The 144,179-nt window shown below is 45.6% G+C and overlaps 1 protein-coding gene across 2 annotated transcripts; it reads right to left on the bottom strand.

Moving 5' to 3' along the window:
* Positions 1-34,481: 34,481 nt before the first annotated feature.
* LOC120996033 (retinol dehydrogenase 7-like) lies at positions 34,482-112,435 on the bottom strand. Of its 2 annotated transcripts, none has more exons than XM_040425690.1 (5): positions 112,302-112,435; positions 68,585-68,906; positions 58,168-58,426; positions 47,355-47,518; positions 34,482-34,800 (listed from the first exon to the last, which is right to left on the bottom strand). In XM_040425690.1, exons 2-5 carry the CDS (start codon positions 68,895-68,897, stop codon positions 34,583-34,585), a joined length of 954 nt encoding a protein of 317 aa, XP_040281624.1. In that variant the 5' UTR covers positions 68,898-68,906; positions 112,302-112,435; the 3' UTR covers positions 34,482-34,582. The 2 variants fall into 2 exon arrangements, with proteins under 2 accessions (XP_040281624.1, XP_040281625.1); XM_040425691.1 differs by lacking the exon at positions 112,302-112,435 and adding an exon at positions 87,036-87,081.
* Between the last annotated feature and the right edge of the window lie 31,744 nt (positions 112,436-144,179).

Below are 144,179 nucleotides of genomic sequence, written 5' to 3' on the forward strand. Positions count from 1 at the left end.
GGTCCGGATGACATGGCGTCCCAGATTTCCAAAAAGAACTTCGAATCGTGACTCGTCTGACCACAGAACAGTCTTCCATTTTGCCACACTCCATTTTAAATGATCCCTGTCCCAGTGAAAACGCCTGAGCTTGTGGATCTTGCTTAGAAATGGCTTCTTCTTTGCACTGTAGAGTTTCAGCTGGCAACGGCGGATGGCACGGTGGATTGTGTTCACTGACAATGGTTTCTGGAAGTATTCCTGAGCCCATTCTGTGATTTCCTTTACAGTAGCATTCCTGTTTGTGGTGCAGTGTCGTTTAAGGGCCCGGAGATCACGGGCATCCAGTATTTATTTTACGGCCTTGACCCTTGAGCACAGAGATTGTTCCAGATTCTCTGAATCTTCGGAAGATGTTATGCACAGTTGATGATGATAGATGCAAAGTCTTTGCAATTTTTTCGCTGGGTAACACCTTTCTGATATTGCTCCACTATCTTTCTGCGCAACATTGTGGGAATTGGTGATCCTCTACCCATCTTGGCTTCTGAGAGACACTGCCACACTGAGAAGCTCTTTTTATACCCAATCATGTTGACAATTGACCTAATTAGTGTTAATTGGTCTTCCAGCTCTTCTTATGCTCAAATTTACTTTTTCCAGCCTCTTATTGCTACTTGTCCCAACTTTTTTGGGATTTGTTGACACCGTGAAAATTAGAATCAATGTATTTTTCCTTTAAAATGATACATTTACTCGGGGTAAACGTTTGATCTGTCATCTATGTTCTATTACAAATAAAATATTGACATTTGCCATCTCCACATCATTGCATTAAGTTTTTATTAGGGATGAGCGAACCCGAACTGTATAGTTCGGGTTCGTACCGAATTTTGGGGTGTCCGTGACACGGACCCGAACCCGAACATTTTCGTAAAAGTCCGGGTTCGGGTTCGGTGTTCGGCGCTTTCTTGGTGCTTTTTGAAAGGCTGCAAAGCAGCCAATCAACAAGCGTCATACTACTTGGCCCAAGAGGCCATCACAGCCATGCCTACCATTGGCATGGCTGTGATTGGCCAGTGCACCATGTGACCCAGCCTCTATTTAAGCTGGAGTCACGTAGCGCCGCACGTCACTCTGCTATGATCAGTATAGGGAGAGGTTGCAGCTGCGACGTTAGGGCGAGATTAGGCAGATTAACTCCTCCAAAAGACTTCATTCTGTGATCGATCTGCAGCTGTGGATCATTGAAGTGCTATTATTGACTTGCTCACTTTTTTGAGGCTGCCCAGAGTGTTTTTAGATCACTTTTTTTCTGGGGTGATCGGCGGCCATTTTGTGACTTGTGGTGCGCCAGCACGAGCTATCACCAAGTGTATTTAACCATCGATAGTGTGGTTATTTTGTGCTATATCCTACATCAGCTGCAGGCTGAGCCTGTGTCACCGAAGTGCATTTAACCATCAACAGTCTGGTTATTTTTTGGCCATATGCTACATTAGCTGCAGGCTGAGCCTTTGTCAAAGAAGTGCATTTAACCATCAACAGTCTGGTTATTTTTTGGCCGTATACTACATCTGGTGCAGGCTGAGCCTGTGTCACCCAAGTGCATTTAACCATCAACAGTGTGGTTATTTTTTGGCCATATATTACATCAGGGGCAAGTTGAGCCTGTCACCCAGCGCCTAAAAAATAGACCTGAAATTTCTATTCAACCAAATCTGCACAGTTTTAGCTGGTCAAGTTATTTGTAGTGACCGTAAAAGCAGACTTTTTGTTCTGGGTTGAAAAAGCATTCCCAAATTTGCCATTCTGAAAATAACTTGTTTGTGGTATTTGAGGCCTACTTGAAATCTATCCCAAAAAGAAAAACTTACATTGAAGGTATTGATAGTGTCATTCAGAAAAACCTAAGACACACGCTAGCGTGCTGATAGAAGTGTCATTCTGTGATTAAACCTATAACTGTCACACAGCGCAAAAAAAAACAGGTCTCACATCTCTATTCAACCAAATCTGCACAGTTTTAGCTGGTCAAGTTATTTGTAGTGACCGTAAAAGCAGACTTTTTGTTCTGGGTTGAAAAAGCATTCCCAAATTTGCCATTCTCAAAATTACTAGTTTGTGGTATTTGAGGCCTACTTGAAATCTATCCCAAAAAGAAAATCTTACATTGAAGGTATTGATAGTGTGATTCAGAAAAACCTAAGACACACGCTAGTGTGCTGATAGAAGTGTCATTCTGTGATTAAACCTATAACTGTCACACAGCGCAAAAAAAAAACAGGTCTCACATCTCTATTCAACCAAATCTGCACAGTTTTAGCTGGTCAAGTTATTTGTAGTGACCGTAAAAGCAGACTTTTTCTTCTGGGTTGAAAAAGCATTCCCAAATTTGCCATTCTGAAAATAACTAGTTTGTGGTATTTGAGGCCTACTTGAAATCTATCCCAAAAAGAAAATCTTACATTGAAGGTATTGATAGTGTGATTCAGAAAAACCTAAGACACACGCTAGCGTGCTGATAGAAGTTTCATTCTGTGATTAAACCTATAACTGTCAAACAGCGCAAAAAAAAAACAGGTCTCACATCTCTATTCAACCAAATCTGCACAGTTTTAGCTGGTCAAGTTATTTGTAGTGACCGTAAAAGCAGACTTTTTGTTCTGGGTTGAAAAAGCATTCCCAAATTTGCCATTCTCAAAATTACTAGTTTGTGGTATTTGAGGCCTACTTGAAATCTATCCCAAAAAGAAAATCTTACATTGAAGGTATTGATAGTGTGACTCAGAAAAACCTAAGACACACGCTACCGTGCTGATAGAAGTGTCATTCTGTGATTAAACCTATAACTGTCACACAGCGCAAAAAAAAAACAGGTCTCACATCTCTATTCAACCAAATCTGCACAGTTTCAGCTGGTCAAGTTATTTGTAGTGACCGTAAAAGCAGACTTTTTGTTCTGGGTTGAAAAAGCATTCCCAAATTTGCCATTCTGAAAATAACTAGTTTGTGGTATTTGAGGCCTACTTGAAATCTATCCCAAAAAGAAAATCTTACATTGAAGGTATTGATAGTGTGATTCAGAAAAACCTAAGACACACGCTAGCGTGCTGATAGAAGTGTCATTCTGTGATTAAACCTATAACTGTCACACAGCGCAAAAAAAAAACAGGTCTCACATCTCTATTCAACCAAATCTGCACAGTTTTAGCTGGTCAAGTTATTTGTAGTGACCGTAAAAGCAGACTTTTTGTTCTGGGTTGAAAAAGCATTCCCAAATTTGCCATTCTGAAAATAACTAGTTTGTGGTATTTGAGGCCTACTTGAAATCTATCCCAAAAAGAAAATCTTACATTGAAGGTATTGATAGTGTCATTCAGAAAAACCTAAGACACACGCTAGCCTGCTGATAGAAGTGTCATTCTGTGATTAAACCTATAACTGTCACACAGCGCAAAAAAAAACAGGTCTCACATCTCTATTCAACAAAATCTGCACAGTTTTAGCTGCTCAAGTTATTTGTAGTGACCGTAAAAGCAGACTTTTTGTTCTGGGTTGAAAAAGCATTCCCAAATTTGCCATTCTCAAAATTACTAGTTTGTGGTATTTGAGGCCTACTTGAAATCTATCCCAAAAAGAAAATCTTACATTGAAGGTATTGATAGTGTGATTCAGAAAAACCTAAGACACACGCTAGCGTGCTGATAGAAGTGTCATTCTGTGATTAAACCTATAACTGTCACACAGCGCAAAAAAAAAAACAGGTCTTACATCTCTATTCAACCAAATCTGCACAGTTTTAGCTGGTCAAGTTATTTGTAGTGACCGTAAAAGCAGACTTTTTGTTCTGGGTTGAAAAAGCATTCCCAAATTTGCCATTCTCAAAATTACTAGTTTGTGGTATTTGAGGCCTACTTGAAATCTATCCCAAAAAGAAAATCTTACATTGAAGGTATTAATAGTGTGATTCAGAAAAACCTAAGACACACGCTAGCGTGCTGATAGAAGTGTCATTCTGTGATTAAACCTATAACTGTCACACAGCGCAAAAAAAAAACAGGTCTCACATCTCTATTCAACCAAATCTGCACAGTTTTAGCTGGTCAAGTTATTTGTAGTGACCGTAAAAGCAGACTTTTTGTTCTGGGTTGAAAAAGCATTCCCAAATTTGCCATTCTTAAAATAACTAGTTTGTGGTATTTGAGGCCTACTTGAAATCTATCCCAAAAAGAAAATCTTACATTAAAGGTATTGATAGTGTGATTCAGAAAAACCTAAGACACACGCTAGCGTGCTGATAGAAGTGTCATTCTGTGATTAAACCTATAACTGTCACACAGCGCAAAAAAAAAAACAGGTCTTACATCTCTATTCAACCAAATCTGCACAGTTTTAGCTGGTCAAGTTATTTGTAGTGACCGTAAAAGCAGACTTTTTGTTCTGGGTTGAAAAAACATTCCCAAATTTGCCATTCTCAAAATTACTAGTTTGTGGTATTTGAGGCCTACTTGAAATCTATCCCAAAAAGAAAATCTTACATTGAAGGTATTGATAGTGTGATTCAGAAAAACCTAAGACACACGCTAGCGTGCTGATAGAAGTGTCATTCTGTGATTAAACCTATAACTGTCACACAGCGCAAAAAAAAACCAGGTCTCACATCTCTATTCAACCAAATCTGCACAGTTTTAGCTGGTCAAGTTATTTGTAGTGACCGTAAAAGCAGACTTTTTGTTCTGGGTTGAAAAAGCATTCCCAAATTTGCCATTCTGAAAATAACTAGTTTGTGGTATTTGAGGCCTACTTGAAATCTATCCCAAAAAGAAAATCTTACATTGAAGGTATTGATAGTGTCATTCAGAAAAACCTAAGACACACGCTAGCCTGCTGATTGAAGTGTCATTCTGTGATTAAACCTATAACTGTCACACAGCGCAAAAAAATACAGGTCTCACATCTCTATTCAACCAAATCTGCACAGTTTTAGCTGGTCAAGTTATTTGTAGTGACCGTAAAAGCAGACTTTTTGTTCTGGGTTGAAAAAGCATTCCCAAATTTGCCATTCTCAAAATTGTTGTGAACGGGAACAATGAGGAAAACATCTAATAAGGGACGCGGACGTGGACATGGTCGTGGTAGTGTTAGTGTACCCTCTGGTGCTGGGAGAGGACGTGGCCGTTCTGCCACAGCCACACGTCCTAGTGAACCAACTACCTCAGGTCCCAGTAGCCAGCAGAATTTACAGCGATATTTGGTGGGGCCCAATGCCGTTCTAAGGATGGTAAGGCCTGAGCAGGTACAGGCATTAGTCAATTGGGTGGCCGACAGTGGATCCAGCACGTTCACATTATCTCCCACCCAGTCTTCTGCAGAAAGCGCACAGATGGCGCATGAAAACCAAGCCCATCGGTCTGTCACATCACCCCCATGCATATCAGGGAAACTGTCTGAGCCTCAAGTTATGCAGCAGTCTCTTATGCTGTTTGAAGACTCTGCTGCCAGGGTTTCCCAAGGGCATCCACCTAGCCCTTCCCCAGGGGTGGAAGAGATAGAATGCACTAACGCACAACCACTTATTTTTCCTGATGATGAGGACATGGGAATACCACCTCAGCACATCTCTGATGATGACGAAACACAGGTGCCAACTGCTGCGTCTTTCTGCAGTGTGCAGACTGAACAGGAGGTCAGGGGTCAAGACTGGGTGGAAGACGATGCAGGGGACGATGAGGTCCTAGACCCCACATGGAATGAAGGTCGTGCCACTGACTTTCACAGTTCGGAGGAAGAGGCAGTGGTGAGACCGAGCCAACAGCGTAGCAAAAGAGGGTGCAGTGGGCAAAATCAGAACACCCGCCGCCAAGAGACTTCGCCTGCTACTGACCGCCGCCATCTGGGACCGAGCACCCCAAAGGCAGCTTCAAGGAGTTCCCTGGCATGGCACTTCTTCAAACAATGTGCTGACGACAAGACCCGAGTGGTTTGCACGCTGTGCCATCAGAGCCTGAAGCGAGGCATTAACGTTCTGAACCTTAGCACAACCTGCATGACCAGGCACCTGCATGCAAAGCATGAACTGCAGTGGAGTAAACACCTTAAAAACAAGGAAGTCACTCAGGCTCCCCCTGCTGCCTCTTCTGCTGCTGCCGCCTCGGCCTCTTCTGCTGCTGCCTCGGCCTCTTCTGCTGCTGCTGCCGCCGCCTCGGCCTCTTCCTCTGCCTCTGGAGGAACGTTGGCACCTGCCGCCCAGCAAACATGGGATGTACCACCAACACCACCACCTGCGTCACCAAGCATCTCAACCATGTCACACGGCAGCGTTCAGCTCTCCATCTCACAAACATTTGAGAGAAAGCGTAAATTCCCACCTAGCCACCCTCGATCCCTGGCCCTGAATGCCAGCATTTCTAAACTACTGGCCTATGAAATGCTGTCATTTAGGCTGGTGGACACACACAGCTTCAAACAGCTCATGTCACTTGCTTTCCCACAGTATGTTGTTCCCAGCTGCCACTACTTCTCCAAGAGAGCCGTGCCTTCCCTGCACAACCAAGTGTCCGATAAAATCAAGTGTGCACTGCGCAACGCCATCTGTGGCAAGGTCCACCTAATCACAGATACGTGGACCAGTAAGCACGGCCAGGGACGCTATATCTCCCTAACTGCACACTGGGTAAATGTAGTGGCGGCTGGGCCCCAGGCGGAGAGCTGTTTGGCGCACGTCCTTCCGCCGCCAAGGATCGCAGGGCAACATTCTTTGCCTCCTGTCTCCTCCTCCTCCTACTCAGCTTCCTCCTCCTCTTCTTCCACCTGCTCATCCAGTCAGCCACACACCTTCACCACCAACTTCAGCACAGCCCGGGGTAAACGTCAGCAGACCATTCTGAAACTCATATCTTTGGGGGACAGGCCCCACACCGCACAGGAGTTGTGGCGGGGTATAGAACAACAGACCAATGAGTGGTTGCTGCCGGTGAGCCTCAAGCCCGGCCTGGTGGTGTGCGATAATGGGCAAAATCTCGTTGCAGCTCTGGGACTAGCCGGTTTGACGCACATCCCTTGCCTGGCGCATGTGCTGAATTTGGTGGTGCAGAAGTTCATTCGCAACTACCCCGACATGTCAGAGCTGCTGCATAAAGTGCGGGCCGTCTGTTCGCGCTTCCGGCGTTCACACCCTGCCGCTGCTCGCCTGTCTGCGCTACAGCGTAACTTCGGCCCTCCCGCTCACCGCCTCATATGCGACGTACCCACCAGGTGGAACTCCACCTTGCATATGCTGGACAGACTGTGCGAGCAGCAGCAGGCCATAGTGGAGTTTCAGCTGCAGCACGCACGGGTCAGTCGCACTGCGGATCAGACACACTTCACCACCAATGACTGGGCCTCCATGAGAGACCTGTGTGCCCTGTTGCGCTGTTTCGAGTACTCCACCAACATGGCCAGTGGCGATGACGCCGTTATCAGCGCTACAATACCACTTCTATGTCTCCTTGAGAAAACACTTAGGGCGATGATGGAAGAGGAGGTGGCCCAGGAGGAAGAGGAGGAAGAGGGGTCATTTTTAGCACTTTCAGGCCAGTCTCTTCAAAGTGACTCAGAGGGAGGTTTTTTGCAACACCAGAGGCCAGGTACAAATGTGGCCAGACAGGGCCCACTACTGGAGGACGAGGAGGACGAGGATGAGGAGGAGGTGGAGGAGGATGAGGATGAAGCATGTTCACAGCGGGGTGGCACCCAAAGCAGCTCGGGCCCATCACTGGTGCGTGGCTGGGGGGAAACACAGGACGATGACGATACGCCTCCCACAAAGGACAGCTTGTCCTTACCTCTGGGCAGCCTGGCACACATGAGCGACTACATGCTGCAGTGCCTGCGCAACGACAGCAGAGTTGCCCACATTTTAACGTGTGCGGACTACTGGGTTGCCACCTTGCTGTATCCCCTGTACAAAGACAATGTGCCCACCTTACTTCCTACACTGGAGCGTGATAGGAAGATGCGCGAGTACAAACGCACGTTGGTAGACGCGCTACTGAGAGCATTCCCAAATGTCACAGGGGAACAAGTGGAAGCCCAAGGCGAAGGCAGAGGAGGAGCAAGAGGTCGCCAACGCAGCTGTGTCACGGCCAGCTCCTCTGAGGGCAGGGTTAGCATGGCAGAGATGTGGAAAAGTTTTGTCACCACGCCACAGCTAAGTGCACCACCACCTGATACGGAACGTGTTAGCAGGAGGCAACATTTCACTAACATGGTGGAACAGTACCTGTGCACACCCCTCCACGTACTGACTGATGGTTCGGCCCCATTCAACTTCTGGGTCTCCAAATTGTCCACGTGGCCAGAGCTAGCCTTTTATGCCTTGGAGGTGCTGGCCTGCCCGGCGGCCAGCGTTTTGTCTGAACGTGTATTCAGCACGGCAGGGGGCGTCATTACAGACAAACGCAGCCGCCTGTCTACAGCCAATGTGGACAAGCTGATGTTCATAAAAATGAACCAGGCATGGATCCCACAGGACCTGTCCATCCCTTGTGCAGATTAGATATTAACTACCTCCCCTTAACAATATATTATTCTACTCCAGGGCACTTCCTCATTCAATACTATTTTTAATTTCATTTTACCATTATATTGCGGGGCAACCCAAAGTTGAATGAACCTCTCCTCTGCCTGGGTGCCGGGGCCTAAATGTGTGACAGTGGCCTGTTCCAGTGGTGGGTGACGTGAAGCCTGATTCTCTGCTATGACATGAAGACTTATTCTGTGCTGACATGAATCCAGATTCTCTGTTACGCGACCTCTCTCCTCTGCCTGGGTGCCTGGGCCTAAATATGTGACAGTGGCCTGTTCCAGTGGTGGGTGACGTGAAGCCTGATTCTCTGCTATGACATGAAGACAGATTCTGTGCTGACATCAGGCCAGATTCTCTGTTACGGGACCTCTCTCCTCTGCCTGGGTGCCTGGGCCTAAATGTGTGACAGTGGCCTGTTCCAGTGGTGGGTGACGTGAAGCCTGATTCTCTGCTATGACATGAATACAGATTCTGCGCTGACATAAGGCCAGATTCTCTGTTACGGGACCGCTCTCCTCTGTCTGGGTGCCGGGGCCTAAATGTGTGACAGTGGCCTGTTCCAGTGGTGGGTGACGTGAAGCATAATTCTCTGCTATGACATGAAGACAGATTCTGCGCTGACATAAGGCCAGATTCTCTGTTACGGGACCTCTCTCCTCTGCCTGGGTGCCTGGGCCTAAATATGTGACAGTGGCCTGTTCCAGTGGTAGGTGACGTGAAGCCTGATTCTCTGCTATGACATGAATACAGATTCTGCGCTGACATAAGGCCAGATTCTCTGTTACGGGACCGCTCTCCTCTGTCTGGGTGCCGGGGCCTAAATGTGTGACAGTGGCCTGTTCCAGTGGTGGGTGACGTGAAGCCTGATTCTCTGCTATGACATGAAGACAGATTCTGTGCTGACATCAGGCCAGATTCTCTGTTACGGGACCTCTCTCCTCTGCCTGGGTGCCTGGGCCTAAATGTGTGACAGTGGCCTGTTCCAGTGGTGGGTGACGTGAAGCCTGATTCTCTGCTATGACATGAATACAGATTCTGCGCTGACATAAGGCCAGATACTCTGTTACGGGACCGCTCTCCTCTGTCTGGGTGCCGGGGCCTAAATGTGTGACAGTGGCCTGTTCCAGTGGTGGGTGACGTGAAGCCTGATTCTCTGCTATGACATGAAGACTGATTCTGCGCTGACATAAGGCCAGATTCTCTGTTACGGGACCTCTCTCCTCTGCCTGGGTGCCTGGGCCTAAATGTGTGACAGTGGCCTGTTCCAGTGGTGGGTGACATGAAGCCTGATTCACTGCTATGACATGAAGACAGATTCTGTGCTGACATCAAGCCAGATTCTCTGTTACGGGACCTCTCTCCTCTGACTGGGTGCCTGGGCCTAAATGTGTGACAGTGGCCTGTTCCAGTGGTGGGTGACGTGAAGCCTGATTCTCTGCTATGACATGAATACAGATTCTGCGCTGACATAAGGCCAGATTCTCTGTTACGGGACCTCTCTCCTCTGTCTGGGTGCCGGGGCCTAAATATGTGACAGTGGCTTGTTCCAGTGGTGGGTGACGTGAAGCCTGATTCTCTGCTATGACATGAAGACAGATTCTGTGCTGACATAAGGCCAGATTCTCTGTTACGGGACCTCTCTCCTCTGCCTGGGTGCCTGGGCCTAAATGTGTGACAGTGGCCTGTTCCAGTGGTGGGTGACGTGAAGCCTGATTCTCTGCTATGACATGAAGACAGATTCTGTGTTGACATAAGGCCAGATTCTCTGTTACGGGACCTTTCTCCTCTGACTGGGTGCCTGGGCCTAAATGTGTGACAGTGGCCTGTTCCGGTGGTGGGTGACGTGAAGCCTGATTCTCTGTTATGACATGAAGACAGATTCTGTGCTGACATCAGGCCAGATTCTCTGTTATGGGACCTCTCTCCTCTGCCTGGGTGCTTGGGCCTAAATGTGTGACAGTGGCCTGTTCCAGTGGTGGGTGACGTGAAGCCTGATTCTCTGCTATGACATGAATACAGATTCTGCGCTGACATAAGGCCAGATTCTCTGTTACGGGACCGCTCTCCTCTGTCTGGGTGCCGGGGCCTAAATGTGTGACAGTGGCCTGTTCCAGTGGTGGGTGACGTGAAGCCTGATTCTCTGCTATGACATGAAGACTGATTCTGCGCTGACATAAGGCCAGATTCTCTGTTACGGGACCTCTCTCCTCTGCCTGGGTGCCTGGGCCTAAATGTGTGACAGTGGCCTGTTCCAGTGGTGGGTGACATGAAGCCTGATTCTCTGCTATGACATGAAGACAGATTCTGTGCTGACATCAATCCAGATTCTCTGTTACGGGACCTCTCTCCTCTGACTGGGTGCCTGGGCCTAAATGTGTGACAGTGGCCTGTTCCAGTGGTGGGTGACGTGAAGCTTGATTCTCTGCTATGACATGAAGACAGATTCTGCGCTGACATAAGGCCAGATTCTCTGTTACGGGACCGCTCTCCTCTGTCTGGGTGCCGGGGCCTAAATGTGTGACAGTGGCCTGTTCCAGTGGTGGGTGACGTGAAGCCTGATTCTCTGCTATGACATGAAGACAGATTCTGTGCTGACATCAAGCCAGATTCTCTGTTACGGGACCTCTCTCCTCTGACTGGGTGCCTGGGCCTAAATGTGTGACAGTGGCCTGTTCCAGTGGTGGGTGACGTGAAGCCTGATTCTCTGCTATGACATGAATACAGATTCTGCGCTGACATAAGGCCAGATTCTCTGTTACGGGACCTCTCTCCTCTGTCTGGGTGCCGGGGCCTAAATATGTGACAGTGGCTTGTTCCAGTGGTGGGTGACGTGAAGCCTGATTCTCTGCTATGACATGAAGACAGATTCTGTGCTGACATAAGGCCAGATTCTCTGTTACGGGACCTCTCTCCTCTGCCTGGGTGCCTGGGCCTAAATGTGTGACAGTGGAAGCCAGATTCTCTGCTATGGCATGAAGAGACTGATTCTGTGCTGACATGAAGCCAGATTCTTTGCTATGGCATGAAGAGACTGATTCTCTGCTGACGTGAAACCAGATTCTCTGCTATGGGACCTCTGTCCAATTGATATTGGTTCATTTTTATTTTTTTAATTTTAATTTTAATTCATTTCCCTATCCACATTTGTTTGCAGGGGATTTACCTACATGTTGCTGCCTTTTGCAGCCCTCTAGCTCTTTCCTGGGCTGTTTTACAGCCTTTTTAGTGCCGAAAAGTTCGGGTCCCCATTGACTTCAATGGGGTTCGGGTTCGGGACGAAGTTCGGATCGGGTTCGGATCCCGAACCCGAACATTTCCGGGAAGTTCGGCCGAACTTCTCGAACCCGAACATCCAGGTGTTCGCTCAACTCTAGTTTTTATTCACAATTTGTTTAGTGTCACAACTTTTTTGGAATCCGGTTTGTATATGTAGGTAAGGCTGCCGTGCAGCCTGTATTTGTGGGAGGGGCAGAGGCCACGCCCCTTGGCTATGTAAACCCCACGAAGTTCAAGGGACGGGACGTGCAGCCAGATACTTCCGGGTCACGTACACATGCCTGGTTCTCTGCACGTCCCGCACCTTCGTTTTCTGGCTGAGGTAAGTAGGTTCTGGCGGCTGTCCTGGCGTGGATACCGGTGCGGCCTCAGGTAAGATGAAGATTCCGGTGCCAGTTTCGGCGCCAGCAGCGGTGGCGGTGGCTCTCCCTGCCCATCATAGGTCTCACCATGTCGGAAGTAGGGGGAGCGGAGGACGGGTACGCGGCATGTCAGGATTCTGGGGCAGCCCGGACGGCTCGGGGCCGCCCACGTCGTTCACGTGCGCAGTATGCGCGTTTGGCCGCCGTGTTGCCGGTTGCTAGGCACACACGGCGGCTCCGCCCCTCTCCACGTCGCTCCGGCAATGGGGAGCCTGCGGCAATCACGTGCACTGTTCGGCGGGCGGCCGCCGGGTGGCCGGTTGCTAGGCTCACGCGGCGGCTCCGCCCCCTAACGCCCTGACCTAGCAACGGTACACAACTGCCTGTACTGACAATTAGTATGATTGCTCTAGATGTGTTAAGGGTTCCCATGGTGCCATGTGGTAAGCATCCGTACCGCAGTAAGGCAGATCCGGGTGCCCCCTGTGATGTACTTACCCCGGTGTGAGGGGGGGCGGATGTCAGTTGGGGGGGAGTTCCTTGGGCCCTGCTCGCATCCACGGGGCATGCCGGGCGGCGCTGGCCGGTCACGTGCGGGCACTTGTTCAGGGGGCGGCCGCGTGTGCCGGTTACTAGGCACGCTCGGCGGCTCCGCTCCCTGCTATGCTCGCGCCATACCAGAGGGATCCCTCCTGCAGCCGGAGGGTCCGCTGTCATGCTATTCATATGCACATATTAAGTTACCATCACGTACACGGTGCATCAATGCGCATTCACAAGGCGCAATTCTGTGGGAGCATTGAATCAGTTGTCCATTTCTTGTTACCCCTCACTTTGGCCGTGCCTCCATTCTGTTTACTCACAGCTGCGCTGCAGGTGCCTCCGTATGGCAGGTCATAACCCTGCATTCACACGGCAGGGCATAGGTGCAGGCTCCATTTTTCGGTACACATAAGGTTCCTGGCCAGGGTGGCTGTATCCTGGTGCATCGCACGGTCTTTTTGCTGCCACAAGTATTTGATATGTGCCGCCATATAAGTGTTCAAGGCCACATGACCTTATGTCTCAGGTGACACATTCTCAGACGTGGTAGCTGAAGCCATGGTTGTCAGGTCACGATCGTACAAATTGTTGAGTTGATGGGGTCACCATGCTGGATCGGCAGTTGCCTGCAAAAAAAATAAAAAATAAATACATTTTATTAAAGTTATTTTGTCTCGCCACACTTTTACATTGTTGTTATGCATCGTCATAGTTTGGTGGCTGCGTTCTGGTCGGGTTTCTGATGCTTCACACCGTTCCGAGGATGGCTTTACTTACAGTAGGTGGTACGTCCTGATTTACATGCGGGTATGTTGTGTGTCACTGTCACGGTGGTGTTTGGCCTTGCTGCACACGGGGGCTGGCAGAGGACAGTGGTGTTGGGACACCGGTGGAGGTAGGTGTCCGGCACGGTGGCATTATGTGGGGGATTCCATCTTTTGAGGGCCATAGTCGGGAGTACTCATGTCACGGCTGTCAGCGGTCATTCACCATCAAGTCTGCTGTCAGTGGCAGGGTGGCAGGCCTGGTACCCACAGGGTTTTGTATGTCCAGGTCGCTACGTATCGGGCCGGTAGCACTCAGGCATGTTCTCACGTCTTCCACCCACGGGGGAGGTTATCCAGCCGGGGTTTTTTCGGTGGCATACTCAACAATGTTGTTATACGTCGGCTTGGTGCTTTCAAGTCATGTTACGTCCGCCGCTCCAGTGGCATGTTGTCCCGCCTGGAACGTCCAGGTTGTCATACTCGTCTCTGTCGTTGCTCGTCTGCTTGAAGCGTTCAGGCAATATTCTGTCAGCCGCCCCGGTGACACATGATTCTGCCTGGAACGTCCAGGTTGTCATTTTTTGTGGCACGTGGTCCGGCCTGGCATACTCAACAATGTTGTTATACGTCGGCTTGGTGCTTTCAAGTCATGTTACGTCCGCCGCTCCAGTGGCATGTTGTCCCGCCTGGAACGTCCAGGTTGTCATACTTGTCTCTGTCGTTGCTCGTCTGCTTGAAGCGTTCAGGCAATATTCTGTCAGCCGCCCCGGTGACACATGATTCTGCCTGGAACGTCCAGGTTGTCATTTTTTGTGGCACGTGGTCCGGCCTGGCATACTCAACAATGTTGTTATACGTCGGCTTGGTGCTTTCAAGTCATGTTACGTCCGCCGCTCCAGTGGCATGTTGTCCCGCCTGGAACGTCCAGGTTGTCATACTTGTCTCTGTCGTTGCTCGTCTGCTTGAAGCGTTCAGGCAATATTCTGTCAGCCGCCCCGGTGGCACGTGGTCCGGCCTGGAACGTCCAGGTTGTCATACTCGTCTCTCTTGTGGCACGTCTGCTTGAAGCGTTCAGGCGATATTATGTCCGCCACGCCGGTGGCACGTGGTCCTGCCTGGAACGTCCAGGTTGTCATACTCGTCTCTCTTGTTGCACGTCTGCTTGAAACGTTCAGGCAATGTTATGTCAGCCACTCCGGTGGCACGTGGTCCGGCCTGGAACGTCCAGGTTGTCATACTCGTCTCTCTTGTTGCACGTCTGCTTGAAACGTTCAGGCAATGTTATGTCAGCCACTCCGGTGGCACGTGGTCCGGCCTGGAACGTCCAGGTTGTCATACTCGTCTCTCTTGTGGCACGTCTGCTTGAAGCGTTCAGGCGATATTATGTCCGCCACGCCGGTGGAACGTGGTTCTGCCTGTAACGTCCAGGTTGTCATACTCGTCTCTCTTGTTGCACGTCTGCTTGAAACGTTCAGGCAATGTTATGTCAGCCACTCCGGTGGCACGTGGTCCGGTTGTCATACTCGTCTCTGTCGTTGCTCGTCTGCTTGAAGCGTCCAGGTTGTCATTTTTTGTCTATTGTTGTACGTCTGCTTGAAGCGGTCAGGCAATGTTATGTCAGCCACTCCGGTGGCACGTGGTCCGGCCTGGAACGTCCAGGTTGTCATACTCGTCTCTCTTGTGGCACGTCTGCTTGAAGCGTTCAGGCGATATTATGTCCGCCACGCCGGTGGCACGTGGTCCTGCCTGGAACGTCCAGGTTGTCATACTCGTCTCTCTTGTTGCACGTCTGCTTGAAACGTTCAGGCAATGTTATGTCAGCCACTCCGGTGGCACGTGGTCCGGCCTGGAACGTCCAGGTTGTCATACTCGTCTCTCTTATGGCACGTCTGCTTGAAGCGTTCAGGCGATATTATGTCCGCCACGCCGGTGGCACGTGGTCCTGCCTGGAACGTCCAGGTTGTCATACTCGTCTCTCTTGTTGCACGTCTGCTTGAAACGTTCGGGCAGTGTTATGTCAGCCACTCCGGTGGCACGTGGTCTGGCCTGGAATGTCCAGGTTTTCATACTCGTCTCTCTTGTTGCACGTCTGCTTGAAACGTTCAGGCAATGTTATGTCAGCCACTCCGGTGGCACGTGGTCCGGCCTGGAACGTCCAGGTTGTCATACTCGTCTCTCTTGTGGCACGTCTGCTTGAAGCGTTCAGGCGATATTATGTCCGCCACGCCGGTGGCACGTGGTCCTGCCTGGAACGTCCAGGTTGTCATACTCGTCTCTCTTGTTGCACGTCTGCTTGAAACGTTCAGGCAATGTTATGTCAGCCACTCCGGTGGCACGTGGTCCGGCCTGGAACGTCCAGGTTGTCATACTCGTCTCTCTTGTGGCACGTCTGCTTGAAGCGTTCAGGCGATATTATGTCCGCCACGCCGGTGGCACGTGGTCCTGCCTGGAACGTCCAGGTTGTCATACTCGTCTCTCTTGTTGCACGTCTGCTTGAAACGTTCGGGCAGTGTTATATCAGCCACTCCGGTGGCACGTGGTCTGGCCTGGAACGTCCAGGTTGTCATACTCGTCTCTCTTGTGGCACGTCTGCTTGAAGCGTTCAGGCGATATTATGTCCGCCACGCCGGTGGCACGTGGTCCTGCCTGGAACGTCCAGGTTGTCATACTCGTCTCTCTTGTTGCACGTCTGCTTGAAGCGTTCAGGCAATGTCACGTCTGCCGCCCCGGTGGCATGGTGTCCTGTTTAAGTACGTCCAAGGGGTCTTACTCGTCAATCTTGTCACACGTCCGATCATTGCAGCATGCATGTCATAGCAGCACCCACGGGGGCATGTCGTCCTGGTTTGTCTGTTCGTCAGTCCTCATCATTGTTTGCCTGAAACAATCAGGCCTGTGTGTTTCGTTTGCCCTTAGGGGCAGGCTGCCCGGCCTGATACCAGGTCGGTTATAATTTCCAGTGCATTAAGATGTTCATACATTATTCTTTGTTTATACGGCAGCACGTTGGGGGGACTCAGTGCCTTCGCCATCCTAAAACAAGGCCTCCACCTCCGTCAGTGGCTACGGTCCTCCGGTACGGTATCTGTTCCAGTCTTATCCAATTCCATAACCAGGTGAGTATCAGTTCTGGTCCTCTGGGCTCCGGCCATAGTCGATGGTTCGGTCTTAACTGGCAGGGGCCAGGTGGGGGCACCGGGATGTCCAAGATACGCTTGGTCTCCTCACGAGTAACGAAGGTTTGGTCTCAGGTGGTGACCAGGGCGTAGAGTTATGCGGCGCAGTCAACATGTCCCAGGCCTCAGATATTGATGACGCCTCGTCCATCTCCGGGTCCCTGGTTTTCGGTCTGGCTGGCCATGGATCCCGGAGGAACTGGACAATTCCGAAGCTGGTTGCGGAATTACATAGAAGGGGCATCAGCCACGCGGCTGCGGCCAGGAAAGCCGAACTTTATAGGCTGCTGGTATCCAGCCCGGTTCCATCCAGCGAGCAACCAGCGGTACCAACTATTCAGTCATCGTTGGCTCAGTTGAACGCCTCAATGGGGAGTCTGGCTGCTTCGGTAGTGGACATCCGGCACGGGGTCATGGAGCTGGAGTCCAGGACCTCCACCATTTCGCAGTCGGTGGCGCCCGTGGCTGCGGTGCCATGGCTGTTGGCGGGTTCCCCTGAACATGCCACACGCAGATGCAACGGGGGCAGGCATTCCAGCATACAGCAACCTGGTGTGGGATTAACGGCATTGATCAGGACTGCAAGGGACCTGTTGCACCAGAGCCGGTCTGAAAATACAGTCAGGAACTGTCGCACGGGCTGGAATCTTTATGGGGAGTTTGCCAAGTATCATCCACGGGGCGGCGTGGATGACGTGTCGTTCATAGTGGCTTTCATCGCGCATTGCCATGCCGACCTCGGACTCGCTCACAATACCATCCGCCTGTACTTGGCGGGGGTCAACATCAGTTCACGTTGGACAATCCGCCCCGGATCTCTTTCTTTACATCGCAGGCCATCAAGGCCACGCTCCGGGGCATTGAGAAAGCCGGTGCAAGTGGGCCGGTGGTCCGTCAACCCATGTCCGGCTCCTTGTTTAGGCAGTTGTCCTTGGCTCTGGATGGTGATCCTTTTTGGCCCTTGGTTAGCACCATCATTAAAGCCACCCTTTACCTAGGGTTTTACGGGTCCTTCGGCAGGGGAATTCACCTCTTCTGTCCGGAATGGCCATCATCTCCAGAAGCAGCATTTGACCTGGCATCACGACCTTTTCGTACTGAGCATTCCGTCTACCAAGACCGCTCAAACAGGGCCTCCAACCCTGGTGACGTTTTACCCCTCGCACAACGACTGGTGCCGGTTAAGGTGCTGCGACAATTGTCTGTGGGGCTGCAGGCGGCGGCAGCTGTTAGTCCTCTATTTCCCTTCAAGGGAGGGCCGTTGTCCACACCCCAGTTTATGTCACACGTGCGCTCTTTAGTGGCGGGGTAGGTCAGAACCCGAAGGCCATCTCAGGTCACTCCTTTCTTATTGGGGCGGCCTCTGCGGCGTCTAGGCACCAGATACCTCCTCATGTTATCAGGTGCATGGGGCGTTGGAGGTCGTCGTGTTTTTTCCTGATATGTTCCAAATCCTCAATCGGATATCCGTACTGCTTTCTGTTCACTTGCCCTGTAACGGTGCAATAAGGTGTTTGACAGTATGGTTGTGTCTCCTTTTTGGCCCCTTTTAGGCCTATCCTCGTTATGGGCTCCCGGCATTAACCAGCCAGAGGTTAGCTCTAGTTTCTACGTCCAGGGGCCGTCGCCCTGACCACAAGTAGATAAGGCTGCCGTGCAGCCTGTATTTGTGGGAGGGGCAGAGGCCACGCCCCTTGGCTATGTAAACCCCACGAAGTTCAAGGGACGGGACGTGCAGCCAGGTACCCCTCCCTCCCTCCCCTTTTCTTAGCTCTTCCTTAAGGGTAGGCCCCCTTTTAGGCCTATCCTCGTTACGGGCTCCCGGCATTAACCAGCCAGAGGTTAGCTCTAGCTCCTACGTCCAGGGGCCGTTGCCCTGACCACAAATATATATATATATATATATATTTATTTTTTTGGATTGTTTAATTTATTTAAACCAGCATATATACATGACTACTACAGCAATACACGAGGTAAGACAACAATCTACCTGTGAGTGCTAAAGTGAAATTGAGTGTCAAGCCTCAACTTTCCATAGTAGTAGTAGCAGTTGGCCGCAGTTGTCCCTGCTGGCTTCGGAAAGGCGTGAGGTTATTGTTGAGGATAAAGAGGATGAGATTGGGGATTGGATGGCTCACTCCTCCTCTCAGTAGCAGCAGGATGATGTGGAGGTGACTTTAGAGTCCAACACCATTCCATGGAGCCAGGGATCACAGCGTTCCTCTTTCTCCTCCTCCTTGCAGCCCTAGAGAAGGCTTTTAGTGGAGTTCTCCCAGTCTTCAATGCCTTGTTCACAGGAGCCCAGAACTGTACACAGTACTCCATGTGTGGTCTGACTAGTGATTTGTAAATTAGGAGGACTATGTTCTCATCATGGGCATCTATGCCCCTTTTGATGCAACACATTATCTTATTGCCTTGGCAGCAGCTGCCTGACACAGTTTTTTTACAGCTTAGTTTGCTGTTCACTAAAATTCCTAGGTCCTTTTCCATGTCAGTGTTTTACCATTTAGTATGTACTGGTGACCATGGGCGTAGGAAGCGGGGAGGACGGGGGGGACGGATCCCCCCCAGGAAATAATGCGGGGGGGACAGGTTTGGTTAAATCCCCCCCCAGGCTCCACCCAGGCCAGCGGCAGTGTCTGTGTGCGGCGGGGCAGGCAGTGTGCAGCGGCGGCGGGGCAGGCACTGAGATGAGCGCTTCCATTGTGGAAGCGAAGCGCTCATCTCCATGGTGATCTGTTTCTGTTTATATCGCTGTCCTCAGTATTATACTGGCACATTATTGGGGAATTTGGGGGGGTCTGGTATTACTGGCACATGATTGGGGGGGGTCTGGTATTACTGGCACATGATTGGGGTGTGTGGTATTACTGGCACATGATTGGGGGGTCTGGTATTACTGGAACATGATTGGGGGGGTCTGGTATTACTGGCACATGATTGGGGGGGTCTGGTATTACTGGCACATGATTGGGTGGGTCTGGTATTACTGGCACATGATTGGGGGGGTCTGGTATTACTGACACATGATTGGGGGGTCTGGTATTACTGGCACATGATTGGGGGGGTCTGTTATTACTGTCACATGATTGGGGGGGGTCTGGTATTACTGGCACATGATTGAGGGGGTCTGTTATTACTGGCACATGATGGGGGGGTCTGTTATTACTGGCACATAATTGGGGGGGTCTGTTATTACTGGCACATGATTGGGGGGGCTGTTATTACTGGCACATGATTGGGGGGCTGTTATTACTGGCTGATGAGAGGCACTGGGGCTCTTATCTGAGGTTTGATTTTGGGGTTTGAGGGTCATTCATATTGGGGTCTGAGCTGAGGTGTGATCTGAGGTCTTATTAACATTGGGGATCTTATTGGGGGTGTTAGCTGAGGTCTGATTAACATTGGGGGTCTAATTGGTGGTCTGACCTGAGGTGTAATGAAAAATATTTTTTTCTTATTGTGCCCACTTCCAGCCCGGAGCCCAGCTGCCCAGAGTACTGATCTGGAGCAGCTTGGAGAAAAAGGCCTCACAGTCTCCCACACTCCTTCTGCCCGGCCAAGCCAGCCAGCACCTCAGGCAAGCCAGCCAGCACCCCTGAGTCTTCAGAACTGTAAGTGTGAGGGGTTCACACACAAACACACACTTAAAATTTAACTATATAAACAACTCGCAGTTTACTGAATAAGAATACACCCGGCGAGCAAAAATGCTGCCCCCCCCCAGATTTTTTTGGGTTCCTACACCCATGCTGGTGACTTGCATTATTCCTTCCCATGTGCATAACCTTACATTTGTCAGTGTTAAACCTCATCTGCTGCTTCTCTGCCCAAGCCTCCAATCTATCCAGATCCCTCTGTAGCAGTATACTGTCCTCTGCCGTGTCAATTACTTTTACACAGTTTAGGCTACTTTCACACCTGCGTTTAGGTGCGGATCTGTCTGGTATCTGCACAGACGGATCCGCACCTATAATGCAAACGCTTGTATCCATTCGGAACGGATCCGTTTGCATTACCATGACCATAAAAAAATATATATATACATTCACCTAAAGAATTATTAGGAACACCATACTAATACGGTGTTGGACCCCCTTTTGCCTTCAGAACTGCCTTAATTCTAAGTGGCATTGATTCAACAAGGTGCTGATAGCATTCTTTAGAAATGTTGGCCCATATTGATAGGATAGCATCTTGCAATTGATGGAGATTTGAGGGATGCACATCCAGGGCACGAAGCTCCCGTTCCACCACATCCCAAAGATGCTCTATTGGGTTGAGATCTGGTGACTGTGGGGGCCATTTTAGTACAGTGAACTCATTGTCATGTTCAAGAAACCAATTTGAAATGATTCGAGCTTTGTGACATGGCGCATTATCCTGCTGGAAGTAGCCATCAGAGGATGGATACATGTTCTCATTCTGTTTACGCCAAATTCGGACTCTACCATTTGAATGTCTCAACAGAAATCGAGACTCATCAGACCAGGCAACATTTTTCCAGTCTTCAACAGTCCAATTTTGGTGAGCTCGTGCAAATTGTAGCCTCTTTTTCCTATTTGTAGTGGAGATGAGTGGTACCCGGTGGGGTCTTCTGCTGTTGTAGCCCATCCGCCTCAAGGTTGTGCGTGTTGTGGCTTCACAAATGCTTTGCTGCATACCTCGGTTGTAACGAGTGGTTATTTCAGTCAACGTTGCTCTTCTATCAGCTTGAATCAGTCGGCCCATTCTCCTCTGACCTCTAGCATCCACAAGACATTTTTGCCCACAGGACTGCCGCATACTGGATGTTTTTCCCTTTTCACACCATTCTTTGTAAACCCCAGAAATGGTTGTGCGTGAAAATCCCAGTAACTGAGCAGATTGTGAAATACTCAGACCGACCCGTCTGGCACCAACAACCATGCCACGCTCAAAATTGCTTAAATCACCTTTATTTCCCATTCTGACATTCAGTTTGGAGTTCAGGAGATTGTCTTGACGAGGACCACACCCCTAAATGCATTGAAGCAACTGCCATGTGATTGGTTGACTAGATAATTGCATTAATGAGAAATAGAACAGGTGTTCCTGATAATTCTTTAGGTGAGTGTATATATATCTTTTTGTTGCTCATGATAATGCAAACGGATCCGTTTTGACTTATATTAAAAGTCAATGGGAGGCGGATCCGTTTTCAATTGCACCATATTGTGTCAGTAAAAACTGATCCGTCCCCATTGACTTACATTGTAAGTCAGGACGGATCCGTTTGGCTCAGTTTCGTCAGACAGACATCAAAACGCTGGGGCATTGGGACCGAACTGATCCGTTTTGGGCCGCTTGTGAGAGCCTTGAAACGGATCTCACAGGCGGACCCAGAAATGACAGTGTGAAAGTAGCCTTAGTGTCATCTGCAAAAATTTATATTTTACTGTGCAAGCCTTCATTAATAAATACATTGAAGACAATAGGTCCCAATACTGACCCCTGAGGTACCCCACTAGTGACAGTGACCTAATCTGAGTGACCCTCTGTTTTCCATGACTGAGACAGTTACTTACCCACATACAGACATTTTCTCCCAGTCCAAGCATTCTCATTTTATATACTAACCTTTTATGTGGTACAGTGTCAAATGCTTTAGAGAAGTCCAGAAATACGACATCCATTGATTCGCTGCTGTCAAGTCTAGAACTTAACGCCTCATAGAAACTGATTAAATTAGTTTGACATGACCGATCCCTCATGAAGCCATGCTGATATGGCGTTATTTGCTTATTTTCATTGAGGTACTCCAAGATAGCATCTCTTAGAAAACCTTCAAACATCCTGTGGAACACTCCCTGTCAGTATAGAGTCCTTAAATATCAGAAATAAGGATTTGGCTATGACATTACTTAATTCTCTTAGGAAACGGAAGTGCATGCCATCTGGTCCTGGCGATTTGTTTATTTTAATCTTTTTAAGACGCTGCTGTACTTCTTCCTGGGTCAGACAGGGCACTTTTAATTTGGAATTAACTTTTACATTCTGTATTTCATCTGACAGTTTATTTTCTTCAGTAAATACAGTGGGGAAAAAAATATTTTATAGCTTTGCTTTCTCCTCATCACTCTCTGCAACTCCCCCCTGATCACTCTGTAGAGGGCCAACACCTTCAGATTTATACTTTTTACCATTTATATAATTGAAGAACATTTTAGGGTTAGTTTAGCTCTCTTTGGCAATTAATCTCTCGGTCTCTAGTTTGGCTGCTTTTATTTGTTTTTTAAATATTCTATTTTTTTCCTTATAGTTTTTCATTGCTTCCACAATTAGATTTTAGGATGCTTTTAAAAATATCCAATTTTGTGGCCGTATTTTTATTTTTGAGGACTTTGTCCCAGTTAGTTAGGCCTATGGCCTCTCTTAGTTGGCTAAATTTTAGCTTTTTTGAAGTTTGTTATTTTTGTTTCTCCCTGAAGAAACACTCTTTTGAATGATAATTTGAAGGTTATTACTTTATGGTCACTTTCTCAGGTGTCCCCCAACCTGCACATCTGTTGCTCTGTCACGTCTATTGGTTAATAATAAGTCCAGTATGGCCGTCCCTCTAGTCGGGTTCTGAACCAGTTAGGAAAGGTAATTGTCTTTGGTTATTGCCATGAACCTGTTTCCTTTATGAGATATACACGTTTCAGTTTCCCAGTCTATATTTGGGTAGTTGAAGTCCCCCATAATAATGACCTCATTATGATCTGCCGCCTCGTCTATCTCATTTAGTAGTAAATTTCTGTGGACTCTGGTATATTAGGTGGTTTATAATACACTCCTATTAGTAATTTATTATTGTTTTTGCCTCCATGTATTTCTACCCACAGTGACTCCATATGTTCATGTCCCTCACTTATATCTTCTCGGACCTTGGGCTTTAGACAGGACTTTACATAAAGGCAGACCCCTCCCCCTCTCTGGTTTTGGCAATTCTTTCTAAACAGACTGTAACCCTGTCCATTAACCACCCAGTCATAGCTATCATCCAGCCATGTCTCAGTTATTCCTACTATGTCATAGTCCTCCTCACACATCACTAATTCCAGTTTATTTAAAAAAAAACTTAATAGATTATTAAGGAAACTCCCAAGTTTATTATTATAGACACAATCTGAGCTGAGATGACTTTTAGGTATAGAGGAAAGCTACCATTATCCTCTTCTCCCCAGGACCTACCTTCTCAAAGAACCAACTGGTGCTACCGCATCCAGGGTGTCACTAGTGTGTGTCGGCGTGATGTCCCCTGGAACAGAACAAGGTCGCTGTGGTGATAGAGCAGGGATCAGCAACTTCTTGCACTCCAGCTGTTCAGAATCTACAACTCTCAGAATGCTTCATTCACTTCTATGGGAGTTAGGAGAAGAGCTGAGCATGTTTGCATCCTGGGAGTTGTAGTTTCACAGCAGCTGGAGTGCCAAAGGTTGCTGATCTCCCAGTGATAGAGCAAAAAGAATAATTATATAAGGAAGAGATTGTAACTGCCCCTGTGAAATCACCAGCAGGGGGCGCTGTGCTGGCCCTGTAAGACCGAGCCATCCCAATGTATAACAGAGTATTCTAGGGCATTTCCCCTTGGTGCTATCACACAGTAGTTTATGCCCTCATTGTGCCCCCACACAGTAGTATGCCCACATTGTGTCCCCTCACAGTAGTTATGCCCACATTGTGTCCCCTCACAGTAGTTTTGCCCAGATTATGTCCCCTCACAGTAATGTCCTCTTTATAGCCTCTTCACAGTAGTTATGCCCACCTTGTGGCCCCTTCACAGAAGTTAATCCACATTGTGCCCCCTTCACAGTAGTTATGCCCACCTTGTGGCCCCTTCACAGAAGTTAATCCACATTGTGCCCCCTTCACAGTAGTTATGTCCTCCTTGTGGCCCCTTACTGTAGTTATGTACTCCTTGTGGTCCCTTCACATTAGTTTTGTCTTCCTTGTGGCCCCTTTACAGAAGTTATGTCCAGCTTTGTGCCCCTTCACAGCAGTTATTTTCACCTTGTGTGGCCCCTCACTGTAGTTATGTCCTCCTATTGGCCCCTTCACAGTAGTTCTGTCCTCCTTGTGGCCCCTTTGCAGTAGTTCTGTCCTCCTTGTGGTCTCTTCACAGTAGTTATGCCCACCTTTTTCCCCCTACACAGTAGTTATGCCCACCTTTGTGCCCCTTGACAGTAATTATGCCCACTTTTTTGCCCCTTCACAGTAGTTATGCCCAACTTTGTGCCCATTCACAGTAGTTATGCCCACTTTTTGCACACCTTCACTGTAGTTATGCCCACTTTTGTGCCCCTTCACAGTAGTTATGCCCACCTTTGTGCTCCTTCACAGTAGTTATGCCCACTTTTGTGCCCCCTCACTGTAGTTATCTCCTCCTTGTGCCCTCTCCAGCTCCATAAAAAAAACACATATACTCACCTACTTCCCTGATGATCAGCACATCCTGCTTTCCCCGGCAGTATGATGCACTCACACACACACATTGCACTGCTGGCTGTGCAGGAGGCTGGTTCCCAGGCTTTCACTACTCCTCCCACATAGCCAACAGCGCAATGTGCAGCCTGCTGGGTAGCGCCGGAGATCAGCTGAACAGTGAAGCAGGGAGCGGACGGCTCCCTAATTCACCATCTAAATGAACTGACCAGTGGGTGCACCGTCCATCCAGCCTCTGCGCCCGGGACATATGCCCTGGCTGCCCCCCCTCGCTATGCCACTCCTCACTGCTAATCTCCTACTGCCACCACCATTAACTCTAAGCTTCTGCCACTACTAGCACTGTCACTACTACTACCATAGATAGCCTTGTATGTTCCATGCTATGCTGCTTCTGCTGCCGCATACCACGATATCCATACCATACCCTTTCTACCTCCACACTGCACTGCTGCTGCTTCCAATTAAAAGGGCGAATTTTTTTAGGCTTGTTCACAACGAGCCACTTTTTCTTCTGACAATCAACACTTATGCATGTCATACAGGCAGGTATTCCAACCTTGTAAAGGCATCATTTTTGGATACTTGTTCCCTCAACAAGCCACTTTAAAAAACATAAAAAATTATCCCATAACACCATATGTGTTCAAACATCGTCTGCCCCCAATAAGGGACAATTTTTGGAAGCTTTGAAATATGAAAAAAATGTAATACGTCCGGAGTTTTTAAACATGCTGTATGTTAACACCATCTGCGTTTATCCATAACTATGCTTGTCAGTGTCAGTCAGACATCAATTACTATTGCTGTCATTACGTTCCAGAGCTTGTGGGGGGGGGGGGGGGGGGGGAGAGATATAGTTTTCCTAAAAATTCTGATTCCTAGGAGGCTAGAGGGGGTTATATACCAACTTTCAGGGCAATTGGAGAAACTTTGGGTCTGAACCGAACTTTTTCAAAACTTTGGCGAACCGGACCCAAAACAAATCTTGAATGGTTCACTCATCACTAGAACTGAGCATGGGTAATGTATACACATGGAGCCATAGAAGTGAGTGGTACTATTCCTACCACTGAAACTCAGAACAGGTCCTACAGAAGGCAACGCCTCATGTAACACAGACCTGCAGACCTTTGGAGACAATGTTCTCCAGTGGACACCAGGTTCCTGTTCTTCATGAACATAGAGAACTCACTGGCCCACCATGAATGATTTTTGTATGGATGTGTGAATAAGCAGTAAAGCAGCGTAGTATGTAGGAAACCAGATATCGCACAACTGTACATGTGGAATTCTTTATTAGGTAGTGTCCGGACACATTTATTTTGTTTGTAACGTTCTACATTTAGAATAGAAAGTATACATTTATTGACAAGGGAGACATTTAGGCAGTCCTTGCTGGTTTAGGATTTATAACACAAATAATGAAATCAGTGATTACAGTAGGCAAGTAAGAAAAAGGAAGGTAAAGAAGCTTGGCATCCCATCCAGCAGAATAACGTGTCTTAGGGTGGACAGCAGTCAGAGCATGCTCCATGGCATCTGACACCAGTGACAGCTTTGTGCTGGATGATGACAGTGTCAGGTCAAGAATGTCACAATCTGCAAAATAAACAAGATTTGTTACACTAAAGGCACAGAAGAGGACAATAACTATATACAGTCCTGATCAAAAGTTTAAGACCACTTGAAAAATGGCAAAAAAATCATATTTTACATTGTTGGATCTTAACAAGGTTCCAAGTAGAGCTTCAACATGCAACAAGAAGAAATAAGAGTGAGACAAAACATTTTTTGAGCATTCAATTAATTGAAAATAACGATTAAACTGAAACAGGCTGTTTTTCAGCTGATCCAAATTTTAGGACCACATGCCTTTAAAAGGCCAAATCTGTGCAAAGATGTGGGTTCATTTTCATTTTCTGTCAGGTAGTCAAAGGTTGTGATGCCAAAGGCAAAAAAACTCCCTTTTTGAACGTGGTCGGGTTGTTGAACTGCATAAGCAGGGTCTCTCACAGCGCGCCATCGCTGCTGAGGTGGGACGCAGTAAGACAGCCATTTGGAATTTCTTAAATGATCCTTAGGGTTATGGAACAAAAAAGTCAAGTGGAAGACCCCAAAAAATGTCATCAGCACTGAGCCGGAGGATCCAATTGGTTATGCGTCAAGACACTGGACAATCCTCGACCCAAATTAAGGCCCTTACTGGTGCTGACTGCAACCCCATAACCATCAGACGGCATCTGAGACTAAAGGGCTTCAAAAACAAAAAACGTCTTCAAAGACCTCGTCTCCTTGAACGCCACAGAACTGCTCGTTTGGACTTTGCAAGAGAGCACCAAACATGGGACATTCAAAGGTGGAAGAAAGTTTTATTCTCTGCTGAGAAAAAATTTAACCTTGATGGTCCTGATGGTTTCCAATGTTACTGGCATGACAAGCAGATCTCACCTGAGATGTTTTCTACGCGCCACAGTGGAGGGGGCGCCATAATGGTCTGGGGTGCTTTTTCCTTCAGTGGAACAATAGAGCTTCAGGAAGTGCAGGGGCGTCAAACGGCCGCTGGCTATGTCCAGATGTTGCAGAGAGCATTCCTCATGACTGAGGGCCCTCGCCTGTGTGGTAACGACTGGGTTTTTCAACAGGACAATGCTACAGTACACAATGCCTGCAGGACAAGGGACTTCTTCCAGGAGAATAACATCACTCTTTTGGCCCATCCTGCGTGTTCCCCTGATCTAAATCTAATTGAGAACATTTGGGGGTGGATGGCAAGGGAAGTTTACAAAAATGGACAACAATTCCAGACAGTAGATGGCCTTCGTGCGGCCATCTTCACTACTTGGAGAAATGTTCCCACTCACCTCATGGAAATGCTTGCATCAAGCATGCCGAAACGAATTTTTGAAGTGATAAACAATAATGGTGGAGCGACTCATTACTGAGTTCATGTTTGGAAGTTGGATTTCTGTTTTGGGGGGTTTAGTTTTTTTTTGGCGGTGTAGTCCTAAACTTTTGATCAGCTGAAAAACAGCCTGTTTCAGTTTATTCTGTTTGAGGTGTAATGAAAAATATTTTTTTCTTATTGTGCCCACTTCCAGCCCGGAGCCCAGCTGCCCAGAGTACTGATCTGGAGCAGCTTGGAGAAAAAGGCCTCACAGTCTCCCACACTCCTTCTGCCCGGCCAAGCCAGCCAGCACCTCAGGCAAGCCAGCCAGCACCCCTGAGTCTTCAGAACTGTAAGTGTGAGGGGTTCACACACAAACACACACTTAAAATTTAACTATATAAACAACTCGCAGTTTACTGAATAAGAATACACCCGGCGAGCAAAAATGCTGCCCCCCCCCAGATTTTTTTGGGTTCCTACACCCATGCTGGTGACTTGCATTATTCCTTCCCATGTGCATAACCTTACATTTGTCAGTGTTAAACCTCATCTGCTGCTTCTCTGCCCAAGCCTCCAATCTATCCAGATCCCTCTGTAGCAGTATACTGTCCTCTGCCGTGTCAATTACTTTTACACAGTTTAGGCTACTTTCACACCTGCGTTTAGGTGCGGATCTGTCTGGTATCTGCACAGACGGATCCGCACCTATAATGCAAACGCTTGTATCCATTCGGAACGGATCCGTTTGCATTACCATGACCATAAAAAAATATATATATACATTCACCTAAAGAATTATTAGGAACACCATACTAATACGGTGTTGGACCCCCTTTTGCCTTCAGAACTGCCTTAATTCTAAGTGGCATTGATTCAACAAGGTGCTGATAGCATTCTTTAGAAATGTTGGCCCATATTGATAGGATAGCATCTTGCAATTGATGGAGATTTGAGGGATGCACATCCAGGGCACGAAGCTCCCGTTCCACCACATCCCAAAGATGCTCTATTGGGTTGAGATCTGGTGACTGTGGGGGCCATTTTAGTACAGTGAACTCATTGTCATGTTCAAGAAACCAATTTGAAATGATTCGAGCTTTGTGACATGGCGCATTATCCTGCTGGAAGTAGCCATCAGAGGATGGATACATGTTCTCATTCTGTTTACGCCAAATTCGGACTCTACCATTTGAATGTCTCAACAGAAATCGAGACTCATCAGACCAGGCAACATTTTTCCAGTCTTCAACAGTCCAATTTTGGTGAGCTCGTGCAAATTGTAGCCTCTTTTTCCTATTTGTAGTGGAGATGAGTGGTACCCGGTGGGGTCTTCTGCTGTTGTAGCCCATCCGCCTCAAGGTTGTGCGTGTTGTGGCTTCACAAATGCTTTGCTGCATACCTCGGTTGTAACGAGTGGTTATTTCAGTCAACGTTGCTCTTCTATCAGCTTGAATCAGTCGGCCCATTCTCCTCTGACCTCTAGCATCCACAAGACATTTTTGCCCAGAGGACTGCCGCATACTGGATGTTTTTCCCTTTTCACACCATTCTTTGTAAACCCCAGAAATGGTTGTGCGTGAAAATCCCAGTAACTGAGCAGATTGTGAAATACTCAGACCGACCCGTCTGGCACCAACAACCATGCCACGCTCAAAATTGCTTAAATCACCTTTATTTCCCATTCTGACATTCAGTTTGGAGTTCAGGAGATTGTCTTGACGAGGACCACACCCCTAAATGCATTGAAGCAACTGCCATGTGATTGGTTGACTAGATAATTGCATTAATGAGAAATAGAACAGGTGTTCCTGATAATTCTTTAGGTGAGTGTATATATATCTTTTTGTTGCTCATGATAATGCAAACGGATCCGTTTTGACTTATATTAAAAGTCAATGGGAGGCGGATCCGTTTTCAATTGCACCATATTGTGTCAGTAAAAACTGATCCGTCCCCATTGACTTACATTGTAAGTCAGGACGGATCCGTTTGGCTCAGTTTCGTCAGACAGACATCAAAACGCTGGGGCATTGGGACCGAACTGATCCGTTTTGGGCCGCTTGTGAGAGCCTTGAAACGGATCTCACAGGCGGACCCAGAAATGACAGTGTGAAAGTAGCCTTAGTGTCATCTGCAAAAATTTATATTTTACTGTGCAAGCCTTCATTAATAAATACATTGAAGACAATAGGTCCCAATACTGACCCCTGAGGTACCCCACTAGTGACAGTGACCTAATCTGAGTGACCCTCTGTTTTCCATGACTGAGACAGTTACTTACCCACATACAGACATTTTCTCCCAGTCCAAGCATTCTCATTTTATATACTAACCTTTTATGTGGTACAGTGTCAAATGCTTTAGAGAAGTCCAGAAATACGACATCCATTGATTCGCTGCTGTCAAGTCTAGAACTTAACGCCTCATAGAAACTGATTAAATTAGTTTGACATGACCGATCCCTCATGAAGCCATGCTGATATGGCGTTATTTGCTTATTTTCATTGAGGTACTCCAAGATAGCATCTCTTAGAAAACCTTCAAACATCCTGTGGAACACTCCCTGTCAGTATAGAGTCCTTAAATATCAGAAATAAGGATTTGGCTATGACATTACTTAATTCTCTTAGGAAACGGAAGTGCATGCCATCTGGTCCTGGCGATTTGTTTATTTTAATCTTTTTAAGACGCTGCTGTACTTCTTCCTGGGTCAGACAGGGCACTTTTAATTTGGAATTAACTTTTACATTCTGTATTTCATCTGACAGTTTATTTTCTTCAGTAAATACAGTGGGGAAAAAAATATTTTATAGCTTTGCTTTCTCCTCATCACTCTCTGCAACTCCCCCCTGATCACTCTGTAGAGGGCCAACACCTTCAGATTTATACTTTTTACCATTTATATAATTGAAGAACATTTTAGGGTTAGTTTAGCTCTCTTTGGCAATTAATCTCTCGGTCTCTAGTTTGGCTGCTTTTATTTGTTTTTTAAATATTCTATTTTTTTCCTTATAGTTTTTCATTGCTTCCACAATTAGATTTTAGGATGCTTTTAAAAATATCCAATTTTGTGGCCGTATTTTTATTTTTGAGGACTTTGTCCCAGTTAGTTAGGCCTATGGCCTCTCTTAGTTGGCTAAATTTTAGCTTTTTTGAAGTTTGTTATTTTTGTTTCTCCCTGAAGAAACACTCTTTTGAATGATAATTTGAAGGTTATTACTTTATGGTCACTTTCTCAGGTGTCCCCCAACCTGCACATCTGTTGCTCTGTCACGTCTATTGGTTAATAATAAGTCCAGTATGGCCGTCCCTCTAGTCGGGTTCTGAACCAGTTAGGAAAGGTAATTGTCTTTGGTTATTGCCATGAACCTGTTTCCTTTATGAGATATACACGTTTCAGTTTCCCAGTCTATATTTGGGTAGTTGAAGTCCCCCATAATAATGACCTCATTATGATCTGCCGCCTCGTCTATCTCATTTAGTAGTAAATTTCTGTGGACTCTGGTATATTAGGTGGTTTATAATACACTCCTATTAGTAATTTATTATTGTTTTTGCCTCCATGTATTTCTACCCACAGTGACTCCATATGTTCATGTCCCTCACTTATATCTTCTCGGACCTTGGGCTTTAGACAGGACTTTACATAAAGGCAGACCCCTCCCCCTCTCTGGTTTTGGCAATTCTTTCTAAACAGACTGTAACCCTGTCCATTAACCACCCAGTCATAGCTATCATCCAGCCATGTCTCAGTTATTCCTACTATGTCATAGTCCTCCTCACACATCACTAATTCCAGTTTATTTTAAAAAAAACTTAATAGATTATTAAGGAAACTCCCAAGTTTATTATTATAGACACAATCTGAGCTGAGATGACTTTTAGGTATAGAGGAAAGCTACCATTATCCTCTTCTCCCCAGGACCTACCTTCTCAAAGAACCAACTGGTGCTACCGCATCCAGGGTGTCACTAGTGTGTGTCGGCGTGATGTCCCCTGGAACAGAACAAGGTCGCTGTGGTGATAGAGCAGGGATCAGCAACTTCTTGCACTCCAGCTGTTCAGAATCTACAACTCTCAGAATGCTTCATTCACTTCTATGGGAGTTAGGAGAAGAGCTGAGCATGTTTGCATCCTGGGAGTTGTAGTTTCACAGCAGCTGGAGTGCCAAAGGTTGCTGATCTCCCAGTGATAGAGCAAAAAGAATAATTATATAAGGAAGAGATTGTAACTGCCCCTGTGAAATCACCAGCAGGGGGCGCTGTGCTGGCCCTGTAAGACCGAGCCATCCCAATGTATAACAGAGTATTCTAGGGCATTTCCCCTTGGTGCTATCACACAGTAGTTTATGCCCTCATTGTGCCCCCACACAGTAGTATGCCCACATTGTGTCCCCTCACAGTAGTTATGCCCACATTGTGTCCCCTCACAGTAGTTTTGCCCAGATTATGTCCCCTCACAGTAATGTCCTCTTTATAGCCTCTTCACAGTAGTTATGCCCACCTTGTGGCCCCTTCACAGAAGTTAATCCACATTGTGCCCCCTTCACAGTAGTTATGCCCACCTTGTGGCCCCTTCACAGAAGTTAATCCACATTGTGCCCCCTTCACAGTAGTTATGTCCTCCTTGTGGCCCCTTACTGTAGTTATGTACTCCTTGTGGTCCCTTCACATTAGTTTTGTCTTCCTTGTGGCCCCTTTACAGAAGTTATGTCCAGCTTTGTGCCCCTTCACAGCAGTTATTTTCACCTTGTGTGGCCCCTCACTGTAGTTATGTCCTCCTATTGGCCCCTTCACAGTAGTTCTGTCCTCCTTGTGGCCCCTTTGCAGTAGTTCTGTCCTCCTTGTGGTCTCTTCACAGTAGTTATGCCCACCTTTTTCCCCCTACACAGTAGTTATGCCCACCTTTGTGCCCCTTGACAGTAATTATGCCCACTTTTTTGCCCCTTCACAGTAGTTATGCCCAACTTTGTGCCCATTCACAGTAGTTATGCCCACTTTTTGCACACCTTCACTGTAGTTATGCCCACTTTTGTGCCCCTTCACAGTAGTTATGCCCACCTTTGTGCTCCTTCACAGTAGTTATGCCCACTTTTGTGCCCCCTCACTGTAGTTATCTCCTCCTTGTGCCCTCTCCAGCTCCATAAAAAAAACACATATACTCACCTACTTCCCTGATGATCAGCACATCCTGCTTTCCCCGGCAGTATGATGCACTCACACACACACATTGCACTGCTGGCTGTGCAGGAGGCTGGTTCCCAGGCTTTCACTACTCCTCCCACATAGCCAACAGCGCAATGTGCAGCCTGCTGGGTAGCGCCGGAGATCAGCTGAACAGTGAAGCAGGGAGCGGACGGCTCCCTAATTCACCATCTAAATGAACTGACCAGTGGGTGCACCGTCCATCCAGCCTCTGCGCCCGGGACATATGCCCTGGCTGCCCCCCCTCGCTATGCCACTCCTCACTGCTAATCTCCTACTGCCACCACCATTAACTCTAAGCTTCTGCCACTACTAGCACTGTCACTACTACTACCATAGATAGCCTTGTATGTTCCATGCTATGCTGCTTCTGCTGCCGCATACCACGATATCCATACCATACCCTTTCTACCTCCACACTGCACTGCTGCTGCTTCCAATTAAAAGGGCGAATTTTTTTAGGCTTGTTCACAACGAGCCACTTTTTCTTCTGACAATCAACACTTATGCATGTCATACAGGCAGGTATTCCAACCTTGTAAAGGCATCATTTTTGGATACTTGTTCCCTCAACAAGCCACTTTAAAAAACATAAAAAATTATCCCATAACACCATATGTGTTCAAACATCGTCTGCCCCCAATAAGGGACAATTTTTGGAAGCTTTGAAATATGAAAAAAATGTAATACGTCCGGAGTTTTTAAACATGCTGTATGTTAACACCATCTGCGTTTATCCATAACTATGCTTGTCAGTGTCAGTCAGACATCAATTACTATTGCTGTCATTACGTTCCAGAGCTTGTGGGGGGGGGGGGGGGGGGGGGGAGAGATATAGTTTTCCTAAAAATTCTGATTCCTAGGAGGCTAGAGGGGGTTATATACCAACTTTCAGGGCAATTGGAGAAACTTTGGGTCTGAACCGAACTTTTTCAAAACTTTGGCGAACCGGACCCAAAACAAATCTTGAATGGTTCACTCATCACTAGAACTGAGCATGGGTAATGTATACACATGGAGCCATAGAAGTGAGTGGTACTATTCCTACCACTGAAACTCAGAACAGGTCCTACAGAAGGCAACGCCTCATGTAACACAGACCTGCAGACCTTTGGAGACAATGTTCTCCAGTGGACACCAGGTTCCTGTTCTTCATGAACATAGAGAACTCACTGGCCCACCATGAATGATTTTTGTATGGATGTGTGAATAAGCAGTAAAGCAGCGTAGTATGTAGGAAACCAGATATCGCACAACTGTACATGTGGAATTCTTTATTAGGTAGTGTCCGGACACATTTATTTTGTTTGTAACGTTCTACATTTAGAATAGAAAGTATACATTTATTGACAAGGGAGACATTTAGGCAGTCCTTGCTGGTTTAGGATTTATAACACAAATAATGAAATCAGTGATTACAGTAGGCAAGTAAGAAAAAGGAAGGTAAAGAAGCTTGGCATCCCATCCAGCAGAATAACGTGTCTTAGGGTGGACAGCAGTCAGAGCATGCTCCATGGCATCTGACACCAGTGACAGCTTTGTGCTGGATGATGACAGTGTCAGGTCAAGAATGTCACAATCTGCAAAATAAACAAGATTTGTTACACTAAAGGCACAGAAGAGGACAATAACTATATACAGTCCTGATCAAAAGTTTAAGACCACTTGAAAAATGGCAAAAAAATCATATTTTACATTGTTGGATCTTAACAAGGTTCCAAGTAGAGCTTCAACATGCAACAAGAAGAAATAAGAGTGAGACAAAACATTTTTTGAGCATTCAATTAATTGAAAATAACGATTAAACTGAAACAGGCTGTTTTTCAGCTGATCCAAATTTTAGGACCACATGCCTTTAAAAGGCCAAATCTGTGCAAAGATGTGGGTTCATTTTCATTTTCTGTCAGGTAGTCAAAGGTTGTGATGCCAAAGGCAAAAAAACTCCCTTTTTGAACGTGGTCGGGTTGTTGAACTGCATAAGCAGGGTCTCTCACAGCGCGCCATCGCTGCTGAGGTGGGACGCAGTAAGACAGCCATTTGGAATTTCTTAAATGATCCTTAGGGTTATGGAACAAAAAAGTCAAGTGGAAGACCCCAAAAAATGTCATCAGCACTGAGCCGGAGGATCCAATTGGTTATGCGTCAAGACACTGGACAATCCTCGACCCAAATTAAGGCCCTTACTGGTGCTGACTGCAACCCCATAACCATCAGACGGCATCTGAGACTAAAGGGCTTCAAAAACAAAAAACGTCTTCAAAGACCTCGTCTCCTTGAACGCCACAGAACTGCTCGTTTGGACTTTGCAAGAGAGCACCAAACATGGGACATTCAAAGGTGGAAGAAAGTTTTATTCTCTGCTGAGAAAAAATTTAACCTTGATGGTCCTGATTGTTTCCAATGTTACTGGCATGACAAGCAGATCTCACCTGAGATGTTTTCTACGCGCCACAGTGGAGGGGGCGCCATAATGGTCTGGGGTGCTTTTTCCTTCAGTGGAACAATAGAGCTTCAGGAAGTGCAGGGGCGTCAAACGGCCGCTGGCTATGTCCAGATGTTGCAGAGAGCATTCCTCATGACTGAGGGCCCTCGCCTGTGTGGTAACGACTGGGTTTTTCAACAGGACAATGCTACAGTACACAATGCCTGCAGGACAAGGGACTTCTTCCAGGAGAATAACATCACTCTTTTGGCCCATCCTGCGTGTTCCCCTGATCTAAATCTAATTGAGAACATTTGGGGGTGGATGGCAAGGGAAGTTTACAAAAATGGACAACAATTCCAGACAGTAGATGGCCTTCGTGCGGCCATCTTCACTACTTGGAGAAATGTTCCCACTCACCTCATGGAAATGCTTGCATCAAGCATGCCGAAACGAATTTTTGAAGTGATAAACAATAATGGTGGAGCGACTCATTACTGAGTTCATGTTTGGAAGTTGGATTTCTGTTTTGGGGGGTTTAGTTTTTTTTTGGCGGTGTAGTCCTAAACTTTTGATCAGCTGAAAAACAGCCTGTTTCAGTTTATTCGTTGTTTTCATTAAATTGAATGCTCAGAAAATGTTTTGTCTTACTCCTATTTCTTCGCGTTGCATGTTGAAGCTCTACTTGGAACCATGTTAAGATCCAGCAATGCTAAATAAGATTTTTTTGCCATTTTTCAAGTGGTCTTAAACTTTTGAGCAGGACTGTATTTCAATGCATTATTGCCTGTGTATCTAAAATGGAAAGCTTTCAGAACACCCGGATTATTTCAGGACAACCGTAGTAGCCATATATTTTTTTCTAACGGCCATATATTTTGTGGCAAATAAGGACAAGAAAAACTTTTTTCTGATAGGTTCCAGTTATGAATTAGGTGCTCATCAGGGGCGTTGCTAGGTTAAAACATTTGGGGCCTGGGCCCTGATGTTTTGTCCCAGGCCTCGAATGTCCTGCCCGCCTGCTATATACAACTGTATTGCCATTCTCAGGAAGGCAATACCATTGAATCTAATGCACTGGAAGAGCTGAAGGACCTGTGATGACATCACAGGTCATGTGACCAGTAAAACAGGCAGTGGTTGAGAAGGACCTGCGATGATGTTACCATCATGTGACCAGTGCAGGAGAGGACAGGCAGTGAAGAGGAGTACTGGGGGAAGAAGCTGTGGTGATGTCTGCTACACGAGGAGAAGTAAGTGAAGGGAGAGGCAGAGCAATGCTGGGAGTTGTGATTATTTAACTGGGACTGTATGTTAGAGCTGAAGGGAGGCATGTTATTTACATGGAACTGTGTGTTGGAGGTGGCTGGGGAAGGGGTCATGGTATTTACATGGGACTGTATGTTTATGGTGGCTGTAGGAGGGAGTGATGTTATTTACATGGGACTGTATGTTGGAGGGGGCTGTGGGAGGGAGTGATGTTATTTACATGGGACTGAATGTTGAGGGGATGATATTTACATGGGATTGCATGTTGGAGGCGGCTGGGGAGGGGGTTATATTATTTACATGGGACTGTATGTTGCAGGTGGCTGGGGAGGAGGTGATGTTATTTACATGGGACTGTATATTGGAGGGGGCTGCAGAGATGGTGTGATGTATTTACATGGGACTCTATGGCGGAGGGAGGGGAAATAGTGTTATTTACATGGGACTATATTTTGGAGGGGCTAAAGGGAGGGGAGTGATGTTAATTACATAGGACTTTATATTGGAGGGGGCAGGAGAGATGGTGGGATGTTATTTACATGGGACTGTAAGGTGGAGGGAGGAATATAAGTATAGGGGCACTCCAGGGGGCATTATAAATACTGGGGGCACTTCAGGGTGAGCATTATAACAGTAGGGGTTAGTATAAATACTGGGGGCACTGTAGGGGTATTATAAATCCAGGGGACATTATAGGAGCTCTCTACTGAGGGGTCTGTAGAGAGCTTTATTGCCACTGGGGGAACAATAGGGAGGCCTTATTTCTACTGGGGGCTCTGTGAGGGTATTATTAATATTGGAGGGCTATTCTACTAATGGGGGCGCTTTTGGGGAGCGTTATCACTGTTGGGGGCACTGTAGCGGGCAGTATTACTAATGGGGGCACTCTTGGGGAGCATTATCACTGTTGGTGCACTGTAGGGGACAGTATTACTAATGAGGGCATTCTAGAAGAGAATTACTATTGGGGAGCACTATTACTATTGGGTGCACAATTTTTTTTCAGAATAGAATTTGGGGGTATTGGGGAGCACAGCAAGCAGCAGGATAACAGACTCCAGGTTGGGGCATGATGATAGAAATGTGAGGAAGCTAATATGTCTGTGTGTCACACTCTGCAAAGACCAGGCGTGGCTGAAAGGTTGTACGGACCGAATGGAGAAGATAACAGAGAAGATCTGCATCAGAGAAGACGTCACCTGGGAGGCCCTGGATGTGATAGGTATGTGCTGCTGTATAGCAAGTACAGTAAAATGCAGTGTGTGGGGGGAGGGAGAGACTTAGAGAACTGGGCCATATTCATTGGGGCTTTGGCCCCGGACCTTTTGAGACCCTAGCAGTGCCCCTGGTGCTGTTTAAGTAGTGACACTACTTGGACGCACCTTAAGGACGCAGGACGAGAATGCTCATCCTAAATGGTCGGTACTTTGCGCCCCAGGATGAGCATTCTCGTCATGCGATCCTTCTTCTCCCCCATGTGCGGTGCCACGATCAGCAGCATGGATCCGACTGTTTCTGACAGCTGAATCCCTGCTGCATTCACCAGCATCGGTGATAATACCGATGCCGGTGGAATAACCCCTTATATGCCGGGGTCAGCACTGGCCACGGCATATGGGAGGTTTGCGCTCCCTCTCCTTAGCTATCGGGTCCCCCCTCTGTGGTGACGGGGACCCGATGGTTGCCATGGCAGCCCCGATGCCTTACAGAGGCTGACAGTTCAATTCAGTACAATACAGAATGTATTGTACTGAATTGAAACAGCAATCAAAAACTGAAAAGGTGAAGTCACAGTGGAACAAATATAAAAAGTAATAAAAAGTGAGGTTTCAAATATAAAAAAAACAAAAACGTCCTTTTCCCAAAATAAAGTTACAAAATATTAGGAATCGCCGCATCCGTATCGACCGGCTCTATAAAAAATATCAGATGACCTAACCCCTCAGGTAAACACAGTCAAAAAAATAAAAGTGAAACACCAAGTGATTAAAAAGGCTTATGCCCCCTACAAATAGTACCAATCTAACCATCACCTCATCCTGCAATAAATGAGCCCAAAAATTAAAAAACTATGGCTTAGACTATGAAGACAGTAAAACATGATTTTTTTTTCTTTCCGTAACGACCTGCTCTATAAAAATATCACATGACCTAACCATTCAGAGGAACACTGTAAAAAATAAAAACGGTGTCAAAAAAGTAATTTTTTGGTCACCTTACATCACAAAAAGTGTAATAGCAAGCGATCAAAAAGTAATACGCACCCTAAAATAGTACCAATCAAACCGTTATCTCATACTGAAAAAAATTAGCCCCTACATAAGATGCCAAAAAAAAAATTAGATATATAGCTTTCAGAATATGGAGACACTAAAAAAAGATTTATTTTCAAAAATGCTTTATTATGTAAAACTGAAACAAACAACCCAAAAAAGTTGTAATATTTGGTATTGTCGCGTCTGTAACAACTGGCTCTATAAAAATACCACGTGATCTAACCTTTCAGATGATTATTGTAAATAACAAAAAATAAAAACGGTGCCAAAACAGCTATATTTTGTTACCTTGCCTCACAAAAAGTGTAATATAGAGCAACCAAAAATCATATGTACCCTAAAATAGTATCAACAAAACTGCCACCTTATCCCATAGTTTCCAAAATGGGGTTATTTTTTGGGATTTTCTACTCTAGGGGTGCATCAGGGGGTCTTCAAATGTGACATGACAGCTTAAAATTATCCCAGTGAAATCTGCTTTCCAAAAACCATATGGCGTTCCTTTCCTTCTGCGCAATGCTGTGTGCCCGTACAACAGTTTATGACCACATATGGGGTGTTTCTGTAAACTACAGAATCAGGGCAATACATATTGAGTTTTGTTTGGCTGTTAACCCTTGCTTTGTTTCATCTTCATATTCCATTAATTCTTGTGGAACACCTAAAGGATTAACAAAGTTTGTAAAATCAGTTTTGAATACCTTAAAGGGAACCTGTCATGTGGATATTTGATTATAATCTAATTATATACAATCATTAACTACTACAAAGTACCTTAGATGTATTCACTTACTGGTGTGACAGATGGTTATCTCAGAATATACACAAAAAGATGCTGCATGCCACATGCTAATGAGCTGATTGGAGTCCAGCGTGATGTCATTGAGTCCAGCGTATATTTAATTCAGAGCTATAGCCACTCCCCTGCCCACCTGCTGCTGGTTCATATGGAAACAAACTGTCATTCAGCAGCAGGTGGGCGGGGAGAGTCAGGAGCTCATGAATATTCATGACTCATCATTATCAGCTGGAGCTTTTCAATACAAGATGTTGGCAGATTGACTGGGTCAATTAAAGAAAGTGACCCAGCATTGTGCTAAGAGAATCAATCACTTATTTATGTTGCCCTTAGTTAGGACACCATAAAACTGGTGACAGGTTCCCTTTAAGGGGTGCAGTTTCTAAAATGGGGTCATTTTTGGGTGGTTTCTATTAGGGGTGGGCGATATGGCCTAAAATCTATATTGCGATATAATTTTAAGCATGTGCGATATGCGATATATATTGCGATATATTGTTTTCTATATTTGGGGGGGCGTGTTTAAACTTTTTTTTACTTTTTATTTAATAACGATTAGTCTCCTTAAGGGCTAGAACGTAGAACCCTTGTCATATTCACCCTAACAGAGCTCTATTAGGGTGAATAGGACTTTACACTCTCCCTGCTGCCCTGTGCTTTGTGCACACAGCAGCAGGGAGCTGATCCCCCTCCCCTAAACGGTGCCATCCCCAGACCCCCCCCCCCTCCCCTAAACGGTGCCATCCCCAGATCCACCCCCCCTCCCCTAAACGGTGCCATCCCCAGATCCACCCCCCCTCCCCTAAACGGTGCCATCCCCAGATCCACCCCCCCTCCCCTAAACGGTGCCATCCCCAGATCCACCCCCCCTCCCCTAAACGGTGCCATCCCCAGATCCACCCCCCCTCCCCTAAACGGTGCCATCCACAGATCCACCCCCCCTCCCCTAAACGGTGCCATCCACAGATCCACCCCCCCTCCCCTAAACGGTGCCATCCACAGATCCTCCCCCCCTCCCCTAAACGGTGCCATCCACAGATCCCCCCCCTCCCCTAAACGGTGCCATCCACAGATCCCCCCCTCCCCTAAACGGTGCCATCCACAGACCCCCCCCCTCCCCTAAACGGTGCCATCCACAGATCCCCCCCCTCTCCTAAACGGTGCCATCCACAGATCCCCCCCCCCTCCCCTAAACTGTGCCATCCACAGATCCCCCCCCCCCTCCCCTAAACGGTGCCATCCACAGATCCACCCCCCCCTCCCCTAAACGGTGCCATCCACAGATCCTCCCCCCCTCCCCTAAACGGTGCCATCCACAGATCCCCCCCCTCCCCTAAACGGTGCCATCCACAGATCCCCCCCTCCCCTAAACGGTGCCATCCACAGATCCCCCCCCTCCCCTAAACGGTGCCATCCACAGATCCCCCCCCTCTCCTAAACGGTGCCATCCACAGATCCCCCCCCCCCTCCCCTAAACTGTGCCATCCACAGATCCCCCCCCCCTCCCCTAAACGGTGCCATCCACAGATCCCCCCCTCCCCTAAACGGTGCCATCCACAGATCCCACAAATCAAATTGGCTTCTCAGGAGATATATATGTTAAAGGCATCTCATTCAGTAGTACTGCCTATATATGCCTTTAACATATATATCTCCTGAGAAGCCAATTTGATTCTAAAGGGTTAATTTAATTCATCCTGTAATCTAAACTCTGTGTCATCTGTCCCTTCTCTTATCTCTCTGCTCCTTATCACTGCTGCAACAAGAGCCGACAGCCTCAGTGTAACCTGTTCTACAGTCTGACTCCCGGCTCTTCTAACTCAATGAATGGAATGAGTCACTAACTGAGTCGGATCTTTAGATTCTTGTGACTCATTCGATTCCTTTAGACTCCCTGACCCTGCACTACTCCGAGGACTCGAGTCAGAGCTGCTACTGTGCTGTGCTGGCCTCGCCCCCTCAGCTCTGGTCGGTGATTGGTTGGTGGGCAGGGAGGGGTGGGGCTGGCAGAAGCAGCTCTTCCACTCTAAGATCATATTACTGACTCCTCCCGAGTCCCTCCCTCAGGCTCCTGCTGCCAGCGTGAGGTGAGCTGAGCGTCTCTGTCTGCAGTGTCTGTGTGCTGGGACTGAGAGCCGTTTCAAACAGATCGGATCATTCAAGTGAATCGACTCCTCCGGTTCACTGAACTGAATCGATTCAAATGAACGATTCGTTCATGAACCGGACATCACTAGTTACCGGAGCTAAGACCTAGTAAGGTATACAGTAAAGAGATCACCAATTAATAAAGTTAAAGTTACTGATTAGTTTTTAAATGTTCTACTGTCAGCGGAGTGGCCCTGTATGTTCTAACCCCCAGGCAAGCGTCCCTGTCACCATGGGAACGCCTGGGGGTTAGAATATACCATCGGATTTGAGTTTTCACGCGCTCACTGAGATCGTGAAAACTCAATTATTTACAGTCAGTCCCTCCCCTCCTCCTCTGTTCTCATTGGTGGTCAGCGGCAGCCGCGCACAGTGGGGAGGGAGGGACTCTCCTTCTCCACTGTGCTGGCTCAGGATCATATCGCGGTCCGGCGATATAGGCGATATGCTCAAAATCCATATCGTGGCACAAATTTATATCGCATATCGCCTATATCGTCTATATCGCCCACCCCTAGTTTCTATTATGTAAGCCTCACAAAGTGACTTCATAACTGAACTGGTCCTTAAAAAGTTATGAAGTAGACATATGGTGAATGTAAAGTAATAACTATTTTTGGAGTTATTGCTATCTATTATAAAAGTAGAGAAATTTAAATTTGCTAATTTGTAAATTTTTTATTTTTTTGGTAAATTTGGTATTTTTTATAAATAAAAATTAAATTTTTTAACTCAATTTTACCACTGTCATGAAGTACAATATGTGACGAGAAAACAATAGAGATGTCGCGAACATAAAATTTTACGTTTGTGAACGGCGAACGCGAATTTCCGCAAATGTTCGCGAACGGGCGAACTGGGCGAACCACCATAGACTTCAATAGGCAGGCGAATTTTAAAACCCACAGGGACTCTTTCTGGCCACAATAGTGATGGAAAAGTTGTTTCAAGGGGACAAACACCTGGACTGTGGCATGCCGGAGGGGGATCCATGGCAAAACTCCCATGGAAAATTACGTAGTTGACGCAGAGTCGGGTTTTAATCCATAAAGGGTATAAATCACCTAACATTCCTAAATTGTTTGGAATAACGTGCTTTAAAACATCAGGTATGATGTTGAATCAATCAGGTAGTGTAAGGGTTACGCCCGCTTCACAGTGACAGACCAAACTCCCCGTTTAACGCACCGCAAACAGTCCATTTGCACAAGCGCAAACTCCCCATTTGCACAAGGTTGGATACCAAGCTAGCCATGTCCCGTTCCTTGTCCTCACTGACGTCATTGAAGGTCTCTTCCTCCACCCAGACACGTACAACACCAAGGGTCCCCGAAAGGTGACAACAAGCCCCCTAGAACGCCTGCTGTGGTTGGTCTTCCACCTCCTCAAAGCCACCGTCCTCCTCTGACTCCTCTTCTTCAGACTCCTCTCTCTGCGTTGCCGCAGGTCCAGCAATCGACGACGACAAGGCTGCTTCTGGTGGTGATGGTGACCACAACTCTTCCTCTTCATGCTCATCTACGGCCTGATCCAGCACTCTTCGCAGGTCACGCTCCAGAAAAACGCATATGGGATGAGGTCGATGATGTTGCCTTGGGTTTAACTGACCAGGTTTGTCACCTCCGCAAAAGGACGCATGAGCCTACAGCCATTGTGCAAGAGCGTTCAGTAACGCGGCCAAAAAATACCCAGCTACGCAGAGGCTGTCCTAGCACCCTGGTCATACAAATACTCGTTGGCGGCTTTTTCTTGTTGGAGCAGGCGGTCGAACATTAGTAGTGTTGAATTCCAATGTGTCGGGCTGTCGCAAATCAAGCGCCTCACTGGCATGTTGTTTCGCCGCTGAATATCTGAAAAGTGCGCCATGGCCGTGTAGGAACGCCTGAAATGGCCACACACCTTCCTGGCCTGCTTAAGTATGTCCTGTAAGCCTGGGTACTTATGCACAAAGCGTTGTACGATCAGATTCAACACATGTGCCATGCACGGCACATGTGTCAATTTGCCCAAATTCAATGCCGCCAACAAATTGCTTCCGTTGTCACACACCACTTTGCCGATCTCAAGTTGGTGCTGAGTCAGCCACTGATCCACCTGTGCGTTCAGGGCGGACAGGAGTGCTGGTCCGGCTTTCAGGCAGTTCAACCCCAAGACGGCATGACACTGTCGTATCTGGGATGTGGAATAGCCCCTGGGGAGCTGGGGGGGTGCAGTTGATGTGGAGCAAGACGCAGCAGCAGAAGAGGACTCAGCCCTGGAGGTTAGCGAAGAGGATGGAGTAGGAGGAGTAGAGGAGGTGGCAGCAGGCCTGCCTGCAAGTCGTGGCGGTGTCACCAACTCCTCTGCAGAGCCACGCATTCCATGCTTGGCAGCCGTCAGCAGGTTTACCCAATGTGCAGTGTACGTGATATACCTGCCCTGACCGTGCTTAGCAGACCAGGTATCAGTGGTCAGATGGACCCTTGCCCCAACACTGTGTGCAAGACATGCCATGACTTCCTTTTCCACAATAGAGTACAGGTTGGGGATTGCCTTTTGTGAAAATAAATTTCGGCCGGGTACCTTCCACTGCGGTGTCCCAATAGCTACAAATTTTTTGAAGGCCTCAGACTCCACGAGCTTGTATGGCAAAAGCTGGCGAGCTAAGAGTTCCGACAAGCCAGCTGTCAGACGCCGGGCAAAGGGGGGACTGTGTGACATTGGCTTCTTACGCTCAAACATTTCCTTGACAGACACCTGACTGTGGGCAGATGAGCAGGAACTGCTGAAGGTGAGAGGTGGCGTGGCGGATGGTTGAGAGGGGTCAAGGAGGACAGCAGTGGTTGACGTGGCTGAAGATGCTGGACCAGGAGGAGGATGGCGGCTTTTAGTTTGTGTGCTGCTTGTACTCATGTGTTGATCACATAGGCGTTTGTGATTTGAGATCATGTGCCTTCGCAAAGCAGTTGTACCTAGGTGGGTGTTGGACTTCCCACGACTCAGTTTCTTTTGGCACAGGTTGCAAATGGCATCGCTGTTGTCCGAGGCAGACACACAAAAGAAATGCCACACTGCTGAGCTTTGCAATGACGACATTCTGGTGGTGGCAACAGCATGCGTCAATTGGCGTGCTGTCTGGCTGACCCCGGGTGCTGATGCATGCTGTCTGACTGTGCCACTAGCTCCTTGCGACGACCTCCCCCTGCTTCCAACTCGTCTCCTCCACCTCTCTGTCTCTCCTCCACCTCTCTGTCTCCCCTGTTCTTCTTCTCTTCGAGCGGGCACCCACGTGGCATCCATGGACACATCGTCATCATCAACCGCTTCACTTGTATCTGACAACTCAGCAAAGGAAGCAGCTGCGGGTACAACATCATCATCATCACACCGTACGTCCATGTATGTAATGCTGCCTGACTGAGACATATCCCTGTTATCTACATCCTCTGGCAATAGTGGTTACGCATCACTCATTTCTTCCAACTGATGTGTAAGTAACTCCTCTGACAGATCAAGTGAAGCAGCTGTGGTGCTAGTGTTGGTGATGGCATCAGGCGGGCGAATGGTAACTTGAGAGGTGCCCGAAGCTAAGCTGGAGGAGGATGGTGCGGAAGCTGTAGAAGATTGGGTGTCCTGTGTTAGCCAGTCAACTATGTCCTCAGAACATTTCGAGTTCAGGGTACGTGGCCTCTGAACACCGGGCATTATTCTAGGGCCAAAGGGAATCACAGCACCACGACCACAATGGCCCCTGCGGGGTGGCCTGCCTCTGCCTGTCATTTTTTTTAGATTAGTTGTACTATGCGTGCAAGCTACTGTGACACCAGATATGAGTGGTGGCACTGTACACTGGCAGTAGTTGGCACAGTACACTCTGTAGGCCTGACACACATGCTTGCAGGCAACTAACTGCAATTATATTACAGTCCAAAAAGTTTTTTTTATTTTTATGTAATCTACTGTGACACCAGATATGAGTGGCACTGGTGGCACTGTGCACTGGCAGTAGTTGGCACAGTACACACTGTAGGCCTGACACACACGCTTGCAGGCAACTAACTGCAATTATATTACAGTCAAAAAAAAATATATATTTTTTTTTAATGTAATCTACTGTGACACCAGATATGAGTGGCACTGGTGGCACTGTGCACTGGCAGTAGTTGGCACAGTACACACTGTAGGCCTAACACACACGCTTGCAGGCAACTAACTGCAATTATATTACAGTCAAAGAATAGTTCGGGACATCTCTAGAAAACAATCTCAGAATGGCCTGGATAAGTAAAAGCGTTTTAAAGTTATTACCACATAAAGTGACACATGTCAGATTTGCTAAAAATGTTAATTAATTAAATATGGCTGTACCTTCTGTGTAAAAATGGGCACTGAAGCAAAACATAAATACAGTGAATGCAGCTTTTCTGATTTGCTAATGTATGTTGTTTTTTTCTTTTTTTTGGGAGGGGAGATAATTTTAGCTATGCTTGAAACCTCCACACATGTATGGGAATGCCATACATATAAGAGCATTAAAGAAGGTTTCCAGGATTGGAAAAAAGGAGGATCAAAAGAGGAAATGCCACCAAATAAAAAACGAACCATTAGTAAACTGATAAATTCACCTACTTAGTGGTTCCCATCAATTTGTGTTAATTTTTCTATGGCGCTGACATACCATGCACCCACTTAACTGCTGAAGCCAATTATTGGGAGCCAGTGCCAGGAAGCAGGTAAGTAAGCTTCCCTTTACAGGTCTGGCCAACTGGGGAGGGGAGGGGAAGGGTTGCTTGCCAAAAAGTCTTTATTCTTGCATAACCCCTTCAAGCCTAATTTTTTCCAAACCAGAATATCTTGGGACAGAACAGTAGCTCAGTGGTTAGCACTGGTTTCTTGGGGTGCTGGGTTCAAATGGGACTAAGAGCAACCCTGTATGGAGTTTGTATGTTTTCCCCGTGTTTGTGTGTTTTTTTTTCCACGTATTCCGATTTCCTCCGACATACCAAAGACATACTGATAGGGATCTTAGATTGTGAGCCCCACTGGGGACAGTGAGTAATGCCAATGTCTGTAAAGCTTTGCTTAATATGCAAGAGAAATAAATAAACCCCTTCAGATATCGACATTAGGCTTATTTCATCTTTGCTCCCATAAAGTCTTAAATATCATGCAGCATTTTATACACAGAAGCCCAATCGTAACAGCCATACATATGTATACTTCCTATGGTGATCCACTCACATTTTTCATAGTATTGCTGTCCATAGCTCCTGCGGATTTCATCTGGTACTTGAGACCAACGTTTATTGGTGCTCTCTTTCATCAGTTTAGCATCTGTTACTTGCGTTGAAAAGAAACCTGGTTCTATGATACAGACCTTCACACCAAATGGCTTCATCTCACGTCTATAAGATAGAAATACAGTCAGCTTGGATGACCTACAACATTTTCTTGCTTTTTTTCATGCACAAGCCAGTATTATGTGTTTTGCACCCAGCTACCATAGAGGTGGTCTCCACCTTATTGTACATCTGTGTGCCAATGTCATAGGCCCCTTTCATACGGGCGAGAATTCCGAGCGGATGCAATGCGTGAGTTGAATGCATTGCATCCGCACTGAATCCCGACCCATTAATTTCTATGGGGCTGTTCACATGAGCGGTGATTTTCACGCATCACTATATTCTAACCATGTTATAAGGGAAAATAATACAATCTACAGAACACCAATCCCAAGCCAGAACTTCTGTGAGTACCAAACGATTTTTCTCCCGCGAGTGCAAAACGCATTACAATGTTTTGCACTCGCGCCGGAAAAATCGCGCGTGTTCCCGCAACGCACCCGCACATTTTCCCGCAACGCCCGTCTGAAAGAGGCCATAGAGGCATTGTTTTTTTTTCTGTGGGATTCTTTACAAATTATCTCCTTTAGGAAGGAATATCTGTTTCATATGAAATCCAAAAGAGCATGGTATGGGACAAAAGCAGCCTTTGCAGTTCCACAATTCCTGCTGACAGACTCCTGAAGATGGCTCTGTTGTAGGAATCAACTCTAACCATTATATGACTAGAAATTACTGGCAGAAACACAGCTGATCACACAATCATCTGTGTTTTTGTCCAGCAGGACAGGGGGCCGCAAAGCTTGGCTCTGGGGGCCGCGGGTTGTGCACCCCTGCTATTGGATATATAACCAGGAGCATGTCTCTGCTGTGAAAGATAATATTTAAAACGTAGCTTTTAATTAGTGGAGATAAAATACAAGGCCCAAAATAAACAAAACATCTTTTTGAAATAAAAAATATACAAAAGAGGAACGGCCTTACTGGATCTAGTAGAATCTGTCTACCATGTAAAAAATCACTCCAGGTGGGATCAGGAAGAGAAGATCTGGCTGCCCCTAGTAATATGTAAATGCCCTACACCTGATCTGGTTGTCCAGGTGGGCGGAGTGACCGCTCTATTGGGAGTGATCCCCCTGGAATTTTTCTACTCACTGCTTAGCGCAGGGCCCTGAATACAGTCCTATAATTAGGACATAGCCCACCGCATCAGCTACACATATGCACTCCTGGATCAGGACATTTTGGACATTTCACTTCTAGGACTGCTAATGAAAGCAGTGTTTGGGAGCAATGGTGGAGAATTTACCACTTGTTTCTGTTTTTTGATATGCTATTATTTTATTAACAGCTGGATAACTCCTTCAGTTATTAAAATAACAAGAGAGACGTGTGTGTCAATCACAAAAATACAAGGCCTCCTTCAAACGAGCGATACGGATTGTCTAGATCTGTTCAGGAAAAAAACTGATGGTTTTGCATGCAAGTTCAATCAGTTTTTTTCTGATTGCGTTCAGTGTGTAAGTTTTTTCCACCTGGATTATATCTGCACACGCACGTGAAAAAAACTGAACAATACCACTCAACAACCAGATGCCTTCCATTTTTCATGCAATCCCCATTCACTTCTATAGAGCTAGGGCTATGTGAAAAATGCACAATATAGAACATGTTGCAATTTTTACTGAACGCAGAGATGATGTGTGAAAAACAACGCTCATGTACATACACGCACCACATCCGGATGGAAAATGTGTTTGTGTGAAAGAGGCCCGAGAGAATCTATGACAAAATTTTTTTGCATGCTGCACTACATTCCATATTATACATAACTGCTTAGCCAATCAGTAGCCACAGCAGTGACCCGCCTGAGCTAGTAATTGGATGAGCAGTTATCTCCTGTTACTTCTTGTGTGTCAAGCCCTGACCATGAACTGGAGACCAACGGGGAACTGGTAAGTGTCAGGAAAGGATTTGTGAGGTGATTATTCATTATTTAATTTAATTTATACCTTACTAAATATTTTACCCTGCAGGAAAACTCCTTTAACACTTAGAGTTCTGGAGTTCTTTTCATTTTTGCATTTGCGGGCTTGTGGGACAAGTTCTACTTTCTAATGGCACCACTTAATATTGCATACAATGTAATAAGAACCTTTAGAAAAAAGTCCAAATGGGGTGGAATTGGGAAAAAAGTGCAATTCCATCACAGTTTTATGGGTTTTGTCTCTACAGCGTTTTTATTTTTTCTTCTGTTATATTTTAATAGTTCAGGCATTTTGTAATGTGGCGATGCCTATAATCTTTGTTTTTTGTTGTTAATTTTTCAATTCAGGGGAATGAAGGGTGATTTCAATATATATATATATATATATATATATATATATACACTGCTCAAAAAAATAAAGGGAACACTTAAACAACACAATGTAACTCCAAGTCAATCACACTTCTGTGAAATCAAACTGTCCACTTAGGAAGCAACACTGAGTGACAATCAATTTCACATGCTGTTGTGCAAATGGGATAGAAAATAGGTGGAAATTATAGGCAATTAGCAAGACACCCCCAATAAAGGAGTGGTTCTGCAGGTGGTGACCACAGATTACTTCTCAGTTCCTATGCTTCCTGGCTGATGTTTTGGTCACTTTTGAATGCTGGCGGTGCTTTCACTCTAGTGGTAGCATGAGACGGAGTCTACAACCCACACAAGTGGCTCAGGTAGTGCAGCTTATCCAGGATGGCACATCAATGCGAGCTGTGGCAAGAAGGTTTGCTGTGTCTGTCAGCGTAGTGTCCAGAGCATGGAGGCGCTACCAGGAGACAGGCCAGTACATCAGGAGACGTGGAGGAGGCCATAGGAGGCCAACAACCCAGCAGCAGGACCGCTACCTCCGCCTTTGTGCAAGGAGGAACAGGAGGAGCACTGCCAGAGCCCTGCAAAATGACCTCCAGCAGGCCACAAATGTGCATGTGTCTGCTCAAACGGTCAGAAACAGACTCCATGAGGGTGATATGAGGGCCCGGCGTCCACAGGTGGGGGTTGTGCTTACAGCCCAACACCGTGCAGGACGTTTGGCATTTGCCAGAGAACACCAAGATTGGCAAATTCGCCACTGGCGCCCTGTGCTCTTCACAGATGAAAGCAGGTTCACACTGAGCACATGTGACAGACGTGACAGAGTCTGGAGACGCCATGGAGAATGTTCTGCTGCTTGCAACATCCTCCAGCATGACCGGTTTGGCATTGGGTCAGTAATGGTGTGGGGTGGCATTTCTTTGGAGGGCCGCACAGCCCTCCATGTGCTCGCCAGAGGTAGCCTGACTGCCATTAGGTACCAAGATGAGATCCTCAGACCCCTTGTGAGACCATATGCTGGTGCGGTTGGCCCTGGGTTCCTCCTAATGCAAGACAATGCTAGAGCTCATGTGGCTGGAGTGTGTCAGCAGTTCCTGCAAGACGAAGGCATTGATGCTATGGACTGGCCCGCCCGTTCCCCAGACCTGAATCCAATTGAGCACATCTGGGACATCATGTCTCGCTCTATCCACCAACGTCACGTTGCACCACAGACTGTCCAGGAGTTGGCAGATGCTTTAGTCCAGGTCTGGGAGGAGATCCCTCAGGAGACCATCCGCCACCTCATCAGGAGCATGCACAGGCGTAGTAGAGAGATCATACAGGCATGTGGAGGCCACACACACTACTGAGCCTCATTTTGACTTGTTTTAAGGATATTACATCAAAGTTGGATCAGCCTGTAGTGTGTTTTTCCACTTTGATTTTGAGTGTGACTCCAAATCCAGACCTCCATGGGTTGAAAAATTTGATTTGCATTTTTTTATTTTTGTATGATTTTGTTGTCAGCACATTCAACTATGTAAAGAACAAAGTATTTCAGAAGAATATTTAATTAACTCAGATCTAGGATGTGTTATTTTTGTTATCCCTTTATTTTTTTGAGCAGTGTATATTTATGAGGCTCAGTAGTGTGTGTGGCCTCCACGTGTCTGTATGACCTCCCTACAACGCCTGTGCATGCTCCTGATGAGGTGGCGGACGGTCTCCTGAGGGATCTCCTCCCAGACCTGGACTAAAGAATCTGCCAACTCCTGGACAGTCTGTGGTGCAACGTGATATTGGTGTATAGAGCGAGACATGATGTCCCAGATGTGCTCAATTGGATTCAGGTCTGGGGAACGGGCGGGCCAGTCCATAGCATCAATGCCTTCGTCTTGCAGGAACTGCTGACACACTCCAGCCACATGAGCTCTAGCATTGTCTTGCATTAGGAGGAACCCAGGGCCAACCGCACCAGCATATGGTCTCACAAGGGGTCTGAGGATCTCATCTCGGTACCTAATGGAAGTCAGCCTACCTCTGGCGAGCACATGGAGGGCTGTGCGGCCCTCCAAAGAAATGCCACCCCACACCATTACTGACCCAATGCCAAACCGGTCATGCTGGAGGATGTTGCAGGCAGCAGAACGTTCTCCACGGCGTCTCCAGACTCTGTCACGTCTGTCACATGTGCTCAGTGTGAACCTGCTTTCATCTGTAAAGAGCACAGGGCGCCAGTGGCGAATTTGCCAATCTTGGTGTTCTCTGGAAAATGCCAAACGTCCTGCACGGTGTTGGGCTGTAAGAACAACCCCCACCTGTGGACGTTGGGCCCTCATATCACCCTCTTGGAGTCTGTTTCTGACCGTTTGAGCAGACACATGCACATTTGTGGCCTGCTGGAGGTCATTTTGCAGGGCTCTGGCAGTGCTCCTCCTGTTCCTCCTTGCACAAAGGCGGAGGTAGCGGTCCTGCTGCTGGGTTGTTGCCCTCCTACGGCCTCCTCCACGTCTCCTGATGTACTGGCCTGTCTCCTGGTAGCGCCTCCATGCTCTGGACACTACGCTGACAGACACAGCAAACCTTCTTGCCACAGCTCGCATTGATGTGCCATCCTGGATAAGCTGCACTACCTGAGCCACTTGTGTGGGTTGTAGACTCCGTCTCATGCTACCACTAGAGTGAAAGCACTGCCAGCATTCAAAAGTGACCAAAACATCAGCCAGGAAGCATAGGAACTGAGAAGTGGTCTGTGGTCACCACCTGCAGAACCACTCCTTTATTGGGGGTGTCTTGCTAATTGCCTATAATTTCCACCTGTTGTCTATCACATTTGCACAACAGCATGTGAAATTGATTGTCACTCAGTGTTGCTTCCTAAGTGGACAGTTTGATTTCAGAGAAGTGTGATTGACTTGGAGTTACATTGTGTTGTTTAAGTGTTCCCTTTATTTTTTTGAGCAGTGTATATTGTGGGCAGGCCCGGTGCTATAATAAGGCAGACCAAGCGGCCGCCTTAGGGCGCTGAAAAGGAGGGGGCGGAAAAATAAAACTTTTTTTTATTTTTTATTAATCACTTGCATGCCGCCGGCCTCCAGCGGCTGTTCTCCTCTGTGTGATGGTCCTCATATCTTCTCTCTGGGCTCCCGAGTCCTGACAGTTGTTTGAGGACCTTTCCCACTCTGCCAATCAGTGGGCGCAGCTGTGTCACGTGTCAGGGCAGTGATTTCCCGCTGAGCCACTCACTGGTCTGACACATGACACAGCTGCAGCCACTGATTGGCTGAGTGGGAAAGGTCCTCAAAGTCTTGTCGGGAGCACAGAGAGAAGATACCAGGACACAGAGGAGAAAAGAGGGGGGGGGGTGATGTCACGTGGGGGGGAGAAATGTGCCATGGAGGGGGAGAAATGTGAAATGGAGGGGGTTGAAATGTGACATGGGGGGGAGAAATGTGACACAAAGAGGGTAATGTAAAAAGCAGGGGGTGATGTGACATGGACGGGGAGAAATGTGACATGGAGGGGGAGAAATGTCACATTTCTCCCCCTCCGTGTCACATCACCCGCCTATGTCACATTTCTCCCCCTCCATGTCACATCACCCCCCTATGTCACATTTCTCCCCCTCCATGTCACATCACGCCCTTCTTTTTACATCACCCCCACCGAGTTGTGGGAAGGGGGGGGCGCCAAAATGTAGCTTCGCTTGTGTGTGCAAAAATCCTTGCACCGGCCCTGATTGTGGGGACTCGCTTTAATAGGCAGGATTAGCGGACACGGTATAGAGGCAACAAGTTTTTTGGATCAAAACAGTTCAGTGTTTTATTCACACTTTAGGCAAGTGACAAAACAAACAGGCATATTCAAACAAAAAGTCACCTTGCGGTGTTGGTGGTAATTCACACCATGCAGCAATTCTGCCTCAAAGAGTCCTTGCTGACAGCAGCACCAACCTGTTTTCACACCAAACAGGTAGCAAGCCTTCATCCAGACACCAGGCTCCCAGATCCCAACACAGAGCCTCTGCCAGACTTTGCTTCCACACTCTCCAGGATCACACTTCCCAGTATCCTACTCTCCAGGATCACACTTCTCAGGATCCTACTCTCCATCCTCTCTCACTCTGAGGTTTATTTTATTCTCAGGTGATTGTGGCACCTGGTATTGCCTCAGTCTTGGCAGCTGATGGGAAAGATATGGAAAATCCTGACGACATACACCTCCCCTGTCACTGCCTCACAATATATATATATATATAAGTATAACATCAAAAGGATGAGGCAGCACTCCAGGCATAAAGTGAAAAAATGGTGGATCTTTTATTCCCCTCTGCAACGTTTCAACCGCTCAATGCGGTCTTTCTCAAGCATACAACATAGTGTTATACAAGGGTATATATACCCCGAGAGCTTCGATGGATCCATCGCCTCAATACATTGAGACCGGGTGGTCTTAATGTTGATTTTAAGTGGAGTGTGATATGAGGTGGGCCCTTTCATTGGTCCCTCTTGATCCTCTCCTCGTTGTGCCCTGGGATATGTGAACTCTATTGGTGTCATCTACTATACAATTAATTATGATAACTGGATTTACAGTTAATTTTATCTATTTTTCTAAAATTATTTTTTGTTTTTTCTCTAGATTTCTGTCATCTATGCTCTAATGGCGCTGTTTATGGATGGCGGACGCTTTTTTCTACGTTCCTCCGTTGAGATTCTGGTGATGGAGGAGATCCATGGGGCGCAAAGTATTTTCTATACTATACATTATGATGGTCGACTGTATAGGGTTGTTCGTTTTATGAGTGGTGGTTTCTCCAATTATTTTACTCTAGAGGCCTAGGGGACGGTTTTTGGGTTTTGGGCTCTTGGGCATGGACGTGTCCCTGACCCCATACCCGTAATGGACCTGTGGTCATGGTCGTGAGAATGACAGGACCACTGGCCCTCGTTCCCCTGTTTCTCTGTATCTGTATGGCACAGACCTTGACGGTGTTCCTTTTCAGTGCCAATATACTTATATACCACGATCACTCTATTTCCTAAACCTGCATACAGTGACTGTATGGGGTGCTTATATGCTCCCTTTTGTTTGTCTCTCTGATTCTTTTTTATAATATTGTGCCCGGTGTCTCTCCCCCTCCCATTCTATTTTGGCTGCGCCGGCCCCTTTTCTCTAACTTGGGCCCGTCATTGCCTGCGATGTTTGGCTTGCGGTTGCTGTGGCAACGACGCCGGTAATGCTGACGTCGGCGGCCGGGCGGCGCTTGCCTTGCCTCGCTGGCGTGATGGAGCCCGACGCCTCCCCTGGACAGGTCACGTGATCGTCGCATTGGTCATGTGTTTGTTCACATGTCTGTGGTGAAGTCGCTGGGCTGTGTCTGTGTGGATGACGTTGTTGGGATTTCGGGCATGTGCGGTCCGATTGTGAGGACGCGGACCTTTGGCGCCTCGGTCCATGCACCGCCATGTGAGCTTTTTAATTTTATTGATTATGATCACTTTCAACACGGACACGCAGGTGATATCACATTGTAATGATGTGCCTTATTTTCACAAATTAATGCACTGCTATGTTTGTATTATGATTATCATCTCTGTATATGATGTATTTTATTATGTAAATCACTACTGATGTAACTTTCACAATATTGAGATGCTTGCTGTATTTTACACTGTTTTTTTATCCATAGAATATTTCTAATTGAATCATTGTCACTTGATTTGTTGCTATGTATTGTGGGTATATACAGTATACCCTTGTATGACACTATGTTGTATGCTTGAGAAAGACCGCATTGAGCGGTTGAAACGTTGCAGAGGGGAATAAAAGATCCACCATTTTTTCACTTTATGCCTGGAGTGCTGCCTCATCCTTTTGATGTTATACTTACCTATAGCCGTTTGAGCCTGCGGCTGTGAGGATTACTTGCACCCACATCATCGGTCTTGTGCTGCTGTGACTTTTTTTGTTTTTTTTATATATTTATATATATATATATATATATATATATATATATATATACAAACCGGATTCCAAAAAAGTTGGGACACTATACAAATCGTGAATAAAAACTGAATGCAATGATGTGGAGGTGCCAACTTCTAATATTTTATTCAGAATAGAACATAAATCACGGAACAAAAGTTTAAACTGAGAAAATGTACCATTTTAAGGGAAAAAATATGTTGAATCAGAATTTCATGGTGTCAACAAATCCCCAAAAAGTTGGGACAAGGCCATTTTCACCACTGTGTGGCATCTCCCCTTCTTCTTACAACACTCAGACGTCTGGGGACCGAGGAGACCAGTTTCTCAAGTTTAGAAATAGGAATGCTCTCCCATTCTTGTCTAATACAGGCCTCTAACTGTTCAATCATTTTGGGCCTTCTTTGTTGCACCTTCCTCTTTATGATGCGCCAAATGTTCTCTATAGGTGAAAGATCTGGACTGCAGACTGGCCATTTCAGTACCCGGATCCTTCTCCTACGCAGCCATGATGTTGTGATTGATGCAGAATGTGGTCTGGCATTATCTTGTTGAAAAATGCAGGGTCTTCCCTGAAAGAGATGACGTCTGGATGGGAGCATATGTTGTTCTAGAACCTGAATATATTTTTCTGCATTGATGGTGCCTTTCCAGACATGCAAGCTGCCCATGCCACACTCACTCATGCAACCCCATACCATCAGAGATGCAGGCTTCTGAACTGAGCGTTGATAACAACTTGGGTTGTCCTTGTCCTCTTTGGTGGATGACATGGCGTCCCAGATTTCCAAAAAGAACTTCGAATCGTGACTCGTCTGACCATAGAACAGTCTTCTATTTTGCCACACTCCATTTTAAATGATCCCTGGCCCAGTGAAAAGCTGAGCCTGAGCTTGTGGATCTTGCTTAGAAATGGCTTCTTCTTTGCACTGTAGAGTTTCAGCTGGCAACGGTGGATGGCACGGTGGATTGTGTTCACTGACAATGGTTTCTGGAAGTATTCCTGAGCCCATTCTGGGATTTCCTTTACAGTAGCATTCCTGTTTGTGGTGCAGTGTCGTTTAAGGGCCCGGAGATCACGGGCATTCAGTATGGTTTTACGGCCTTGACCCTTACGCACAGAGATTGTTCCAGATTCTCTGAATCTTCGGATGATGTTATGCACAGTTGATGATGATAGATGCAAAGTCTTTGCAATTTTTCGCTGGGTAACACCTTTCTGATATTGCTCCACTATCTTTCTGCGCAACATTGTGGGAATTGGTGATCCTCTACCCATCTTGGCTTCTGAGAGACACTGCCACTCTGAGAAGCTCTTTTTATATCCAATCATGTTGCCAATTGACCTAATTAGTGTTAATTAGTCTTCCAGCTCTTCGTTATGCTCAAATTTACTTTTTCCAGCCTCTTATTGCTACTTGTCCCAATTTTTTGGGGATTTGGTGACACCGTGAAAATCGGAATCAACGTTTTTTTCCTTTAAAATGATACATTTACTCGGATTAAACTTTTGATCTGTCATCTACATTCTATTACAAATAAAATATTGACATTTGCCATCTCCACATCATTGCATTCAGTTTTTATTCACAATTTGTTTAGTGTCCCAACTTTTTTGGAATCCGGTTTGTATATATATATATATATATATATATATATATATATATATATATATATAGAGAGAGAGAGAGAGATCTTAAATGAAACTACAATGTATGCCTAATTTGCTGCTATCCTATGGAGCCCTGCCACTTGCAGGCCTCCATTGGAACTACAGCTCTAATATGCTGGGCTTTTTCAGAGACCCAGCGCATCAGAGCAAAGGAATGGCCCTGCCAACCCGGAAGCTCACTCTTCCGAGTTTTTAGCATTAAAAACTTTCTGCAATCGGCATTATCATCAGTCACAGACATTAGCCCTGGGCCTCTGCTGCTCCATATTTAAATCCCCTCCTTCTGCCGTACATGTATGGCGCTGAGGTTAAGGTAACTTGCACATGGTGCAGGCTGTCTCACACCGAATCTGCACCAAAAACCAAGTGTTACTTGCAGTTTTGGGTGCAGATTTGATGAGGTTTTGACGCAGATCTCAACCTTCTATTGAAAAGGTTAAAATCCGTACAAAAGAACTGCACAAATAATTATTTATTTTGCTGCGGATTAAAAAATCCACAAAGCAGGGAAATTTCCACATGGAACGAAAAAGCAAAGTGTACATGAGAATTGTCTACTCTCATACATTTTCCTGGTACTGTATAACGCACGAGAGTCTGTGAATAATCTACAACGTGTGCAGGTAGGCTAATTGGGAAAATCATGCACGTGACAAACCTAAGCTTGGCAAAGAAAATCTGAAAGCAGGAAAATAAAGACAGATTGCTCACCGGAGACTATCGGAGAATGATTCCACTCCATATTTAGACATGCAGTATCCTCCTCCACAGATGGTTAATCTACCCGCAATGCTTGCAACATTCACTACACGTCCACAAGCTCTTCGAATCAAAGGCAGCATCTTAAGAGTGACATCAACAACGCCCAACAGATTCACATTCAGAATTTTTGAAAAATCTTCTTTAGTCAGCCATTCATTTGGGGCAGTTGGTACTGAAATACCAGCATTATTCACTAAACCCCAGAGACCTAGTGTAAGAAAGCAGAAAATGTGTAGCCAAAAAAGCTCATATGGAAAGTCAGTTTTTGTATCTTTTTGATTAGGTATTTGACAGAAATCATATATCTGCTTAGGAGCTTTGTAATGAATTTTTATTTCACTTGTAATGCATGGAAAATCACTGTCTGCTAATAAATAGTATATATGCATTTGCTTCCATATTTTTCATAAACTTATTAAACAACACAGAATTCCAGTCAGCACATACTGACAGCTCACAACTAGCATGAAATTCCGATTGACAAAGAAAGAAAAAAAAGTATAGCCCAGATTTACATGCAAGTACATTTTTAAAACCGTAGGTGACTTTTTTGAAATGTTTCTTGCATGTGTCACTGCATTTTGTTAAGTGACAATGGGGTAAATACAGCATTGAAAAATGCAGTTAGTACAGTCGTAGACAGGGGATTAGCTATAGGGGGTGCAGAGGTAGCAGTCACTACCCAGGTCAGGGGCCTGAGGGGGCCCAAAGACCCTTGTGCCACATAAGACACTGGTATTATAGAAAGTGCATGCAGGTCAAGTTACACCTCTGGCTGGAGGGAAGGGGTTAGGTCGATTATTTGACATGGGGGGGGGGGGGGGTGCCCTTTCAATTTTTGCCTCGCAGGCTATGTGCTTCCCTGTGCCCGGCCATAAAGCACTGAGGGAAGAGAGCGCCCAAGCTGAACTCTTGTACCAGGGCCCTGAGCCTTTAGCTACGCCCCTGGTCGTAGAGTAGCTATTTTCCATTGAAGTAGTGCTAGGAACAATGGAAACAGATTTACTAATCAAATTGATCCAGAATTCTAGTGTGCGTGGCAAGTGCCACATTTATTAGCTGTTTCAAGCATGTATCCAGACCCTGACTATGCAATTATTCTCGCTACATTAATTGTTGATCCATTTTGTTCTGCCTGCCATGGTGCCTGCAGTATCACTTCTGGTCTGGTTTCTATGGTATTCCTGAGTTCCACAAATATCTTCTATTCTGCACGTTGTTCCTAGTCTTTGTTTCCGTATGTCTGGGTTCCTGATGCTATCTTTTGCCTAAGTGCCTGTTCAGTCTCTTTGTGCTATTATGTCCTTTAGTTCCATCCAGTAGGTCAGCTGAATTCTATTCCAAAAGCCTTCTGTTGGGATTTTTTCTGGTTCCAGTTGTCAATGCAGCACTAGACTATAATACAGGCGCAAAGGTTTAAAATGAATCGCCTCCACCACCTACCATATGCCATTTGTGATATTGCTGTCTTATGTAGCAGGGGTGTTTTTGAGCCTCTTTAGGCATGAGGGTCTTGCTATCTTTGCACCCCCACAGACTGGTATATAATACAATATATTATATATTTTAAAATAATAAAAAAATTAAAAATAATAAAAATTGTCTTTTTGTTCTACAAGAGCATGGACAATAATACAGTATTGTGCAAAAGTTTCAGGCAGGTGTGGAAAAAATAATAAATGCTAAATAATAAATAATAAACAAAAGAGAAATTTAAATCAAATTAGTATTCGGTGTGACCACCCTTTGCTTGGCCGACCCTGTGCATACAGTCCTTAACATTGCCCATTTTTTTGTGCTTCTTCAAAAGAGAGATACTTATCCATCATGCAATACCATGAAAGAGACATAATATTGGTTCCAAATTTATTTTGCAGCAAGACTACAACCCCAAACATATAGCCAATGTCATTAAAGGGCTAATCCCATCTGAGACAATAGGGACATATCGCTAGGATATGTCCCCATTGTCTGATAGGTGTGTGTCCCACTCCTGGGACCCCTACCTATATCAAGAATGGAGCGGGGAAAGTGGTGGCTGGAGGACCTCGATTTTCCTGGGGTCTGGCCACCACCAAGAGCTCTCCGCATAGAAGTGAATGGGAGCCCGCTGCGATTTCATCGCCACCACTCCCATTAATTTCCATAGGGCTGACATAAAAAGCCGAGCCAATACTATTTTCGGCGGTCCCATAGAAACTAATGGAGGGTAACCGCGCAGGTCTTTGCTAGCTGCCTTTACGAGATAGGTGCGGATCCCAGCAATGGGACCCACACCTATCAGACAATGGGGGCATATGCTAGTGATATTCCCCCATTGTATGAGATGGGAATATCCCTTTGAGGGCTCATGCACAGAAGCCTAAGTGCTCAGTGCCCATGCTGTGGACTGCAAATAGCAGTCCGCATTGCATGGGCACTGGTCGTGTGCACTTAATTTGTGGATGTAGACCCATTGACTTGAATGGGTCTGTGATCCGCAAGATACAGCCAAAGATAGACCATTTTCTATCTTTTTGCGGTGCGGAGGCATGGACGTGAAAGCTCACTAAAGTGCCTCTGCTTCCTAAAATATAAGCAGAGTCTTATATTTGGTCGTATGTTGCGGATCAAGTCAATGGGTCCGCATCCGCACCATGGAGTACACACCGCCAGTGCCTGTATATTGCAGACCGGCAGTTTATGGTCCACAATACAAGTGGGAGGCAAAAAAATACCACACTTTAAAAATGCTAAATTTAACCAACTAAGAGAGGCCATCGTCCTAACTAACTAACTGGGACAAAGTCCTCAAAAACAAAAATACCGACACAAAATTAGATGTTTTTAAAAGCGTTGTAAACTCTAATTGTGAGAGGTACATGCTTTAATGGGAATAAAATGGGATAAATAGAATTGTAAAGAAAGCAATAAATGGCAAAAAGAAAGCATTTAAATCACTAAAACAGGAGGGTAGTGAGGAAGTAATGAAAAACTATAAGGAAAAAAATTGAATATGTAAAAGACAAATAAAAACAACCAAACTGGACACAGAGAAATTTATTGCCAAAGAGAGTAAAACAAACCCTAAAATTTTCTTCAATTATATAAATGGTAAAAATTATAAATCTGAAGGTGTCGGCCAAAGTGATGAGGTGGGAGTTGCAGACAGTGATGAGGAGAAAGCAAAGCTATTAAATATTTTTTTTCTCCACTGTATTCCCTGAGGAAAATAAATAGAGATGAGCGAATTTCATGTTATGAAATTTGTTCACGCTTCGTTTGGTGGTAAAAGCAGAATTGCGTTATGGATTCCGTTACCACGGACCATAATGCAATTCTATGACAGAATGCATAGCGGAATGCCTTTAGAGGCATTCCTTTATTTATTCCATCATAATAGAAGTTTTTGGCCTGCATAACGGATCCGTCCCGTTTCCAGTTATGCAGGAGAGGACTCCCCTGCATAACGGAAACGGGACAAATCCGTTTTGCAGCCCATAGACTTCTATTATGATGGAATGAATAACGGAATGCCTCTAAAGGCATTCCGTTATGTATTCCGTCATAGAATTGCGTTATGGTCCGGGGTAACGGAATCCATAACGCAATTCTGCTTTTACCACCAAACGAAGCGTGAACAAATTTCAAAATATGAAATTCACTCATCTCTAAAAATAAAATGTCAGAGGAAATGCAGAGTGTAAAAGTAAATTCCCCATTAAAAGTGCCCTGTCTGACCCAGGAAAAAGTACAGCGGTGTCTTAAAAAGATTAAAATAGACAAATTGCTTGGACCAGATGGCGCACCCCCTGTATGCTAATAGAGAATTATGTAAAGTCGTATCCAGACCATTATTTCTGATATTTACATTGTTCTACAGGATTGACTCTTAGCAAATGTGGTGCCAATATTCAAAAAAGGTCCAAAAACAGAGCCTGGAAACTATAGGCCGGTAAGTTTAACATCTGTCATTGATAAACTATTTGAAGGTTTTCTAAGAGATGTTATCTTGGAGCACCTCAATGAAAATAAGCAAATAACTAGTGTTGGGTGAGCATGCTCGGCCGAACACCAGTTCGGCCCGAGCATCGCTATGCTCGGCACATCGCGGTGCTAAAGTCAGTGTATTTAAATCTAATTTAGCCTCTATTTCTGAAAAGTTTCTGGTGGGATTCGAACTCACAACCTTCTACAATACAGCCAAGAATCATAACCACTAGAAAAAAAAAAAATTTGACTAGTAGTAAGTATTCCTATACAGCAGAAGTCTCATATATATATATACAGTACAGACCAAAAGTTTGGACACACCTTCTCATTCAAAGAGTTTTCTTTATTTCCATGACTATGAAGGCATCAAAACTATGAATTAACACATGTGGAATTATATACATAACAAACAAGTGTGAAACAACTGAAAATATATCATATGCTAGGTTCTTCAAAGTAGCCACCTTTTGCTTTGATTACTGCTTTGCACACTCATGACATTCTCTTGATGAGCTTCAAGAGGTAGTCCCCTGAAATGGTCTTCCAACAGTCTTGAAGGAGTTCCCAGAGATGCTTAGCACTTGTTGGCCCTTTTGCCTTCACTCTGTGGTCCAGCTCACCCCAAACCATCTCGATTGGGTTCAGGTCCGGTGACTGTGGAGGCCAGGTCATCTGGCGCAGCATCCTATCATTCTCCTTCATGGTCAAATAGCCCTTACTTTCAAAGTTTTCCCAATTTTTCGCCTGACTGACTGACCTTCATTTCTTAAAGTAATGATGGCCACTCGTTTTTCTTTACTTAGCTGCTTTTTTCTTGCCATAATACAAATTCTAACAGTCTATTCAGTAGAACTATCAGCTGTGTATCCACCTGACTTCTCCTCAACGCAACTGATGGTCCCAACCCCATTTATAAGGCAAGAAATCCCAGTTATTAAACCTGACAGGGCACACCTGTGAAGTGAAAATCATTTCAGGGGACTACCTCTTGAAGCTCATCAAGAGAATGCCAAGAGTGTGCAAAGCAGTAATCAAAGCAAAAGGTGGCTACTTTGAAGAATCTAGAATATGACATATTTTCAGTTGTTTCACACTTGTTTGTTATGTATATAATTCCACATGTGTTAATTCATAGTTTTGATGCCTTCAGTGTGAATCTACAATTTTCATAGTCATGAAAATAAAGAAAACTCTTTGAATGAGAAGGTGTGTCCAAACTTTTGGTCTATACTGTATATATATACTAAGTAACTGGCCATGCAGCTCTATAGTATAGTGGTCAACATTCTGGGCTGTAATGTAGAAGGTTGTGAGTTTGAATCCCGTCAGAAACTTTTTAGAAATAAAGGCAAAATTAAATGTATATATTTTATATTTTTTTTAGTAAGTGTAAAAAATTTGTAATTATATATATATAATCATACTTCTGATATATAAATGCATAATATGTGGGAAACTACTACTGATGTTTTAGCCATAATATATTTACATATATTATAATATATTATATATTCTAAATATATAATATTTGTAAATATATTATGGCTAAAAACTTATATATATGTTTAAATTAAATGTACTTACAACCTTCTACATTACAGCCCAGAATGTTAACCACTACACTATAGAGCTGCATGGGCAGTTACTTTAAAAAAAAGAAAAAAAGAGACTTCTGCTGTATAGGAATACTTACTACTAGTAAGTTTTCCTATACAGCAGAAGTCTCATTTATTTTTATTTTTTTACAGAAACTTTTCTGAAATACAGGCTAAATTAGATTTAAATACACTGGGGTGTCCCCAAGCACTAACTCCATATATGAACATAGCTATATATGGAGTCAGAGCAGGGACTCCTAAGCCAAACTAGAGTCCCGACACCCTCCCCTCTTCAGAGCAGGGGGTGCCTGGTTTAATGCTCGGGTTCTCTAATTGACTTCCATTGTGCTCGGGTGCTCTGTAGAGCACCCAAGCATCGGAAAATGTTCTACTCGAGCACCAGACCACACAAGCACTTTGGTGCTCGACCAACACTACAAATAACGCCATATCAGAATAGCTTCATAAGGAATTGGTTATGTCAAACTAATTTAATCAGTTTCTATGGAGGAGGTAAGTTCTAGACTTGACCGTGGTGAATCAATGGATGTTGTATATCTTTACTTCTCCAAAGCATTTGATACTGTACCACATGAAAGGTTAGTATACAAAAAGAGAATGTTTGGACTGGGAGAAGATGTCTGTATGTAGGTAAGTAAGTGGCTCAGTGATAGAAAACAGTACATACGGTAAATACTCAGATTGGGTCACTGTCACTAGTGGGGGTACCATAGGGGTCAGTATTAGGCCCTATTCTCTTCAATGTACAGGGTGGGCCATTTATATGGATACACCTTAATAAAATGGGAATGGTTGGTGATATTAACTTCCTGTTTGTGGCACATTAGTATATGTGAGGGGGGAAACTTTTCAAGATGGGTGGTGACCATGGCGGCCATTTTGAAGTTGGCCCTTTTGAATCCAACTTTTGTTTTTTCAATAGGAAGAGGGTCATGTGACACATCAAACTTATTGGGAATTTCACATGAAAAACAATGGTGTGCTTGGTTTTAATGTAACTTTATTCTTTCATGAGTTATTTACAGGTTTCTCTTTGTTTACAGCCATGGACATGTCGCCGAGGTTAAGACGTGAGGAGCGGATAGAAATTGTGTTGATATCTGGTGAACGCAGTAACCGGGTCATTGCAGCAGATTTCAATGCAAGACACCCTACGAAACCACCCATCTCCCATGCTACAGTTAGCAAACTGCTTGCTAAGTTTCGTGAAACTGGTTCAGTGTTGGATTTGCTAAAATGTGGACGCATGAAATCTGGCTCTAATGAAGAAACATCAGTGCCTGTCCTAGCTTCATTCAGCAAGAGCCCACAGCGTAGCACTCGCCGCATGTCACTGGAGAGTGGCATTAGTCAAACATCCCTTCGGCGGATATTAGCTACTCACAAATGGCACCCTTACAAACTCCAGCTACTGCAGCATCTCAACGAGGATGACCCAGATCGGCGCACTGAATTTGCAGAATGGGCAAAACAAATATTGGAACAGGACCCTCAGTTTACGCAGAAGATTTTGTTCAGTGATGAGGCAAACTTTTATGTGAATGGTGAAGTTAACAAACAAAACCACCGCTATTGGTCTGACACTAACCCACATTGGATAGATCCCTCCAAGACTGTTGGAACAAAAAAATTGATGGTATGGTGTGGTATATGGGGTACAAAGATAGTGGGGCCATTCTTCATCAATGGAAACCTCAAGGCCACTGGATATGCGAAATTGCTACATGATGATGTGTTTCCCTCTTTATGCACTGAAGCTGGCACGTTCCCTGAGTTTTTCCAGCAAGATGGTGCACCACCACATTATGGGTGTCAGGTCCGAGCATTCCTAGATGAACAGTTTCCTGGAAAGTGGATTGGTCATCATGGGCCAGTTGAATGGCCCCAAGGTCTCCCTATCTGACCCCCTTAGACTTTTATCTTTGGGGTCATCTGAAGGCAATTGTCTATGCTGTGAAGATACGAGATGTGCAGCACCTGAAACTACGGATACTGGAAGCCTGTGCTAGCATTTCTCCTGCGGTGTTGCTATCAGTGTGTGAAGAGTGGGAGAAGAGGGTTGCATTGACAATCCAACACAATGGGCAGCACATTGAACACATTTTATAAGTGGTCAGAAACTTGTAAATAACTCATGAAAGAATAAAGTTACGTTAAAACCAAGCACACCATTGTTTTTCTTGTGAAATTCCCAATAAGTCTGATGTGTCACATGACCCTCTTCCTATTGAAAAAACAAAAGTTGGATTGAAAATGGCTGACTTCAAAATGGCCGCCATGGTCACCACCCATCTTGAAAAGTTTCCCCCCTCACATATACTAATGTGACACAAACAGGAAGTTAATATCACCAACCATTCCCATTTTATTAAGGTGTATCCATATAAATGGCCCACCCTGTATTTATTAATGATCTTGTAGAAGGCTTGCACAGTAAAATATAATTTTTTGCAGGTAAAACTAAACTGTGTAAAGAAATTAACACAGAAGAGGACAGTATACTGCTACAGAGGGATCTGAATAGATTGGAGGCTTGGGCAGATAAGCAGCAGATGAGGTTTAACACTGACAAATGTAAGGTTATGCACATGGGTAGAAATAATACAAGTCACCCGTACATACTAAATGGTAAAACACTGGGTAACACTGACATGGAAAAGGACTTATGAATTTTAGTGAACAGCAAACTAAGCTATAGAGACCAGTGTCAGGCAGCTGCTGGCAAGGCCAATAATATAATGGGTTGCATCAAAAGTAGCATAGATGCCCATGATGAGAACATAGTCCTACCACTTTACAAATCATTAGTCAGACCACACATGGAGTACTGTGTACATTTCTGGCCTCCTGTCAACAAGGAAGACATAGCAATGCTTGAGAGGGTTCAGAGAAGGGGATCTAAAGTAATAACTGAAATGGGTGGACCACAGTACCCAGAAAGATTATCAAAATTAGGGTTTTTCAGTTTAGAAAAAAGACGACTAAGGGAAGATCTAATAATTATGTATAAATATATCAGGGGTCAATACAGAGATCTCTACCATCATCTATTTATTCCCAGGACTATGACTGTGAGGAGAGGACATCCTCTGCGTCTATTGGAAAGAAGGTTTCTACACAAACATAGAAGAGGATTCTTTACTGTAAGAGCTGTGAGACTCTCTACCTGAGGAGGTGGTGATGGTGAGATCACTAAAAGTGTTCAAGAGGGGACTGGGTGTATTTCTGGAGTGTAATAATATTATAGGGTATAGTTACTAGAAATGGGTTGTTGATCCAGAGAGTTATTCTGATTGTCTGATTGGAGTCGGGAAGGAATTTTTTTCCCCTAAAGTGAGAAAAATTGATTTGGAACAACCTCCCTGCCAAGTCCCTTCAAAAACTGTATGCAAGGGTACCTAAAAGAATTGATGCTGTTCTGAAGGCAAAGGCTGGTGAGACCACTTCTATTTTTGATAGCATTCTTTGCAGCATTTTTTCACAGCTTCCTTAAACATTTGCACAGTACTGTATATGTGTACTATGTATGTTCTGTAGGTATGCATGTTAACAACACTCTGGTAGAGATCCATACACCAGTTTTAAAGTAATATACTTTGAAGTAAGATGAGCCAGACACATGCCTCTTAACTTGGCATATCATTGGCTTTTCTTGCACCAGAAATTGCATTCTATGACTACTATGGTCAATTTTTTGGTCCATGGAAGCTCAACTCTCTTACTAAACCCTACCTTTTCACAGCACTTTTGAAAAGCAGCAAAAGAAGCATAAAATAGCAAAAAGTCAAAAATTATTGCACAAATGTGGAGTACGCTCTAATTCTGTGACATTTTGACATTAGAATAGTGGAATAAATGCATTAATAAATAGACAGTGAAGCCAATGCAGAAATTTGAAGACAACAAACCATTTAGAGAAGTTGTCATTGACTGCAGGAGACACTGCGTTAGGCACCCGAAGGGGTTAATATGAACCTTCCTGGGCTGCTGTATTCTCCCCTCCCTGGGAGCTGTCATGTTGTAGGGGACGGGGAGAAGTGAGGTTGGCTACCCTAGGCAGGGTTTGGCATGTTTTCCCACCCTCTCCTCACCCTGCAAGTTGTGAATAAGGGCACTGTCCAACTGGGGTTAATATAAGGGGTTGCTTGATGCTTCACCTACCGTTTTCACCGGTGGATTGCTGGAGCTTCTTGCCCTCCTGCCCCTTACGTTCTTGGTAGTTTGCCTGTGGCATTCGTTTATGTGCTGATGTTTACATGTTTTTCTTGTTTTATCGGAATTTACTCCTTTCAATCTCCTGAAGTCACAGCTGGTGGTTGGTGGCTGCTTGGAGTTTGATAATGTTTGGTTTTCTGTGTCACATCTAAAAGCTCCTTTACATGTGCCAACAATCGGGGCAATTTTTGGGTAGGACATTCATAGAACCGCTTATTACTGATAATTGCCCTGTGTAACGGTGCCACTGATCACCCGATCACCTTATTTATTTGGTGAAAGCATTGTTGATGGGGACACCAAAACCATAATTTCTGCACAGCAGTTTGTCCTTTGTAAACAGTGATCTGCTGTCTAAAATCAATGAGTCACTATGGGGATGTACAATTACAGTAGCTGCATCCAAATCCAGCTCACAATCAGGCAATTATTGGGATTTAATGGTTTATTCCTGATAATTGCCTGTACTGTTGACCAATGTAAAGGTAATCTTTGGAGCTTATCAAGTCAATGCTTTGCTAATATACTGTATAATGGATGATGTTAATGAAACATCATACCTTTATCTCCTACAATGGAATCAACCCATACAGCTGCATCATTCACACTCTGGCTGTCAGTAACATCAAGGATCACAGTCTTCAGCCTACTAGATGTCTCCTTCTTCAGGTTTTCAGCTCCTTTCTGTGTAAGACAAGCTGCAAGTACATGCATGCCACGTCTGTCCAGCTGTTTGGCGGCTAAATTTCCAAAGCCAGAATCACATCCTGTGATTAACACATGCTTATCTATGAGATTTGGAAGAATCCAACGTCTTTGGTTCCATCTGAAAAGGTAGATCAAAGCTAAAACCACAAGGATCAATAGCCACATGACTCAGTCCTGGAAAGAAAATGCAAGGAATATAAAGTTAAGATATGTTCTCAAATATATTCTACTGTTTATTGATATGTTAATGAGAAGCCAATTTACTGTACATTGCAATAAATAATCTAAGGCTGTTTCATTTGTTATTTTTTAAGGCATGGCCTGATGGTTTGCCTGTCAGTGTAAAACTGACAGGCATAATACATAACACAGGAATAACAGACTCATACTGGGAACATAATTGACAAAAAAATTTAAATCATTTGCCCTTTTTCCCGAAATGTTTTAGAGTACAGAAGCAAAAGTAATAATATTTGTCATTGAAATCTAGGGGGCCTAGCTAAATGTTGTTTGTTCAAATGTTGAATGTTTTTTCTCTGCCAAAGTACTTAAACTTATATGTATCCACACTAAACTTTAAAAAAAAATTCCAGGACTATAGCAGTGATGGTGACATGAGGCCTATCTGGAAAGTAGCTTTTCTGGATTGCCACGTATAGAGGCGAGTAAAGTTTGTAATCGCAAAAACAGGCAACAAAGCAAAAGGTCAGAATGTCAAAGTCAGGGGCAATCCAAGTCCTACAGAAACTAACAAATCAATCTACTTCAGTACTTAAAAGGTTAAGGACTGTTTCATTGCTGAATTGTATGTGGTCAGATGATATAGTAGAGTCAGCTGTGATAGATATAGTGAGTAGAGAGCATGGCTTATCTCTACAATAGGCCATCAGTATCAGATTGTCTGACACAAGGCCTACCTCAATAATGGATCCTCTGGGTTGCAATGGATGGAGGTCAGCACTAGTGATGGACGAACATCTGCCGGGACGGTTCGCGAAGTCGATCGCGTGAACGCGATCAAATGTTCGCGAACCGCAAGTTCGTGGCGGGTCCCATTCATTTTAATGGCAGGCGAACCTGAAAAACCTTCAGCTCAAATTTGCAGCCAAGAAATAATTACTAGAAGTGCATAAATAGTCCCAGAACATGGACAGTGACATACCAGATGTATTATTTGAATTTGCCATCTCCATTTATTATTTTTTTCAATGCAAAATATCGGCAATATATTTTTCGCGTACGCGCATGCGCAAATGCACTATACAATGCCCAAATGCACTATAAAGAAAGTATATTAGTATATAACACCCAGCTTCAATCAGTTTTTTTGGGGGGCGACTGGTATATCACACCAGTATAAATAATTTGTTCCAATAACGCTTGTCCCTCTATATACCTGCAGTATCGCAGCAGAACCGCACACAACTGCCGCACAATAAAAATGCACTATAATATACTTTCTAACATAGAAAGTATATTATAACATTGTACAGTCGTGGCCAAAAGTTTTGAGAATTACATAAATATTGGAAATTGGAAAAGTTGCTATTTGCATATACTCCAGAATGTTATGAAGAGTGATCAGATGAATTGCATAGTCCTTCTTTGCCATGAAAATTAACTTAATCCCCAAAAAACCTTTCCACTGCATTTCATTGCTGTCATTAAAGGACCTGTGGAGATCATTTCAGTAATCGTCTTGGTAACTCAGGTGAGAATGTTGACGAGCACAAGGCTGGAGATCATTATGTCAGGCTGATTGGGTTAAAATGGCAAACTTGACATGTTAAAAGGAGAGTGATGCTTGAAATCATTGTTCTTCCATTGTTAACCATGATGACCTGCAAAGAAACGCGTGCAGCCATCATTGCATTGCATAAAAATGGCTTCACAGGCAAGGATATTGTGGCTACTAAGATTGCACCTCAATCAACAATTTATAGGATCATCAAGAACTTCAAGGAAAGAGGTTCAATTCTTGTTAAGAAGGCTTCAGGGCGTCCATGAAAGTCCAGCAAGCGCCAGGATCGTCTCCTAAAGAGGATTCAGCTGCGGGATCTGAGTGCCACCAGTGCAGAGCTTGCTCAGGAATGGCAGCAGGCAGGTGTGAGCGCATCTACACGCACAGTGAGGCGAAGACTTTTGGAAGATGGCCTGGTGTTAAGAAGGGCAGCAAAGAAGCCACTTCTCTCCAAAAAAAACATCAGGGACAGATTGATCTTCTGCAGAAAGTATGGTGAATGGACTGCTGAGGACTGGGGCAAAGTCATATTCTCCGATGAAGCCTCTTTCAGATTGTTTGGGGCATCTGGATAAAGGTTTGTCCGGAGAAGAAAAGGTGAGTGCTACCATCAGTCCTGTGTCATGCCAACAGTAAAGCATCCTGAGACCATTCATGTGTGGGGTTGCTTCTCATCCAAAGGAGTGGGCTCACTCACAATTTTGCCCAAAAACACAGCCATGAATAAAGAATGGTACCAAAACACCCTCCAACAGCAACTTCTTCCAACAATCCAACAACAGTTTGGTGAAGAACAATGCATTTTCCAGCACGATGGAGCACCGTGCCATAAGGCAAAAGTGATAACTAAGTGGCTCGGGGACCAAAACGTTGACATTTTGGGTCCATGTCCTGGAAACTCCCCAGATCTTAATCCCATTGAGAACTTGTGGTCAATCCTCAAGAGGAGGGTGGACAAACAAAAACCCACTAATTCTGACAAACTCCAAGAAGTGATTATGAAAGAATGGGTTGCTATCAGTCAGGAATTGGCCCAGAAGTTGATTGAGAGCATGCCCAGTCAAATTGCAGAGGTCCTGAAAAAGAAGGGCCAACACTGCAAATACTGACTCTTTGCATAAATGTCATGTAATTGTCGATAAAAGCCTTTAAAACGTATGAAGTGCGTGTAATTATATTTCACTACATCACAGAAACAACTGAAACAAAGATCTAAAAGCAGTTTAGCAGCAAACTTTGTGAAAACTAATATTTGTGTCATTCTCAAAACTTTTGGTCACGATTGTACAAGGAAGGCAATCCATTAGAATATACATAAAGATAAAACTTAACCTTCAATAATTTTACTTTGAGGGTCCATTCACACGTCTGTAAGTGTTTTGCAGATCCGCAAAACACGGACACTGGCAATGTGCATTCCGCAATTTGTGGACCGCACATCGCCTGCACTATAATAGAAAATGCCTAATCTTGTCTGCAATTGCAGACAAGAATAGGACATGTTCTATTTTTTTGCGGAAATGGAAGCACAGATGCGGAAGTGCGGATCCGCAAATGCGGATGCGGACAGCACATTCTGGACCCATTGAACATGAATAGGTCTGCACCCGTTCCGCAAAATTGCGGAACGGATGCGGACCCATTTTGCGGATGTGTGAATGGAAAAGATATCCCTCAAAATGAAAATAAATTAAATTATGAAAGTTAAAGGGGTTCTGCACTTTGTTTTAACTGATGATCTATCCTCTGGATAGATCATCAGCATCTGATCAGTGGTTTTACCGCTGGCCCAGTGACGTGATGACTAGTATCAACTAGCGTGGGCGGGGCTAAGCTCCATTCAAGTGAACAGAGCTTAGCCCCTCCCACGCTAGTTGATACTAGTCGTGACATCACTGGGCCAGCGGTAAACAGCGAGAAGGCCGCGGCGCTGCTGAAGCGCCGCTGCCTTCTCAAACAGCTGATCGGCGGGGTCCCGGGTGTCGGACCCCCGCCGATCAGATGCTGATGATCTATCCAGAGGATAGATCATCAGTTAAAATAAAGTGCAGAACCCCTTTAAGCAAAAAGCATAGATGTGGTAGGCATTAACAAGTGCTCGGCGGCACAAAATCAGGTGCTCGGCGGCACCAAATCAGAAACCATATGTCCTACCACAATCCAGGGGGCTCCAGTGCACATCCATGAATCCCGGAGGGAAAACAAAAACCATCTATCCCTGGGCTAGATGATGATGTGGTATTGAAGGACAGGGTGGGCAAAGAACTGTCCCTGATATTGCCCTACAGGGGGGTGCTATTCTGGCCCTGATAGCCTAACCACAGACCACCCGCCCTGATATGAGCGACCCCGTCCGGAACCTTACCCTATATAAAAATGGCCCTAGTAAGCCCCTAGCCCCTAGGCCCCTGACTTCCAGGTGATCACTATATAGATCTTTGTGTTTTTGACTATATATAAGTATATCACACCCCTCTGTGTATCACACCTATCGATAGCACACTTATACTAGTCCTTAAAATGACTTTTGTGGCCCTATTAGCTAGCGTTTGGTGTCCCTAACAGCCTGTCCCTGCTCCACACAGCAACCTCTCCCTACACTGGCAAAACACTGAATGTAAAATGGCGGCCAGATCAGGTTTATTTATAAGGTAGGGGGTATGTCCATGTGCTGAAATGTCTCAATTGGCTGTCCTGTACCACCTGATGGATGTGTCATGGGTCAAAGTTCTTCATAATGTAAAATAATATGGCGGGCGCAAATTTCTCCATATGTTCTCATGTTTGGCGAATCGCGAACACGTAAAGTTCGCCGCGAAACGACCGCCGGGCGAACCCCAAGGCCATCTCTAGTCAGCACCTCACGTGTAGAATGCATAGACAATGCAGAGTTCATGTAATACAATAATCCAAGCAGACAAGGTCAAAGGCATATGGCGGAAGTTCAAAGCCAGAGGCAATTCATGTATTACAGTAGCTATTTCAATATTGAAAGATAAAAGGACTGTTTAGTTGCTGAACTGGGGTGTGATCATGTAATATAAAGTCAGTGGACAGACAGCAGAGCTGAATTGGAAACATGGTATTCTGTCAACGACAATGGATATAGTAGGCAGATAGTGTGATAGATGGCCTATCCTAACAATAGGCCATTAGTAACAGATTGGTGGGGGTTTGACTCCAATCATATACACCAATCAAATTACTAAAGGGAATGTGTCTTGTGTCCACTGAGAGTTCAGGAGTTGGACCTCCAGCAATTTGATAATGATGGCCTATGAATGCCATCAGTAGTGTTGAGCGAATCAAAGTTCACGAAGTGGACTTCGATTCGAATTTAAGAGAAAATTAGATTCACCGTGAAGCTAAATTTCTTTGTGCTTTGTGGTAACAAATCAATTTTCCCTAAAATGGCGGTAAAACAAGAAAAAAAAATCATACTCACCTTATTCATTTGCGCTCGAAGAGTCCCCTGTGGTCATCTTGATTGAAGATCCCACACAAAATCTCATGCGCAGTGATGTATAATATCACCACGCAGCCAGCGTGATGTCACGCACTGCGTGAGATTTCGCGCTGGATCTTCAAGCAGGTTGGCCGCAGCGGGCTTTTTGTGATCAAATGAATAAGGTGAGTATTTTTTTTTTTTTACAGATTAACCCTTGACAGCCCTCAATGGTCATGAACGAGGCATCTGAGGGGTTGAATGACAGGGGGTGGTGCAATTGTTGTTTCCCTTCATTTCACTCCCTACTCTCAAAGAAATGCACTTCGTGAAGTAATTAGTCACACATCAAATTTCTTTATGAAATTCGGTGAAGCAGCCGAATTGAAGTTTTGAGAACTTTGCTCATCTCTAGCCATCAGAGGATGTTTTATAACTAACTATCCTCTGTTTTCTATCAATGTACCAGTTACTAACCCAAGTACACTAATTTTCCCCCAAAACAAGTATTCATTTACTACTTACACTGACAAGTGTTATCTTGCGGCATAGCTGAGGGGGTAGAGGTAGCACTTGCCCTTGATGCAATTAGGTAGGTGTTATGGTGGTGGTCCGTGCCCACGGCCATCTCATTCTCCCTGATGAGCATGGTGGCCATGCTGCTCACTATTCTGCTTCCTCTGTTGCTTGGACGTCCTGGTTGTGCTGTTCCTTTCATATTGAATTTCTGCACTGTATTATTTCTTGTTTTACCTATGTTGTTTAAAGAGGACCTTTCATCTGAATCAAGTAAGTAAACTGAATATACATACATGGAGAGCGGCGCCCAGGGACCCCCCTGCACTTACTGTTATCCCCGGGCGCCGCTCCGTTCTCCGGTTATAGGCTCCGGTAAAGTCACAGTTAGGCTCCACCCATTTGAGCCTGCCGGCGTCTCTTTCTCCTATGTTGTAGCGCTGGCCAATCGCAGCGCTCAGCTCATAGCATGGCTGCTTGGATACGAAGGTAGGCCAGTCACAAAGCCATTATCAGTTACACCTTCAATCGCCTTCATGTGGGGACAGAACAGTCAAAAACTGCCTTAAAGCCTTATACCTCAGTCAATATCCGTCTGAATGTCCAATGCCCGGCTGCAGGTTCCCTCAGAGCCCAGTGCCACACTCAGGAACCTCCCCTGCAACAGGCCCACTCCCAGCAAATCTGCCCGGCAACAGTGCATGTCCCATAAGCCTAAGGGGAAGCACGGCGTGTCCGCAGTAGATATACTCTCGCCTGGAAGTCCTCCACTACTCACCAAGCCATTTTCTACATCCTATATTAACCCTTGCTCGCATGATATAAGGACTGTTCACGCACGCGGGGCCTCCCTCAAACCAAAACCCCGCAATTCACTCAAAACACCTTGGGAAACTCATTGGGGTGCCTCATCTGAGCCGCACTGCAATTTTCAGCCCCCAATTCAAAAGTTCATTTTCTTAAAGAGACAGCGCACCTTAAATAAAAATGGCCGAAAAGGACCTCGTACAGTTCCCCAGTGATGAAACAAAGCAAATGCAACCTGATACTGATCATTATGAAGAGCTGGAGGTAGAACCCACACTTCCAGCAGACCAAGTCACGCGACCAAGGCGCTCTCTCAAACCAACTATAAAGATCACAGAAAATTATCACACCAGGAAAGATGAGCTATGTGACAACCTGGAAGAGCTATGGGAACGAGTTTCCTCCCTCATATCAGGACTTAAGTCCTCCTCAGGCGATGCCACCAGTTTACAAGTTGCCGTCGGGTGGCTGGACGCAGCCCATGAAAGGTACAAGAAACTGTCCACAAGGTATATAACCTTTCTAAAAGACTCTAATATTGAAGAAGCCCCGTCAGAATTGTGCAAGGCAGAATCAATAGACAGACAAAGAGACTCCATGGTACTGGATGCTAAAGATAAAGTGGAACTCCGTATCTCTCATTTGCAAGAAACTAGATCACACAGATCGCATTCATCCAAACATTCCTCGCGGTCCTACAGATCATCATGCTCTAGAAGCTCCACCCTGAGCGAAAGATTACTAGAGGCCCGCATAAATGCAGAGCAATCCAAAGTGAGGCGTTCCTTCACCGAAAAAGAAGTCCTTGCGAGGGCAGAAGCACAGACGGCGGCCAAGAGGGCTGAAGCGGAGGCAGAAGCCAAAAGGGCAGAAGCAGAGGCGGCGGCCAAGAGGGCTGAAGCGGAGGCAGAAGCCAAGAGGGCAGAAGCAGAGGCGGCGGCCAAGAGGGCTGAAGCGGAGGCAGAAGCCAAGAGGGCAGAAGCAGAGGCTCGAATAAAGATCCTTAAATCAGAGAGGGAAGAGGAAATTGCATTAGCAAAAGTAAGACTACTTGAGCAAGCATTGAGCCAAGGCCTTGATTCAGTCTGCTTACCACCAGAGGAGATAGACGATCCAGCTGATCGCACCAACGACTACGTACTGAAACAGTTATCTGCACCACCCCCAGTGTGCAGTACTGTCCAAGCCAACAACACTGAAACCTCCAAGTCAGCTCTACCTGCAGTGCCAGCGATACCCACAGCACCCGAGCAATCCAATAACAGTTGCCCAGACGCGCCCTCTCAAGGACAGTTATTACAGCAAGATGGCTACCATGTGTTTCCTGGCCTACCTCCACAGCTCAAGCAGCAGTCATCAGAATCTACAGAGGCTAGACCACAGCTCAACCCTGCAGCAACATCATTCTACCCGGAAGCATCTCACCCTTTCACGCCACGCAACCTATACGCCCCAGGGGCATCACAAGTTGTCATGGCAACAAGCAGTGAGAAATCAGATATGTCTGAGTTTGCCAGGTTTATGGTGAGCAGAGAGCTAATTAACACCAGTCTCTCAAAATTTGATGACCATGCGGAGAGCTACAGAGCCTGGAAGGCAACCTTCAAAGCTGCCATCGCCAACCTCAACCTAACCGCAGAGCAGGAGCTCGACCTCTTGATCAAATGGCTGGGCCCAGGCTCCACAAATCGCATCAAGAGCCTTAGAACTGTCTATGTTGGACAAGCAGAAGCAGGTCTCGCCGCAGCCTGGCAGAGACTCGAACGCACCTTTGGCAGTGCAGAAGCAATAGAGAAGGCACTATTCAGGAGACTGCAGAACGTCCCCAAGATCAGTCTCAAGGATGTCCACAAGCTTCAGGATTTAAGTGATTTGCTCATGGAACTGGAGCTCGCCAAAAGAGACCCTCGTCTGTCCAGGCTGTGCTACCTGGATACAGCCCATGGGGTGAACCCAATCGTCGTGAAGTTACCATACAGCCTGCAAGAGAAGTGGGCGGCATCAGTCTCAAGGTACAAAAGAGTGCATGACGTCACTTTTCCCCCATTTATTCATTTCTGTAGGTTCATCGATGAACAGTCCCAGATGAGGAATGACCCCAGCCTCGACTTCCTGGAGTTCAATACTACAGCCTCAGTGACACCATCATCAAGGTATGAAAGAATTGTGCATAAACACAGAGACTTTAAGAGCAGCGTGAATGTTAGAAAGACTAACCTACCATCATCTGCAGTACCCACTGGTAGACAGTACACTACCTCATCAGGAGACAAGGCCTTCAATCGTGAATGTCCCATTCATAAAAAACCACACTCGCTGAACAAATGCAGAGGATTTAGATCCAAAACCATACAGGAGCGCAAGAAAGTCCTCACCGAGCTTGGGGTATGCTTCAGGTGCTGCGCTTCATTGGAGCACATGGCTAAGGACTGTAAATCCATTAACAAGTGTGAGGAGTGTCATAGTGAAATACATGCCTCAGCTATGCACCCAACTACACTCACAAGGGATTCACCTGCTGCTGTCACCATCAGTCCTGCTCAAAGTCATGGCGGGGAGCCCCAGAACCACGCTAACACAGCCACTGCTGTTTCCTGCTCATGCTTGGACGTATGTGGGGAGGGCCAGAGTGAGAAATGTTGTGCCCGCATATGCCTAATCAAGGTCTACCCGGAGGGGCTACCAGAAAAGGCAGTAAAAATGTATGCCATCATTGACGACCAAAGCAACCGCTCCCTCGCAGGACCTAAATTCTTTGAAGCCTTTGGTATAAAGGGACCGTCAGAACCCTACATCTTAAACACCTGCTCGGGTCGCATAGAGACTAGCGGCAGGAGGGCACAAGGATTCATCGCTTGTTCCGTCAGTGGAAATACGGAAATACCTCTACCGACGCTGATCGAATGCGATCAAATACCCAACCATAGGGATGAAATTCCTACCCCGGAAGCTGCATTTCACTATCCACACCTAAGGCACCTAGCCAACGTTATCCCACCTATGGACAACAACGCCGAGATTCTACTCCTGCTTGGCAGAGACAATCTAAGGGTACACAAGGTGCGTCAACAGTGTAATGGTCCCGACTATGCACCATACGCCCAGAGACTGGACCTGGGATGGGTAGTCATAGGAAATGTATGCTTGGATCAGCCAAAAATCCGCTCATTTAAAACGTACGTGCGTGGAGATGGACGCACAACTTGCATTAAGCCTTGCCCTCATCACTATGAGGTGAAAGAGAAGCCTCCAGACCTCATACAACCACCTGACGACATTCCTCCCTTTGCCGACAACTTGGGAAGATTAGTCTTTCACACAAGCAAGGACGATGATAAAGTAGCTTTGTCAGTAGAGGACAGAGAATTTATCAAGATAATGGACAATGAGTTCCTTAAAGATGAAACCAATCACTGGGTTTCTCCATTACCCTTCCGAGCTACCAGGGTGAGACTCCCAAACAATAGGGAACAAGCTCTGTCTAGATTTAACTCTCTTCAGCGTACCATGAACAGTAAGCCTGAGATGAGAGAACACATCGTTGCCTTTATCGACAAAATATTCCGCAACAACCATGCAGAATCAGCTCCATCCTTAGGGAAGAATGACGAGTGCTGGTACTTGCCTTCATTTGGAGTGTATCACCCACGGAAACCTAATCAAATTAGGGTTGTTTTCGACTCAAGTGCCAAACATTAAGGTGTATCTCTTAATGATGTCCTTCTCACAGGTCCTAATCTGACGAATAACCTAGTTGGAGTGCTGATGAGGTTCAGAAAAGAGCTTGTTGCCATCACCGCTGACATTGAACAGATGTTCCACTGTTTCGTAGTCAGAGAGGACCACCGGAATTTCCTCAGGTTTCTGTGGTACAAGAATAACGACACCAACGCAGAGATGGCAGAATATCGTATGAGGGTACACGTATTTGGAAACAGCCCTTCACCTGCCGTGGCAACTTACGGCCTTCGGCGCACTGCATTAGAGGGAGAATCCAAGTACGGTAAAGACGCCAGAGACTTTGTAGAAAAGGACTTCTACGTAGACGATGGACTCAAATCACTACCGACTGAAGAAGCGGCTATCGATCTGCTCAAAAGGACTCAAAGTATGTTGTACCAAGCTAAACTTAGACTACACAAAATTGCTTCAAACAGCTTGGCCGTTATGAGGGCCTTCGAATCAGGCGATCATGCACCAGGATTCAAGGACATTAACTTGGGACTGGACAGTCCACCTGTGCAGAGGAGCTTGGGCCTCAGATGGGATCTCTCGGCCGACTCCTTCGGTTTTCAGATAAGTTGTGCAGACAAGCCATTCACAAAGCGAGGCGTCCTATCAGTGGTAAACAGCCTATTTGATCCGCTGGGATTTGTAGCGCCCATCACCATACAAGGTAAATCTCTACTGAGACAGTTTTCTGAAACAGTCAAGGATTGGGATACCCCACTTCCCTCCGAGAAAGAGCAAAAATGGGAAGCCTGGAAGCGATCCTTGTGTGCCTTGGATGAGATCCACATCCCGAGATGCTATATTAAAACTTCACTTTCCTCTAGCATAAGGAAAGAACTCCACGTGTTCTCGGACGCCTCCACAGAGGCCATCGCAGCGGTTGCCTATCTGAAGGTGACAGAACCCAACAACCAAAATCACGTTGGATTCGTCTTTGGTAAGGCTAAGTTAGCCCCCAAGCCCGATCATACTATTCCCAGACTGGAACTTTGTGGGACCGTGTTGGCAGTGGAGATTGCTGATTTCATACAACAAGAACTGGCTGTCGACATAGCTGAAGTCCAGTATTACACCGACAGTAAGGTCGTTTTAGGTTACATCCACAATCGGACCAAGCGATTTTATGTGTACGTTAGTAACCGCATAGAGAGAATCAGGAGGTCCTCCAAACCTGAACAATGGCACTATGTGCCATCCGAACTTAATCCGGCAGATCATGCCACTAGGCCTATGTCTATAGGTTCCTTTACTAACTCTACTTGGCTTACAGGTCCAGAGTTTCTGCTTGGAGAGGCAGACGAATGTGTACATAAAGTTTTCAACATCCAGGATCCGGATAATGATCCAGAAATCCGCGCTGAAGTTAGTGCATTAGTCACTGGAACAAAGCAAACCGCCAGCTTCAGTTGTCAGCGCTTTGAACGTTTCTCCAGTTGGATGAGACCCATCGAGAACGTCCCTGATGGGTGAACAGGACTGTATCTAGCTTCGCAGATCTTCTCCATTCCAAGTTGGAAAACAGGACTATCTATGTTTGCATTCTAACATGTTTTCTTTTACAGGTTGTTTATATTTTATGGACATTCGTCATAGTGAAATCCCCAAAGTGAATTTCAGACGGGGAGTGTGCTGTTCCTTTCATATTGAATTTCTGCACTGTATTATTTCTTGTTTTACCTATGTTGTTTAAGTCTATTGTTCTCTGCTGCCATCTGCTGGCCGGAATTTGTATGCTGCACGCCTTCGTTCTTGTTAAATAAAGTTTTATCTCTGGGCGTGGTTTTAGCAGCCTTGGGCCTGGTCACTTCCTGTAGCCTTTTTCAGTGCTGCATTCCTTTGTGACTGGAGACACACACCTTGGCTTGTGAAGGCATCAGTTTTTGACCAGCAGTAGCCTCAGCAGTTAGCCTCAGAAAAGACATCCACATGACAGCATCTACTGTATTCCATTACTGTATGTCACTGCTCTGGATCAAATAAACCCACGTTTGATTGCATCCTCATGTCTACGTCTGGATCCATCTAACATGAGCATCTGCCGGTCCGGTCTGCTCCACTGCTTGGATACGAAGGTAGCACAGTCACAAAGCCATTATCAGTTACACCTTCAATCGCCTTCATGTGGGGACAGAACACTGGTCAAGTCAGCATCTGTCTCATCCTGTGTGGCAGACAGGGCTGCAGGAGTAGCAATGTGATTCTGCAGGCTGAGACCTGCTTCCTGCTCTCCCAGATGATGTGCGTGAGCCATTTTGCCTTTTAAAAGGCCAGTGGGCATGCCCTGGTCTTCTCCAGCCAATGTCTGGCTGTCTTAGGTATTTTAGGTATTTTCCTTAGTAAAAGGAGCCTCATCAATAGGTTCTAGACTGCTAGTATCCTGCAAAGGTGTACTGTTCTACACTTCTCTGCCTGATTACCAATTTTTCCTTTTTACCAGATTTGACCCTTTGCTGCTCTCTTTGTTCTGATCCTGAGCTGCCCATCTTGACCTTGGGCTGTTTATTGTATCACACAACTCTGCCTGCCCTTGGCCTATCCATGAAGACGATTTTGCCGGATTCCTAGGCGGTTCTCACCATGCAGCAACCCATAGGTATAGAGCCAGGAGGAGAGGAGTGGTAGTAGTGGCAGTAATAGGAGTGATTCTCTCCAGGCCTATTTCTCAGGAACACTTTAAAGAGTACTTTAACAACAAATCACAACATTTAACTCCTTAGCATTAAATTAACCCTTTGCAATGATCCACTCGGTCACTGCAACCAGAGTCTCTTGAACCCCTGTGGGTCAACTGTTGCTTGAACAGAGACTACTCTGAGAGATAGCAGCGAAGTCCAGATCTCTGTATCAGGGGCTACTTACACCCTTGGGAGTAAGAGAGTAAGTCAAATCTGTTCAAGTGACACAGTTGGTCAACAAGAACCTACCTTCCCCATCTTTCTCTTTCTCCCTCTGACTAGTGTTTCTTTTAATTTAAACAGCCAAAGCATCTTAAGGACTGTTATAACTTGATACAGGCAATCTGTTGGGACCGGCATAAGATGGAGTAGGAGTGGGTCTTCAGAGAGCAGCTCAGGAAGAGTACAGCACACTCTCTTCTTACCATAGGTCCTTCTCCACTGCTTAGCTGAAATTAGGAAACTAGCTGCAAGAAAGTTAAATATGTGTAATGCATATGCATATGTATAATGTGTATGTATGTTTGTTGTGTATATATGTGTTTGCAATGTGTATATGCGTGCGCAATGCAGGTATGTGTTATGTATGTTATGTTACATTTTATGGGGGGGATAAGGGATTTTCCTAAAAAGAACGCTCCCTAGCCACAATGTAGGAGTTAAGTGTCTAATTGTTTGGTGGCTGACCTCTGGGGCCCCTTTAAAATGAGGGTCTCATGTTTTTTTTCATTTGAATGATGAGACAAGCACTTTGCTCATCATCTCATTTCATCAGTCCTATAGAGCTGAATAGTTTGGCAGCAGACATGCACAACCATCGCTCCATTCAATTGGGGTTAAATGGAACACCCTTCTTGTGATTGACAGTGGATAGAGGATAAATGTTTTTTGAGGGAAAACTAGTGTCTGTATCTACATGTGTATGGGATTGGGGGGTGGGGGCAGGGATGCACTTAGCCTCTCTACTGCCTGACGTGAAAATTGAAACAGTGCCCCCCTCCCCCCATACCAAAATCTCAACCTAACCCTTTCCCTCCTAAAATTAAGTATATCACAACAAAAAATACAGGGTAATACAGCTCTCCATACCTCTTACATCAAGTGACGTCTCCTCTGATGTAGATGTTCTCTTTCCTCATCTTCTCTATTCAGACCAGGCCACCATGATGATTTTTCAGCCATCTCTCGTCTCTGCAGTTTGACAAAAAATAATTGTAATCCTACCCCCACTAATACTGTGCCACTGTGCTCCCCAATATTATACTGCAGAAAAAGATAAACCTCCTAAAAATAGTAGTACCATGTAGATAATTATTGGCATGCAGTGTCCTAAAATAACTGCGCCCAGCAAATAGTGTCACTGATACCCATAGTGTAAACATAACGTCTCCCAAAAATAACTGTGCTAAGCTGATACTGTGCCAGGGTAGCCACAACAGTAATATTGTTCCCCAAAGTCCCACCAATAGTAATAATTCTCTACTAGAACACACTTGGTAGTAATAATGCTCCTACAGGGCCCCCAACATGTCCCCACTGTGCCCTAAAAGGAATAATGCTCCCATAGTGCCCATACTAATAATTATGTTCCCCATAGTCCCCCACAGGGGCGTAACTATAGGGGAAGCAGGGAAAGCGGCTGCTTTGGGGCCCTGACCCCGAAGGGGCCCATCCAGGAGGAGGAGGAATAAAAGACTTTGTCAGGGCCCCCTCAATAGTATTACACAATTAAATTATATACAGTGGCAGTATAGACAGTGTAGAAAACGGATGGAACAGCTGCTGGGCCTGGTCTGAGAGAGCGATCTTTACTAGCCACAGGAATGGGGGCGGCATGAAAGGAAGGGGTTGCGAAAAAATTACTGGGGGGGGGGGCCCCATTCAAAAATATGCTGTAGGGCCCAGTCATTTCTAGCCACGCCACTGGTCCCCCAGTAGTAATAAAGCCCACCAAAATGCCCCCCCCAGTAGTAATAATTATCCTTATAATGTGACAGTAGAAAAATGAACCCTTAAAATGAGCACCAGTACAAAAAATGCCCCCTTATACACTGCGTGCAGAATTATTAGGCAAATGAGTATTTTGACCACATCATCCTCTTTATGCATGTTGTCTTACTCCAAGCTGTATAGGCTCGAAAGCCTACTACAAATAAGGCATATTAGGTGATGTGCATCTCTGTAATGAGAAGGGGTGTGGTCTAATGACATCAACACCCTATATCAGGTGTACATAATTATTAGGCAACTTCCTTTCCTTTGGCAAAATGGGTCAAAAGAAGGACTTGACAGGCTCAGAAAAGTCAAAAATAGTGAGATATCTTGCAGAGGGATGCAGCACTCTTAAAATTGCGAAGCTTCTGAAGCGTGATCATCGAACAATCAAGCGTTTCATTCAAAATAGTCAACAGGGTCGCAAGAAGGGTGTGGAAAAACCAAGGCGCAAAATAACTGCCCATGAACTGAGAAAAGTCAAGCGTGCAGCTGCCAAGATGCCACTTGCCACCAGTTTGGCCATATTTCAGAGCTGCAACATCACTGGAGTGCCCAAAAGCACAAGGTGTGCAATACTCAGAGACATGGCCAAAGTAAGAAAGGCTGAAAGACGACCACCACTGAACAAGACACACAAGCTGAAACGTCAAGACTGGGCCAAGAAATATCTCAAGACTGATTTTTCTAAGGTTTTATGGACTGATGAAATGAGAGTGAGTCTTGATGGGCCAGATGGATGGGCCCGTGGCTGGATTGGTAAAGTGCAGAGAGCTCTAGTCCGACTCAGACGCCAGCAAGGTGGAGGTGGAGTACTGGTTTGGGCTGGTATCATCAAAGATGAGCTTGTGGGGCCTTTTCGGGTTGAGGATGGAGTCAAGCTCAACTCCCAGTCCTACTGCCAGTTTCTGGAAGACACCTTCTTCAAGCAGTGGTACAGGAAGAAGTCTGCATCCTTCAAGAAAAACATGATTTTCATGCAGGACAATGCTCCATCACACGCGTCCAAGTACTCCACAGCGTGGCTGGCAAGAAAGGGTATAAAAGAAGAAAATCTAATGACATGGCCTCCTTGTTCACCTGATCTGAACCCCATTGAGAACCTGTGGTCCATCATCAAATGTGAGATGTACAAGGAGGGAAAACAGTACACCTCTCTGAACAGTGTCTGGGAGGCTGTGGTTGCTGCTGCACGCAATGTTGATGGTGAACAGATCAAAACACTGACAGAATCCATGGATGGCAGGCTTTTGAGTGTCCTTGCAAAGAAAGGTGGCTATATTGGTCACTGATTTGTTTTTGTTTTGTTTTTGAATGTCAGAAATGTATATTTGTGAATGTTCAGATGTTATATTGGTTTCACTGGTAAAAATAAATAATTGAAATGGGTATATATTTGTTTTTTGTTAAGTTGCCTAATAATTATGCACAGTAATAGTCACCTGCACACACAGATATCCCCCTAAAATAGCTAAAACTAAAAACAAACTAAAAACTACTTCCAAAAATATTCAGCTTTGATATTAATGAGTTTTTTGGGTTCATTGAGAACATGGCTGTTGTTCAATAATAAAATTAATCCTCAAAAATACAACTTGCCTAATAATTCTGCACTCCCTGTAATGTGTGCTAGTGTGAAGAATACCCCCTTTTAATGCCCCCAGTTGAGCGAATGTCCCCATTGTGCCACCATAATGTGTGCCAGTATAAAATACCCATATATAATGCCCACAAGTCAATGCCCCCATAGTGCTACTATTCCCCCTTCCCCATAGTGCCCCCATAATGTGCCAGTATAAAATACCCTTATATAGTGCCTCCACTAGATGCCCCCATAGTGATCCTTTCCCCTTCTCCAAAGTGCCCCCATAATGTGCCAGTATAAAATACCCCATATAGTTTCCCCAGTAGATGCCGCCATAGTGCTCCTCTCCCCCTTCCCCATAGTGCCCCCATAATGTGTGCCAGTATAAAATGCCTCTATATAGTGCCCCCAGTAAATGCCCCTATAGTGCTCCTCTCCCCCTTCCTTATAGTGTCCCCCATAATGTACCAGTATAAAATGCCCCTATATAGTGTCCCAGTAGTTGCCCTCAGTGTCCCCCATAATATTCCAGGATAAAATACCCATTCTTAGTGACCCCAGTAGATGCCCCCAGTGCTCCTCTTTCCCCATTCCTCATCGTACCACCCATAATGTGTCCCAGTATAAAATGCCCCTATACAAAGCCCCCAGTAGATGCCCTCATAGTGCCCCCCATATAAAATACCCCTTCTTTGTGCCCTCAGTAGATGCCCTCACAGTTTTCCTCTGCCCCCTTCCTCATAGTGCCCCAATACAAAATATCCATTCTTTGTCCTCCCATATTGCTCACCAATAATGTACAGTAAGAAGTACCCCTAGATGCCTCCATAGTGCTCCTTTCCTACATTGTGCAATATAAAAAAAATAAACACATATACTTACCTCCATGCAGCTTTCAGCGATGCGATGAAGGCCTCTTCCGGCCTGTGTCTCGTGCTGTAAGGCTCAGGCGGTGCGATGATGTCATTGCCCCGCCTGCACCAGCATCTGATAGGCCACAAGCCTAGCGCCTGTAGCCTATCAGAGGAACGGCAAATGGAGAGGCCTCTCCCCTGTCCCGCAGCACAGCCATCTGTATCGCTGTTCTGAGGACGGATGAATATAGAGATGAGTGCTTCCACAATGGAAGCGCTCATCTCCAGCTGCCCTGCCGCCCCCCATTTGTTACCACGGCCGCGCCCCCTAATTGGCGGCACGGCCCTGCGGGGGTGGGAGGGAACAAGAAACGGAATCTTTGACCTGTGTGAAGAAATACATATATATAACTGTTTACCATTGTGGAACTTATTGTACAATCTACAGGTGTACAGTATATGAAAATTTGTTTGCTATTAAAAAATCAGGCTACTGTATGTAACACATTGTTATATGTGCTCGGAAAGTCTCTGTTGTGTACACGTAATGTAGCCATAGCATCCCTGTAGCAACTGGAGGAGAAAACTGTGTTTTGTTACGGTATAGTATACCACAGCCTAAGTGGCCTAACAGCGGCATTTGTCATGTGTCGGTGAATAATCACGACCTATTCCCCAGATGTGTAGGCATTTCATCTTGTGAACACACCCTAAATCTGTGTTTAAACATTGCCCTTTGTACTGTGCAGTGATAAGATAAGTAACATTAGCTGGATTGCACATTTTATGAACGTCTAGACGTATTTGACTCCTGCAGGGCATGTCATCACATTATACTCTCTGGGATAAGATACATCTAGTATGTAATGCTCTGCGCCATACAAGAAGAAATCAGCTTTGTCTCTGAAGCGTGTTTGAAGAGAGTACGATATGAAAGAAAGAGTCTGTGTACTTACACGCTCCTGGAACAGCCATGATGAAATCAAGAGATTCTTGTACTTCCCTTAAAATACCAGGATATCCCTTCTGCCAGCATGACTTGGCTGCCTGCCACCCTATGCTAAAATTCCCAGTGTAGGAAAAAGTAGCAAATGGAAATTTGAGTAGTGCTCGCACTGCACACCACAAAATGCAATTCTTTGATGTGGTAAAAAAGGTTCACCTGGTTTTATTTTAGAGTACATATATGGGGGTCATTTATCAAACTGGTGTAAAGTAGAACTGGCTTAGTTGCCCATAGCAACCAGTCAGATTCCACCTTTCATTTTTGACTGCACCTTTGGAAAATGAAAGGTGGAAGCTGATTGGTTGCTATGGGCAACTAAGCTAGTTCTACTTTACACCAGTTTCCTATCAGTAAAAACCAGATAGCAACACACATACCCTTTTTTAATCATTTCTTATTTTCTGATTACAGATTTTTTTTAAATTTCATTTCCTGAACATGATTATGGGGGCGGCCATCTTGCCTGAGCTTTTCTTAACAGCATTTAGAAAGCATTAAGAAAATTGCTTTACAGCAGCCCCATGGTCCATAGACACACTGGTCAGGAGGGGACCTCATTGACTTCTATGGGAGAGTTTTCTAGGCATGCCCTGTGACCGATGCAGAGGTCATTGTACAAGGAAAGAATAGATAAGCTTTGTCAATGAAGGGCTGCATTACACCAACAGATTATCTAATAGATTTCCTGACCAATCATTGGTCAGATGGCCGTTCACACACACATATCTTTGGTCAGATTATCTGTTGGTGTAATAAGATCCTTATTGTGAATGGTGGACCCAGTCTTATCTATACACAGAGGTGACATAATTGCAGGCAGGATTAAAATGACAGATAAGCAGATAACTGCCTTAAAGGGGTTCTGCAGTTTTTTTAAACTGATGATCTATCCTCTGGATAGATGAACAGCATCTGATCAGCGGGGGTCCGACACTCGGGACCCCCGCCGATCAGCTGTTTGAGAAGACAGCGGCGCTGGCCGTAGTGCAGTGGCCTTCTCGCTGTTTACCGCAGGCCCAGTGACATCACGACTAATATCACTGGCCTGGGCGCGGCTAAGCTCCATTCAAGTGAACAGAGCTTAGCGCTGCCCAGGCCATTGATACTGGTCGTGACGTCACTGGGCCTGCGGTAAACAGCGAGAAGGCCGCGGATGTTGGACCCCCACCGATCAGATGCTGATGATCTATCCAGAGGATAGATCATCAGTTTAAAAAAACTGGAGAGCCCCTTTAAATTTATCTGTACAGAGCAAGAAGTAGCGACTATTATTAGGCTTAGTGGCAATGCAAAAACTGCAGGATTTTATATTTTTTGTTTAAATATAGATATTTACATGCAAAATTAAAAATAACACAATCAAAAAAATCTTTAAAAATATGTTGAAAAATGTGATTTAAATAACAGGTCATTTTCTGAAGACACATTCTCTTCAGCTCAAAAGGGAAAACTGTGGCAATGTCCATCTAAATGTAGCCTTAAAGTAAATGTCCAATACCATTTTATCTAAGAATGGGGTCAGTAATGGGCTCTATTCTCTTCAATATATTTATTAGTGATCTGGTAGAAGGCTTGCACAGTAAAATATGAATTTCTGCAGAGGACACTAAACTGTGTAAAGTAATTAACACTGAAGAGGACAGTATACGGCTACAGATGGATCTGGATAGATTGCAGGCTTGGGCAGAGAAGTCGCAGATGAGGTTTAACACTGACAAATGTAAAGTTATGCACATGGGAAGGAATAATGCAAGTCACCCGTACATACTAAATGGTAAAACACTCGGTAACACTGACATGGAAAAGGACCTAGGAATTTTAATAAACGGCAAACTAAGCAGTAAAAACCAGTGTCAGACAGCTGCTTCCAAGGCCAATAAGATAATGGGTTGCATCAAAAGGGGCATAGATGTCCGTGATGAGAACATAGTACTACCACTTTACAAATCACTAGTCAGACCACACATGGAGTACTGTGTACAGTTCTGGGCTCCTGTGAAAAAGGCAGACATAGCAGAGCTGGAGAAGGTCCAGAGGAGGGCAACTAAAGTAATAACTGGAATGGGGGGGGGGGGACTACAGTACCCAGAAAGATTATCAACATTAGGGTTATTCACTTTAGAAAAAAGACGACTGAGGGGAGATCTAATGACTATGTATAAATATATCAGGGGTCAGTACAGAGATCTATCCCATCATCTATTTATCCCCAGGACTGACTGTGACGAGGGGACATCCTCTGCGTCTGGAGGAAAGAAGGTTTGTACACAAACATAGAAGAGGATTCTTTATGGTAAGAGCAGTGAGACTATGGAACTCTCTGCCTGAGGAGGTGGTGATGGTGAGTACAATAAAGGAATTCAAGAGGGGCCTGGATGTATTTCTGGAGTGTAATAATATTACAGGATATCGCTACTAGAGAGGGGTCGTTGATCCAGGGAGTTATTCTGATTGCCTGATTGGAGTCGGGAAGGAATTTTTTCCCCCTTAAGTGGGGACTATCTGTGTTTGCACATTTAAAAAAAAAATACATTTTTTTTTTCTTTATGCAGAGCTCAAACCTGTAGCCACCAGTAGAGGGAGATTACTGCATTTTGTCATTTATCCAATGAAGCAATAGCACAGTGGGGCAGGTTTACAAATTCTATTCAACTTGCAGGATAACAGGCCGAACTGGATGGACAAATGTCTTTTTTCGGCCTTATGTACTATGTTACTATGTTATGTTACTATCTATTTATACAGTGTAAGCTTAAACTAAATAGTATGAAAATGCTCCAAATCTATCAAAGCTGCTTATGCTGGATAACAAATTTGGTGCATGGCTACACACTTTTGTCTCGCTTTGGGCGGGTTCACGTCACCGTTATCGATTCCGTTTTTGTTTTCCGTTATAACATGGTTATAACGGAAAATAACGGAATCCATAAGACGGAAGTCAAAACGGAAGCCTTTAAGAGGCATTCCGTTTTGATCCTATATAATACAAGTCTATGGACAGCATAACGTAACCGCCCCAGTTTCCATTATGCAGGAGTCTAGTCCTGCATAACGGAAACCAGGACGGATCCGTTATACTGCCCATAGGCTTGTATTATGATGGAATGCAAAACGGAAGCCTTTAAAAGGCATTCCGTTTAGATTCCGTCATAATAAAAGTCTATGGGAATCATAACAGATCTGTCTAGTTTCAGTTATGTAGAACGGGACTTTGTTTTCCATCTTGCATAACAGGAACCAGACGGATCCGTTATGATTCCCATAGACTTCTATTATGACGGATCAAAACGGAATGCCTCTTAAAGGTTTCTGTTTTGAGTTCCATCTTATGGATTCCGTTATTTTCCTTTATAACCATGTTATAATGGAAAACAAAAACGGAATCCATAACGGTGATGTGAACCCGCCCTTACTTTGCATTTGAATTTTGGTGTATTGTTAGTCCAGTGGGGCAGATTTAGACGTGGCTTTCCGGGAAAGGGTTGTGGCTTTGTTGGAAGGGGCGTGGCCTAAATGTAGCTTCGTGTTCTAGTAATGCTCCAAAAGTTTGCCACATTTTTGCAGTGAAACCTTTAGGTTCTGTAAACTTAGACTGTACAATTTCTTGGCGCATGAACACATTTTTGGCGCACATATAAAATTCTGATACGTGGACAAATGTTTGGCTCATGAACAGATATTGTTGCAATGGCTAAGATGCGGGTTGTTAAAGTTCAGTATTTGTCGTGACGCCAACTGCAGCATGAACAAGGTACTAACCCAGGGCCCTTCCAAGGTGTTATAACGCACGTCCCAGATTAGGAATGCCAGAGTGGTGTAATGGCCTATAAAGTCTCTGTAGGATAGTGATAAGTGTGTCAACGGTGTCTCCTACCTGGGTATGGCTGGACTCCTGGCTCCTGGCTCACTTGCAATAAATTTGAGTGTAGTGATAGTAGGAGCAGTAGAGGAACCCCGCAGCAAAAATGATGTCCAGACCTTTAAATAAAGTTCACATGTTTCTTTACTGAAGATAACATTCATCCAAGCAGTGTACAGATTTGGTCTCTGGTCCCAGCAGGTTCCGGCAAATATTGGCAGGAATGTGTGCCCACGCCCCAAATCCGGAGCCCGCAGGACAAGTCGTCTGCCCGGCAGCTCTGCACTTGTGGCAGGAATTAATCTTCTGCACTTTTCTATAACCTCTGCCCCATGGCGACAGACCAGCTCAGGAGGAATGGCCTCTCCTAGGCCTCTGGACCCAACTCACAGACGGACTCCCAGGGGACGCCTGCCTCCTGGAACTCTGGAGGTTGTCTGTGGTTTCTGCTTCTCTTCATCCAGCTGAGGATGAAAGGTGCTCAGACTGGGGATGTAATCAAGTCTCAGCCGAGACAAGATCCTTGCTGTCTTCCCTATGCAGGGGTTCTCCTGAACGCTATCACACAGCCTTTCTCTAGGAGAGGGGAGGCTACACACTGACTCTAACTTCGTTCTCCACCCATGCTTCAGGATGTGAGAACAGCCCAATTCGCTCACAGAGGGGAAGCTAAACTGGAATAATCTATTCCAGCTTAGATTCTCTAAACTGGGACTTGTACCTTGCCAAAGTATTGCTGCCACATGCTGGTGAACCTGGAAAATTACAGAAACAATTATGTTTAACATGGTTTTAGATGCACAGTTGTGAAGACATAATATAAATGACATCAGATGACAATATACAGGCTCTTAGAAGATAGTAGTGGGGTAGAGGCGTGTAGTAACACTACTCTGGGGTGTTACATTGTCCCCTACAGGAAACAGTCCCGGTGACTGTTCAGTGTCCTACTCGTGATCGTTGGCACCGCAAACTAGTTTGATTGTGTTTTATTGTCATATATTATGCCTGTATGCTGTACTTCCTCTCATGTCATATTCTCCCATGTCACTATGTGATTCTATATGTGTAAGATCCTTTATACAGGCCTAGTTAGTGTGCACTAGACTAGTTTCTCCACTAGATGGGACAGTGTTACAGTGTATATATAGCTTAGCTCACGCCTAGTTAGGACTCTTCTTTTCTTGAAGTCTAGTCAGTGAGCAGCCATAATGTAGCTGCCTGCTGGAGAGAGGCCTCCTGCCTCTCTGCTCTCTCCCTGTTGGCTCCACAGTCCACTGTTAAAGCCTACAAGATTCAGTCTAGAGGTGAAATATCTACTTCTGTAGCTTGCTCCTCCGGGGTGACCAGTGATAGGCTGCAAACAGCAAGTATTCAAGGGGACTAGTATATTTTATTCAAGTCAAAGAATAGCAAATGGCTGTACTCAAAGGCTTCCCAGGCACCTTTGCAACTAGGTGTAGGACACAGCTTCCGGCATCCACACCTCCAGTTTAAATCCTGAGGACTGTTAGGCCAACTGTCAGAAAAGCACTGGAAATAGAGGTTCAAGGATTCTGAAAACCACATTCAAGTCAGGTTAGAATTAGAATAAGGCGAGAGTTAGTACCAGCCTAAGACTTTTTATACTTCAAAAGCCTATTTTGAAGCAGTAGCTTTTTCATATAAATAAAAGACAAAGAGCCTGTTTTACCTGAGGACTTACAATATCCTACCCTCGTATGCATGAGACTGTATTTCATATCTGGATGTAATAGAGACTGTATTTCATATCTGGATGTACTAGAGACTGTATTTCATATCTGGATGTACTAGAGACTGTTTTGTACTTGGATGTAACCATTATCAGGAGCAACGTTCAGTAAAAGTTATAAGCTGGATTGCATCAATCTTGTCTCAGTCTCCAATTCCTCAGTTAACACTACAGTAAATGGTTGTACCACCATAAAAGGTACTGGCATCACGACTACAAGGGACCTTGCCATAGGCACATTAATACAGCCCATCAAGGGCACCTCGAACCACCATCTGGCCTGTGTCCCTTACACCAGAGTGTGCCCCAGAGAATTCCTGTGCCGTTCTCCTCATCAATTGTGCGAGCCTGCCCAGGGATGACGTAACCGTGAGTAACCACAACTGTATTTACCTCGGCCCACCTAATGCTCACACCGTGACCTCACGTATAATTCCCCTGTTGGTCTGGCTCACTGCAACTGATCACAGGGATGCTTGTATGCACAGGGCGGACAAGCCATCATAGAAGCTCAGACCTTGGGGAATATGAACTACCTCTGCAGCTACATGAATATAATCAGATTGCTACTACTGCAAAAGGAAGCAATTCTGAAAATAACCTTATACCAGAACACTGGTAACATTTGCGGCACCACGCCACACGAGTCACCCTCCTCAGCAGCCTCAATGTGAACCCCCAAATGGTCCAACAGCCCTCCCAAATGGACCAACCAGCAGCTTCCTTACTAATAAGAAAGCTCCTAGCAGTATTTTTACATAAACAATACTATCTACTTTAGTCCGAGGGCTGATTTTAATGTACTTTGTAATTAGGTTCCATTTAAAGGAAATCTGTTACCACATACCTGGTGACTAGTGTTTGTCGAGCACCAAAGTGCTCGGGTGCTCGAGTAGAACACCTCGGGATGCTCGGGTGCTCTACCGAACACCCGAGCACAATGGAAGTCAATGAGAGAACCCGAGCATTAAACCAGGCACCCTCTGCTCCAGTGGCGTACACACAATCCATGGGGCCCCGGTGCAAAACTGAACCATGGGGCCCCCCTCCCTGTCGCCATTTGGATCCGCATCGCCAGGCGGACACCAAAACGCTGCAAGCAGCGTTTTGGTGTCCGCCTCCAGAGCGGAATGGAGGCTGAACGGAGGCAAACTGATACATTCTGAACGGATCCTTATCCATTCAGAATGCATTAGGGCTAAATTGATCCGTTTTGAACTGTTTGTGAGAGCCCTGAAACTGATCAGTTTAGCCCCACTGCATTCTGAATGGATAAGGATCCGTTCAGAATGTATCAGTTTGCCTCTGTTCAGCCTCCATTCCGCTCTGGAGGCGGACACCAAAACGCTGCTTGCAGCCAAACGGATCCATTCTGAACGGATACCAGCGTTTGCATTATAGGTGCGGATCCGTCTGTGCAGATACCAGACGGATCAGCACCTAAACGCTGGTGTGAAAGTAGCCTAAGGCTACTTTCACACTAGTGGCAAGGACCTCCGGCAGGCTGTTCCGTCGGGTGAACAGCTGGTCGGATCCGTCCTGCCGCTAGTGACCGTGTGCCTCCGGACTGCCGCTCCGTCTCCATTGACTATAATGGGGGTGGAGTTCCGGCGAGGCACGGCAGCGCACGGTTAAAGGCTGCCGGAATAAATGTTGGACATGTCATAGTTTTTATTCCGGCAGCCTCTCGCCGTGTGCTGCCGTGCCTCGCCGGAACTCCGCCCCCGCCCTCATTATAGTCAATAGGGACAGAGCGGCAGTCCGGAGGCACGCGGTCACTAGCAGCAGGACGGATCTGACAGGCTGTTCACCCGACGGAACAGCCTGCCGTAGGTCCATGCCGCTAGTGTGAAAGTAGCCTAACTCTGCTATATTTCTGTAGCCTGCAACCTCTGACTGCCCAGTTGGGCTGAAACTACTACACTCAACATGTTCTGGCAGTAATAGTAAATGGATATTGGTGAAATTCTGAGCTACTAGTCTATATAATACATTTCACCAATATCCATTTACTATTACTGCCAGAACATGTTGGGTGTAGTAGTTTCAGCCCAACTGGGCAGTCAGAGGTTGCAGGCTACAGAAATATAGCAGAGTTAGTTATAAAGCCAGCCCCTCTCTGAACTCACTCACCATAAATGTGGTGAGCAATCATGAATACCTTTTTTTTTTTTTTTTTTACAAATCTTCTCTTCACTTCCGGACCGGCTTCTTCGCGCTCTCCCGAAAGCTTTTCCGGCGCCTTCTCCCTGCTGCGTCTCGGCGTCGTTGAGCGCATGCACAGCCTAGGAAAACGTCATGTCCAGTGCGGCCGCCCAACAGGAAATGATGAGGCACGCCGCACCGCCACACCCGCACGGGGAGGTGAATCAGATGGAGGAGACACAAGGAGGGTAGGCCTGGCCTGGCCTGGCACTGCAGCGCAGAAACGCAACACTGGGCGGCGGGCCCCGGGTCGGCCGCCCGGGTTATACAGGCAGGCGCAGCACACACAGCACTACTGCAGTGCAGGGCCAGGGGTCCACAGGCGGCCGGGCCCCCTGGAGTACCGGGCCCGGTCGCAACTGCGACCCCTGTATGTACGCCCCTGCTCTGCTCTGAAGAGGGGGAGGGTGTCAGGTTCATAGGAAAAGGTCAGAAATTGATGGAAACACACTGAAATGTTTCGGGAACAGCATAGGGAGGATGTCTGGATGCATCTTGGACTCCCAGGTCGCTGTTGGGAACGATGTTGTCCGACTAGTACGCCACTTTTACAGACTGACAATAATATGCACCAAACCGAAGATAAAATCGATTTTAGAGGAAAAATTGGTAGGAGACATTCTTTCCTGTATATTTACTTGTATATAAAGTGCAAGTGCTGCCAAAAATTACAAGGAAGAGGCACTCCGATACAACCTGTATATCACATAATGGAGGGCCTTATTCACATTGTGGTACAATTGTTCAGGTAGTGGGACTCCTACACTAATAAAGCCTATGCACTAAGGGAAAGGGCTGCCAAAAATTACAAAGAACTGGCACTCCAATACACCCTTTATTAAACATAAAGGAGGGCATCATACACAGCCTTGAAAAATTATGATTTATGGCCTGCTGGTGACCCTCTAAAACATTATGGATGAGGGCCTGCTGCCAAGCTGACCATCTAAAAAATTTTGTGGGCAAGGGCCTGCTGCCGAGCTAACCATCTAAAATAATTTGTGGGCGAGGGCATGCTGCCGAGCTGACCATCTAAAAAAATTTGTGGGCAAGGGCCTGCTGCTGAGCTGACCATCTAAAAATGTAGGGGTGAGGGTCTGCTGTTGAGCTGACCCTCTAAAACATTATGATTGAGGGCCTGCTGTTGACCCTCAAAAACATTATGGGTGAGGGACTGCTTGTGACCCTCTAAAACATTATGGGTGAGGGCCCGCTGCTGAGCTGACCCTCTAAAACATTAGAAGCGAGGGCAGCCTAATAAGCATATTGATATTATGGAGGAGGAGGATGAGAAAAGGGAGATTGAACCATAAAGCCTTTTTAGTGGTGGAAGGGGTGCATGGGAAGAAAAGCAATGGAGCGGGACTCAGCGTAGCGAATTGCGGCTTGACTATGGTGGAAGGTTGTGGCACGTAGGGTTAATAGTTTGTCAGTCTGGTTGCAGGGGTGGAGTTGTGGTGGGGGGTGGAGCGTGGATTCGCGCCAGGGATATATGGCCTTAGGGGAGAGGTTTGTAAGGCAGTTGGATCCGTGAGGAAATGAGTCCCACCCACTCGCCCGATGTATATTTATATATATATATATATATATGATTATATTAATTTTAGATTGCAACGGATGGGAAATCTAATTTTGTCGTAGCGGGCAGGTTAAAGGAGGGATCCTGGGAGGCAAAACTTGGAATAGGTCCATGGCTATATCTGTTGCGGCGTGCATCTAGGACGTTGTGGTGAATGGCAAGCTGGGGGATCCTGTTTGGGCTAATAGCCTGACAGGGGTTTAATTCCAAGAGTTGGTGACCTTGGGTCGGAGAGTGCGGCCGAGGGTAAGGTTGGATTAAACCTGGATCATGTGAGGAGGTTCGCGAGGGGCGAATCTGGTTATTTGGATTGCCTTCTAGGATCCCTTCATGTTCAAATGTTACATATTGTTGTTAATAATGTTTGGTGCAATTTATTGGACTATTTGTTATGCTACTAGGTATTTGTACAATACTTAGTAATTTATTGTGTTTAATAAATTAAGCTACAGCCTTTTTACCCAAGTCATGTGTTTGTGTCTTTCTTTGGTTTAGAGCCAGGAAAATCTTCCATCCCAAGTCATACAGTGTATTCAATACACCATAAAAGCCACATTTAGAGTGCCTTTATGTTCAGCCACTTTCCTCTGGTGGAGTAGAGAAGTCAGGGGCAATTCAGGTCTTGTTCATTTTTATAAGTGAGTTTATATGAGTTAACCGGTAAACATTTTCAGTTGACAGGCGGATGCGCTTATCAGTTAATATGCCCTCAGCAGCACTAAATACACGCTCTGACAAAACACAGGCCAGCACCTCCAAGGCGTAGAGCGCCAGTTCGTGCCATGTTTTCAGCTTGGACACCCAATAGTTGTAAGGCACACAGGGATCACTGAGGACGCTGACACGGTCTGCTACGTACTCCTTCACCATCTTCCAAAATGTTTCCCTCCTTGTGACACTAGGCCGCGGATCAGGTTGAGGGTGCTGGCGGGGTGTCATAAAACTGTACCAGGCCTTGGAGAGTGTTGCCCTGCCTCTGTTGGAACTGCAGTGTGTTCCCCTCATCTCCTCTCCTCGGTTGGCCAAGGAACTACGTACTGTGCAGCCAGCGTTGTCAGCTGGAAATTTTTGTAGCAATTTTTCCACAAGGACCTTCTGGTATGCACCATTTTGATCGTCCTCTCCACCACAGGAATGAGAGATGAGAAGTTCTCTTTGTAGCGGGGGTCGAGAAGGGTGAACAACCAGTAATCAGTGTTGGCCAAAATGCATACAATGTGAGGGTCACGGGAAAGGCAGCCTAACATAAAGTCAGCCATGTGTGCCAACAGACAAGACTTCGCTGTCCTCATCGGGAGCATGACTCTCAATCTCCTCATCCTCTTCCTCCTCTTCTACCCATACACGCTGAATCCTATGTAGCGGAGGCAACCGTCTCGTGCTCCTCCTCATCATCATCATCCAATTCGTGCTGAGAAGACGAACTGAGGGTGGTCTGGCTATCACCCTGTGTACTTTCTTCCAACATTTTCACCTCTTCCTCAATTGTGAGCAGCGAGCGTTTGAGTAGACACAGAAGTGGGATGGTTATGCTAATAATAGCATTATCACAGCTCACCATCTGTGTTGATTCCTCAAAGTTGCGTAAAACCTCACAGAGGGCAGACATCAATGCCCACTCGTCGCTTGTGAAGAGCGGAAGCTGACTGGAAAGGCGACGGCCATGTTGTAGCTGATATTCCACTACTACCCTCTGCTGTGCACAAAGCCTGGCCAACATGTGGATCGTCAAGTGAAAAATATTGGCGGCTGGGGACAAAGTACCGTGGGACAGCCGCCACCATCAGGCTGCGGAAAGCCTCAGTGTCCACAAGCCTAAATGGCAACATTCCAGGGCCAGCAATTTGGAAAGGTGCGCATTTAGTGCTATGGTCTGTGGGTGGGTGGCTGGGTATTTACGCTTTCGTTCAAAGGCCTGGTGTATAGACATCTGTATGCTGCGCTGGGACATAGAAGTGGATGTGCTAGCTGAAGGTGCTTGTGAAGGTCCAGGTGAATAGCGGGAGGCATCCGGGCCTACGTCTTGGACAGGGGATTGGCCAGCACGTAACACAGGGGAAGAGGAGGTAGTGGTGTGACCCACAGACACTGGTTGTAGACCCAGGCACCCACCTATTAGGGTGCTTTGATGCCATGTGGCAGATCATGCTGGTGGTGGTGAGTTTGCTAGTGTTCACGCCCCTGCTCATTTTGGTACGACACAGGTTTCAAATGACAATTCTTTTATCGTCCGCACTTTCCTCAAAAAAGCGCCAGATTGTGGAACACCTACCCCTTGGCAAGGGAGATTTCCACAAGGGGGTGCTCCGTGGAACAGTTGCGGGCCTGTTTGGTGTGGCCTGCCTTTTCCCTTTTGCCACCCCACTTCCTCTTCCAGCCTGTTGCGGTGCTGCGGATCCCTCTACCTCTGTACTGCTGTCCTCGCTCGGCTTGCCACCTTCCCAAGTTGGGTCAGTGATTTTATCGTCCAGCACCTCCTCTTCCACTTCCTCACTCTGGTCATCCTCCTGACTTGTTGACCTAACAACAACCTCAGTTATTGGCAACTGTGTCTCATCATCATCATCCACCTCGTGAAACACTAATTGCCTTTCCCCACCGTCATCTTCTTCTGACTGTGGATTCTCCAGAGTTTGGGAATCAGGGCACAAGATCTCCTCATGTCCCTCTTCAAGCGTGCTTGGCGAGAGGCCCAAATTAAGGAATGGTGATGAAAACAGCTCCTCGGAATATCCGAGTGTAGGATCACATGTTTGCCAAGACTCTCCATGGTGGGTGGAAGGAGTATCCGGGTGAGGATTCTGTTGACCAGACTCTTGGCTACTGAGACTGGACTTTGTGGAAGACAGGGTGGTGCTTAACTGACTGGAAGCATTATCTGCTGCAATCCAACCGACCACCTGGTCGCACTGGTATGACTACTAGAGTGGTGTCCTGCGCCGCCCTGAAAACTGGGACATGAAGCTAGGTATCGTGGATGAGTGTGCTTCTTGTGCTCTGGCAGCAGGCACAGTTTCACCACGCCCAGGGCCACGCCCTCTGCGTGCACCATCAGCAGCACGGCCAATTCCCCGTCCCTTACTGCTCGCCTTGCGCATATTAAATGGTATATATGCTTGCAAGTATGTCACACGTACAGTAGCGCAGGTTTTTTAAGTGTATGCGTAAATAAAGTACACAGAATCTCACAGATATTTTTAGGATGCGCACACGTTAAACAGGAGGTATAGCGTAAGTAATGTCACTGTCACCACCGCCTAATAAAAAAATGACACTGAATGAATGTCACTGATATTTAGGATGCACAAACGTAATATAGGAGGTATCAATACGCTAAGCGGTCAATAGACCAAAAAATCCCTTTAAGGGTCGCTACCTAATAAGTGTATAATAAAAATATATATTTATTTTGTCTTTATTAAAACCAGAGTGTGAAGAAGAGGGCAATATTTTAAAAATATCAGAGAACAGTAAGGTCTGATATCTGGTAACCTGGTAGCTGCTAGTAGTTGCTAGCGGCAACTGAGGGATTTCTATCACCTTTGACAACTAATATAGACACCTGCAGGTGTTCTATTTATATATATGTTGAGGGCAGATTAGCTGATGTGTGTGATTGATTTATCACTGATATTGGTGAGGGTACGTTTACTACCTCTGTGTACTAAGCCTAAATTGAGTGTTAGCAGAGATGTGGGTTTGTATCTTTGACAGTGGGGATAATCACTCAGCCCAGCAATCTATTTGTGCGTGGTCGGCTTGACAGACCACACACATGTATCGACTGTTCTCAGAGCCCAGCACGCGTTATAAACAGCAATACTCAAGTTGATACTAAAGTGCACACCTAATTAGCGGTCCTTTTGTGTGTGCCTGTAGACTTGGCAGGCTACACACTAGTATCAGCTACACTTTGCTCGATTTGCAACAGTGTGGCTAGAAATTGTATCCACTATTCCACTATGTTTACCCTTTCCTCTGCCATTCACTCCAACTATGTCTTGCTGCTTTAATTCTATGTTACTATTAGCCAATCACACACATCTTACTTGCTTACCCTCAGCTAATCCTATCGTTACAATTTAGCTCCTTACTGTAGACTGTCTAAAAACTTAAACGCTACACTATAACACTAGAGTTGAGCGAACCCGAACTGTAAAAGTTCGGGTTCGGTGTTCAGCGATTTTTATGGCGCTTTTTGAAAGGCTGCAAAGCAGCCAATCAACAAGCGTCATACTACTTGTCCCAAAAGGCCATCACAGCCTCTATTTAAGCTGGAGTCACGTAGCGCTGCCCGTCACTCTGCTCGGATTAGTGTAGGGAGAGGCTGCAGCTGCTGTGAGGGGGAGATCAGGGAGAAACCTTATCAAGAACTGGTTTATGTACTCAGCTATCTACAGAAAAAGTGTTTTGTGGGTGCAGTGAACAATTTTTTAAAACCTGCCATGAGCCAACTAATGCTGAAAACAAACTTTTTTTCTTCAGTTAATCAATATCAATACATGATCGGCAGCCATTTTATGCAACGATAGTGCACCAGCATAGGCTATCTGCAAGTCCAGAAATACAGCTTTGGCATACTGGGGTGAAAAAAGCCTCTAATATACTGCACATCTGTGATTACAGGTGCATAAGTCACTGTCACATTTAGGCCATAAATATGGCTTTGGCATACTGAGGTGAAAAAAGCCTCCAATATACTGCACATCTGTGATTACACGTGCATAAGTCACTGTCACATTTAGGGCGGAAATACAGCTTTTTGGTTAGGGTAAAAAAAACAACCTCTAATATACTGCACATCTGGGATTACACGTGCATAAGTCACTGTCACATTTAGGCCATAAATATGGCTTTGGCAAACTGGGGTGAAAAAAGCCTCCAATGTACTGCACATCTGTGATTACACGTGCATAAGTCCCTGTCACATTTAGGACAGAAATACAGCTTTTTGGTTACTGGGGTGAAAAAACCCTCTAATATACTGCACATCTGCGATTACACATGCATAAGTCACTGTCACATTTAGGCCATAAATTACGGCTTTGACCTACTGGGGTGAAAAAAACCTTTAATATACTGCAGATCTGGGATTAGACAAGCATACGTGACTGTCGCATTTAGGACAGAAATACAGCTTTTTGGTTAGGGTGAAAAAACCCTCTAATATACTGCACATCAGTGATTACACATGCATAAGTCACTGTCACATTTAGGACAGAAATACAGCTTTTTAGTTGCTGGGGTGAAAAAACCCTCTAATATACTGCACATCTGTGATTACACCTGCATAAGTCACTGTCGCATTTAGGCCATAAATACGGCTTTTTGGTTACTGGGGTGAAAAAAGCCTCTAATATACTGCACATCTGTGATTACACGTGCATAAGTCACTGTCACATTTATGCCATAAATACGGCTTTTTGGTTACTGGGGTGAAAAAAGCCTCTAATATACTGCACATCTGTGATTACACGTGCATAAGTCACTATCACATTTAGGACAGAAATACAGCTTTTTGGTTAGGGTGAAAAAAGCCTCTAATATACTGCACATCTGAGATTACACGTGCATAAGTCACTATCACATTTAGGACGGAAATACAGCTTTTTGGTTACTGGGGTGAAAAAACCCTCTAATTTATTGCACATCTGGGATTACACATGCATAAGTCACTGTCACATTTAGGCCATAAATACGGCTTTTTGGTTACTGGGGTGAAAAAACCCTCTAATATACTGCACATTCTATTGCTGTGTGACATGATCCCCCTTTTGCCGTGAATGAACCCCTGCTGTGCCTGGGTGACAGGGGCCTAAATCTCTCAAAATCCTCTGTTGTATTACTGGGTGACATGAACCCCCTTTTGCCGTAAATGAACCCCTTCTCTGCATTGCTGACAGGGGCCTAAATCTCTCAAAATCCTCTGTTCTATTGCTGGGTGACATGAACCCCCTTTTTCCGTGAATGAACCCCTGCTCTGCATTGCTGACAGGGGCCTAAATCTCTCAAAATCCTCTGTTGTATTGCTGGGTGACATGAACCCCCTTTTGCCGTGAATGAACCCCTGCTCTGCATTGCTGACAGGGAACTAAATTTAGTGAAAACAACTGTTACTGATCGGAAGATGCGCGACTACAAGTGCACGCTGATGATAGCATTCCCACCTGACAGCTGGGGCACAGTGGAAGCACAAGGCGAAGGCAGAGGCGGAGGAAGAGGTCGCCAACGAAGCTCGGGCACCACCAGCACCTGAGAAGGCAGGGTTAGCATGGCCAAAATGTGGAAAAGCTTTGTCAGCCTTGGAGGTGCTGACCTGCCCTGCAGCCAGTGTATAGTGTGAACGTGTGTTTAGCACGGCAGAGAGCATTATCACAGGCCGCAGCCAATGTGGACAAGCTTACGTTTATTAAAATGAACCAGGCATGGATCCCACAGGACTTGTCCGTACCTTGTGCAGAATAGACATTTATACCAGCCTCAACCATCCATTCTTGTACTCAAGTGCACTTATTCTTAGTTTTATTTTGTTATATGTCCCAATATTTTGGGGGATACCCCAATTTAAAAATAAAAAATAACACAAATCAGTGTTGGCTACCTATTCCTCCTTCACCGCCGCTTCCACCTACACCGCCACGTCAACCTACACCACCACATCCACCCATCCACCGCCTCCTCAACCTCCTACTCCTAGATCCAGATTGTTATTTTTAATTTTTCTGTATTTTATGTTATTTTAAGTCATTTCCCTATCCACATTTCTTTGCAGAACAGTTGTCATGCTCTTAAGCACATTTTGATGCCTTTTACAGCCCTCTAGCCCTTTCCAGGACTATTTTAGAGCCATTTTAGTGCCCAAAAGTTTGGGTTCGGGGTCAAGTTCGGGTCCCGAACCCGAACTTTTTTTTCAAGTTCGGCCGAACCTGCCGAACCCGAACATCCAGGTGTCCGCTCAACTCTATATAACACCCTTCCCGACATGTTTCGCCACAATGTGGCTTAGTCAGGGGAAGTGGGGTTTTAGCGTGCGCGCGCTTTACAATGCCCATGTTTATGCGTTTCAAGTTCCCACCCTCTACTCAACGGCCTATAGCCAATAACAATGTCGATATCGCTGACTGGCAGGCACTTCTTCCTATCGGGTGTGAGCGCATCATTATGTGCTCACGGTATGCGCTCACGCCCCTTTATCCATCACCAGGCTATTCAACCAGTGTTATATTTTCCCCACCGACGTGGCCGCTCTATCATTCCTTTTCCCGTCAATCATCTGCTAAGGTCGTATAGCTCTTCCCCACAAGCGACGATGCTCTACTATCGCCCGTGGTGGGGACATGGCTGGAAATTGCTGTTCATCCATGGTTCTAATATGTATGTTGAAGATGTTTTAAGCGCAGGGTTAACTTATTTCTAGATTATCCTCAACCCTGAAGTCACTCTTAAACCAGTATATTCACTCCAGTGTATATTCAGTATATTCACTCCAGTGTATGGAGAACAGTTTGTTGAATCCCATCACAGTTTTTAGACTCCAATTTCCAGTATCTTTATACCAGCAATGAGAGAGACAATGTCTAACTATATGACCTGGGGCAACCTCAATTTATGCATTGCATTGAATAGATGACATTTAGCTAGTTTTACTTTAGATGGATAAGCAAATTGCACTTGCCATAATTACCTGGACACTGTCAGAGTACAGGCAGCATTTGCATTAAATAGGCGTCACTGTGGCTAATATTGCTCTGGATGGCTATGTATTCATTGCAAATATACACTCACCTAAAGAATTATTAGGAATACCTGTTCTATTTCTCATTAATGCAATTATCTAGTCAACCAATCACATGGGAGTTGCTTCAATGCAATTAGGGGTGTGGTCCTGGTCAAGACAATCTCCTAAACTCCAAACTGAATGTCAGAATGGGAAAGAAAGGTGATTTAAGCAATTTTGAGCGTGGCATGGTTGTTGGTGTCAGACGGGCCGGTCTGAGTATTTCACAATCTGCTCAGTTACTGGGATTTTCACGCACAACCATTTCTAGGGTTTACAAAGAATGGTGTGAAAAGGGAAAAACATCCAGTATGCGGCAGTCCTGTGGGCGAAAATGCCTTGTGGATGCTAGAGGTCAGAGGAGAATGGGCCGACTGATTCAAGCTGATAGAAGAGCAACGTTGACTGAAATAGCCACTCGTTACAACCGAGGTATGCAGCAAAGCATTTGTGAAGCCACAACATGCACAACCTTGAGGCGGATGGGCTACAACAGCAGAAGACCCCACCGGGTACCACTCATCTCCACTACAAATAGGAAAAAGAGGCTACAATTTGCACGAGCTCACCAAAATTGGACTGTTGAAGACTGGAAAAATGTTGCCTAGTCTGATGAGTCTCGATTTCTGTTGAGACATTCAAATGGTAGAGTCCGAATTTGGCGTAAACAGAATGAGAACATGTATCCATCATGCCTTGTTACCACTGTGCAGGCTGGTGGTGGTGTAATGGTGTGGGGGATGTTTTCTGTGCACACTTTAGGCCCCTTAGTGCCAATTGGGCATCGTTTCAATGCCACGGGCTACCTGAGCATTGTTTCTGACCATGTCCATCCCTTCATGACCACCATGTACCCATCCTCTGATGGCTACTTCCAGCAGGATAATGCACCATGTCACAAAGCTTGAATCATTTCAAATTGGTTTCTTGAACATGACAATGAGTTCACTGTACTAAAATGGCCCCCACAGTCACCAGATCTCAACCCAATAGAGCATCTTTGGGATGTGGTGGAACGGGAGCTTCGTGCCCTGGATGTGCATCCCTCAAATCTCCATCAACTGCAAGATGCTATCCTATCAATATGGGCCAACATTTCTAAAGAATGCTATCAGCACCTTGTTGAATCAATGCCACGTAGAATTAAGGCAGTTCTGAAGGCAATAGGGGGTCCAACACCGTATTAGTATGGTGTTCCTAATAATTCTTTAGGTGAGTGTATATGGGTCTACCATAATTACCATTATGGATATACGTAATATGTCTATAGAGTGAGGTGTCCTTTTCTGTATTGATGGCACTGATATGCCCTGATATTCTCCTTCTTAGCTCCTGTGTTGTTCTGCCCACCAATCATTTTAATACCGGGGAGGGGGGGAGGGCGCACTGCCCACCAATGATTTTAATACTGGGGAGGAGGGGTAGGGCGCACTGCCCACCAATGATTTTAATACCGGGGGAGGGCGCACTGCCCACCAATGATTTTAATACTGGGGAGGGGGGGAGGGTGCACTGCCCACCAATGATTTTAATACCAGGGAGGGCGCACTGCCCACCAATGATTTTAATACCGGTGAGGGGGGGGAGGCACTGGGGGCTGGTGAGAGGCTACTGGGGGCTGCTCTGAGGCTACTGGGGGCTGCTCTGAGGCTACTGGGGGCTGCTCTGAGGCTACTGGGGGCTGCTATAAGGCTACTGGGGGCTGCTATGAGGCTACTGGGAGCTGCTATGAGGCATGGGGCTCTTATCTAAGGTCTGATTGGGGATCATTTATATTGGGGTCTGAGCTGAGGTGTGATCTGAGGTCTTATTGGGGTCTTATTAACATTGGGGATCTTATTGGGGTTTTTAGCTGAGGTCTGATTAACATTGGGGGTCTGATTGGTGGTCTGACCTGAGGTGTAATGAAAAAATTTTTTTTCCCACAGCAGCTTGGAGAAAAAAGGCCTCGCAGTCTCCCACACTCCTTCTGCCCGGCCAAGCCTGTCAGCACCCCTAAGGCCAAGCCAGCCAACACCCCTGAGGCAAAGCCTGCCAGCACAAGTTCAGCGAGGCACAGGTAAACCCTTACCTGTGCCTGTGCGCGAACCGATCTGAAAACAAGTGCGGTCAGCGGGAGCAGGCAGTTCCGAGAACAGCCACCGGGGGCCTTCATCGGGCTGTTCTCGGAACTGCCTGCTCCCGGTGACTGCATTTGTTTTCAGACCGGCTCGCGGCACAGGCACAGGTAAGGGCTTACCTGTGCCTCGCCGGACTTTTGAAAAAAGATGGCAGCCCGCATATATTCGCAGGCGAACAATGCGAATTGGCCATCACTGCTTATAATATGAAAGCGACAAATTACGCCTGAACAGACATACAGTAATTCCAGTTTTTGTTTACGTTTTATGTTGCACTGAATTTTCTGCGAAATATATACAGTACAGACCAAAAGTTTGGACACACCTTCTCATTCAAAGAGTTTTCTTTATTTTCATGACTATGAAGGCATCAAAACTATGAATTAACACATGTGGAATTATATACATAACAAACAAGTGTGAAACAACTGAAAATATGTCATATTCTAGGTTCTTCAAAGTAGCCAACTTTTGCTTTGATTACTGCTTTGCACACTCTTGGCATTCTCTTGATGAGCTTCAAGAGGTAGTCCCCTGAAATGGTCTTCCAACAGTCTTGAAGGAGTTCCCAGAGATGCTTAGCACTTGTTGGCCCTTTTGGCTTCACTCTGCAGTCCAGCTCACCCCAAACCATCTCAATTGGGTTCAGGTCCGGTGACTGTGGAGGCCAGGTCATCTGGTGCAGCACCCCATCACTCTCCTTCATGGTCAAATAGCCCTTACTTTCAAAGTTTTCCCAATTTTTCGGCTGACTGACTGACCTTTATTTCTTAAAGTAATGATGGCCACTCGTTTTTCTTTACTTAGCTGCTTTTTTCTTGCCATAATACAAATTCTAACAGTCTATTCAGTAGTACTATCAGCTGTGTATCCACCTGACTTCTCCTCAACGCCACTGATGGTCCCAACTCCATTTACAAGGCAAGAAATCCCACTTATTAAACCTGACAGGGCACACCTGTGAAGTGAAAACCATTTCAGGGGACTACCTCTTGAAGCTCATCAAGAGAATGCCAAGAGTGTGCAAAGCAGTAATCAAAGCAAAAGGTGGCTACTTTGAAGAACCTAGAATATGACATATTTTCAGTTGTTTCAGACTTGTTTGTTATGTATATAATTCCACATGTGTTAATTCATAGTTTTGATGCCTTCAGTGTGAATCTACAATTTTCATAGTCATGAAAATAAAGAAAACTCTTTGAATGAGAAGGTGTCCAAACTTTTGGTCTGTACTGTATATATGCCTCATATGTTGCAGAATTTTTTTGAGAAGTGAAAGGAATTGAGTTGAAAGGAAGTGCACGCTAGGTTGGGGAGGAGAAGGAGAGGGCTGGGAATGAGGCTGTCAGTCAAGAAGAGGAGGGGCTGGGTTCAGGTCTGTGGAGGCAGTCAGTGGAGCAGAGTATAAGGCCTCATGCAAACGACCGTATTTTTGATCTGTGTACTAGCCAAATTTTATTGCGACTGGCATACTGACCCATTAATTTCTATGGGATCATGCACACATACGTTATTTTTGCGATTTGTTTGGCCATTCCACAAATTGTGGAAAGCCCTATTTTTGTCTGTATTACGGAGAAGAATAGCCCTTTCTATTGATGAGATTGAGAAAAATGTACAATGCCCTCTGAATGTATCTGTATTTTGTGGGTCTGTTATTTGCAGACCAAAATATGGACACGACCATGTGCATGAAGCCTTATAGAGTTCAATCCTACGTTCAGAGCTGCAGCCAGAGCCTGTTCAGTGTAAGCTATACATACTGACATATCAAACTGCCGACCTTCCGATAACTCAACTATACAGATGTCTTAGATGTCAGTACTCAATGGGCGTGTAGTTTAGTTTGATTAATTTCTTTAAAAATTAAAAGGGTTGTTCAGGATTAACCTAAAAAGAGGCAGTGATGGGAAATGGTCAGGGCCGTCTTTGCCGTAGGGCAAAAGGGGCAGCTGCCCCGGGCCCAGTTGCTCCTGGGGGCCCAAGGGAGCTCCGTTTCCCGACTCCCATTCACTAGTGCCAGGGGCGTCGCTAGGTTAAAACATTCGGGGCCTGGGCCCCGGATGTTTTGTCCCATGCGCCGAATGTCCTGCCTGCTATATACAACTGTATTGCCGTACACAGAACGGCAATACAATTGAATCTAATACATTGGGAAGAGGTGAAGGACCTGTGATGACGTCACAGGTCATGTGATCAGCAAAACAGGCTGTGATAGGATGACCTGGATGATGTCACCATCATGTGACCAGTGCCGGATTGGACCGGAGTGAAGAGGAGAAGGAGCCTAAGGGTGATTCAAAGTAGAAAATAGAGTCTCTGTATAGGATACTAGTCCCCTCAGGCGCTGCAAATCCTAGACAATGTGGGTAAAAAAGTCAGCTAAATACAAGGATAGAAAAAGGATTGCGCTGCAGGAGAAGAATCTTCTCTGTATACTTCAGTAATCTTTCATTTATGTTCGAAAAGAGTCTTCAACTAATAGGACCACATGCACACATAAATTCTCAACAATGGCGTGGAAACCTGTAATATGATGAAAAAACGCACTATGGTGTAGTAAGCTCCAAACACCTAACGCACCTTGTGAATAAGGTATACTCACAAAACTCCACTTCATCACAGGTCCATTAGTCCACTAGGCTGTAGCGTTCGCCCTGCTGTCGCCCTTCTCTTCATACGTACTTTACCATTCTTGCGACCTCCTTCCTTTTGAGACCCTTGGAAGTGGAAGTCCGGTGTTATCCTTTTCAAGCAGCATTTGACCTGCTGGTTCGCAGTTTGGACGCAGATCTGCTGAATTGACGGCTCCAGACTTATGCCTACCTTACTAACAGAGCTCTCTCATAGAGGACGCCGATGAGATCCTTATCCACGCTCTTTACAAGTGAAGTCTTGTGAGTATAATTTATCCACAAGGCGCGATTGGTGTTTCTAACATACTACACCATAGTGCGGTTTCTCTACTGCAGAGTTCTGATAGAAGACATCGACAAAATCTTATCCACGTGTTTCACAAGTGGAGTTTTGTGAGTATACCTTATTCACAAGGTGCGTTAGGTGTTTGGAGCTTACTACACCATAGTGCGTTTTTTCATCATATTACAGGTTTCCACGCCATTGTTGAGAATTTATGTGTGCATGTGGTCCTATTAGTTGAAGACTCTTTTCGAACATAAATGAAAGATTACTGAAGTATACAGAGAAGATTCTTTTCGAACATAAATGAAAGATTACTGAAGTATACAGAGAAGATTCTTCTCCTGCAGCGCAATCCTTTTTTCTAATGGTGATGTCTGTACATGAGGAGAGGTAAGTTAAGGGAGAGGCAGAGCAATGCTGGGAGTTGTAGTTATTTAACTAGGATGTATGTTAGGGCTGAAGGGAGGGATGTTATTTACATGGGACTGTATGTTGAAAGTGGATGGTGGGGGGAATGATGTTTATGTACATGGGACTTAATGTTTAGGCTACGTTCACACTTGCGTTTGGGGATCCGCTTGTGAGATCCGTTTCAAGGCTCTCACAAGCAGCCCCAAATGCATCAGTTTAACCCCAATGCATTCTGAATGGATGCGGATCCATTCAGAATACATTCGTTCGGCTCCGTACGGCCCCCGTTCCGTTTTAGGGACGGACCCCAAAATGCTGCAAGCAGCGTTTTTGTGTCCGCCTGGCCGTGCGGAGCCAAATGGATCCGTCCTGACTTACAATGTAAGTAAATGGGGACGGATCCCTTTGCATTGACACAAAATAGTGCAATTGTAAACGGATCCGTCCCCCATTGACTTTCAATGTAAGTCAGGACGGATCCGTATTGGGACTTAGAAATTGAAATCTAATAAAAACGAATCGGTCCTGAACGGATGCATTCGTTTGTATTATCAGTGCGGATCTGTCCTGTACAAGTACAGGACAGATCCGCACGAAGTGTGAAAGTAGCCTTAGGGGGTGATGCTTACATGGGATTGTGCGTTGGAGGCGGCTGGGGAGGAGGTGATGTTATTTACATGGGACTGTATGGTGAAGGGAGGATTATAACTGCAGGGGGCACTGCAGATCCAGGGCACATTATAAGCCGTCTTATTACTACTGGGGGCTCTATAGGAGGGTCTTATAGATCCGCCTTTTTTCTACTAAGCGCACTATGGGGGCCTTATTACTACTGAGGAGTCTGTAGGGAGCTTTATTACCACTGGGGGAACAATAGGGGGCCTTATTTCTACTAGGGGGCTCTGTGAGGGTATTATTAATATGGGAGGGCTCTTCTAATAATGGGGGCATTGTTGAGGAGCATTATCATGGTTGGGGCAGTGTTACTAATGAGGGCATTCTAGAAGGGAATTACTATTGGTGGGACTATGAGGAGCACTATTACTATGGGGGGCAGTAATGTTTCTTCAGGATAGTATTTGGGGGTATGGGGGGGGGGGGGGCAGGGTCGTAACTAATGGCTCATGGGCCCGGTGCAAGAGTTCAGCTTGGGCCCCCCTTCCCTCAGTGCTTTGTGTGTCTTATGTGGCACAAGGGTCTTTGGGCCCCTTCATGCTCCTGGGCCCCCATACCTCTGCATCCCCTATAGCTACGCCCCTGGGGGGGGGGGGGGCACAGCAAGCAGCAGGATAACACTGTGGGGACTCCAGTTGGGGGATAATGATAGAATATGAGGAAGCTAAGATGTCTGTGTGTCACACTCTGCAGAGACGAGGCGGCTTAGAGAAGTTGTCCAGACCGAGTGGAGAAGATGATGAGTGAGAAGATCTACAGAGAAGATGATGACAGAGAGGAGAAGTCACCTGGAGGCCCTGGACGTGACAGGTAAATGCTGCTGTATAGCAAGTATAGCAAAGTGCGGGGGGGGGGGGGCGGGATCCAGGGGGCCCAAGTAAATTCTTGCCCAGGGTCCAATCAATATTAAAGACGGCCCTGGAAATGGTGAGACCATTGATACCAGGGATTGGCTGCAGCTGTCATTCGTGTCAGCGTGATGCAGTCCTGCAGCACGCTTAGCAAACAAATGGCAAATACCAGTGCTGTGGCAGTGGAGCAGCAGGGATGTCTAATAGGTAACTATTGGTTATTTTATTATTTTCGACTTTTAACCTATTTTTGGTTGATCCAGGAAAAACTAGCATCAACAAACAGTTAAAATTCTATATATACTCAAGAATGACTAATTTGACTGTTGTAATAATATATGAATACGTTTTCTAAACTATCTATCTATCTATCTATCTATCTATCTATCTATCTATCTATCTATCTATCTATCTATCTAATCTCTACATATATCAGGCAGAGAAACATAAGGAATCCATCTTAAAATATCACATTCTAGTACTGAACTGCACATGCATTATTCTGTGGCTTGCTCTATTAGGCTACTTTCACACTCACGTTTGGTGCGGATCCGTCATGGATCTGCACAGACGGATCCGTTCAGATAATACAACCGTCTGCATCCGTTCAGAACGGATCCGGTTGTATTATCTGTAACATAGCCAAGACGGATCTGTCTTGAACACCATTGAAAGTCAATGGAGGACGGATCCGTTTTCTATTGTGCCAGATTGTGTCATAGAAAACGGATCCGTCCCCATTGACTTATATTATGTGTCAGGACGGATCCGTTTGGCTCAGTTTTGTCAGACAGACACCAAAACGCTGCAGGCAACGTTTTGGTGTCCGCCTCCAGAGCAGAATGGTGAGTGATCGGAGGCAAACTGATGCATTCTGAGCGGATCCTTTTCTATTCAGAATGCATTAGGGCAAAACTCATCCGTTTTGGACCGCTTGTGAGAGCCCGGAACGGATCTCACAAACGGAAACCAAAACGCCAGTGTGAAAGTAGCCTTAAACAACCTACATGCAAAATTAAAGTTAGCATTGTAGACAATAGCCGAGAAGTATTTCATTACTGTACCTCTCAAAAGACAGGAGAAATGGAGGAATTGATGTGGAGCTACACTCGGTAAGCAGGAAATGTGCCACATGATTGGGAACAAATGTCACAGGCCATGTTTGGGAGCCATGGACTTTATTACTTGTTATCTGATCCCCCTCCTTTTGTGTCAAATAAAAAGATAAGGAACCAAAGGCAGCATAAACAGACAGAGCATAAATTATCATGTAACCACCCCTCTACAGTGAGAGCGGTCAGAGTCAAGAGGCATACACTTGCAGGAAGCAAGCTCACAGGAAGAACCAACTGAGAAGTGTGAAAACATGGATGAAACAGAGCACACATGGCAGTGCTGCGTCTACAGTGCAACACACTGGGCTGGAGTGCAACAGAATTTTTCAGAACAACCACAAAAAGGAAATGAGTAGCTGAGCTCTCCTGAATCAATTACAATGGTAGCATGGGAACACAGCACAAGTCCAAATGCAGAAAGAGGAATAACAGGTCCAGCTTCCAAAAATATCGCAACTGCCTTTATGACTTAATGCAAATAAAATCCAGTGTGAACACAACATCTACGCTTAATCACTAATGTTGGGCCTAAAACACGTAGACGTTGTGTTCACACTTGTTTTTATTTGCATTAATGTAATAAAGGCTGTTGTGATATTTTTGGAAGCTGGACCTGTTTTTCCTCTTTCAGAATTTTTCTGAGTATTTCCCTTCTTTAGTTCCCTTCTTTCTATTTCAAGCAGTATTCATACAGTCTATGTAGCAAGAAAGTCTGGGATGGAATAATTTCAAAGATCGTCTCCTCCTTTCTTAATCCTGTAAGGATGCAGCCTTTGGCACCTTTTTGTTTTTTGATCTTCACACTTCAAAAGCCATAACTTTTTTATTTTTCCATTGACATAGCCATATGAGGGATTGTTTTAACCACTTCCCGCTACGCTAACGCCGAAAGGCGTCATTGCTGCGGCGCTCCCAGGCTACACTAACGCCGATTGGCGTCATCTCGCGAGTGGATCTTCAGCCTGCCAGGGGCGATCGTTCGCTGGCAGGCTGTAGATGCGATTTTTTTAACCCCTAACAGGTATATTAGACGCTGTTTTGATAACAGCGTCTAATATACCTGCTACCTGGTCCTCTGGTGGTCCCTTTTGCTTAGATCAACCACCAGAGGACACAGGCAGCTCAGTAATAAGTAGCACCAAACACCACTACACTACACCCCCCCCTGTCACTTATTAACCCCTTATTAACCCCTGATCACCCCATATAGACTCCCTGATCACCCCCCTGTCATTGATCACCCCCCTGTAAGGCTCCATTCAGACGTCCGTATGATTTTTACGGATCCACTGATACATGGATCGGATCCGCAAAACACATACGGACATCTGAATGGAGCCTTACAGGGGGGTGATCAATGACAGAGGGGTGATCACCCCATATAGACTCCCTGATCACCCCCCTGTCATTGATCACCCTCCTGTAAGGCTCCATTCAGATGTCCGTATGTGTTTTGCGGATCCGATCCATGTATCAGTGGAGCCGTAAAAATCATATGGACGTCTGAATGGAGCCTTACAGGGGGGTGATCACCCCATATAGACTCCCTGATAACCCCCCTGTCATTGATCACCCCCCTGTGATTGATCACCCCCCTGTAAGACTCCATTCAGATGTCCGTATGTATTTTGCGGATCCGATCCATGTATCCGTGGATCCGTAAAAAACATACGGACGTCTGAATGGAGCCTTACAGGGGGGTGATCAATGACAGGGGGGTGATCACCCCATATAGACTCCCTGATCACCCCCCTGTCATTGATCACCCCCCTGTAAGGCTCCATTCAGACATCCGTATGATTTTTACGGATCCACTGATATATGGATCGGATCCGCAAAACACATACGGACATCTGAATGGAGCCTTACAGGGGGGTGATCAATGACAGGGGGGTGATCAATGGCAGGGGGGTGATCAGGGAGTCTATATGGGGTGATCACCCCCCTGTCATTGATCACCCCCCTGTAAGGCTCCATTCAGACATGTTTTTGGCCCAAGTTAGCGGAAATTTAATTTTTTTTTTTTCTTACAAAGTCTCATATTCCACTAACTTGTGTCAAAAAATAAAATCTCACATGAACTCACCATACCCCTCACGGAATCCAAATGCGTAACATTTTTTAGACATTTATATTCCAGACTTCTTCTCACGCTTTAGGGCCCCTAAAATGCCAGGGCAGTATAAATACCCCACATGTGACCCCATTTCGGAAAGTAGACACCCCAAGGTATTCGCTGAGGGGCATATTGAGTCCATGAAAGATTGAAATTTTTGTCCCAAGTTAGCGGAAAGGGAGACTTTGTGATAAAAAACAACAAAAAAATCAATTTCCGCTAACTTGTGGCAAAAAAAAATAATTTCTATGAACTCGCCATGCCCCTCATTGAATACCTTGGGGTGTCTTCTTTCCAAAATGGGGTCACATGTGAAGTATTTATACTGCCCTGGCATTTTAGGGGCCCTAAAGCGTGAGAAGAAGTCTGGGAAAAAGCAACAACAAACAATCTTCTTATGTGCCTTTGATATTTCTTCTTATTTCATCAGATATCATCATATTGTAGACAATGAAAAAAAAACTAGAATAGCAGCCTATTGTTCTCTCAGGCTGCAGCCATGTCTTCTCCTTTTCCTTCTACCCTCTCTGATGCTAGTGCATGTGAGTCAGTACATTTAGGGGGGGAGGGGGTAATGTCTGAAAATTTTTGACTACACAGAGAGAGTGGTCATTTTGTTATAAGGAATCTCCTAGTTACTAATAGTATAAAATAAATGTAGTTACACGACCAGCTATGGTATATACATAATACCACCTATAGAACATACAGCTGAATAGCTAATCTGTTTAGTTATGCAGTAAAAATTCCTCCCTTCACTGCATGATTGTGCAGATTTGCCTTCTACTCCCTACAAAGTATATACTCACGGTTGTACTGATACTTTATTTAGGATCTATGTAGTGATAAATCCCTTCATACAGGTAGGCCAGCTTGACATTCTTGGTCCCGGAAAAGATGTGAGATAACACTATACAGCTGCATTTGTGATAACACATTACATTGCCAGGTACCATATGTTGGATTCACATAATGTATCCATGCAACACTGTGTGTATATTATGTAACCACTATGCTCCCATCACCGCCCCACAGAGAATATTTCTGAGCTTTTCTAGATTGCTGAAATTCTAATTTGTCTAGTTATGTAGTGATACACTTCTTTATATAGCTAAACCAGCTTGCCGTTCAGGGTCTAGGAAAAGCTGGGTGGCAACACCCTTGCAGCCGCATTGATGACATCAGATAACGCTGCCCTGAGAGACACACAAAGTATATCAGGGCAGCATTGTGTGTATTTTATATAACCAATATGCCCCGATCACCTTCCCACAGAGGTTTTGACACTTACGACATATACGTGTAGGTTGACCATTGGTCAGTGGGTAGTCGACCATAATTCCTAGGGCTACCATTAGAACCATATCTCAGTCTGCCTCTAGGGTACCAAGTACAGTACCTCTATCAGGATGGCGGCCTTGTTTCATGCCCTTTACCTCTTTTTGTAACACTTACACATAATGGCACAATTATAAACTGGGTCTGAATCAATACCTTTACTTCAAGCTTCTTAAAGTCAAGGAATGGCATATCAGGGTGTTGTAATGCAAGAACTCTCAGCTGGGTTTTTACAATATCTAGTCTGGCACCCTAGACAAACTGGTCTTTCAGAGTATGGTCTAGGTTAAGTATCTCGTGGAACCATGTGCTGGATGGCACTCAGACCTTCCTGGAGACTTACAGCAAAATCTCGCAGGTTTTTAGCCATCTTTTGTTTACAGCTAAAGAAATGCATTTTTAACTTTGACAATGTGCAGCGGACCGGACCGCAGGGGCAGTATGTGAGCGAACGGTGGGCTGATGGGAGTAGTAGTAGTCGTACTCACGGTTTTGTAGCTCCCTGGGTCGGCGTGCAGTGATGAGGAAGACAGCACTAAATCCTCTGGGGCACTCTCTATTGTAGGGAACACCAGCCAGATGGAAGTTGAGGTGCCCTTGATGGTAACTAGGTATGCTTATGGTGCTTTGGTGGCTGGGCCCCTGTTTTCGTGAGATGGAGCAGAAGAATGAGGAATGAGACAGTAGTTAAACCAAACAGGAACTTTACTTGTCAGATATAGTAAGGCATCCAATATCATCACTTTGTCTTGCATACAGATGGCAAAAAGGGTAAAGCTGCAAATCCAAATTAGCAGGCTCCTTGAGGTGAAGTGTAGTGGTTAGCTCCAGCTCACTTTAGTAAAGGTGATGTTCTTACTTGTACTTGGTTCCTGATCTTGCTTTTGTTACTCAGCCTTTCAATAGATCCTCTGTAAGTGAGTATTCTGACAGATGGCCTTTCTATCTTTGGTTACGGTGGGCAGCCGGTAGCTTAGAAACTCTCCACCTAATGCAAAGGTGAATAAAACCTGATAAACAGCAGTTATCTTCCTTTGTCAATAGTCTATAGTTGAGTAATCCAGGATCAGATAGTCCTAATCTTGGACTTAAAGGTTGAGGTAAATTGGTTCCTCGGGAGAACAGAGGAAGGCTGTCTCCTCTCCTTCCTCCTAACTCCCAACTCCTAATCTCCCTCTAATTTCCTGTGTCTACACTATATAAATGGTGTTATGGTGACCTCTAGTGGTGGAAGTATGTAATGCATGTTAACAGCCTGTAATATGGATTCAGCAGCATAGACAAAGGAATAGTGCAAAATGATATCATACTATACATAACAATTTGGAGTGGACCATACGCACATATGTGGGACCCGACAAATGTGCGCCTGTCAAACATGCTGGGAAGTCTGTCTAAAATTTGGTTAACAGTACGCTTCTCAGTACTAGGCCATGACTAGGGATTAGTGAACCCGAACTGTATAGTCCGGGTTCGGGTTCGGTGTTCGGCGCTTTCTTGGCGTTTTTTTTTTTTTTTTTTAATTTTTTTTAATTTTTCATTAGATTTTTTCCAAGTTTTAAGGAATAATGACATCAGTACAAATCAGGCATTGATTACATACAAAGTCATAAGAGAGTTTGTGGAGGGAAGAATTGGGAGGGGGTTGATAAGGGGGGAGGAAGGGAAGGAAGGGAGGGGATAGGAATATAGGATAAGAGAAGAAGGGGGAGGAGGAGGAGGAAAAGGGGGTGGGGGAGGAGGAGGGGCATAGGATAATAAAATAATACAGAATGAACAAACCAGATATACTGATAATACCTATTGTAAAAAATACTTTTTCACATAAGAGATCAGTATTTTTGTGGTAATACTAAAAACTTGATTAAATAAAGTAAAATAACGTAAGGTAACGTAAAGTGGTACATTAATATGGAAATTCACAGGTATTTACTATATCTCAAGTATGACATTTGCAAAATAATATAAACAGGCTGCGAAATCTTGTTGTGAGCCAGTTAGAGCCTAGTTATATGGCTAAGGAATTTGCTATATTGGAATTAGTATGAAAGCTGCTCTTCAGCCATATTCCCCATTGTTTATAAAATTTTCCTTTTTTAAAGAGAGCGGAAGCAGCTACTCCTTCATACCAACAGTTTTCTTCGACCTTTTTAATAACATCAAGGTTTTTGGGAATCTGATTAGATTTCTAATGGGCAGCAATAAGATGGCGTGTTGCAATACATATATGACCAAAAACAGTTCTAAAATCAAAAGGAATGGTCTCAATACCTATAAAAAGAAGTGCCAATTGTGGTGAAGGTGCAATTGGAAATTGACAGATTTTTGCAAAGATGCTAAATGATCTCTGCCAAAGGGAATTAATCGGGGGGCAATCCCACCAGCAATGAAGGAAAGATCCTTGTAGGTGACCACATTTCCAACATTCAGAGGATGTATCTGGGAATATTCTATTTAGTTTTAACGGATGATAATACCATCTATATAGAATTTTCCTAGATGTCTCTAAATGAGAGATGCATCTTGAAATATTAAATATTGCATCAAGTGCGGATGACCACTGTTCTGTAGGTAAATCGATGGAAAGGTCTTGAGACCATTTGGACTTAATCACTTGTAGAGGGTCTTCTGATGGTATGATAAGAACCTCGTATGATTTGGATATCCCTTTTCTATTAGCGTTATGGTTTAAAAGCCATCTTGTGAAAGGAATTGAGGATGGGTTGTCATTATTTCGTCTAAAAGGTTGTGTAAAAATGGTATTAGCAATAGCGTGTCTGATTTGGAGATATTTATAGAAATCTCTTGTAGGGAGACCGTAACAGTGTGAAAGTTCCGAAAAGGGTTTAAGAATGTTATTTGTGAGGAGATCATTAATATAACATAGACCATTCTTTTTCCAAGCGGAGATGTCTAAATCTGGGATATAAGTTTCTAGAATTGAGATGTTGTAATCTTGAAGGGGTATAGCAAATAGTTGACGTTTGTTGGCAACGACGTCCCAAATATTGAAGATGGCTTTAATGGTGGCCAAAGTGCTGTTGGGGAGAAACTTGAAAAGAGACATGGCTGTAAGGAGATCATTTAAAGAATGTTTCCCAAGAGAATATTTTTCTATACGAGACCATTCTTTTTGTTGGTCATTATGCCATAAATGTTTTAGTTGGTCTAGGATTGTAGCTCTATAATATTGTATGATTGAGGGACAGTTTAAACCACCTTCTTTTTTGGGAAGATATAGTATATCTGCTTTTATTCTATGATATTTGCCTCCTCATATAAAATGTAAGAGGGATTTTTGCAGATCCTTGAGGTATTTGATGGGTATTGGAATAGGTAGGTTTCTGAAATAGTATAACATTTTGGGCAGGATACTCATTTTTATAACAGCGATTTTGCCTAACCAGGAAATACCTTGTGTTTTGAAGCTAGCTAGTTTAGACTTGATGTCTTGAAATAGGGGGATATAGTTAAGAGTGAATGTTTTGCTAGGAATTGCTGTTAAGTTAATTCCTAGGTAGGGGATTGATTTTTTGACCCAGTTAAAATGAAAGGCTAGTTTTACGGACTTTACCGTTTTTTCCGGAATTCCCAGGTTTAGGATTTGAGATTTTGTGGTATTAATTTTGTAATAGGATGCCTTCGTAAAAGATGAAAGTATATTACAAGTGTGAGTAAGAGAGGTGGCTCGGTTAGATAGTAATAAGAGAACGTCATCCGCAAATAAGCCTATGCGGTGATCTTTTCCTAAAGTTGAAATACCAGTAATGTGGGGGGATGATCTAATATGGGTAGCAAGTGGTTCCATTATTAGGGCAAAGATTAAGGGGGATGGGGGCATCCCTGTCTAGTGCCGTTTGAGATGGGAAATAAGTGGGATTTAAATCCAGAAGAGTAAACAAAAGCTTGGGGGGAGGAATATAGGTTTAAAATACCAGATAATGAGGGGCCGTTAAATCCAAATTTTTTCAGAACTGAGCGAAGAAATCCCCAGTGAACCCTGTCGAACGCCTTCTCCGCATCCAGTGAAAGGAGCATGGAAGGCGCTCGACGGGTAGGGGCTATTTCAATCAGGTCCAAAAAACGTCTTGTCCCGTCTGATGTTTGTCGGTGTTTGACAAAGCCTACCTGGTCGGAGTCTATCAGACTTGGTAGTATATCTGCCAGACGGTTAGCTAAGATTTTGGAAAATAATTTTAAATCAGTATTTAAAAGAGATATTGGTCTAAAATTAGCTGGTGTGTTGGGGGTCTTTCCAGGTTTTGGTAAGGTAATTATTATTGCTTGGAGCATTTCTGTGGGAATACCCTTGTCAAGCATCATATGTTGAAAGCAAGACAGTAGATGGGGAGTTAAAATATGGGAGAAGGATTTATAATATTCATTTATAAAACCGTCTGGACCCGGGGATTTATTTATTTTAAGAGTGGAGATTGTATCAAGTATTTCTTGTGGAGAAATGGGTTTGTTTAAAAGAGAGAGTTGAACTGGGGATAAGAGGGGGAGTGATATGTTGTTCAAAAATGAGTTGATATCTTCTGCGGTTGGTTGGTGAGAATTTGGGTCGTTCTTTAAGTTATAAAGGGAGTGGTAATATTTGGCGAATTCCTCAGCAATTTTAAGGGGGTTTATTATTTTGTTTTTATTGGTGGACCACAGGAAGGGAATTCGGGTGTTTGCTGCTTTATTTTTAAGTTTGTTAGCTAACATTTTGGACGCTCTATTTCCTTGCCTGTAAAATTGTGCCTTGGATTGTCTAAGGTGTCTTTCAAAATTATTTTGCATCAGGAGATATATTTCATGTCTAGTGCTGATAATTTTTTGAGAGATATGGGGAGTTGGGGATTTTTGGTTTTCTATTTCCAAGGTTCTGAGTTTTTTGTGTAGTTCTTCTAACTTAAGTATTCTTTTCTTTTTTTCTTCTGAGGAATATTTAATAAAGAGACCTCTGATTACCGCTTTATGAGCGCACCATAGTGTTGTTGGGTTAATCTCTGGGTTAGTATTAAGTTGGAAATATTCTGTTATTGCCTTTGATATTAAATCCTTGTAGTGTTTATTCGATAATAAAAGGTTATTTAACCTCCATGGGGAAGAGTGTTTGAGGTTGAAAGTCTCTTGAATGGAGATTGTAATAGGGGCATGATCAGACCAAGTAATCAGGCCTATCTTGGAGTCCACCACCTTTTGAAGTAACCATTTATCAACCAAAAAGAAATCTATCCGGGAATATGAGTTGTGTGGATTAGAAAAAAAGGAGTAGTCTGTTTCTGAGGCATGAAGCGATCTCCATGCGTCAAACAGCTCTTCTTTGTGACATAAATCTTTAAGTTTATAGTTATCTTTTTTACTTACAGGAGAGGATTTGTCAATACGAGGGTCCATTACCAGGTTAAAATCTCCACAGATGATGGTGGAACCTTTCTTTTGGGTTGAAACGGACTCCAAGATAGACCTAATAAAACTTAAAGTTCTAGAGTTAGGGGCATATAAAGACACTATAGTATACGGTGAGTTATTAACCAGACATGTAACAATAATAAATCTACCCATAGGATCTATATCAAGAGATAAAGTTTGAAAGGCGATAGATTTTTTTATAGCGATTAGAACACCCCTTTTCTTGTTGAAGGCATGTGAAAAAAATATAGTGGGAAAGTCCTTATGGCTGATTCTGGAGCTGTCTGCTTCATTTAAATGCGTTTCTTGAACGCAGAGTATATCACATCCCAGTCTGTGGGCTTCCTTACATAGAAAAGAGCATTTGGCTGGGCTATTAAGGCCCTTAACATTTAAGGAGGCAATTCGTAGAACCATAATGCGTTAGAGGAAAGAAGTGCGCAGAGGGGATATAATACAGAGTATACCTGCATTGGTGAAATATTCCGTAAACTACCAATGTACCACAAACAAGTAGTTTTAAACAGAACAATAAAATAAAGTAAAACCAAAAACATAAAGAATGTAAAAGTGAGATAGTAAAGTCCGGTTCTAAGTGAACCAATGCGACCCCAGGTCGCTAGCATGACATGGGAGGTGGTGGTGAAAATTAGAATGATAATCTACTTCTAACATTACCGCACCAGTCTGATACTATTTTGGGTCAGACTGAAAACAGAACAGCTATCTTGGTACTAGCCAATATTGAAGTAGTTGCTTATTTGGGAGAGGTATTAGCTTTGGGAGAGCCTACTACTGTCCATTCATGGGCAAGTGTGTGGTGTTTTTTCTTTGGAGGGCTTCTTGGTTCTTCTGAATCCTTGATGAGGGCATTCTTAGATAGGAAGTTCATAGCTTCTTTAGGAGAAATTAACACCGCAGTGCGTCCATTGTAGTAAACTATGAGTTTGACTGGGAATCCCCACTTGTATAGGATTTTTTGCTCTCTTAATATTTGTGTTATTTTAATGAATTCCCTGCGTCTGGCAAGGGTAGCAGGTGAAAGATCTGTGAAAAGTGAGATTTCTTGAAACCGTTCAGGAAGGTCCGGCTTTTTGGCTGCAGCTTTGAGAATCGAATCTTTGATGTGATAGTAATGGATCCTTGCTATGGTGTCCCTGGGTAGGGAAGCTGGGATAGATTTAGGTTTAGGAAGTCTGTGGACTCTATCTATTAATAGGTCTGTATTAGAAGCTTGAGGTAGCAGAGCTGAAAACAGGTCAATCAAATAGTCCTGCAGTTGATCGTCTTGTACTGTTTCTCGTATATTCCTAAATCGGATATTGTTCCTTCTGGATCTGTCCTCAATGTCTGCCAATTTTAGCTTAATAGCAGCTATGTCATCCTCAGCAGAGTTATGAGCGTCCACAAGACAGTTATGAGCAGTTGTAAAATCCTCCATTTTCTCTTCTAGATGGGCTGTGCGGTCACCTATGGCAGTAATGTCTGCCTTTAATGAAGAGAGAGCTGTCTTAAGGTCATTGTTAAATGATGATTTTAAGTCAGACAGTAGCTCTTTCATAGCTTCAAACGTTATAGGACCCGCATTAGGAGATTTCCCTGTACCCATAATGTCTGGGTGTACAGGGGATGAAGAGGAGAAATGCGACTTGCCTTGTGATTTGTCCGATGTACAGGACGGTGAACTGTCAGCTGGTGAATTGTGAAGAGATCCGAAGGCAGGAGCAGCTTCCTCACGCACAGGGGTTGTAGGTTCCCGCGCGCCGGCGCCATTTTGAAGCGATGCCGGGCTGAAGAAACTGGTGAGCTTAGCTGGAGTTCCTGGTCTTCTTTTGCCCCTCGGCATCTTGAGCATGGCGATTAAAGCCTTTAGTTGTTAGAGATGAAGTAAGGCTAGTGAAAACTTCTGTAAAGGAGTCCTATAAGCCGCTTTAAGACTGTGAGTAGCGGAGCTACAGAGACATGCGTCCGCTCTGGTGCGCTCCAAGCCACGCCCCCCCGGCGCTTTTTGAAAGGCTGCAAAGCAGCCAATCAACAAGCGTCATACTACTTGCCCCAAGAGGCCATCACAGCCATGCCTACTATTGGCATGGCTGTGATTGGCCAGTGCAGCATGTGACCCAGCCTCTATTTAAGATGGAGTCACGTAGCGCCGCACGTCACTCTGCTCTGATCAGTGTACGGAGAGGTTGCAGCTGCTGTTAGGGCCAGATTAGACAGTGATTAACTCTGCAAAAACACTTAATTCAGTGATCGATCTACAGCTGTGGATCATTGAACTGCTGCTATTTAATTGCTCACTGTTTTTAGGCTGCCCAGAGCGTTTTTATGTCACTTTTTTCTTGGGTGATCGACGGCCATTTTGTGTCTTGTGGTGCGCCAGCACAAGCTGCCACCAAGTCCATTTAACCATCAATAGTGTGGTTATTTTTTTGCTATATCCTACATCAGGGGCTTGGCTGTGCTTGCTATTTTATTGAGGGGTAAAATACAATTGCCAAAATAGCAGTACCCTAAATCTGGTGTTTCAGCTGTGGCTAGCCAATTGTAATACAGTCTGCTGTCTGCCGAAGCACAGTTTTTGTTCTGGGTTGAATACAATTCCCAACTTAGCAATTCCCTAAATAATTTTTTTCTGCTGTATCAGGCCAAGTTTAAATTGATCCATAAAAGGGTATATTAGATTTAAGGTGCGGATAGTGTCATCCTCAATAACTTCACACGCTGCCGTGCATTTCCAAGTTTAATTCTGTCCGTAAACGTATACCTGTTACCCAGCGCCTAAATAATAGGCCTAAAATTTATATTCAGCTAAATCTGTGTTTATTGCTGAGGGTGGTCAATTCATTTAGTGTCTGCCAAAGCACAGTTTTTGTTCTGGGTTGAATACAATTCCCAACTTAGCAATTCCCTAAATAATTTTTTTCTGCTGTATCAGGCCAAGTTTAAATTGATCCATAAAAGGGTATATTAGATTTAAGGTGCGGATAGTGTCATCCTCAATAACTTCACACACTACCGTGCATTTCCAAGTTTAATTCTGTCCGTAAAAATATACCTGTCACCCAGCGCCTAAATACTAGGCCTACAATTTATATTCAGCTAAATCTGTCGTTACTGTTGTGCCTGTATTAGTGTAATACGGTACCTAAATAGATAGCCAGATAGTGTTAGGTGCCTGTAAAAAAAGGCCTGAATTTGAATTCAATACATTGGGCCAAATAATTTTTTTCTTATTGTGGTGAACGGTAACAATGAGGAAAACATCTAGTAAGGGACGCGGACATGGCCGTGGTGGTGTTAGTGGACCCTCTGGTGCTGGGAGAGGACGTGGCCTTTCTGCCACAGCTACACGTCCTAGTGAACCAACTACCTCAGGTCCCAGTAGCCACCAGAATTTACAGCAATATTTGGTGGGGCCGAATGCCGTTCTAAGGATGGTAAGGCCTGAGCAGGTACAGGCATTAGTCAATTGGGTGGCCGACAGTGGATCCAGCACGTTCACATTATCTCCCACCCAGTCTTCTGCAGAAAGCACACAGATGGTGCATGAAAACCAAGCCCATCAGTCTGTCACATCACCCCCATGCATATCAGGGAAACTGTCTGAGCCTCAAGTTATGCAGCAGTCTCTTATGCTGTTTGAAGACTCTGCTGGCAGGGTTTCCCAAGGGCATCCACCTAGCCCTTCCCCAGGGGTGGAAGAGATAGAATGCACTAACGTACAACCACTTATGTTTCCTAATGATGCGGACATGGGAATACCACCTCAGCTTGTCTCTGATGATGACGAAACACAGGTGCCAACTGCTGCGTCTTTCTGCAGTGTGCAGACTGAACAGGAGGTCAGGGAGGAAGATTGGGTGGAAGACGATAAGGTCCTAGACCCCACATGGAATGAAGGTCGTGCCACTGACTTTCAGAATTCGGAGGAAGAGGCAGTGGTGAGACCGAGCCAACAGCGTAGCAAAAGAGGGAGCAGTGGGCAAAAGCAGAACACCCGCCGCCAAGAGAGTCCGTCTGCTATTGGCCACCTCCATCTGGGACCCAGCACCCCAAAGGCAGCTTCAAGGAGTTCCCTGGTGTGGCAGTTCTTCAAACAATGTGCTGACGACAAGACCCGAGTGGTTTGCACGCTGTGCCATCAGAGCCTGAAGCGAGGCATTAACGTTCTGAACCTTAGCACAACCTGCATGACCAGGCACCTGCATGCAAAGCATGAACTGCAGTGGAGTAAACACCTTAAAAACAAGGAACTCACTCAGGCTCCCCCTGCTACCTCTTCTGCTGCTGCCGCCTCGGCCTCTTCCTCCGCCTCTGGAGGAACGTTGGCACCTGCCGCCCAGCAAACAGAGGATGTACCACCAACACCACCACCACCTCCGTCACCAAGCATCTCAACCATGTCACACGGCAGCGTTCAGCTCTCCATCTCACAAAAATTTCAGAGAAAGCTTCTTCCACCTGCTCATCCAGTCAGCCACACACCTTCACCACCAACTTCAGCACAGCCCGGGGTAAACGTCAGCAGGCCATTCTGAAACTCATATGTTTGGGGGACAGGCCCCACACCGCACAGGAGTTGTGGCGGGGTATAGAACAACAGACCGACGAGTGGTTGCTGCCGGTGAGCCTCAAGCCTGGCCTGGTGGTGTGCGATAATGGGCGAAATCTCGTTGCAGCTCTAGGACTAGCCGGTTTGACGCACATCCCTTGCCTGGCGCATGTGCTGAATTTGGTGGTGCAGAAGTTCATTCACAACTACCCCGACATGTCAGAGCTGCTGCGTAAAGTGCGGGCCGTCTGTGCGCGCTTCCGGCGTTCACATCCTGCCGCTGCTCGCCTGTCTGCGCTACAGGGTAACTTCGGCCTTCCCGCTCACCGCCTCATATGCGACGTGCCCACCAGGTGGAACTCCACCTTGCACATGCTGGACAGACTGTGCGAGCAGCAGCAGGCCATAGTGGAGTTTCAGCTGCAGCACGCACGGGTCAGTCGCACTGCGGAACAGCACCACTTCACCACCAATGACTGGGCCTCCATGCGAGACCTGTGTGCCCTGTTGCGGTGTTTCGAGTACTCCACCAACATGGCCAGTGGCGATGACGCCGTTATCAGCGTTACAATACCACTTCTATGTCTCCTTGAGAAAACACTTAGGGCGATGATGGAAGAGGAGGTGGCCCAGGAGGAGGAGGAGGAGGAAGAGGGGTCATTTTTAGCACTTTCAGGCCAGTCTCTTCGAAGTGACTCAGAGGGAGGTTTTTTGCAACAGCAGAGGCCAGGTACAAATGTGGCCAGACAGGGCCCACTACTGGAGGACGAGGAGGACGAGGATGAGGAGGAGGAGGATGAGGATGAAGCATGTTCACAGCGGGGTGGCACCCAACGCAGCTCGGGCCCATCACTGGTGCGTGGCTGGGGGGAAACGCAGGACGATGACAATACGCCTCCCACAGAGGACAGCTTGTCCTTACCTCTGGGCAGCCTGGCACACATGAGCGACTACATGCTGCAATGCCTGCGCAACGACAGCAGAGTTGCCCACATTTTAACGTGTGCGGACTGCTGGGTTGCCACCCTGCTGGATCCACGGTACAAAGACAATGTGCCCACCTTACTTCCTGCACTGGAGCGTGATAGGAAGATGCGCGAGTACAAGCGCACATTGGTAGACGCGCTACTGAGAGCATTCCCAAATGTCACAGGGGAACAAGTGGAAGCCCAAGGCGAAGGCAGAGGAGGAGCAAGAGGTTTCCAACGCAGCTGTGTCACGGCCAGCTCCTCTGAGGGCAGGGTTAGCATGGCAGAGATGTGGAAAAGTTTTGTCACCACGCCACAGCTAACTGCACCACCACCTGATACGGAATGTGTTAGCAGGAGGCAACATTTCACTAACATGGTGGAACAGTACGTGTGCACACCCCTCTACCTACTGACTGATGGTTCGGCCCCATTCAACTTCTGGGTCTCCAAATTGTCCACGTGGCCAGAGCTAGCCTTTTATGCCTTGGAGGTGCTGGCCTGCCCGGCGGCCAGCGTTTTGTCTGAACTTGTATTCAGCACGGCAGGGGGCGTCATTACAGACAAACGCAGCCGCCTGTCTACAGCCAATGTGGACAAGCTGACGTTCATAAAAATGAACCAGGCATGGATCCCACAGGACCTGTCCATCCCTTGTGCAGATTAGACATTAACTACCTCCCCTTAACCATATATTATTGTACTCCAGGGCACTTCCTCATTCAATCCTATTTTTATTTTCATTTTATCATTATATTGCGGGGCAACCCAAAGTTGAATGAACCTCTCCTCTGTCTGGGTGTCGGGGCCTAAAAATATCTGACAGTGGCCTGTTCCAGTGTTGGGTGACGTGAAGCATGATTCTCTGCTATGACATGAAGCCTGAATCTCTGCTATGGGACCTCTCTCCTCTGTCTGGGTGCCAGGGCCTAAATATCTGACAATGGACTGTTCCAGTTTTGGGTGACGTGAAGCATTATTCTCTGCTATGACATGAAGCCTGAATCTCTGCTATGGGACCTCTCTCCTCTTTCTGGGTGCTGGGGCCTAAATATCTGACAATGGACTGTTCCAGTTTTGGCTGATGTGAAGCCTGATTCTCTGCTATGACATGAAGACTGATTCTCTGCTGACATGAAGCCAGATTCTATGTTATGGGACCTCTCTCCTCTGTCTGGGTGCCGGGGCCTAAATATCTGACAATACACTGTTCCAGTTTTGTGTGACGTGAAGCCTGATTCTCTGCTATGACATGAAGACTGATTCTCTGCTGACATGAAGCCAGATTCTATGTTATGGGACATCTCTCCTCTGCCTGGGTGCCGGGGCCTAAATATATGACAATGGACTGTTCCAGTTTTGGCTGATGTGAAGCCTGATTCTCTGCTATGACATGAAGACTGATTCTCTGCTGACATGAAGCCTGATTCTCTGCTATGGGACCTCTCTCCAATTGATATTGGTTAATTTTTATTTATTTTATTTTTATTTTTATTCATTTCCCTATCCACATTTGTTTGCAGGGGATTTAACTACATTTTGCTGCCTTTTGCAGCCCTCTAGCCCTTTCCTGGGCTGTTTTACAGCCTTTTTAGTGCCGAAAAGTTCGGGTCCCATTGACTTCAATAGGGTTCGGGTTCGGGACGAAGTTCGGGTCGGGTTCGGATCCCGAACCCGAACATTTCCGGGAAGTTCGACCGAACTTCTCGAACCCGAACATCCAGGTGTTCGCTCAACTCTAGCCATGACTTAACCTCCCTGAGGGCTGCTCCCTCCACATGGCAACTTTCTGTTCATCATTAAAGGGTTTCTATCACTTCGTTTCACATATTTAGCTGTCAGACACTAGCGATCCGCTAGTGTCTGCTCTGCCCAACCATCCTAATATAATAGCTTTTGATGCAGCCTGTTCCTCGGAGCACTATGACGTCATCGCGCAGGCGCAGTGGAGATGTTTGAGCAGGGAAGCGGTTAGACATTCACTGCGCATGCGCCGAATACAGGCGCTCACAGGGAGGATCGCATTCAGGAGGAGATGGGCGGGCTGGAGGGACGCGCTGGGCGGTGGCATTTTGTGAAGGTAGACGGAGCCTCTAGGTGCTAATGACGCCCCCATAGCACCTAGAGGCTCATTAGCATATTAATAAAAGTTCTTTTTTTAGCAAAACGGCTGCCCCAAAAGCTATTATATTAGGATGGTTGGGCAGAGCAGACACTAGCGGATCGCTAGTGTCTGACAGCTAAATATGTGAAATGAAGTGATAGAAACCCTTTAAGGGAAATCATCTTGTAAATGGTACTCATTTGATCTCTAAAGTCTTGGAGGCTTGTATACGCTACTCCATATTTCGGTAACCATGGTGCACCAAAAAAGTATGGTACTGACAAGGGTATTGGAGAAGGGCTAGAGACCCCAGAACTATCAGGCATATCACGGTCTCTGTCTACTGACATGGCAGCAAAGCATAGTAGCACAAAAAGGCAGTAACCCAGTCTCTCACTAGCAATTCAATAGCTAGTAATGCAGGATACAGTCTCACTAGTACAGTCACTTGCTTATGGAAGACCCCACAAGGGGAGCACTTACAGTTGCAGACGCTTTCATGGGGCTGGTTCACCTCAGATGCAGGCTAGAGCATTATTGTAATCGCCACTTGCTGTCTTGATTCTGTAGGGCTGGATCCACAATGACTTGCGCTGTTACTGCTGGATCGGATATTTTGCTGGATAGGAGCTCTTTTCTTTGCTTTTGTGGCTGTCCACAGAGTAATGCTGCAACATCAGCTCCGTGGACACTTTCAAGATGAAAGAGTCCTCTTCGCGTGCGGCAGGGTACGGTCAGTATCCTTGTACCCCCTGGGAAAAATAGGTAGGAACTTTGGTTCCAGACGAGACGCTGCATACATGAAGTTGGGATCTCCTAGATAATAAGCATACAGTTCTTGTGCCACATAAACACTCTTTAAGAGCAGTTTTCTTGAAACACAGGCAAAGTCTCTTGCTCACACAAATTCTGAATAAAAATGGATAACTTACAGTGCCTTTGAAAGGCAGAAGTGTCTCTCTCTCAGAAGGCTGGTACCCTGTACAAAGGCTGGAGGCCCCGGGTCTGTGGTAGAGTATCCCTGTCTCAGTGTCTTCTTCTGGTCACTCAGTAGTCTGGCAGAGTATCCTTTTCTAAGCACTGTTCCCTAACTACAGAACCATTAGGGGCTCTGACTACTCTCCTTATATACAATTTCTAGCTGAACTAGAACCTTCTAGTGGGAGGGGTGGAGTGGAGAAGCTCAGCACAACAAATACAATGTTTCAACTCCCGTCTCATAGACTTACATTAGAGTTTCAATAATACCCAATGACAATGACATAACAGATTTCTCAGACAAAAACAGGTTTTCGGACATAACAACATAGCAGCACCTGGCTGTAATGACCGACGTCACGCACAGTTAGGATAAAAGGGAAAGCCCTGCCCAAGGGAGAGGGAAAGGTGGTGACCCCTAACTCACCTTGCGGCTGGCACCTGACTGCCCTGACGTCCCTAGACGGGTTCCTCACCCGTGCGGCGATCACGTGCCTAAACCCTGGCTTTCCCTAAAATGAGCCCTAGATAGTGAACGGGCTGGTGGGATCGCTAGTCCGCACCACTATCACTAAGAGGGAAACACCAGGGAGAGGACAGACAAAACAGACAAACACATACACCCAGGTGGGCGATCACAATAGACCACAAAGGTCCAACAGGGATTCGGAGGGTAGCGTTCTGGACCAACTACCAGAGAACGCAGCAACACAGCTCCAGAAGGTCAGAATAGATGTCCAGGCAGGAAGTTCTATCTCTGGCAACCAGAGAAGTGTGAGAGAGGAATATAAGGAGGTTTGGGAGTCCTGGACAAGGAACAGCTGAGGAGAAGGAGCTACGGACCCCTGAGTGAGCCAAAAGGGTTTGCAAAGCAAACCCAGAAAGCTACCATAAGGAAAACAGCCCTATCTTAAATAGAGCGTGCAGCCAACCTCTGCGACTTCCTGACCCCGGGTATAACGGAGTCAGCCATGGTTCTCGATACCCTCGTGACAGTACCCCCCTCTCTACGAGGGGCCTCCGGACACTCAGGACCAGGTCTCTCAGGATGAGAGGCATGAAAAACCCGAACTAGCCTGTCGGCGTTTACCTCAGACGCAGGAACCCACATTCTTTCCTCGGGACCGTAACTTCTCCAATGCACCAGATATTGAAGAGAGCGGCGGACCCGACGAGAATTAACAATTTTGGATATCTGAAATTCTAGATTACCATCCACGACAACAGGAGGGGGTGGCAGCGGTGACTGTTCTAGAGGTGGAACATATTTTTTGAGTAACGACTTATGAAAAACATTATGAATTTTAAAAGTCTGAGGTAACTCCAGGCGAAAAGCCACGGGGTTGATGATGGCTACAATTTTGTAAGGGCCAATAAACCTAGGACCCAGTTTCCAAGAGGGAACCTTCAATTTAATATTCCTAGTAGACAACCACACATAGTCATTCACTCCTAGGTCCGGACCTGGCGACCGTCTCTTATCAGCCATGCATTTGTATTTACCTCCCATATTTTTCAAGTTAGCTTGCACCTTCTGCCATACCGATGAAAGAGATGACGAAAACCGTTCCTCTTCGGGAACCCCAGAAGACCCCCCCCCTCTTTGAAAGTACAGAATTGGGGATGAAAACCATATGCACCAAGAAATGGTGACTTGCCAGTGGATTACTTACGACGATTATTTATGGCAAACTCAGCTAACGGTAAATATGATGACCACAACTCTTGGTTTTCAGACACAAAACATCTTAGATATGTCTCAAGGTTTTGGTTGGTACGCTCAGTCTGTCCATTCGACTGAGGATGGAAAGCTGAGGAAAAGGACAAGTGTACCCCCAAACGGGAACAAAAAGCTTTCCAAAATTTAGAAATAAACTGGGTACCCCGATCCGAAACAACATCGGAGGGGACCCCGTGAAGCTTCACGATTTCACTGACGAATACCTGAGCAAGAGTCTTAGCATTAGGTAGTGCGGGTAACGCAATGAAGTGTACCATTTTGCTAAACCTGTCCACTACTACCAAAATAACTGTTTTACCCGCAGACAAAAGGTAAGTCAGTGATAAAATCCATTGACAGATGTGTCCACGGTCTATTGGTAATGACGAGTGGTAATAGAGACCCTGCAGGACGTGTATGTGAAAAGACACAAAATCCAATACATCCTGACGCAACCTTGGCCACCAAAAATGACGAGACAATAGCTCCAAGGTTGCTTTACTACCCGGGTGCCCAGCAAGTGCCGAACTATGATGTTCCTTTAATAATTCGAAACGTAGGTTCAACGGTACAAACAATTTCTCTGAGGGGCAAGAGACCGGGGCGTCCCCCTGGGCCTCTAACACCTTCCCCTCCAAAACAGAGTGTACCGCAGAAACAACCACTCCTCTTTGAAGAATGGGCACCGGATCACTCACATTACCCCCTCCAGGGAAACAACGAGATAGTGCATCAGCCTTGGTGTTCTTTGCCCCAGGACGATAGGTAATCACAAAGTTAAACCTGGTAAAAAATAGCGACCACCTAGCCTGTCTAGGGGTGAAACGCTTAGCTGATTCGAGGTACAGAAGATTTTTGTGGTCTGTAATCACAGTGACGGGGTGGACTGCCCCCTCTAAGAAGTGACGCCACTCCTCAAACGCAAGTTTAATAGCTAATAGTTCCCTATTGCCAATATCGTAGTTCTTTTCTGCTGCAGATAGTTTTTTAGAAAAGAAAGCACAAGGACGCCATTTGCCAGGAGACGGACCCTGAGACAGCACCGCCCCCACTCCCACCTCTGACGCATCGACTTCAACAATAAAAGGCTGAGAGACATCAGGTTGGACTAGTACAGGTGCTGAAGTAAACCTCTCTTTTAGAGAGGAAAAAGCAACTTTAGCGGCGTCAGATCATTTAGAAAAATCAGTCCCCTTCCTAGTCATGTCAGTAAGCGGTTTTACAATAAGTGAATAATTTTTAATGAATTTCCTATAGAAATTCGCGAAGCCCAAGAACCGTTGTAGTGCTTTGAGGTTCTCAGGAAGATCCCAATCTAAAATTGCCTGGACCTTCCTAGGATCCATACGGAAACCTGAAGCAGATAAAAAATAACCTAGGAATTGTATCTCCTGAACGGCGAAGACACATTTTTCAATTTTAGCATATAATTCATTAGTCCGTAGGACCTGCAGTACTTGTCTGACATGCACCTCATGTGTTTTCAGATCAGACGAATAAATTAAAATATCATCTAGGTATATTATCACAAACCTGCCGATTAGATGACTAAAAATGTCATTAACGAAATGTTGAAAGACGTCAGGAGCATTGGTCAGACCGAAAGGCATAACTAGATTTTCATAATGCCCCTCAGGGGTGTTAAACGCTGTCTTCCACTCATCCCCCTCCTTAATACGAATCAGATTGTAGGCCCCCCTAAGATCAAGTTTGGAGAACCACCTAGCACCCGCAATCTGGTTAAACAGGTCAGGAATGAGAGGAAGAGGGTATGGGTCTCAGATGGTTATCCGATTTAATTCGCGAAAATATAGGCAAGGACGCAGGCCCCCATCTTTCTTTTTAACGAAGAAAAACCCTGCAGCCACGGGTGAAGAAGAGGGTCTGATGTGTCCCTTAGCCAAGCTCTCGGAGATATAATCTTTCATGGCTTGTCTCTCTGGACCCGAAAGATTATATAACCTGGTCTTGGGTAATTTTGCGCCGGGAATAAGGTTAACCGGGCAATCATAAGGACGATGAGGTGGTAACTTCTGACAACCCTTTTCAGAAAAAACATCCTCAAAATCCGAAATAAATGTAGGTAGGGTAGTTATGGAGGCGACTAAGCAATTGCTATTTAAGCAATTTTCTCTGCACTGCTCACTCCACTCCAATATCTCCCTGGCCTGCCAATCCACTACTGGATTGTGCGCTACCAACCAGGGAAGACCCAGCACTACCGGAGTGGGAAGCCCCTCCAGAACATAACCTGAAAGCATCTCGTTATGGTGGTCCCCTACCCGAAGGTGTAAATTATGAACAATGTGGGTGAGGTTTCTCTGAGACAGGGGAGCAGAATCAATAGCGAATATGGGAATGGGTCTCTGTAACGTACAGAGAGACAAACCCATAGTGCGGGCAAAATGGGCATCTATCAAATTTACCCCTGCTCCACTGTCTAGAAAGAAAGAAATAGTCTCCGTCTTATCACCAAAAATAATAACCGCTGGCAACACAAATTGCGATGTACGTATGGAGGAAACGTATACCCCCCGGCTGACATCCTCCACACAGCCTGGGGTTAGTAGTTTTTCCGACGGTCTTTTGTTTCTGAGGAAAGAAGGACAGACATTAATAAAATGACCCGTCTCCCCACAAAAAAAAAAAAACCCACGCCTACGGCGGGCCTCAGGAGCACGGCCCTGACGAGTAGTTCCTCCTAGCTGCATAGGCTCGTCTAAGTCCGTACAGACTAACTGCTGCTTGGGAGGGGTTACCAATTGCTCCGGTTTTTTCAACCTGTCCCTAAGGCAACTCTCTATACGGATAGAAAGGGACATAGCCGCATCAAGGGAAAAGGGGGTCTCATATAATGCAAGCGCATCCTTAACCCTTTCGGATAACCCAGAGCAGAACTGACTCCTGAGAGCCGGGTCGTTCCATTGGGTATCCGTAGCCCACCTACGGAATTCAGAGCAATACTCCTCTACCGGCCGCTCTCCTTGTAAGAGTCTCCGTAATCTTGATTCAGCCAGTGCGACTCGGTCAGGGTCGTCATATATGAGACCCAAAGCCCCGAAAAACTCATCCACTGACCGGAGAGCCTGGGAATCAGTAGGTAAAGAGAACGCCCAGGACTGCGGGTCCCCCTGCAGCAGGGAAATAACAACCCCCACCCGCTGATCTTCATTACCAGAGGAGTAAGGGCGCAGTTTAAAATATAATTTACAGGCCTCACGGAATGTCAAAAACTTGTCCCTTCCCCCAGAAAATCTGTCAGGGAGAGGGACCTTGGGTTCCGCAACAACCTGGTTACCAGTAGCAACCGCTGGGCTTGCGGTCAGTTGTAATTGCTGCTGTTGCTGGAGGACCGACGCCTTCAATCCTGCCACTTCAAAAGACAGGCCATGAAATTGTTTGGACAGAGCAGCAATTTGATCCATACTGGATTCTAAGTAGGTAAAAATGTTTTTGTTTTTTTTTTGTTTTGTTTTTTACCTACACAAAATAAGGGCCAGAGATAATGTAATGACCAACGTCACGCACAGGGAGAATAAAAGGGAAAACCCTGCCAAAGGGAGAGGGAAAGGTGGTGACCCCTAACTCACCTTGCGGCTGGCACCTGACTGCCCTGACGTCCCTAGACGGGTTCCTCACCCGTGCGGCGCTCACGTGCCTAAACCCTGGCTTTCCCTAAAATGAGCCCTAGATAGTGAACGGGCCGGTGGGATCGCTAGTCCGCACCACTATCACTAAGAGGGAAACACCAGGGAGAGGACAGACAAAACAGACAAACACATACACCCAGGTGGGCAATCACAAGAGACCACAAAGGTCCAACAGGGATCCGGAGGGTAGCGTTCTGGACCAACTACCAGAGAACGCAGCAACACAGCTCCAGAAGGTCAGAATAGATGTCCAGGCAGGAAGTTCTATCTCTGGCAACCAGAGAAGTGTGAGAGAGGAATATAAGGAGGTTTGGGAGTGCTGGACAAGGAACAGCTGAGGAGAAGGAGCTACGGATCCCTGAGTGAGCCAAAAGGGTTTGCAAAGCAAACCCAGAAAGCTACCATAAGGAAAACAGCCCTATCTTAAATAGAGCGTGCAGCCAACCGCTGCGACTTCCTGACCCCGGGTATAACGGAGTCAGCCGTGGTTCTCGATACCCTCGTGACACTGGCATTCAGAAGGTCAGTCTGTCTGGTTTTGGTGGTAACCAACGTCTGGCTTTTTCGCTCCAAAACATTTCCAGTCCCAAAAGTATCTCAGTGTCCATTAACCCTTTCCACAGTGCTGTGCAAATGAACAGGGTATACTGTATATCACACCAAACGTATGAAATGCAGTCACACAGTACTAAACAGTATAAGTCATTGCAAGTTAACCAGTTAATGTGAAATAAAGTATGTTTATAATATTTATTTGCATAGGAGAAATTGGCAAATGTCCACAAATGTCCAGGGCACTACACATAGGACTGCAGGGAACATCTACTACAATATCTGTACTCAGAAAGTCTTCACTGTTAGTGTTGATCGAGCATGGTCGGCTGAACACCTGTTTGGCTCGAGCATCTCGATGCTCGGCACATGGCGGTACTCGGCCGAGTACCGCATGTGCTCGAGCGCCATTCTTGAGTCTCCTCCCCGCACGTTTCTTAGCTACTATGCAGCCAATAAACGTGCAGGTAAGTACTGGCCTCACTGTAATGCCAGTAGCCATGTTGGCTACTGCCATTACAGTGATTGGCTGGCCAGAACGCGTCATCGGGTGCTATATAGCACCTGATGATGCATGTTCGGCTCATTCGTAGTTAGGGAAAGCTGAGCATAGGAAGGGACAGAGAGTGTAGGGAGTGTAATTTAATATTTTTTTTGACATCCAGTTTACTTTTTCCATAGACGGTGTCCGCTGCGGACAGTTAAATTATCCACGCCACATTTCCTGTCATCTCCCCTTGGGGTAAGAGAGTGCGGCGTGGGATACGGGCCTCCCTTCGGCCTGGCAGAAACATGGGCACCCCAGCAGCTACTGCGCATATTTAGATATAGCTGTGCTTTGCTGGGGAAGGTTCCCGGTCCACATCCACACCCTCTGGCTATAAAGACCTGATTAAATCCTGACTCAGTTATTTCACCTTATAGTGAGACATACAAAGCTTCCTAGGCATTTTCTTCGCTGTTCCTTGCTGAATTTCCGTGTACCAACTTTGACCAACCCCCACTTCTGACCCTGTGCATTCCGCCTTAACCTTGGATTTTGCCTGACTACTCCGGAATTGTGCTTGAGTACCTCGTTCCTGGCTGGCTACCTGCCAGTGGGTTTCCCTCCTCACTGTTTTCCTTAAGCTCGCCTGTCAGAGCTTGACATAATAACTCAGCCACTCCATGGAACCCGCAGGAGCAGCAGACGCCATTGCAGCTCTCTTGCAAAAATGAGACTGATGACACAAGCATTTCAGGAGATGCAGACGAGTCACGAGCATCTGTTCCAAAGGGTGGTTGCACAGGAGCAACGTATAATATTTACAGGTGATCCACTGGACCCAGGAGGTCAAGAAGTACGGTTTCAATAGTCATGGGACTATAATTCCTGTTTCTGGCCGTTTCTCTATTTTTAAAATATAACTTTTATTTCTCTTTTAATAAACAATATAGCCACAAAAATATATAAATTTAAAACAGCATATGGAGGGTGAAATGCTGTTAGGGGACTATAGGTTTAGCAATCACTGCTTGTCTGTAGGTGGACTGAGATTTTTATTTATCTCTTGCAGTAAGGTGCAGAGTGCGTGTCTGTAATGTCAGCCGACATCAGACACCTTGCAGTTGACGCTCTTAGAATTGTTACCCTACCTACAGTGCTATATTTGTCCGTGTCCGATATTTTATCAGGCACTCATAGCGGCTTCTACCGCCCGCACTTGTACCTATTATCTGCCCCTATAATATGCGTATATATGCGGCGTCTGCAGATCGCCGTTCAATTAATCATTCATTTGCCCTGCCATATTCTTTAAAATCTACTGGTGCAGCTCCCCCGACATGTTTCACCGCAAGATGCGGCTTCTTCAGGGGAGTAAGGAGCTACTGACAACACGAGTGTTTCGTTTGTAAGATCCTATATATCCATGGGGCGGGTTTCCGCTCCATGATGTCCAGTAAGGTTATATCTCGTGTTGATGAGCATGCAAACGGGCCAATCCAGGTGCGGTTTCGTCAGTCACAATGGTCTGGTTATCAGGCCAATCACATTGTTTCTTATGCGCTTGCGTTCGGTACTTAGTATCTTTTTGTAGTAGCTATTATGTGCGCTTGCGTCGGGACTTCAGGTTTTTACTCATTTCAGTGGCGTCAGTGCGCATGTATAGCCACTTAGAAATTTTTCTGTCAATGTTTCAATGTGCATGTGGAAGGACTTAAACTTTTTTTCTCTTATTTTCCCCTCTACTTTAGGGATCTGTTTGCACTTAGGTGAGTAACATGAGATTTTCTCCCGATCCGCAAGGTATAAATCGCTTATGTCAGGACTTAGATTTTTAGCCATTCTGTCTTAATAATATCATTCCTTGAATTTCCTACTAAGTTCCTATTCTGGTTGAGATGTTCATTATGTCGATTCCACTACTGTGAGTCATCCTGACAATTAACTACTCAGAGAGTGTTTCTATTTATATTTATACTAAAGGAATATATTGGTATTATCAAGAGGGTTGCAACCCCTTATATCATTGCAATCCAGGTTGTATAGATACAAATGATTGAAGTATCATGCCCATGTCTCAAAAATATATTCTGTACCTCCAACCATTTTTTTACTCATTACCTCAACTATGATTAAGATACATATACATACAGTCTCTGACTGGACTTGCCAACTTAGTTTGATTATTTTCAAGTACAACCGCATATTTATTAAAATCTGGATAGGCATGCTCTATTGTATTTTTACTTCTGAATATTTGTTTATTTATTATTATTTTCATTATTATCTCATATAGAATTATTCTTGGTAACAAGAGTGATAATTTATCAGATGCTAGTTATTTCTTTTCTTATAATCATTCGGTTTTTATTTATATAAATGCTGTGAAGGTGAATCCTTCATTCAATCCATTTGGACTCATGGTATTCAGCCTCTGAATCCATCTTGCTTCACTCTGTAGGAGTTTCCTATCCAGGTTGCCTCCTCTGGGACCCATACTTAGTTTTTCTATGCCCCAGAAACGTAGGACTTTTATATTGTTGCCATGTATATATTTTATATGTCTGGCAATTGGTGTATCTTTCCCTGTTTCTATAGAGCTCATATGACCAGAGATATGGCGCCTCAATTCCTGGATAGTTTTGCCCACGTACAATTTGGGACATGGGCACGATGCTATGTATATAACTCCTTTAGTCTTACAGGTGATCAGTTGTCTAATTGTATATTCCTTTCCATCTGATGGATTTATGAATTTTTTAATGCGTGGGATGTATCTACAGAAGGAGCAATCCCCACACGGTGTTGATCCACAATATTTCTCTCTAATTAGGTTTTTTTCAATTCCTTTTTCTTTTAGATGGCTATGCACAAGATGATCTTTTAGATTGGAGCTCCTTCTATATGTCACACTTGGATTGACGGTAAGTACTTCTCTAAGGCTACTTTCACACTTGCGTTGTTCTTTTCCGGCATAGAGTTCCGTCACAGGGGCTCTATACCGGAAAAGAACTGATCAGGTATGTCCCCATGCATTCTGAATGGAGAGTAATCCGTTCAGTTTGCATCATGTCTTCAGTTCAGTCGTTTTGACTGATCAGGCAAAAGAGAAAACCGCAGCATGCTACGGTTTTATCTCCGGCTAAAAAAACTGAAGACTTGCCTGAATGCCGGATGAGGCATTTTTTCCCATAGGAATGTATTAGTGCCGGATCCGGCATTCAGAATACCGGAATGCCGGATCCGTCCTTCCGGTATGCGCATGCGCAGACTGAAAAAAAGGTGAAAAAATAAATGCCGGATCCGTTTTTGCCGGATGACACCGGAAAGACGGATCCGGCATTTCAATGCATTTTTTCGACTGATCAGGCATTTTTAAGACTGATCAGGATCCTGATCAGTCTTACTAATGCCATCAGTTAGCATACATTTTGCCTGATCCGGCAGGCAGTTCCGGCGACGGAACTGCTTGCCGGATCTCTCTGCCGCAAGTGTGAAAGTAGCCTAAGGTCTCTCTCTGTCTGTATGATGTACCAGTATTTTTGTAATATACTGTATTTTTCCCTATTATATTCATCGAAAGTTCCAATACACCGAATAGTCTCATTTTTCTTGGGAGGGATAGTTGTAAGTAGTTCATCCCTACTTATACCTTTCGCTCTGTTATAGGCTCTTTTTAAGGGGGCTGCAGGGTAGCCTCTTTTTTGCGGTGAAACATGTCGGGGGAGCTGCACCAGTAGATTTTAAAGAATATGGCAGGGCAAATGAATGATTAATTGAACGGCGATCTGCAGACACTGCATATATACGCATATTATAGGGGCAGATAATAGGTACAAGTGCGGGCGGTAGAAGCCGCTATGAGTGCCTGATAAAATATCGGACACGGACAAATATAGCACTGTAGGTAGGGTAACAATTCTAAGAGCGTCAACTGCAAGGTGTCTGATGTCGGCTGACATTACAGACACGCACTCTGCACCTTACTGCAAGAGATAAATAAAAATCTCAGCCCACCTATAGACAAGCAGTGATTGCTAAACCTATAGTCCCCTAACAGCATTTCGCCCTCCATATGCTGTTTTAAATTTATATATTTTTGTGGCTATATTGTTTATTAAAAGAGAAATAAAAGTTATATTTTAAAAATAGAGAAACGGCCAGAAACAGGAATTATAGTCCCATGACTATTGAAACCGTACAGGAGCAACGTAGCGCAGAAACTACCGCGCTGCCACCCTCACCTCCGCCCACTCCAGCATATGCTGACGAAATGATTGTCAGTGAACCATCGATCGGCCTCCCTGAGTGCTTCGCAGGCGATCGGAAGAAGTACCGCTCATTTATTGTCTCCTGTAAGCTCCTCTTCGCCCTGAAGCCACGCATGTATCCCACTGATTATATCAAAGTACGTATGGCTATCCCTCTCCTCTCAGGGCCTCCCCAGACCTGGGCACACCAGTTACTTCAGGCTGATGATCCGGTGCTCTCTACTTGGGAGTCCTTTGTCACTGCTATGCAGGGACTGTATGATGATCCGCTACGGGCTTCCACTGCCAGGAGTACTCTGCGTAACCTCCGCCAAGGCAGACGACCGCGCCTGTGCCTCTACTGCGCCAAACCAAGCCACTTCTTGAAGGACTTCCCCATCAAACCTCTGGCAGGGAAGCCGGACGTATCTTCACCTTGTGTTACCCTCCAATGTACAACCAGTCATGTCACCTTACCATTCCTGTTTTCCTACAGTTGGACAAGAATGGCATTAATCTCTCTGCCTTTATCGACTCGGGTGCCAGCAGCTGTTTCATGGACTAGTAACTGGCTCTTCAGTTGGGGATTCCATTGCGTCCGAAGAGTAATCCATCCCAGCTGCACATGGTGGACGGAAGCACCCTCCAGACCGGCCCCAGCACCATGGAATCCCATCCCTTGCTCCTCCGCATTGGCAACCATCACTCCGCACTAGTCACGTGGGACATCGTTCCTTCTCCATTGTTCCCTGTCATCCTGGGTATCCCCTGGCTCTGGAAATGGGCCACTGGATCCATCACCTTTCGTTTCCCTCCCAGCTCTGTGGTAAGTGTTCTTTCCATCAATAAACCTCCCACAGCCCTCGGTACCTTCGAGCACACCCTACCAGACAAATACCAGGAGTTTGCGGATGTGTTTGAGAAGAAGGGTGCCGATACCTTGCCGCCCCACAGGCAGTATGATTGCCCCATAGACCTACTCCCTGGGGACCCGTTGCCATACGGGCGCCCGTATAATCTCTCGGAATCAGAATCCAAGACCCTAAAGGAATATATAGATGAGAATCTGGCAAAGGGGTTTATCCGCCTTTCTACTTCTCCCATTGGAGCCGGCATCTTTTTAGTGGAAAAAAGGATGGCGGCCTCTGCCCCTGTGTGGATTACAGTGCTCTCAATGATATCACCAAAAAGAACCGGTACCCTCTTGCCCTCATTCCGGATTCACTGGATAGGGTGAAGGACGCTAAGTTCTTCATCAAAATCGACCTCTGGGGGGCTTACAATCTCGTCTGCATTCGGCAAGGCGATGAACGGAAGACGGCCTTTCGCTCACGATTCGGGCACTACGAGTATCTCGTAATGCCCGTTGGGCTCTGTAATGCTCCAGCCACTTTTCAGCAATTCATTAATGACATGTTCTGTGACCTTCTCAATTCATATGTGGTGGTATATCTAGACAACATACTTGTCTTCTCCCAGACATTGCCACAACACGAAAGACACGTCAAGTCGGTCCTCCACCACCTCCGGACATACCAGCTTTACGGGAAACTGGAAAAAAGCACTTTTGTGGCAATGTCTATTGAGTTCCTTGGCTACATTTTAGCACCAGGACGGGTGGAGATGGATCCCAGGAACATCCAGGCCATCCTGGAGTGGCCCGTACCCCGCAACCGCTGAATGGTCCAACAATTCATTGGCTTTGCCAATTTCTACAGGCGGTTCATTCAGGGAATTTCAGCCAACTGTGCCCACATCACTGCACTAAACAAGAGCGGCACCACGTTTACGTGGACCCCGGAGGCCCACCAGGCGTTCCAGCTCCTTAAACACATGTTTACACAAGCTCCTGTCTTGGCACAGCCAGATGCCGCTCACCCATTCTATTTGGAGATGGACGCCTCAGAGGGGGCAGTCGGAGTAGTGCTTTTCCAGTGTCGAGAGGAGAAGAAATTGTTACACCACGTGGCCTTCTACTCCCGCAAACTCACCGGGGATGAACGCAATTATGACTTTGGCGGGCGGGAAATATTCGCCATCAAGAATGCCCTGGAAGAGTGGCACCATTTACTCGAGTGAGCAGAAAATCCGGTGGTGGTCTATACAGATCACCGAAATCTTGAATATCTCTGTAATACTAAGCGATTGAGACCCCGGCAGGCCCGGTGGGCACTCTTTTTCTCTCGCTTCCTTCTACAGATCACTTACAGGGCCAGGTTGAAGAACGGCAAGGCTGATGCCTTATCCCGAATGCATTGTTCCAAGACCAGGCCTGCACCTTCAGAACCTATCCTGCCAGCAGCTGTCTTCCTAGCTACCTAATCGAAGGAATCAGAAAGACCAGTTAACCGGTTCCAGAGGAGGCTGCCCACCTACCGTTACCACCTCCAATGGATCTACGTTCCTGCCTCCCAACGGGTACCTGTACTGCAACATTGCATGACCACCCTATAGCAGGCCACAGGGGCTGGCGTAATACTCAGGAGTATGTCCTACGCCACTTCTGGTGGCCTTCTCTGGCGGCGGATGTACGCTCCTTCGTAGAGTCCTGTTCTATTTGTGCAATCCACAAGCATCTCACTACCCAACCTGTCGGCCTACTACAACCTCTGCCAATACCATCGGCACCTTGGAGAGATATTACAATGGACTTTGTCGTGGAGTTACTGTCTTCACAATCCTGTACCAACATCATGATGGTGGTGGACTGATGTACCAAGATGGCCAACTTCATCCTAACGTCTAACCTTCCTACTGCCCAGGAGACCTTTAACCTCTTCCTACAACATGTGTTCCAGCTCCATGGCCTCCCGGATAAAATTGTCTCCCAATTCACGTCCCAATTCTGGACCCACTTCTGCCGGAGTCTCCACATCACTCTCAGCCTATCTTCCGCATATCATCCACAAACCAACGGGCAAACCAAGAGCACCAATCAAACACTGGAGCAATATCTCAGGTGTTACTCCTTATATCTGTAGGCAGGATGATTGGGTGAGACATCTCCCCTTGGCTAAATTCACGTACAACAACCACCAACATTCATCCACCAGTCTCTCTCTATTCTTTGCCACCTATGGCTATCACCCCTTAACCCTTCCGGACCTACCTATTAACGCCCCAGTACCAGAGGTGACCTAGCAGCTCCAAAACCTCCGAGAAATATGGCGGACGCTCCTGCGGCAGCTCCAAGTTGCCCAGCGGTGCCAGAAGATACGAGCCGACCGCCGGAGGGTGGTGTCCCCACGGTATAAGAAAGGGGACAAAGTGTGGTTATCCACACAGCACCTTCAGCTATCCTGCCCCTCCAAGAAACTGGGTCCCTGCTACCTTGGCCCTTTTCCCATCATGGACATGATCAATGAAGTTGCTGCTAAGCTACAGTTGCCCGCATCCTTGGGCATCCACCCCGTGTTTCATGTGTCCTTACTGAAGCCACACTGTGCCAATACGTTCCCCGACTCTGCACCCGCTCCTCCTCCTCCTATTCAGGTGGATAATGATGATGAATACGAAATCCAGGAGATCGTTGACTCCCGCCGCTGGCGTGGGGTCCTTGAGTATCTCGTCCACTGGAAGGGGTACGGTCCCTAGGAGTGTTCCTGGGAGCACTCGGAGGGGGTCCATGCGGATGCCAAGTTACGGGCATTTCATCAGGCCCACCCCGAGAGGCCTTCCCGAGGTCGCGTCCGGAGGCCGCTCCTTGGTGGGG

This window comes from Bufo bufo, chromosome 3, assembly GCF_905171765.1.
Source record: "Bufo bufo chromosome 3, aBufBuf1.1, whole genome shotgun sequence".
Classification (NCBI taxonomy): domain Eukaryota; kingdom Metazoa; phylum Chordata; class Amphibia; order Anura; family Bufonidae; genus Bufo; species Bufo bufo.

What these genes read in the sequence shown, in the direction of transcription:
- LOC120996033 (XM_040425690.1), bottom strand. Translation starts at nt 68,897, where the DNA reads ATGTGGCTATTGATCCTTGTGGTTTTAGCTTTGATCTACCTTTTCAGA. An exon ending in TTCCATTGTAGGAGATAAAG is followed by an intron (nt 58,427 to 68,584) that starts GTATGATGTTTC and finishes TTCTTACACTAG; the next exon opens with GTCTCTGGGGTTTAGTGAAT. An exon ending in TCATTCTCCGATAGTCTCCG is followed by an intron (nt 47,519 to 58,167) that starts GTGAGCAATCTG and finishes TCTATCTTATAG; the next exon opens with ACGTGAGATGAAGCCATTTG.